Source organism: Pseudophryne corroboree, chromosome 2 (genome assembly GCF_028390025.1).
Source record: "Pseudophryne corroboree isolate aPseCor3 chromosome 2, aPseCor3.hap2, whole genome shotgun sequence".
NCBI classification, from domain to species: Eukaryota; Metazoa; Chordata; class Amphibia; order Anura; family Myobatrachidae; genus Pseudophryne; species Pseudophryne corroboree.
In genome coordinates, this window is record NC_086445.1 from 918200983 (window position 1) to 918311471 (window position 110489).

General features: G+C 47.0%; 1 protein-coding gene and 1 long non-coding RNA gene across 2 annotated transcripts; one reads left to right on the forward strand and one right to left on the reverse strand.

Annotated features, from left to right (window-relative positions):
• Positions 1-237: 237 nt before the first annotated feature.
• On the reverse strand, positions 238-74159 carry SARM1 (sterile alpha and TIR motif containing 1). The gene is made up of 10 exons (XM_063956137.1): positions 74019-74159; positions 72898-73409; positions 26979-27597; positions 22166-22378; positions 21995-22086; positions 11404-11639; positions 6857-6959; positions 6411-6600; positions 2521-2642; positions 238-1727 (listed from the first exon to the last, which is right to left on the reverse strand). Exons 2-10 carry the CDS (start codon positions 73350-73352, stop codon positions 1598-1600), a joined length of 2160 nt encoding a protein of 719 aa, XP_063812207.1. The 5' UTR covers positions 73353-73409; positions 74019-74159; the 3' UTR covers positions 238-1597.
• Positions 9503-11464, forward strand: LOC135050040 (uncharacterized). Its single transcript, XR_010241535.1, has 3 exons — positions 9503-9694; positions 10977-11120; positions 11379-11464. It is a non-coding gene; the product is annotated as an uncharacterized LOC135050040 (long non-coding RNA).
• Positions 74160-110489: the final 36330 nt, after the last annotated feature.

Below are 110489 nucleotides of genomic sequence, written 5' to 3' on the forward strand. Positions count from 1 at the left end.
CAAATTTGATACCCTGGCTGAGGAGGACCTGGAGTTCTCTCATTCGGTGCTGCAGAGTCATCCGCACTCTCCCGCCCGTTTGGGAGCTTTGGTATAATCCCCATGGTCCTTTCGGAGTCCCCAGCATCCACTAGGACGTTAGAGAAAATAAGAATTTACTTACCGATAATTCTATTTCTCATAGTCCGTAGTGGATGCTGGGCGCCCATCCCAAGTGCGGATTGTCTGCATTACTTGTACATAGTTATTGTTACAAAAATCGGGTTATTGTTGTTGTGAGCCATCTTTTCAGAGGCTCCTTCTGTTATCATGCTGTTAACTGGGTTCAGATCACAAGTTGTACGGTGTGATTGGTGTGGCTGGTATGAGTCTTACCCGGGATTCAAAATCCTTCCTTATTGTGTACGCTCGTCCGGGCACAGTATCCTAACTGAGGCTTGGAGGAGGGTCATAGTGGGAGGAGCCAGTGCACACCAGCTAGTCCTAAAGCTTTTACTTTGTGCCCAGTCTCCTGCGGAGCCGCTATTCCCCATGGTCCTTTCGGAGTCCCCAGCATCCACTACGGACTATGAGAAATAGAATTATCGGTAAGTAAATTCTTATTTTTTAAACTAGGAAATGTCAGCAAGGATGACTAGGTGACATTCCCATAGAAAGACGTTTAGTTTATACTTTCCTACCATCTCGGAATGTTTGTGAGTTCTGGACATCTGAGAGCAAATCGGACTACCAGATATGATTTACAGTGAAACGCGTGGCCCTGCTCCTCATTGCTTAATGGTACAATTGCAATATTGAGCAGCAAGGAGCAAGACGCGAATCACGGTGCCACACCACTCTCACTGCCTACATCTCCCATCCAGCATGTTGACAAGTGTTTGTATATAAATGGTAAAATGTGCAGAAAGTCATGTTTGAATTGGAAACTCAGAGTTTTTTTCACTTAAAGACTCAGTGAAACATGCAATTTACCCAAATAAATAAAGGCAGCGACTTGCCGGAAGGACATGAAGATGCAGACAAGTCATAGTGACTCATAGATAAGGCAGAGTACATCAAGAGCTTGAGATCCTATCTTCACCACTGCAGTGCTGTATCTCTGTCTCCCAGATCCCAAATGACATCTCCTTACTACACCAATAACAGGAATACCTGAGATGTTTGCGTGAACTGATTTGATAAATGCTCAGCAGCTGTCATTAAATACTATGGTGGGAACAGGACAGAACCTGGGGGCAGCCACTACTGGTGAGCAGATGCCGTTCTACCCAAGATAAATCCTGCTTTCCAACTTGCTATGTCTTTGTGTAAAATAACAGACGGCTAAATATGTGTTCCAAGGTGAGTTCTTATTGCATTGAGGTCGTGAGTGGATCTCATCCCTCGGCAACAGCTTCTCTGTTCTCCTGAGAAAGTTTAAGATGGTAAAAGGAAAAGACCAAGCAGGCTGCAACATTAAGCGTTCGGGTCCCTTAGGGCACGGAAAAGTTAAAGGTTCAGGTCCGATAGGCCAAGGTACACAAGGAGGTGTAGGAACATCTTATAGGTACTGCTCTCACTGAGTCGTTCCTAAATCGTAAACTGCATGTGGACCTTTCTATTTTTCCCCTAGAGGAGGAGTGCCGTCTAGACTGTTCTCGGAGCCAACTGAAGAGTCCCGAGAGGACCGCCCTTGCAAGAAGCGAATAATCTTCTCAACAGTTGCATCCTGGTACTCATGGGACCACCTGGTAATAAAAATTTGCATATTTGACCATTATCCCTAAATTACTTTTAATAGTTACACAGATACAGTTGTGGCTGTGCCATTTGCGATCACAGAAGTGACATAAGGTCTTCTTACCTGGATGTAGTCATGTGACCGTCGGCCCTTCTTACCATTGTCAACTCTGTTTACATTCATATTTAATTTTGTCTATGGAATCTTTACCTTGTTATTCTAATTTTTTATTGCATGACCCAATGTAGTGTTCACATTCACTTCCTGTTCCTGAACTTGTTTCTACTGATGGCGCTGTCAAACTATTTTCTTCCCTTCATGCCCAGTTTTGGAAGTTAAAATCAGAGGACTTATCAGTAAGATCTGCATATTGCTAGAAGAATAGAGCTCCTAATGAGGGTGGAGATTCAGTAAGCCCATCATTTAGTACTGCAGAAGTATCGGAAGGATAGTTTACAGACTGTATAGCAACAGGATTTGCTACTGGGTCACTAAGTTAAAGTTCTTTGTACTATACTGGGCAGTTATCAACAGCAAATGGAGAGGCAATGGTATCAGTGCTGAGGGTCCAATGTGAGTGATTGACCTTTAGATATCATTTTCTGCCCAGCCTAATAATAATCCTAATATACTGTATCTTTGTCTTGCATGGGGGATATTTCATACCATAGGCTGTGTGATATTGGGTTATTGACTCTTTCAGGATGAAATATGCCAGAGGGTGTGGACTCTTGCAATCTACTGATGACAGAAGTTATCCGAGACAAACTTATGCTTAAGATATTGGAAGTGGAACTTACTTGATGCCATTGAACTTCAACACTGCTCTCATGTCTTCAGGAAGTGTCATTGGATCTGGCCATTCGAACCTATCTGTGACCGGCACAATGTTCTTATCACAATTTAACGCAGTAGCAATTTCCTGAAAAGAACAGAAACCAGTAAGAGCCACCGATCAGACATGCAGATCATCAGGGGGGAAAGGGGTGACTAAATATATGCCCCCAGGGTAACAGGGAACTGTACCAGGAACAGTATTAATTATTGTTTAAATACTATACAGTTTATTTTATTCATGCGTTATAACGCGTTGGGTATGGGATCACGGCGGTCAAAATACTGACGTCGGGATCCCGGATGCCAGAATGCCGGCAGCGGGGCGAGCGCTAGAAAGACCCTGCGGTCTCGGTGGCTCGCTGCGTTCGCCACAGATTCTTTTCCCACTCTATGGGTGTTGTGGACACCCACGAGTGGGAATAGCCCTGGCGCAGCTGGCGGCATTCTGGCAGTTGGGATCCTGGCGTCGGTATTCTGACTGCCGGGATAATAACTACATTCCTTTATAACAGAGCAGTGATGCTGTATTTGGACAAGCCCACAGTGCACAACATGCATGTACTGTAGGTCACAGCTATATAAACACAAGCTAGACTTAATTTACTGTACTGGATGTTCCTCAAAAACTTGCTCAATTTAATGACTTTAAGTCATTAGTTTGACTGAGCTCACCCTCTTTTCTAGCTTTGGGGGTTATTCAGGTTTGTTAGCAAACCAAAAAAGCACACTAATGGCCAAAACCATGTGCACTGCAGGTGTGGCATATGTAACCGTGCAGAGAGAGTCAGATTTGGGTGGGTTATATTGTTTATGTGCACAGTAAATACTGGCTGCTTAATATCTACACTGCAATTTAGATTTCAGTTTGAACACACCCCTCCCAAATCTAACTCTCTCTCTGCACATGTTACATCTGCCCCCCTGCAGTGCAACATGGTTTTGTCCATTAGTGTGCTTTTTTGGTTTTCTAACAAACCTGAATAAAGCCCTGTATAGTTTTATGGGGGTCATTCCGAGTTGATAGCTCGCTAGCTACTTTTAGCAGCCGTGCAAACGCATAGTCGCCGCCCATGGGGGAGTGTATTTTCGCTTTGCAAGTGTGCGAACGCGTGTGCAGCCGAGCGGGACGAAAAAGCTTTTTGCAGTTTCAGAGTAGCTCTGGACTTACTCTAGCCCTTGCGATCACTTCAGCTTGTCTGGTCCCGAAACCGACATCAGACTCCCGCCCTCCAAACACTCCCAGAAAACGGTCAGTTGACACCCATAAATGCCTTCTTCCTGTCAATCTCCTTGCGATCGGCTGTGCGAATGGAATCTTCGCTAAATTCATCGCCCAGCACTGATCCTCTTTGTACCTGTACGACGCACCTGCGCATTGCGGTGCATGTGCAGTTTTGCCGCTTTTTTTTACCTGATCGCTGCGCTGCGAAAATCGGCAGCAAGCGATCAACTCGTAATGACCCCCTATGTTCTTTACTTATGTCTTTATACCAATAGACAGTGTTTAACAATTCTGCTGCCCTTGGAAATGAAACAAAGCTTCTCTTTGCATGATAAGAGCATATCAAAGCAGTGTCGTTTTCCAGTGCAACAACAATTGTTTTTAGTTATAAAAACCACCAGAGTAAACCATAAAGATAAAGTAATGCATTTGTTAAAACTTGTAGGGGGTATGTACAAGCAAATAAATTGCATGTAAAATCCCTTTACGCAATTTGCCTTGTCTGATGCTGGTTAGGGTCCCAAGCTTAGATTCTTCAGTTACAGCAAACTGGAAAAATATTTGTTTGTCCTTTTGTGATACAAGTGATCTTGTGGTGAAGGCACAAACTATCGCTATATGCTCTACTGTATATAAGTACATTGTCTATGAAATATATTCACCCCTTTGGTAGTTTTCACAATTTATTTTCTTACATCATGCAAAATGGCTTTATTCAGGAATACCACTATTTAATACAAAATGTGAAGCTTTTTCTTAAATTTGAACAAAAATAAACAAACTTATTTATTACATAAGTAATCACCTCATCAGCTCCGATATAAATTCTGGGACAATCATATGTCTCTAAGGGGGTCATTCCGACCCGATTGCACGCTGCACTTCCTCGCAGCGATCGGGTTGGAACTGCGCATTGCGCGGCAGCCGCATTGCGCGTCGTTGCCCTGCGTTGGCCGTCGCCGGGCAGCGACGCCGCAAATGAAGAAAGCTGTTGCAGCGGCGACCACAAGAAGATTGACAAGAGGAAGGCGGAACTGGGCGGCAATTCACCGTTTTTGGGGAGTGGTGAGTCCAACGCAGGCGTGTCCAGGCGTTTGGAGGGCGGATGTCTGACTTCAATTCCGGGACCTGCAACGCTGGATTCATCGCACAGGATAAGTAACTCTTACCCTGGTATTCTTTTACACAAAACTTGCGCTATGCAGCGTCTAGTTGATCGCACGGGTAGCAAAAATTTGCTACGTGCGATCAACTTTGAATGACCCCCCAGAAGTCATGTTCTTCACTGATCTGAAATGAAAGCAGCACTAAGATTTAGTGTGAAGCCTGGGGTGCTTTATACTGAATGTAAGTGCCGCTTTAAATTTTTACCTTAAACCCGCAGTGAAGCATTGGCTTTCAAAAGGTGCAACACTGTAAAATACAGTCCTCTTGTGTATAATTAAAATTTTCTAAATAATTTTAAAATAAATACTGTACATTGTCGGTGATGGGTAAAGTAAAAGCTTCATCAAGAATATCATTTAAAGGAAATCGGAGTAATAATAGTTGAAAAGCATAAAAGAAGATTTATTTATTTTTTTATGTAAAGATGATGTGTTCACATGCACCTATCTTCAAATTGCACCAAATAGCTCCATCTGGCATGCTACAGACTTTGTAGCTAAGTGGTGCCATGCATCTCACCTCAGACTTTTTCACATAATTTGCATCTCAGTCGCACCACTTACAATGTAGGGATACCATGGACACTGGTGCTGGCATTATATGCAGCTGCAGTGTGTGGCTCAGACATTAATCTGTGTACAAAAGTAAAAGACGGAGGTCTACTACAAGTGAGCCACGCAGAGGGGTCACTGCCAGTGGTGACACCCAGAGCAGGAGGGGGGTGCACAGTGCGTGTACCTCCGTTAAAAAGGGGGCCTCCCCTGCCTATCTTATCCGCACATGTCTGATCAAAACTCACCTAATTTCCAGCAGTATATATTGCTGCATCTGTGTATAATGCCACCATGAACCCCTGGGCTCATATATAGTGTGGAAATCTGGTACTAGCCAAAGCCTCCTGAGCCATTTACCTCACCGCATGTCCCTGGGGTCTAGCGCCATATTTTGTAAAAAGGATAGGTGTATGAGGACACATCTGTACCTTGCAGAGTCCTCTCAAGTCCATCATGAAGAAATGGAGAGAATATGGCACAACTGTTAATGTATAGAATGGGTGTGGTATGCGTGACTGGCGGTCAGCATACCGACGCCGGTATCCCAGCAGCGAAATCCCGAAGGGGGTGGGGTGGTTTGGTGCGAGTGCAGCAAGCCCCCTGCGGGCTCGGTGGCGACCTATTCCCACTCTATGGGTGTCGTGGACACCCACGAGTGGGAAAAAGCCCTGTTGGTCGGCATGCCGACCGTCGGGATAGTGAGGGGGCAGGATGTAGGGGGACCACCGGTCACATGACTACATCCCTATAGAACAGGCCTCTATAGCTGAGTATTTCTGTGAGCACTTGTTAGAGAGGTCAATGGCAATTCTGACAGACACAGTGGCGTTCACAGGACAGCAACACTATACATATATAGGATCATAGGTTATTCCCCTTCTTCTCATTCACTTACACCTGATTTACTTACCTTGTGCACCCAATCCTTGCAGTCATTGTCCCCCATACACTTATCCAGAGTTCCAGCAGAGAGGACCAGGACAAAGTTTCTAGCGCTGATCACACTCTGAATCAATTTATCCTCAAACTTCCCGGCCTCCAGCTTCTCCACGTCAATAAATGCACTAAAACCGTGCAGATACAAATGTACCTTGAGGAGGCTGTCGGAGCACAAAGTATCATGATTAGAGATAAAACATAAATGGAATCAAGTATCAAGAGAATTCGCTGCAACTAAACAGAACATCAGAAAGAAAAGGCAGATATTATACAGACTCTGAGGAGCCAAACGCAGCCGTCACAAAGTAATATGGCTTATCTGGAAGCAGCGTGAGAGACCGTAACTGTACATTGGTTTCTATGTACAACACTAACCTCTCTACACAGTAGTTGGAGAATACTTTCAGAGTACTGTACCTGGCCAGCTGTGATCCTGTGCTCCGCCGGTAACTAATAAACACGTCAGGGCCATCATAACTTGATTTGCCTGCACTGCATGGCAGGGGTGAGTGCAGCATCTCTGCGATGAACAAGAAAGGCAAGTTACTGCACAGTGGCATGATATACGCAGCATGGCTCGCTTCAGAGTCAGTTTTACGTAATGTAACTTAGGGTATTGCCACAGGAGCCATCTTCCGTAAAAACTATCACGGCACGTGCGCAGTGCGGCTCCGGCACAAGCACTGTTCACAGAACATCGGTCAGTTGCGAATGAATCTAAACTGCGTCTACCTCTGAAACAGGCCCTTAGGGGTCTATTTACTAAGCCATGGCTGGAGGTAAAGTGGACCAACTTCTCCACACATTTTACTGCTTCCTGAATAGACCACTTTATCTCCACCCAAGGCTTAGTAAATAGATAAAGTACCAGCCAACCAGCTCCTATCTGCCATTTTTCAAACCCAGCCTGTGACATGGCAGTTAGGAGCTGATTGGCTGGGACTTTATTTCCGTCCACTTTATCTCCATCCAAAGCTTAGTAAATAGACCCCTTAGTCTTTAAGCGGGTGAATTCATTGAAAACACAAAGAAGAAAGATGAAGTAGACAGGAATAGAGCAATATGTAGACCGTTAGACAATCTGGGTTAGGGTAAGGCTGCGGGATGATCCTATGCACCAGCATATCGTATGTATTCCTTTGAACACACCCCACCCAAACCTACCTCTCTGCACATGTTACATCTGCCTAACCTGCAGTGCAACATGGTTTTGCCCAGCTGCTTGCTTATTTGCTGTGCTTGCAAATCCGAATCAGGCCCACAGATCTATAGCTCCTACAATCTATGTCTAGCACAGTGGTTCCCAAACTGTGTGCCGTGGCACCCTGAGGTGCCTCAGGAGACTAGCAGGGGTGCCTTGGATTGGTGATCCAGGACCAATTTAAATTATTTATGATCAATGTAATAGGCAAAACCGGTGCTGGTGGCTGCTAATCATAAAATATGTGGACAAACAGAAGCAATTCCTGTCCCTCACCCACAATTGAACCTAAGGATGACATATAAACACAATTTACTTCATTTAATATTTATTCTAAATCTCTCAATAAAAAAACTTTTGGCCTAGGGGTGCCGTGAAAAAAATTCTGATACTCTAGGGCGCCGTGATTCAAAAAAGTTTGGGATCCACTGGTCTAGCACCTTATGGTGCCCATACACTTGTGCGATGCCCCACGACGCAACATCGCGGGGCATCGCACCGGCAGTTCAGGTGCGATGTAATCACACCTGAACTGCCAAAGTGATTACCATGCGATCATGCGATAGATCGCATGGTAATCACGTGATGGGCACGTCACCGCCGAGTGGGTCACCTGACGAGTGCCCATCGCACATTGCAGTGCGATATATAGCATGTGTTTCTAGAAACACATGCGATCGCACTGCGATTTGATAAATATTATGTGCAGCACATAATATCTTGCGATATTCGACCGGCGTGCCCGCGCATCGCGTCGAAAGGTACTAAAATGTGCATACAATCCTTCGATTTCTCTCACAGATGTGGTCGAAATCGAAGGCTAGTACCGATAATCTCATAAGTGCATGGGCACCATTAGAAAGAGAACCAGAATGGGATCATATTACAGGCGAATGGCTGTTTCATTTAGCTCCTGGAAAATTCTGAGTGAGGACATTCTAGGAAAGTATCTACAGTATTTCTCTAGGACAATCATCCATATAACAGTGACTACAAGTTCCTTAAGAATAAACCACAAGATATATCTGGCCATGCACATCTACGGCATCTCCCGAAATGAATCTAACAGTTATTAAATAACTTATTTGACCATTAAACAGTTCTAAGAAATACAAGCATGAGACCTGATGTAGACTAAATGTCAGGTACTTCAGAGAGATAACAAGTGAGCAGGCATAAAGCTAGCACACTGCAATGAATAATTACTGGGCTGCACAGGGCATGATAACTTACATATCTACGCTGTCTTCAGGTAACTGAATGTGATGCTGCCTGCCAGACCATCTAGTACTGTAACATCCAGTGCTGGAACCTGCACGCTTATGCAGAGCAGTTCTGCAATGTACATACAGGGCTGGCTGTAGACTAGCGGTGCATTTCTGGGTTGGTTCTGAGTCAGACGGATGGATCTGTTTTACATTATTTGAATCTCTCCATCCGAGTCAGATGGAACTTGGCAGGATCTGCCTTTCTGTGAAATTGGGTATTTTGGGATGGGAACTGAGTGGTGACACAGGACCACTCTGACTTGAAGTGCCATTAGTGTGTATTGTAGGTGTGTATCTAAAGCTCTGTGCACGTGGCTGTTGCAAGTGCCTATAGTAATGATGGGGGTTGCAGCAGCTGGTGTAAAATGAATGGTCGGCACAGGTTTCCGCTTGCAGATGCACAGACCAGCGCATCAGCTGAACGGAATCTTGCATTAGCATAAGGTAGTAAACCTGGCTTCCATGGCTGCCAGCAACTACAGCCACTTTGAATCAGCCCAATCATGCACAGTCTATGTCATGGGTGTAGCTACCAAAGGTTCAGGGGATGCGGTTGCTATAGGGCCCGAGCCGTCTCTGGGGCCCAGCCCTTCCCATTCACCTAGCTGCTGAGCCCCAGGCTTGCTCCACCTCTACTCATAACTAACGCTGGGAAGAGGCGTGGCCGAGTCTGCAGGGACATCACGGGACCACGGGCACCACTCCTCCTCTCAGCGTACACCTAGAGAGCAGATGAGGCTGCAGTTCAGCAAGCAGCAGCACACTACAGAAAATGGCGCCCCATTGGTGAGTGCCCACCCGCTGCAGGTAGTCCACAGGGGGGTGCGGGGATCTCTGAGTAATTCACAAGGGGGGGAGGGTGCCTCTTGCAGTCGGGTTGGGCGGGGCCTGACTAACTGTGCTATGGGGCCCCAATGCGCACAGCTACGCCCCTGGTCTATGTAATAAGTGCTCATATTATACGGATAGAAACATGCACTTTTCTTGCAGGGTTCACTTTTTAATGCAGAATGAAGGGAGTTTGAGTTTTATGGAGAGCTGGCTATTTTTTATCATAGAAATCCATGTATTTCGGTTAAAATATCACCTTCCTTTGACTGCAAGTGTAGGGATGCTATACATCCCAGAATTTCCAGGATCATACCAGAATTAGAGCTGCGGCCCCAGCGGCCCACATTTAGTGGGGAAGGCGACTGCATGCACCTGATGGGCTCCTAGTTATGGCAGCCATGGCCCTGAAGCCGCGCAAGGACTGCACGATAGGGATGGCCATCGACCATCGATTATTTGAAATCATCGATGGTCTGTGATCGATGTTGAATACTTTTACCATCAATAGGGGAGAAGCAGATGCTTTACCGCCATCTATGGGTTAGTGCTACCGAATTTTTTTTATTTATTATTTCATCATAGTGTCAGGGCACTGAGCTTAGCCCCGCCCCCTGACACCCACAAAGTCATGCCCACGAGCTCCGATTGTTCATTTTACAGTAATGCAGGGGAGACCATCGATGGTTCCCTTATAGGTGGTTTTACACCATTTAGGTTATCCATCAATGGTACCATCGATGGTGACCATCGATGAATAACCCACCAATAACCATCCCTACTGCACGATGCTACTGTACAATATGGTGCTCCCCGTCCAGTTTTCAGGCCGGCCGCATCTAATAACGTCAATGGCGGCCGGTTATATTTCCATCCCCCCTAATCTCCTCAACATTGGTGTTGCATCCCAGACCCAGAGACTGACACTATAGCCACTGCCAGTCACGACTCTCACGGTCACACTAGCCCCCATCGCAGCCTTCCAGGTGCCAAAGACACTGGACTTGGCCACCACTAAATTCTATGTGCAGCCTGTATTTTGCCTTCACAGCTAATTGCTAATACATGAATTATATGCATTTTAGAGATGTTTTATTTGTATTATTATTTTTTTTAAATAAATCTTTATTTCTTATATATACTGTAAACCATCCATATTATCATTATTTGATACACAACTACCTTAAGCGCTGGTTCTATATATTCATAATGCAGTAAGAAGTTGGTATTTTTTTCACAGTGTTTCTCTTTTACTGCCTGCATATAACAAGGTATACTGCTAGTTTACAGAGGTGTCTTCTGAGAATGGGAAGTAGGAGAGTGTCGTGATGTCCACAGGGTCCATCCAGGTTCCCTGATACAAAACTAGGATTTGGTAAATGAGGTCAGTTGTCTTTATTGTATTTTAACCATAATGCCATCAGGTTTTCTTATGGCCAAACTGCATGAAATCTGCATAACGTGAATGGGGCAGATAAATGAGGCCACTAGCCTGAATGGGTTGCCTTGACAACTAGTTCATCTTACAGTATATACCACAATGCGTATGGTCTATTGCTAATACAATATGGCCGTTTATGCTTGATAAAGGGCATCAATGATCTCTTTCCCATTAATTTCTAATTTTGTTCCGGAGTCATAGGCAGGCAGAATAATTCTGGACTCACCTCTTGCTGCTGATAGAATGCGGACCCGATGGAAACCTGTTGTAATTTGACAATCCTTCTCCAACTGCTGCTCCGTCACATGATGCAGGAAATTACGGTCAATGCCGCAAGTTACCAGATTATAGGTATACTGCCTGAACCGTGGCTCTACGCTGCCGAGCCAATCAGCTAAATTACTGCGATCACACGTCGAGTAGTTAGCAAATGTCTTCAACTCCACCAGTTCCCGCATAAATCTGTAAAAGAGAAGAACTGTGGCCAGACTATACATATAACAGTACTGGTCTCTGCAGACTGGGAAGTCTATCACATGCTTTCCTTTGCAGGTGTTTCCACAGCCAGGGCTGGATGATTTAGAATGTGACTGTATTTTAGGCCTACTATCGGACAAGAGCAGACCTCTATCGCTGTCTTTGGCCAATATATTTGTTTTACTCCATTTTTTGTTGCTGTTAACCCACACTGCCATAAGAGCCCAATCATGTATTCTGATGACCAAATAAATGCAGGCCTATATGTAATCTGGACAGGAACACACATCATTTATTCCTAAAATATGTTCATTTACGTTACAAAAGCATGTATTTAAATAAAATGCAAAATATATTTAGTCAGATGTTTTAACACAATTTGTTGGTTTTACCTTTATTCTAGCATAATTTATTTATTTTTTATAAATGTGGTACAGGTTGAGTATCCCATATCCAAATATTCCGAAATACAGAATATTCCGAAATACGGACTTTTTTGAGTGAGAGTGAGATAGTGAAACCTTTGTTTTTTGATGACTCAATGTACACAAACCTTGTTTAATACACAAAGTTATTAAAAATATTGTATTAAATGACCTTCAGGCTGTGTGTATAAGGTGTATATGAAACATAAATGAATTGTGTGAATGTACACATACTTTGTTTAACGCACAAAGTTATAAAAAAAATATTGGCTAAAATTATCTTCAGGCTGTGTGTATAAGGTGTATATGTAACATAAATGCATTCTGTGCTTAGACTTAAGTCCCATCACCATGATATGTTTGTTTCTTGCTAAAAGATATATTTGGTAACTACAACAGAGAGCTGACCACTTTTTGTTTCTTGCTAAAAGATATATTTGGTAACTACAGCAGAGAGCTGACCACTGTTTGTTTCTTGCTAAAAGATATATTTGGTAACTACAGCAGAGAGCTGACCACTGTTTGTTTCTTGCTAAAAGATATATTTGGTAACTACAGCAGAGAGCTGACCACTGTTTGTTTCTTGCTAAAATATATATTTGGTAACTTGTTTAAGTGGATTATTATCTGTAGTCAGCAAAAACTTTGACTGGGGTTTAGTGACCTCACATTTGGTAGTTGATTAACACCTTTTGGTGGAGGGTTGCTGTGTGGGGGAGGGGGTTGTAATCATAAATAAGAATTTACTTACCGATAATTCTATTTCTCATAGTCCGTAGTGGATGCTGGGGACTCCGTCAGGACCATGGGGATTAGCGGCTCCGCAGGAGACAGGGCACAAAAGCAAGCTTTTAGGATCACATGGTGTGTACTGGCTCCTCCCCCTATGACCCTCCTCCAAGCCTCAGTTAGGTACTGTGCCCGGACGAGCGTACACAATAAGGAAGGATCTTGAATCCCGGGTAAGACTCATACCAGCCACACCAATCACACCGTACAACTTGTGATCTGAACCCAGTTAACAGTATGATAACAATGAAGTAGCCTCTAAAAAAGATGGCTCACAACAATAATAACCCGATTTTTGTAACAATAACTATGTACAAGTATTGCAGACAATCCGCACTTGGGATGGGCGCCCAGCATCCACTACGGACTATGAGAAATAGAATTATCGGTAAGTAAATTCTTATTTTCTCTAACGTCCTAGTGGATGCTGGGGACTCCGTCAGGACCATGGGGATTATACCAAAGCTCCCAAACGGGCGGGAGAGTGCGGATGACTCTGCAGCACCGAATGAGAGAACTCCAGGTCCTCCTCAGCCAGGGTATCAAATTTGTAGAATTTTACAAACGTGTTTCCCCCTGACCACGTAGCTGCTCGGCAAAGTTGTAAAGCCGAGACCCCTCGGGCAGCCGCCCAAGATGAGCCCACCTTCCTTGTGGAATGGGCATTTACAGATTTTGGCTGTGGCAGGCCTGCCACAGAATGTGCAAGTTGAATTGTACTACAAATCCAACGAGCAATAGTCTGCTTAGAAGCAGGAGCACCCAGCTTTTTTGGGTGCATACAATATAAACAGCAAGTCAGACTTTCTGACTCCAGCCGTCCTGGAATTATATATATATATATATATATATATATATATATATTTTCAGGGCCCTGACAACGTCTAGCAACTTGGAGTCCTCCAAGTCCCTAGTAGCCGCAGGCACCACAATAGGTTGTTTCAGGTGAAACGCTGACACCACCTTAGGAAGAAACTGGGGACGAGTCCGCAGTTCTGCCCTGTCCGAATGGAAAATCAAATATGGGCTTTTGTAAGACAAAGCCGCCAATTCTGACAATCGCCTGGCCGAGGCCAGGGCCAACAGCATGGTCACTTTCCATGTGAGATATTTCAAATCCACAGATTTGAGCGGTTCAAACCAATATGATTTGAGGAATCCCAACACTACGTTGAGATCCCACGGTGCCACTGGAGGCACAAAAGGGGCTGTATATGCAATACTCCCTTGACAAATGTCTGGACTTCAGGAACTGAAGCCAATTCTTTCTGGAAGAAAATCTACAGGGCCGAAACTTGAACCTTAATGGACCCCAATTTGAGGCTCATAGACACTCCTGTTTTCAGGAAGTGCAGAAATCGACCTAGTTGAAATTTCTTCGTGGGGCCTTCCTGGCCTCACCCACGCAACATATTTTCACCACATGTGGTGATAACGTTGTGCGGTCACCTCCTTCCTGGCTTTGACCAGGGTAGGTATGACCTCTTCCGGAATGCCTTTTCCCTTAGGATCCGGCGTTCAACCGCCATGCCGTCAAACGCAGCCGCGGTAAGTCTTGGAACAGACATGGTACTTGCTGAAGCAAGTCCCTTCTTAGCTCCCGAGGCCATTAGTCCTCTGTGAGCATCTCTTGAAGTTCCGGGTACCAAGTCCCTCTTGGCCAATCCGGAGCCACGAGTATAGTTCTTACTCCTCTACGTCTTATAATTCTCAATACCTTTGTTATGAGAAGCAGAGGAGGGAACCCATACACCGACTGTTACACCCACGGTGTTACCAGGACATCCACAGCTATCGCCTGAAGGTCTCGTGACCTGGCGCAATACCTGTCCCGTTTTTTGTTCGGGCGGGACGCCATCATGTCCACCTTTTGGTCTTTCCCAACGGTTCACAATCATGCGGAAAACTTCCCTATGAAGTTCCCACTCTCCCGGGTGGAGGTCGTGCCTGCTGAGGAAGTCTGCTTCCCAGTCGTCCACTCCCGGAATGAACACTGCTATCACATGATTTTCCGCCTAGCGAAAAATCCTTGCAGTTTTGCCACTGCCCTCCTGCTTCTTGTGCCGCCCTTTCTGTTTACGTGGGCGACTGCCGTGATGTTATCCCGCTGGATCAATACCGGCTGACCTTGAAGCAGAGGTCTTGCTAAGTTTAGAGCATTATAAATTTGCTCTTAGCTCCAGTATATTTATGTGGAGAGAATTCTCCAGACTTGATCACACTCCCTGGAAATTTTTTCCCTGTGTGACTGCTCCCCAGCCTCTCAGGCTGGCCTCCGTGGTCACCAGCATCCAATCCTGAATGCCGAATCTGCGGCCCTCTAGAAGATGAGCACTCTGTAATCACCACAGGAGAGACACCCTTGTCCTTGGATATAGGGTTATCCGCTGATGCATCTGAAGATGCGATCCGGACCATTTGTCCAGCAGATCCCACTGAAGAGTTCTTGCGTGAAATCTGCCGAATGGAATCGCTTCGTAATAAGCCACCATTTTTACCAGGACTCTTGTGCAATGATGCACTGACACTTTTCCTGGTTTTAGGAGGATCCCGATTAGCTCGGATAACTCCCTGGCTTTCTCCTCTGGGAGAAACACCTTTTTCTGGACTGTGTCCAGAATCATCCCTAGGACCAGCAGACGTGTCGTCGGAACAACTGCGGTTTTGGAATATTTAGAATCCACCCGTGTTGTCGTAGAACTACTTGAGATAGTGCTACTCCGACCTCCAACTGTTCTCTGGACCTTGTTCTTATCAGGAGGTCGTCCATTTTCTTTGAAGACGAATCCTCATTTCGGTCATTACCTTGGTAAGGACCCGGGGTGCCTTGGACAATCCAACGGCATCGTCTGAAACTGATAGTGACAGTTCTGTACCACGAACCTGAGGTACCCTCGGTGAGAAAGGCAAATTTTTGGGACATGGAGGTAAGCATCCCTGATGTCCCCGGACTCCCGGTTCGCTATCACTGCTCTGAGTGACTCCATCTGGATTTGAACCTTTGTAAGTGTTCAAATATTTCAGATTTAGAATAGGTCTCACCTAGCCTTCTGGCTTCAGTACCACCATATAGTGTGGAATAATACCCCTTTCCTTGTTGTAGGAGGGGTAATTTTATTATCACCTGCTGGGAATACAGCTTGTGAATTGTTTTCAATACTGCCTCCCTGTCGGAGGGAGACATTGGTACAGCAGACTACAGGAACCTGCGAGGGGGAAACGTCTCGACATTCCAATCTGTACCCCTTGGATACTACTTGTAGGATCCAGGGGTCCTGTACGGTCCCAGCGTCATGCTGAGAACTTGGTAGAAGCGTTGGAGGGCTTCTGTTCCTGGGAATGGGCTGCCTGCTGCAGTCTTCTTCCCTTTCCTCTATCCCTGGGCAGATATGACTCTTATAGGGACGAAAGGACTGAGGCTGAAAAGACGGTGTCTTTTTCTGCAGAGATGTGACTTAGGGTAAAAAACGGTGGATTTTCCAGCAGTTGCCCTGGCCACCAGGTCCCATGGACCGACCCCAAATAACTCCTCCCCTTTATACGGCAATACATCTTTGTGCCGTTTGGAATCTGCATCACCTGACCACTGTCGTGTCCATAAACATCTTCTTGCAGATATGGACATCGCATTTACTCTTGATGCCAGAGTGCAAATATCCCTCTGCGCATCTCGCATATATAGAAATGCATCCTTTAAATGCTCTATAGTCAATAAAATACTGTCCCTGTCAAGGGTATCAATATTTTTAGTCAGGGAATCCGACCAAGCCACCTCAGCTCTGCACATCCAGGCTGAGGCGATCGCTGGTCGCAGTATAACACCAGCATGTGTGTGTATACTTTTTAGGATATTTTCCAGCCTCCTATCAGCTGGCTCCTTAAGTACGGCCCTATCTGTAGAAGGTACCGCCACTTGTTCTGATAAGCATGTGAGCGCCTTATCCACCCTAAGGGGTGTTTCCCAACGCGCCCTAACTTATGGCGGGAAAGGGTATACCGCCAATAATTTTCTATCGGGGGAAACCCACGCATCATCACACACTTCATTTAATTTATCTGATTCAGGAAAAACTACAGGTAGTTTTTTCACATCCCACATAATACCCTTTTTTGTGGTACTTGTAGTATCAGAAATATCTAACACCTCCTTCATTGCCCTTAACGTGTGGCCCTAAAGGAAAATACGTTTGTTTCTTCACCGTCGACACTGAAATCAGTGTCCGTGTCTGGGTCTGTGTCGACCGACTGAGGTAAATGGGCGTTTTACAGCCCCTGACGGTGTTTGAGACGCCTGGACAGGTACTAATTTGATCGCCGGCCGTCTCATGTCGTCAACCGGCTTGCAGCGTGTTGACATTATCACGTAATTCCATAAATAAGCCATCCATTCTGGTGTCGACTCCCTAGAGAGTGACATCACCATTACAGGCAATTTGCTCCGCCTCCTCACCAACATTTTCCTCATACATGTCGACACACACGTACCGACATACAGCACACACATAGGGAATGCTCTGATAGAGGACAGGACCCACTAGCCCTTTGGGGAGACAGAGGGAGAGTTTGCCAGCACACACCAAAATGCTATAATTATACAGGGACAACCTTTATATAAGTGTTCCTCCCTTATAGCATTTAATATATATTCATATCGCCAAATCAGTGCCCCCCCTCTCTGTTTTAACCCTGTTTCTGTAGTGCAGTGCAGGGGAGAGCATGGGAGCCTTCCCACCAGCATTTCTGTGAGGGAAAATGGCGCTGTGTGCCGAGGAGAATAGGCCCCGCCCCCTTTTCGGCGGGCTTCTTCTCCGGAGTTTGTGATATCTGGCAGGGGTTAAATACATCCATATAGCCTCAAGGGCTATATGTGATGTATTTTTCGCCATACAGGTATTATACATTGCTGCCCAGGGCGCCCCCCCCCCCGCGCCCTGCACCCTCTGTGACCGCTGTGTGAAGTGTGCTGACAACAATGGCGCACAGCTGCAGTGCTGTGCGCTACCTGATGAAGACTGAAAGTCTTCTGCCGCCTGGTTCCGGACCTCTTCAATCTTCAGCATCTGCAAGGGGGGTCGGCGGCGCGGCTCCGGGACGAACCCCAGGGCGAGACCTGTGTTCCGACTCCCTCTGGAGCTAATGGTGTCCAGTAGCCTAAGAAGCCAATCCATCCTGCACGCAGGTGAGTTCACTTCTCTCCCCTAAGTCCCTCGATGCAGTGAGCCTGTTGCCAGCAGGACTCACTGAAAATAAAGAACCTAAAAACTTTTTCTAAGCAACTCTTTAAGAGAGCCACCTAGATTGCACCCTGCTCGGACGGGCACAAAAACCTAACTGAGGCTTGGAGGAGGGTCATAGGGGGAGGAGCCAGTACACACCATGTGATCCTAAAAGCTTGCTTTTGTGCCCTGTCTCCTGCGGAGCCGCTAATCCCCATGGTCCTGACGGAGTCCCCAGCATCCACTAGGACGTTAGAGAAAAGAACATGTGTTTGTAGACTTACTTATTCAGTATAGTATAGGACGCCAGGCCTATTAGGACGCTGCAGTGGCTAGTGTATGAAGTGGCTAGTTATTAAGTGGCAGCTAATATCAATAGCAGTGTTATACCTGTATTAAACCGAAAGAAAACAGAAGGCAAACAAACTTACAAATTAACTGAAGGACTGCATTACAACCTAAAAACTCAGGAACTTTATGTGGCCTCTCCTCGCCTCAAACATGAGAACACCAAGACCAGGCTTACCACCTCTCTGGCTGAGAACATCAAGTCTGCCCCTGGGCCTAACCATCAAGATGAACAGGGAACTGTGGGGGAAGAGGACCAGGACCAGGATCAGCAGGGACATTCCCATTGCTTCTGAGTATGCCCCCCACATTCTCCTACCCACCCATACTATGATCTTACCAAAATAATGTTATCCCAATTTTACTTCTGCCACTAGTTACCTGCTATTGTGTGGTTTTTGTTTTTCAATAGCTCACTTCCACCCCACCATGTGTTTTTCCTGTAATGTTAACCTCCACTGATTGCACACCTTTCCATTGTGCCCTACATGCAGGGTACATACTACGACATAAGCATCAGTTTTCCCATATATGAACTTGGCCCTTGTATGGCTCACCTCCCACAGTGTAACCTTCAAAGTGCGCCCAACATGGCTGCCCCATATGGTACACTTGTGGATGGGATGAAAAATACATGGACCTTGTGGTTTTGTTGGAACCCTACTCTAAACTGTAGGACTCTGAAATCACCCCCATTTTGTGTCATCTCTTCTAGGGGTAGACTATTCCCCCCTGGGTAATCCTACGCTGAGCGCCCAAGATGGCTGCCGCACTTGGTACCTGTGAGGGTGGTATACACAACCCTTGGAAGTTATTACCCAAAATGCCTACACCAATCCTGCATTATGCTTTCTGTGTGCTTAAGGTTTTCTTTTATGTCTGTGTGGCTTATCTATTGCTGTATTACTTAAATCCTCTGTATCATGTGTATTGTTTTTGATGTCTGTAAAGCGCCTTGAGTCCTGTTGGAGAAAGAGCGCTATATAAATAAAATTATTATTATTATTATTATTATTATTATATCTCATTGTGGTATGCAATTATTCCAAACAGTAGCGGATCTTGCCACGGGCAAGCAGGACTTTTGCCCGGGGCGCCGCCTTCCAGAGGGCGCCGCACCATGGCAAGATCCGCCACTGCTGTGCCCTCCGCTGCCCGCTGTGTCCCCCGTCTGTGCCTCCTGTGAAGGGAACTAGACGCGTAGCGTCTAGTTTCCCTTCGTGGAGAGTACCTTTGCTGAGCGGTGCGCGATGACGTCATCGCGCACCGCACAGCAAAGGTCCTCTCCACGAAGGGAACTAGAGGCTACGCATCTAGTTTCCCTTCGTGGAAAGTACCTTTTGCTGTGCGGTGCGCGATGACATCATCGCGCACCGCTCAGCATTTAAGCGGCGCTACTAATGTACAGGGGGCGTAACTGACCACGCCCCCTGTATTAAGCCACGCCCCATTTCCTGCCCGGGGCGCAGAGCGGGCTTGAACCGGCCCTGATTCCAAAATACGGAAAAATCCCATATCCAAAATACCTCTGGTCCCAAGCATTTTGGATAAGGGATACTCAACCTGTATTTCCCTTTTAAGGTTTATGAACATTTAGGGGTCTATTTACTAAGCCTTGGAGAGAGATAAAGTACCAGCCAACAAGCTCCGGTCATTTTTCAAACACAACCTGTGACATGGCAGTTATGAGCCGATTGGCTGGTACTTTATCTCTCGCCAAGGCTTAGTGAATAAACCCCACTGGGGTATATTTACTAAACTGCAGGATTTTACAGGTGGAGATATTACCCATAGCAATCAATCAGATTCTACTTAACGTTTATCTAGCACCTTCTAGAAGATAAAAGCTACAGTCTAATTGGCTGTAAATGACACATCTCCACTTCTAAAATCCCGCACTTTAGTAAATATAGCCCTTAGTCTGAAGAAAGTATGGGGGTCATTCCGAGTTGTTCACTAGCTGCTTTCGGTCGCAGCGCGGCGATTAGGTGAAAAAGCGGCATTTCTGCACATGCGTATGGTGCGCAGTGCGCACACACGTCGTACTTTCACACAAAACTATGCAGTTTCACACAAGGTCTAGCGACGCTTTTCAATCGCACTGCTGATTGGTGAGTGATTGACAGGAAGTGGGTGTTTCTGGGCGGAAACTGACCGTTTTCGGGGAGTGTGTGGAAAAACGCAGGCGTGACAGATAAAAACGCAGGAGTGGCTGGGGAAATGGGGGAGTGGCTGGCAGAACGCAGGGCGTGTTTGTGACATCAAACCAGGAACTAAACAGTCTGAAGTGATCGCTAGCTAGGAGTAAGTCTCGAGCTACTCTGAAACTGCACAATCTTTTTTTGTAGCAATTCTGCGATCCTTTCGGTCGCATTTCTGCTAAGCTAAGATACACTCCCAGAGGGCGGCGGCTTAGCGTTTGCACTGCTGCTAAAAGTAGCGAGCGATCAACTCGGAATGAGGGCCAATGTGCGGATGTGAGCAGTGAGAGATTGCAGAAGTGCTCATACAAAAAATAGTTATTTTCATTTCTTAATGACAAACCCCCTAACACTTTTCAATTAATAAAAATTTTGGGAGAAGTATTCCAAAGTATGTTTCAGCCCACTCGCATAACTGTATTATTTACTGCACCAGATTATAACAGAACAGAATTCCCCTGTCCAACATATTTATGGGCAAATGTACTAAATGTACTAAGCACTGGAGAGTGACAATCAGCTCCTAACAGTCACGTTACAGGCTGTGTTTGAAAAAATGACAGGAGCTGGTTGGCTGGTACTTTTTCTCTCTTCACTTTATCACTATCTAAGGCTTAGGGGTAAATTTACTAAGGTGGGAGATTTTTAGAACTGGTGATGTTGCCCATTTATCTAGCTGCTTCTAGCAGATAATAGAGATAATCTGATTGGTTGCTATAGGCAACATCACCAGTTCTAAAAATCTCCCACCTTAGTAAATTTACCCCTTAGTACCTCTGCCCCACAGTACCTCTAAATGGGCGGGATGTACTAACCAATGGCGGTACATCCCGCCACACATCTCATTCATACTAATTGCATATGTACTAACATATGTGATTAGTATCACAAAGGACAGCTCTTTCGATAAGAGCTGTCCTTTGCAAACATCGCCGGTCACTCGACTCCGGGTTTTGGCTACGGGATGTGCCGGCCGCAGGGGATGCTGGGAGGAATCCGATTGGATATCTCTCCGAGCACAATGCGGAAAGAAGCCCATAGGCTTCTATAGGGCAATGCCAGCAAAAGCTGGCGTTACTCTCTGCAATGAAGCCCGGCTTAGTACATATAGGAAATGCGTCCAAAGCCCGAAAACTGACTTTTGTCCGCTTTTTCCCTTTAGTACATCCTGCCCAATATATGTTAAAGTTGCCTTTTTTTGGATCAACTTGTGTGTGTGTTTAGTGGTCTCAAGCTATCTCTCTCTCTTAAATTGTACTTTAAGTTGTTTTATAGATTGCATGGCGGGCTTTGGTCCCATAATTAATTGTACCTCTACAGGCAACATTTGGCACTATAGACTGAGTGGAGCAGACACTGACCTCTTACGGGTGATGCTGGAAGTCATACCCAAATCTTCTTTCAGATCTGATTCTATCAGCCTCAGTAGCAGGTCACCATCAATCTGATGCTCCTGTTGTAACCATCACAGTGTTACGTGAAGCAATTGCATCAGAGAGCACAGACATCTATGTGACACTTTCACAGCTTACCAAAAATATATCGGAATATTTATTAAATCCAATCTGCTGCAGCCAGTTTTGTACTTCCAGCGGCTTCCAGTTAGGCACAGAACGTGCAATGCGGGACGGAACCTCTTCTCCCATCATCTGGAGGGCTTTTTTGGCCAGGGAGGAAACGGTACAATCTGCAGAGTAACACACAATTCGTCTCAGGCTTTGTGTGGCTCCAATTTCATTGAACACCTAAAAGTTAGGAAAAGACACAAAAAGATAGGAAAAGATCAAAGACAACATTCATTTGTTTCATGTGTTATTAAGGGTATCCGGTCTATAGAGCTACACTAAAAAGGTCTACAGTCAATAGCTCCACAGGGTCAAAAGGTCAACATGTAAAAGGTTCAAAAGGACGACAGGGTCAACGGACGACATGACAATGGTCGACGCTTATTTTTATTATTTTTTCAGCTTTTTCATACTTTACCATCCACGTGGGCTACGATTGGGAATAGTAACTTGCCCAAAGCATGGTGAGCGAACGCAGTACAGTGATGGGGCTTTTTTGTGGCAGAAAAGTACCAAAACACACCAAAAATAAAAATATTATGTCTACCTTTTTTGTGTCTACCATTTCCATGTCGACCTTTTGACCCTATCGACCTAATGCATGTCGACCATTAGTGGTCGGCCTATTGACTGTAGACCTTTTTATTGTAGATCTCTATTCTATGCTAGTCATCATCTAATTAGCATCATGTGTGCATTTTACAGGTATAAAGTGTGGCAGTAAGTGAGCGTTAAGAACTCTAGTGAGTTTCTATCTCGTTCCAAGTGCACAGGTGACACCATTCCTACTTGTATCTAAGCGGTCTTCAGTAGCTGTTACATGGCTGGTGTGACGGGTACACTTTAAGTACCAGCTGGTTAGGATAGGAGCATGTTGTTGACAGTGCTTTCCAATGTGGGATAGGGAATACTCACCAGAATAGTAAATAGTAAGCCTGGCTAACACCATACACATTTCCTATATTGTTGATAGTGCTTCCCAGTGTGGGAAAGGGACACTCACCAGAAGTGTAAATAGTAGTTAGTAAGCCTGGCTAACACTAAATCCCAATCACTCCATGGTTCATACAACCTTAATTCTTCCAAGACCAATCCAGAGCTACATTTACTGATAGGTAAATGAAGTCTTGTACAGAATAGGCAATAGTATCAGTGCATTTTAACCCCCTTGATTATCCTAAGACAAAAATTTCCCACAGCTGAATTTTTCCATTACCACCAAATTCACCAATATATTCCTTTGTTTACAAATGTGCCAAAAGGGGGAAAATATAGCCACAATGACAGCTATTACAAGAGTTTACATTAAACCTTCATAAAAGAAAGTTACATGAATCTCATCTACACCGTGATAACCACCTCTTTGTTGATATTCGGGGTGGCCTTGAGCTAAGGCTGGAGTCCGTAGTTTGGCCAAAGATTTCAGAGCAAACGTCTAACTCCTGACTCCTGAGAATAACCCCTTTGCTGGAGAGGGTCTGAACCTGGGGTTTATCTGATTCACATGTTGTAGATTTCCAGAAAGTGTGGCATTTTGGGCTTGGACTTGCTGTATGTATAGTCATCCTCCCTAAATCTCCATAGTAAGCCTTAAAGCCTTTCTCAACCAGTCTATACTTCATGTGCCCAAAACCACTTGTACCTTGCTTTTTTTTATCATTTTTGTTTACCTTTATAGCTTTCTAGGTTGCAATCTAAATCACTTCCTCAGTCACTGGCATTGGCTTGATAAAATTAACTATATGTGTATATTAATCAATGGAAAATTTAGAGAGCCCTGACCATGGGATATATCACCTTCTCTGGCATCTATTCTTACTTTGTAGTGCCTGTTAGGGGCATGCAGGTGCAGGTACATCTTGCCCTGTTATAGTGTTCTATCCTTAAACCTTTTTCTTTCTTTCTTTTCCCTCTGAAGTGGTTTTTGTTTATTTTGACAGTGCTTTTAGTATTCTGTGATGCTTTTGTTCTCTCTCTTCCCTATCTTATTGCTTTTCCTTCCTACCTTTCAGCATGTTTCATTAACTTTCTGTATCTTTTATTTTATGTTTTAGTGATTTCTATTTTTATTTTACCTCTGCTGTAATACTAAGTATAATGCATACTATTAGAAACCATCGCCTTTATCCCTTTTTGTACAGTTGTGCTCATAAGTTTACATACCCTAGCAGAATTTGTGATTTTCTGGCTATTTGTCAGAGAATATGAATGATAACTCACAAACTTTTCTTTCACTCATGGTTAGTGGTTGGGTGAAGCCATTTATTGTCAAACAACTGTGTTTACTCTTTTTAAATCATAATGACAACAGAAACTACCCAAATGACCCTGATCAAAAGTTTACATACCCTGGATATTTTGGCCTGATAACATGCACACAAGTTGACACAAACAGGTTTGAATGGCTACTAAAAGTAACCATCCTCACCTGTGATCTGTTTGCTTGTAATCAGTGTGTGTGTATAAAAGGTCAGTGAGTTTCTGGATTTCTGAAAGACCCTTGCATCTTACATCCAGTGCTGCACTGAAGTGTCTGGATTCTGAGTCATGGGGAACGCAAAAGAATTGTCAAAGGATCTGCGGGAAAAGATAATTGAACTGTATAAAACAGAAAAGGGATATAAAAAGATATCCAAGCAATTGAGAATGCCAATCAGCAGTGTTCAAACTCTAATTAAAAAGTGGAAAATGAGGGATTCTGTGGAAACCAAATCACGGTCAGGTAGACCAACAAAAATTTCAGCCACAACTGCCAGGAAAATTGTTCGGGATGCAAAGAAAAATCCACAAATAACTTCAGCTGAAATACAGGACTCTCTGAAAAAAAGTGGTGTGGTTGTTTCAAGATGTGCACAATAAGGAGGCATTTGAAGAAAAATGGGCTGCATGGTCGAGTCGCCAGAAGAAAGCCATTACTACACAAATGCCACAAAGCATCCCGCTTACAATACTCCAAACAGCACAGAGACCAGCCTCAAAACTTCTGGAACAAAGTCATTTGGAGTGATGAGACCAAAATTGAACTTTTTGGCCACAACCATAAACGTTACATTTGGAGAGGAGTCAACAAGGCCTATGATGAAAGGTACACCATTCTTACTGTGAAACACGGAGGTGGATCGCTGATGTTTTGGGGATGTGTGAGCTACAAAGGCAGTGGAAACTTGGTCAAAATTGATGGCAAGATGAATGCAGCATGTTATCAGAAAATACTGAAGGAAAATTTACACTCATCCGCCCGGAAGCTGCGCATAGGACGTACTTGGACGTTTCAACATGACAATGATCCAAAACACAAGGCCAAGTCGACCTGTCATTGGCTACAGCAGAATAAAGTGAAGGTTCTGGAGTGGCCATCTCAGTCTCCTGACCTCAATATCATTGAGCCACTCTGGGGAGATCTCAAACGTGCAGTTCATGCAAGACAGCCCAAGAATTTACAGGAACTGGAGGCTTTTTACCAAGAAGAATGGGCAGCTTTATCATCTGAGAAAATAAAGAGCCTCATCCACAACTACCACAAAAGACTTCAAGCTGTCATTGATGTTAAAGGGGGAAATACACAGTATTAAGAACTGGGGTATGTAAACTTTTGATCAGGGTCATTTGGGTAGTTTCTGTTGTCATTATGATTTAAAAAGAGTAAACACAGTTGTTTGATAATAAATGGCTTCACCCAACCACTAAGTTCAATTTTGGTCTCATCATTCCAAATGACTTTGTTCCAGAAGTTTTGAGGCTTGTCTCTGTGCTGTTTGGAGTATTGTAAGCGGGATGCTTTGTGGCATTTGTGTAGTAATGGCTTTCTTCTGGCGACTCGACCATGCAGCCCATTTTTCTTCAAATGCCTCCTTACTGTGCATCTTGAACCAACCACAACACTTTTTTTCAGAGAGTCCTGTATTTCAGCTGAAGTTATTTGTGGATTTTTCTTTGCATCCCGAACAATTTTCCTGGCAGTTGTGGCTGAAATTTTTGTTGGTCTACCTAACCGTGATTTGGTTTCCACAGAATCCCTCATTTTCCACTTCTTAATTAGAGTTTGAACACTGCTGATTGGCATTCTCAATTGCTTGGGTATCTTTTTATATCCCTTTCCTGTTTTATACAGTTCAATTACCTTTTCCCACAGATCCTTTGACAATTCTTTTGCTTTTCCCATGACTCAGAATCCAGACATGTCAGTGCAGCACTGGATGTAAGGTGCAAGGGTCTTTCAGGAGTCCAGAAACTCACTGACCTTTTATACACACACACTGATTACAAGCAAACAGATCACAGGGGAGGATGGTTACCTTTAGTAGCCATTCAAACCCGTTTGTGTCAACTTGTGTGCATGTTATCAGGCCAAAATCTCCAGGGTATGTAAACTTTTGATCAGGGTCATTTGGGTAGTTTCTGTTGTCATTATGATTTAAAAAGAGTAAACACAGTTGTTTGACAATAAATGGCTTCACCCAACCACTAACCATGAGTGAAAGAAAAGTTTGTGAGATATCTTTCATATTCTCTGACAAATGGCCAGAAAATCACAAATTCTGCTAGGGTATGCAAACTTATGAGCACAACTGTATCTGTATCAAATATATACCTACATATTTCTTATTTTTAAAATCCCCCAAATCCTATAAAACCTATAACATTGCAGCTAAATAGTCAATAAGACAGGTGGAGTAAGTGAATCGGGAATAAGCTGACTGCCATGGATGGGGCGGGTAAGGCATTTAATTTTTCTGGTGAAAGTTGGTATATAAAGATGGACAAGGTAAGTATGATTCACCTTTGTGTTCTTGTGTTCGGATTTTATAGCCGCCTCCACACACAAGTAGAAGGCAGCGATGCATTGGGCTTCTAACCTGGAGCTGTCCAACAGTGGCACAAGACGTTGTAGGTCACCGGCTGTCCTTCCCTGTGTGTTGTCACTGTTGTCCAGAAGTGAGCGGGCATATTCTTGAGGGTCCAAGGTAGAGATAAAGGGTTCAACTAATGCCAGCGTACCCGACCTCTCAACCTCTTTCTCGATTTCCTTGTTTGTTGCTAGTACGGTGATTGCAAGACAAGCATTAAAACGAATCTGCTCATCCTCTTTGGAAAAAACTAAAGGGAACAACCACTCAGCTGTTCTCTTTTCAATCATCAGACGCTGGTTGGAAGGTCCACCGTACATTGCGCAGTTTGCCAGGGCCAGAGCGCAGTGTCGCAGAACCACTGGGTCTGTCCAGCGACACCAGAACAGAATGGAGTCCAGTCCTCCGTCACATATCAGCTGTCTGCAGGTTTCTTCCGAGTGTTTGAACATGTGCTCAAGAATGCCTGAGAGGGTAGGTGCTAGTTTTGGATCATCTCTTTCTTTCGCAATGTTTAGGATGACTCCCAGGCCAACACGAGCAATGCGATCTCTGTGAATAGAGTTACACAACAATTATAGTATGAGAACATGACAGGTACTGTACAGAGGTTTTAATGGGCCAATGTATGGATATAATGAAATGTAGTTATGTTATTTACAATAAGCTCTGGGAAACATGATGTGCAACTGCCACGGTAAATAAATCACGCCATGTTTTTTTTTGCAGGGGTTTTGTGCATCTTTTTAAACCCAAAACATAGATAACATTCATCTCAGGCTAATTGTTACTGTTTGCCTGTTTGATGTGGGTGCCTAAACACATTGGCAGTTTTGGTTTGCAGACTCAATGGGGTAAATTTACTAAGGTGGGAGTTTTTTTTAGAACTGGTGATGTTGCTTATGACAACCAATCAGATTCTACTTAACATTTATCTAGCTGCTACCAGAAGATAATAGATATAATCTGATTGGTTGCTATGGGCAACATCACCAGTTCAAAATATTTCCCACCTTGGTAAATTTACCCCAATTGGTCCATATCTGACTGTGTCTCACTTTTATATATATATATATTTGTCCAGGGTCCACCGAAGCTATTGCAACATGCTCAGCAACTGCGTACACCGGTGCAACCGCTATGCAGATCCGAGGAACATGGACACCCACGGTCGTGCAGAATTTCTGCAGGAGTAGCGATGCTGGCGCTATGTTTTATGCTTACGAGATCGTAGTCACATCCGAGACACGACCCGAAAATGGTAATGACGCGCATGTGTTTTTGCAGACACTCCCTTTTACCTCCCCCAAACGGCCTCTTCCTATCAATCACTGTGCGACTTATTCCTCACTATGAGCAGCATCACAAAGGTACCCTCATGCGTGCGCACTGCGGTCATGCTGCATGCGGTCTGGCGATAATCACTCAGTTGCAAGTATAAGCATGCAGGAAAAATGATAATGATAATAATAATAATAATAATAATAATGTAGAAACAACACTAACATCAGGACTGCGGAGTTGGTATGTAAAACCTTTGACTCCTACTCCTCTGAGTACTGACAGACTGTGACACCTTTATAATCGCAAATGTATATTAATGTATATTAATTATTAATAATAACACATTTACTGTAGTAAAATGGTAGAACAAGGCATACTCATTACCAGCAAGTAAATCATCAGGCTACTTAGATTGATTGAACATAAAATACATTTATTTTCTTAAAATGTCTGAACAAAAAACTTAAAATATGCAACAAATTAAATAAAAAAAGAGTTTAACAGGAACATAAGTTGTATCTTAAAAGTAAACACTGATAGTGTATAAAATGAAGACTAACAGAACATAATAATACACAGTCTGTCCTCTGCTTACAATCTATTTATAATAACATTACCAAATGCTTTCCTGTCTATATTTTCCTCTTGTTTTCAACAGAACAACCATTGCTGCATTTGGGCAGTACGGATGGTGTAATGGTTAGCATTACTGCCTCACAGCACTGGGGTCATGGGTTCAATACCAACCATGACCCTAACTGTGTGGAGTTTGTATATTCTCCCTGTGCTTGCATGGGTTTTCCCTGGGGGCTCTGATTTCCTCCCACAATCCAAAAATATACTGGTAGGTTAATTGGATCCCAACAAAAAATTAACCCTAGTGTGAATGTGTGTGTACATGTGGTAGGGAATATAGATTGTAAGCTCTACTGGGGCAGGGACTGATGTGAATGGACAATTATTCTCTGTAAAGCGCTGCGGAATATGTGTGCACTATATAAATATCTGGAAATAAATAAATAATAATAATTGCTCTGCTGTTTCTTGGTTTAGTTTTACTTTCAGTGTCAAGAACACTTCATGGGATTTTTCTTCCTGCAAGATAAAGATTGGGCTCCTGTGCTCAGAGTGAGACATATAATATGTTAATGGGGTTATCCAATTACTCCAGCAGAAATTCCGTCTGGGGCTACCCTATTAGTCCTGATGCGGCAGTTTCCCCTATCCCCCCCACCCCCACACCCCCATCAAACCCCCCACCACCCGCTGCTTCGCATAACCAGCGATAAGCGGCTGCCGGAGCCACGATAACACATGGGTGATGCTATGTGTTTTTGCACGATCGCAGGTCTGTTTTCAGCCGATGAAAATGTACCCTATTTGGATTACACGATAGTGACCATTGGTCATTAATTGCGATATCCGTCCGCTTCCGCCAGCCGAAAATGGATCGGATCTAATTGGATACCCCTATAAGTATTTCATTTTTAGCTAGAGTTGGATTCTAGACTATAGGCTACTGTGGATTTTTCCCCCACTAATGGCCGCACACGTGCAGTATGCAGTCTAGAGCCAAACCATCTTTGAGAGAGATTATTGCTAAATTTGTGTGAACATTTTTATTTTCACATCATGAATTTAGGTGGAAAATATTTATCACATCCACATAAAAAATACAGATCATGACAAACATGAGGAACTTTACAGGACTGCAGCCCCCCATGTAAAATCCACCAACCCAATAGGTGTCAATGAAGCCTGATGCAGTCCGTGACTGCACTGGCTTCCCTGTGACTGGCAGTGACTTCCTATTGGAAGTCATACCTGTCAGTCACAGACTGCCAGTCCGGGCTGTGATAGGCAGGGAGCTGGTTTCCTGTAGGACGCTACTTCCTGTCTTTGGCGCAGTCCAATCCGATCTGGCTTCTATGGGTTGCAGCCAATCCGGCTTCTATGGGCTGCAGCAGATGCAGTCCATAGAAGCCGGAGTTTGTTCAGTCACACCACTCCGCCTGCGCTGGTCCTGGCACCTGCCAGATCCATTGCGCAGGTGCCGGGACTCCTCTCCGTGAGCATAGGGGTAGCGGAAGCCTCCCTACTTAAAATAAGTAGGAGCCGCCACTGCATACCTACTATCTGTCCTGATTCCCGCAGGACAGTCCCGCTATTCGGACACTGTCCCGCTGCCCCACCCAATGTCCCACTGCCCACAAAATGACGATAGCGGGGGTCATGCAGTGAGGCCACGCCCCCTCCACCTGAGACCACACCCCCTCCACTATAATGCACATCACCTTTTATAGCTTCAAAAGTTGGAAAGGTATAACTTTAGGACTGCTTTCCCTTATTTTACAATGAGTTTAGAGGGCCGATTTATCACTTAATATTTATCAATCAATATTTGCGGGGTAAATGGGTGTTTTTAGGGGGTACTCACAAATATTAAGTCTCCCCGGCATTTATATTCAGAGGACTGCAGAAGATATCGGAGATACATGCTGCCATCCCCAGTTTTTTGTTTATCTCAAAAGCAGTGGGGCTGCTTTTTTACCAAATTCACCAAGCTCAGGAATGTGATGCATCCCGGAGCTGGGCCCTGGTAGCTAACGCCATCTCCAGTTGTAGCTAATGGGCTACTTAAAAAAAAAAAAACTACTGGAGAGGGATTCGTAGGGTCCCTACCGGCAACTAACCACTAGCGCATGTGTGGTCAGTATACAATACGAGAAGTAGTGTTGTTCAGCTGATTAATATTAACTTATAAAATATGGGAGAAAATAAACATATCCAGGGACAAATCTTCAAACCGAAAAGCTGCCCTTAGGACTGAAGAACAGGTATGGTATTACTGCGCCATGTAATGCCTAAACAACCACTGTAAATGAAAATGCATGAATCTCCCCATGGCACTGACACACAGCATTCTCAGGGCTGTATTAGACCACACTGCTGAAAGTATCACCATTGAAAGAACAGAAGAATAAGTAAGCCCTGTAAATAGTGGATCTCTTGTAGCTTGGATGTATTTTGGAAAAACTACTTCATGGGCGGTGAAAAGGAAGTGAGCCTATCTGTCTGGGAGCTCAGTACGCACTGTACCTCTGAACATGATGCATACTGAGAAGCAATAACAAATCAATACTGCAGGTTGTGCCATAATAAACGGTGTTTGCACACCCTGAGCTATGTTTACATACCCTTTAAACCAAGTACGGCACACAGCTGGGCATTGTACTACTCTAGTACAAATATGGCGGTCTCCATTTATCATACAGGAGTATCAGGTAATCCTCATTTATGAGAACTTTAAATGATTAACACCATACTTGCCTACCTGACCCTCTCCATGAGGGAGAAAATGCTCTGTTCCTGGACTTTCCTGGTAATGTATGATTGCCATCACCTGTGGTAAGCTAGTTAATTGATAAGAAAGGTGTTTCACCACAAGTGATGGAAAACATACATCATACCTCCCACCTTTTAATTTCTCTAAAGAGGGACACACGCGCGGCTTCGCCGCTCGCTCCCGGAAAAGGGGTGTGACCTAATAAAAGGGGCGTGGCTTTGTGGGAGGACCCGTGATCGCGAGCCATGCCCCAGTTTTTGTAACTGAGGGGGCATGCCCAGCACTCTGTGAGCCGCTGGCATGCCCCCTCTCCCTCTGACTCCAGTGAATAGACGCTGTGCGCATGCGCACAGCGTCTATCCACTGTTGCTCTGCTAAGCAGGGCAGCGAGAGACAGAGCCTCCTAACTGCCACCCCTCCCCCACCGCAGTACACTGCGGCCCGCGGGTGGGACAGCGGGACAGTCCCCAAAAAACGGGACTGTCCCGCGAAAATCGGGACAGTTGGGAGGTATGCATACATTACCAGGAAAGTCCAGGAACAGAGCATTTTCTTCCTCATGGAGAGGGTCAGGTAGGCAAGTATGATCAACACACTCCAAAAAATAGTGACTGGTGCATGTTTATTGAGTATATAGCAATCTGAAAAACTGCAAAAAGGAGCACACCTCTCACCTGAAATGTCACAATCAGATATAATAAGATTTTAAACCTATCGGTAAATCTTTTTCTCGTAGTCCGTAGAGGATGCTGGGGACTCCGTAAGGACCATGGGGATAGACGGGCTCCGCAGGAGACATGGGCACTTTAAGAAAGACTTTAGGTATGGGTGTGCACTGGCTCCTCCCTTTATGCCCCTCCTCCAGACCTCAGTTAGAGAAACTGTACCCAGAGGAGACGGACAGTACGAGGAAAGGATTTTTGTTAAACCAAGGACAAGAGTCACACCATTCACACCGTATAACTTGTGATAAACTAACCAGTTAACAGTATGAAAAAACAACATAGCATCAGTCGGAGACCGATGAAACCTAGATAAGGCCGAAATCTGAACCTTAATGGAGCCTAATTTTAGGCCCAAATTCACTCCAGTCTGTAGGAAGTGAAGGAAACGGCCCAGATGGAATTCTTCCGTAGGAGCATTCCTGGCCTCACACCAAGAAACATATTTTTGCCATATACGGTGATAATGTTTAGCTGTCACAGCCTTCCTAGCCTTTATCAGAGTAGGAATGACCTCATCCGGAATGCCCTTTTCCGCTAGGATCCGGCGTTCAACCGCCATGCCGTCAAACGCAGCCGCGGTAAGTCTTGGAACAGACAGGGCCCCTGTTGCAACAGGTCCTGTCTTAGAGGAAGAGGCCACGGATCTTCTGTGAGCATCTCCTGCAGATCCGGATACCAGGCCCTTCGTGGCCAATCTGGAACAATGAGAATTGTCTGTACTCCTCTTTTTCTTATTATTCTCAACACCTTTGGGATGAGAGGAAGAGGAGGAAACACATAGACCGACTGGAATACCCACGGTGTCACTAGGGCGTCCACAGCTACCGCCTGAGGGTCTCTTGACCTGGCGCAATACCTCTGCAGCTTTTTGTTGAGGCGGGACGCCATCATGTCTATCTGGGGCAGTCCCCACTGACTTGCAATCTGTGCGAAGACTTCCTGATGAAGTCCCCACTCTCCTGGATGCAGGTCATGTCTGCTGAGGAAGTCTGCTTCCCAGTTGTCCACTCCTGGAATTAACACTGCTGACAATGCGCTTACATGATTTTCCGCCCAGCGAATAATCCTGGTGGCTTCCGCCATTGCCACTCTGCTCCTTGTGCCGCCCTGGCGGTTTACATGAGCCACTGCGGTGATGTTGTCTGACTGGATCAGAACTGGTAAGTCGCGAAGCAAGGTCTCCGCTTGACGAAGGGCGTTGTATATGGCCCTCAGCTCCAGGACGTTGATGTGAAGACAAGTTTCTTGACTTGACCAAAGACCCTGGAAGTTTCTTCCTTGTGTGACTGCTCCCCAACCTCGGAGGCTCGCGTCCGTGGTCACCAGAACCCAGTCCTGAATGCCGAACCTGCGGCCCTCTAGAAGGTGAGCACTCTGCAGCCACCACAGGAGACATACCCTGGCCCTGGGGGACAGTGTGATCAACCGATGAATCTGTAGATGTGACCTGGACCACTTGTCCAGTAGGTGCCATTGGAAGGTCCTCGCATGGAACCTGCCGAATGGAATGGCCTCGTAAGATGCCACCGTCTTTCCCAGGACTCGAGTGCAGTGATGCACTGACACCTGTTTTGGTTTCAATAGGTTCCTGACCAGAGTCATGAGTTCTTGAGCCTTTTCCGTTGGAAGATAAACCCTTTTCTGGTCCGTATCCAGAATCATGCCCAAGAAGGTCAGACGAGTCGTAGGAACCAGCTGCGACTTCGGGATATTGAGAATCCAGCCGTGTTGCTGTAACACTCTCAGTGAAAGTGACACGCTGCTCAGCAACTGCTCCCTTGATCTCGCTTTTATGAGGAGATCGTCCAAGTACGGGATAATTGTGACCCCCTGCTTGCGCAGGAGCACCATCATTTCCGCCATTACCTTGGTGAAAATCCTCGGGGCCGTGGAAAGCCCACACGGCAACGTCTAAAATTGGTAATGACAATCCTGTACCGCAAATCTCAGGTACGCCTGATGAGGTGGATATATTGGAACATGAAGGTATGCATCCTTTATGTCTAGGGATACCATAAAATCCCCCCCTTCCAGGCTGGCGATGACCGCACTGAGTGATTCCATCTTGAACTTGAACCTTTTCAAGTATAGGTTCAGGGATTTTAAATTTAAAATGGGTCTGACCGAACCGTCCGGTTTTGGGACTACAAACAGGGTTGAGTAATATCCCCTCCCTTGTTGCAGTAGGGGAACCTTGACCACCACCTGTTGAAGATACAATTTGTGAATTGCATTTAACACTAACTCCCTTTCTGAGGGAGAAGCCGGCAGGGCCGATTTGAAAAACCGGCGAGGAGGCACCTCTTTGAATTCCAGCTTGTAACCCTGAGAAACAATTTCTACTGCCCAGGGATCCACCTGTGAGTGAACCCACATGTGGCTGAAAAGTCGAGGGCGGACTCCCGTAGCGGTGGATTTTGTAGAGGCCGGGGAGGACTTCTGTTCCTGGGAACTAGCTGTGTTGTGCAGCTTCTTTCCTCTGCCCTTACCTCTGGCAAGAAAGGACGCACCTCGTACTTTCTTGTTTCTCTGTGACCGAAAGGACTGCATCTGATAATGTGGCGCTCTCTTAGGCAGTGAGGGAATATAAGGCAAAAAATTGGATTTACCAGCTGTACCTGTGGAGACCAGGTCTGAGAGACCTTCTCCAAACAATTCCTCATCCTTGTAAGGTAAAACCTCCATATGCCTTTTTGAGTCGGTATCACCTGTCCATTGCCGGGTCCATAGGACTCGTCTAGCAGAAATCGACATAGCGTTGATTCTAGAACCCAATAGACCATTGTCTTTTTGAGCATCCCTCATATATAAGACAGCATCTTTTATATGTCCTAGGGTCAATAAGATGGTATCCTTATCCAGGGTTTCAATTTCCGCTGATAAGGTATCCGTCCATGCTGCTACAGCGCTACACACCCAGGCCGACGCAATAGCCGGTCTGAGTAAGGTACCCGAATGCGTGTAAATGGACTTCAAGGTAACCTCCTGCTTGCGATCAGCAGGATCCCTGAGGGTAGCCGTATCCTGGGATGGCAGCGCTACCTTCTTGGATAAGCGTGTCAACGCTTTGTCCACCCTAGGGGAGGATTCCTACCGTATCCTGTCCTTTGGCGGGAAAGGATACGCCATAAGAATCCTTTTGGGAATCTGCAGTTTTTTGTCTGGAGATTCCCAAGCTTTTTCACATAACTGGTTCAGCTCATGTGAGGGAGGAAAGGTTACTTCAGGTTTCTTTTCCTTATACATGTGTACCCTCGTGTCAGGGACAGGGGGTTCCTCTGTGATATGCAAAACATCTTTTATTGCAATAATCATATATCGAATACATTTAGCCACTTTTGGCTGTAACTTTGCATCATCGTAGTTGACACTGGAGTCAGAATCCGTGTCGGTATCTGTGTCTACTATTTGGGATAGTGGGCGCTTTTGAGACCCCGAAGGTCCCTGCGACATAGAGACAGACATGGGTTGATTCCCTGGCTGTTCCCTAGCTTCCGCTTTGTCTAATCTTTTGTGCAATAAATTTACATTAGCACTTAAAACATTCCACATATCCATCCAGTCAGGTGTCGGCGTTGTCGACGGAGACACCACATTAATTTTCTCCTCCTCCTCCCCCGGAAATCCTTCTACCTCAGACATGTCGACACACGCGTACCGACACACCGCACACTCAGGGAATCCTCTTATCTGAAGACAGTTCCCCCACAAGGCCCTTTGGAGAGACAGAGAGAGAGTATGCCAGCACACACCCAGCGCTATATGACCCAGGAAAAACCACAATATGTTTACCTAGAAAGCGCTGTAATCTGTATATTGCGCCAAATATGTGCGCCCCCCCCCCCCCCCCCTTCTTTAAAACCCTCTTTCACCGTGGATAAGCAGGGGAGAGTCCGGGGAGCTTCCTCTCAGCGCTGTGCTGTAGAGAAAATGGGGCTCGTGAGTGCTGAGGAAGAAGCCCCGCCCCCTCAGCAGCAGGCTTCTGTCCCGCTCAAATATGTAAAAAACATGGCTGGGGCTCTTTATATATACAGTGCCCAGCTGTATATATATATACTTTTGCCAGAAAACGAGGTTTATTGCTGCCCAGGGCGCTCCCACTGCGCCCTGCACCCTTACAGTGTCTGCCTGTGTGTGCTGTGTGGGAGCAATGGCGCACAGCTTTACTGCTGTGCGTTACCTCAGTGAAGATCTGAAGTCTTCTGCCGCCTCTGAAGTCTTCTTACTTCTCATACTCACCCGGCTTCTATCTTCCGGCTCTGCGAGGAGGACGGCGGCGCGGCTCTGGGACGGACGGCGAGGGTGAGACCTGCGTACCGATCCCTCTGGAGCTAATGGTGTCCAGTAGCCTAAGAAGCAGAGCCTTGAAACTCACTGAAGTAGGTCTGCTTCTCTCTCCTCAGTCCCACGATGCAGGGAGTCTGTTGCCAGCAGGCTCCCTGAAAATAAAAAACCTAACAAAATACTTTCTTTCAGGAAACTCAGGAGAGCTCCCTGTAATGCACCCAGTCTCCTCTGGGCACAGTAGTAAACTGAGGTCTGGAGGAGGGGCATAGAGGGAGGAGCCAGTGCACACCCATACCTAAAGTCTTTCTTAAAGTGCCCATGTCTCCTGTGGAGCCCGTCTATTCCCCATGGTCCTTACGGAGTCCCCAGCATCCTCTAGGACGTAAGAGAAATAAGATTAATATGTAAAAGATGACATAGGGCCTAATTCAGACCAGATCGCAGCAGCAGTAAAATGTTTCTCTAATGGGTAAAACCATGTGCAGTGCAGGTGGGGCAGATATAACATGTGCAGAGAGAATTAGATTTGGGTGGGGTGTGTTCAAACTGAAATCTAAATTGCAGTGTAGAAATAATGCAGCCAGTATTTACCCTGCACAGAAACAAAATAACCCACCCAAATCTTAATCTCTCTGCACATGTTATATCTGCCCCACCTGCAGTGCACACGGTTTTGCCCATTAGAGAAAGATTTGGCTGCTGCGATCAGGTCTGAATAAGGCCTCACTATAAAACAGCAGTGTTACACACTACATTTTTCAGTCCTGAAATATTTGTTCAACCTTTGATCAGGCTGGTCGGTAAATCTGGTTGGCAGATGATCAGACTAGTGTGACTATGGGGGTCATTCCGAGTTGATCGCTCGCTGGCAGTTTTTAGCAGCCGTGCAAACGCATTGTCGCCGCCCTCCGGGGAGTGTATTTTCGCTTTGCAGAAGTGCGAACGCCTGTGCAGCAGAGCTCCTGCAAAAACATTTTGTGCAAAACAAGACCAGCCCTGGACTTACTCTTCGTGTGCGTTGATTCTAACGACGGAGGGACGGCTTTTGACGTCACACACCCGCCCAGCCACGCCTGCGTTTTCCCAGACACGCCTGCATTTTTCTAAGCACTCCCTGAAAACGGTCAGTGGACACCCAGAAACGCCCTCTTTCTGTCAATCACCTTGCGGCCGTCTGTGCAATTGGAATCGTCGCTAGATCCAGTGCAAAACCACAATGGACTTTGTATCTGTACGACGCGCGTGCGCATTGCGGCGCATATGCATGCGCAGATTAGCCGTTTTTTTTCACTGATCGCTACGCAGCGAACAACGGCAGCTAGCGATCAACTCGGAATGACACCCTATGTGGTTATTGGTTATCAACAATATACATTGATGACCTTGCTCTAGCTGTCTGATCTGGCTCTCTAGGGTTTATTTTTTTTCCTATACCCAACGCATCGTAAATAAACCTGCTGCTTATCCAAAATATGTGACTGGATCACTTTTCAGTTTGGCCATACACTTTGTTAAATAGCATGTTTTCATACGAAAATGAAGGATACACAAATAAATAAATAAATAAATAAATAAATAACCTTCCTTTTATTTAATAATAATGAACATGGAAGTTACATAGGTACAGCTCATAAAAAAAGTGTCAGTTCAATATCCAATGATAACCCAGTAGTCTCTAACACATTACCAAATAGTCCCTAACGCAGAGGACTTCATTCAGCTTGGATCATACTTACCGATATTCTGGCTGCTCTCCGCGGGAGAGAGCAGCCAGGTCGGCTCAGAGGGCGGGCAGGGGAGGCTGTGCTGTAAAGGAGGGGGTGGCCGGAGGCGGGACAGGGGTGGAGCAAGGTCGGGACGGGGGCGGAGCAAGGGCGGGGTCACAGTGACACCTCCTTTAAGCCACGCCCCCGCTCTGTAATGCCGCGATCACCGACATTACACTGCAGGGGGCGTGGCTATGATGACGCGATTCAGCAAGAATCGCGTCATCGACTGCCCGGACCGCCCACTTTACACACTAAGTGGGTGGACGGGCAGGGGGGACCCCGCAAATCGGGAGACTTGCCTGCTCTTCCGGGGGGCCGGGAGGGTCACCCGATTTTCGGGAGCCTCCCGGCCATTCCGGGAGAGTAGGCAAGTATGGCTTGGATCCCTATTGAGACAGAAATTGAGATTTTCTCAAAACTTCTTCTGCTAAAAATAAGATTTTACTTACCGATAAATCTATTTCTCGGAGTCCGTAGTGGATGCTGGGGTTCCTGAAAGGACCATGGGGAATAGCGGCTCCGCAGGAGACAGGGCACAAAAAGTAAAGCTTTTCCGATCAGGTGGTGTGCACTGGCTCCTCCCCCTATGACCCTCCTCCAGACTCCAGTTAGGTACTGTGCCCGGACGAGCGTACACAATAAGGGAGGATTTTGAATCCCGGGTAAGACTCATACCAGCCACACCAATCACACCGTACAACTTGTGATCTAAACCCAGTTAACAGTATGATAACAGCGGAGCCTCTGAAAGATGGCTTCCTTCAACAATAACCAGAATTAGTTAACAATAACTATGTACAACTTATGCAGATAATCCGCACTTGGGATGGGCGCCCAGCATCCACTACGGACTCCGAGAAATAGATTTATCGGTAAGTAAAATCTTATTTTCTCTATCGTCCTAGTGGATGCTGGGGTTCCTGAAAGGACCATGGGGATTATACCAAAGCTCCCAAACGGGCGGGAGAGTGCGGATGACTCTGCAGCACCGAATGAGAGAACTCCAGGTCCTCCTTAGCCAGAGTATCAAATTTGTAAAATTTTACAAACGTGTTCTCCCCTGACCACGTAGCTGCTCGGCAAAGTTGTAATGCCGAGACCCCTCGGGCAGCCGCCCAAGATGAGCCCACCTTCCTTGTGGAGTGGGCCTTTACAGATTTAGGCTGTGGCAAGCCTGCCACAGAATGTGCAAGTTGGATTGTGCTACAGATCCAACGAGCAATCGTCTGTTTAGACGCAGGAGCACCCATCTTGTTGGGTGCATACAATATAAACAACGAGTCAGATTTTCTGACTCCAGCTGTCCTTGCAATATATATTTTTAATGCTCTGACAACGTCCAGTAACTTGGAGTCCTCCAAGTCACTTGTAGCCGCAGGCACTACAATAGGCTGGTTCAGATGAAATGCTGACACCACCTTAGGGAGAAAATGCGGACGAGTCCGCAGTTCTGCCCTGTCCGAATGGAAAATCAGATATGGGCTTTTGTAAGATAAAGCTGCCAATTCTGACACTCTCCTGGCAGAAGCCAGGGCTAGAAGCATGGTCACTTTCCATGTGAGATATTTCAAATCCACCTTTTTTAGTGGTTCAAACCAATGAGATTTTAGGAAGTCCAAAACCACATTTAGATCCCACGGTGCCACTGGAGGCACCACAGGAGGCTGTATATGCAGCACTCCCTTAACAAAGGTCTGGACTTCAGGGACTGAAGCCAATTCTTTTTGAAAGAAAATCGACAGGGCCGAAATTTGAACCTTAATAGATCCCAATTTGAGACCCATTGACAATCCTGATTGCAGGAAATGTAGGAATCGACCCAGTTGAAATTCCTCCGTCGGAGCACTCCGATCTTCGCACCACGCAACATATTTTCGCCAAATTCGGTGATAATGTTGCACGGTTACTTCCTTCCTTGCTTTAATCAAAGTAGGAATGACTTCTTCCGGCATGCCTCTTTCCTTTAGGATCCGGCGTTCAACCGCCATGCCGTCAAACGCAGCCGCGGTAAGTCTTGAAACAGACAGGGACCCTGCTGAAGCAAGTCCCTCCTTAGAGGTAGAGGCCACGGATCTTCCGTGATCATCTCTTGAAGTTCCGGGTACCAAGTCCTCCTTGGCCAATCCGGAACCACTAGTATCGTTCTTACGCCTCTTTGCCGTATAATTCTCAATACTTTTGGTATGAGAGGCAGAGGAGGAAACACATACACCGACTGGTACACCCAAGGCGTTACCAGCGCGTCCACAGCTATTGCCTGCGGATCTCTTGACCTGGCGCAATACCTGTCCAGTTTTTTGTTGAGGCGAGACGCCATCATGTCCACCATTGGTCTTTCCCAACGGGTTACCAGCATGTGGAAGACTTCTGGATGAAGTCCCCACTCTCCCGGGTGAAGATCGTGTCTGCTGAGGAAGTCTGCTTCCCAGTTGTCCACTCCCGGGATGAACACTGCTGACAGTGCTATCACATGATTCTCTGCCCAGCGAAGAATCCTTGCAGCTTCTGCCATTGCCCTCCTGCTTCTTGTGCCGCCCTGTCTGTTCACATGGGCGACTGCCGTGATGTTGTCCGACTGGATCAATACCGGTTTTCCCTGAAGCAGAGGTTCTGCCTGGTTTAGAGCATTGTATATTGCTCTTAGTTCCAGAATGTTTATGTGAAGAGACGTTTCCAGGCTCGTCCATACTCCCTGGAAGTTTCTTCCTTGTGTGACTGCTCCCCAGCCTCTCAGGCTGGCGTCCGTGGTCACCAGGATCCAATCCTGTATGCCGAATCTGCGGCCCTCCAATAGATGAGCACACTGCAACCACCACAGAAGAGACACCCTTGTCCTTGGAGACAGGGTTATCCGTAGGTGCATCTGAAGATGCGACCCTGACCATTTGTCCAACAGATCCCTTTGGAAAATTCTTGCGTGGAATCTGCCGAATGGAATCGCTTCGTAAGAAGCCACCATTTTTCCCAGGACTCTTGTGCATTGATGTACAGACACCTTTCCTGGTTTTAGGAGGTTCCTGACAAGCTCGGATAACTCCTTGGCTTTTTCCTCCGGGAGAAAAACCTTTTTCTGAACCGTGTCCAGAATCATCCCTAGGAACAGCAGACGAGTTGTCGGCATTAACTGGGATTTTGGAATATTCAGAATCCACCCGTGCTGTTTTAGCACTTCTTGAGACAGTGCTAATCCCATCTCTAGCTGTTCTCTGGACCTCGCCCTTATTAGGAGATCGTCCAAGTATGGGATAATTAATACGCCTTTTCTTCGAAGAAGAATCATCATCTCGGCCATTACCTTTGTAAAGATCCGAGGTGCCGTGGACAATCCGAACGGCAGCGTCTGAAACTGATAGTGACAGTTTTGTACAACGAACCTGAGGTACCCCTGGTGTGAGGGGTAAATTTGAACGTGGAGATACGCATCCTTGATGTCCAAGGATACCATAAAGTCCCCCTCTTCCAGGTTCGCTATCACTGCTCTGAGTGACTCCATTTTGAACTTGAACTTCTTTATGTACAGGTTCAAGGACTTCAGATTTAGAATAGGCCTTACCGAGCCATCCGGCTTCGGTACCACAAAAAGAGTGGAATAATACCCCTTCCCTTGTTGCAGAAGAGGTACCTTGACTATCACCTGCTGAGAGTACAGCTTGTGAATGGCTTCCAACACCGTCTCCCTTTCGGAGGGGGACGTTGGTAAAGCAGACCTCAGGAAACGGCGAGGTGGATCTGTCTCTAATTCCAACCTGTATCCCTGAGATATTATCTGCAGGATCCAGGGATCTACTTGCGAGTGAGCCCACTGCGCGCTGTAATTTTTGAGACGACCGCCCACCGTCCCCGAGTCCGCTTGAGAAGCCCCAGCGTCATGCTGAGGCTTTTGTAGAAGCCGGGGAGGGCTTCTGATCCTGGGAAGGAGCTGCGTGTTGCTGTCTCTTCCCTCGACCTTTGCCTCGTGGCAAATATGAATAGCCCTTTGCTCTCTTATTTTTAAAGGAACGAAAGGGCTGCGGTTGAAAAGTCGGTGCCTTTTTCTGTTGGGGAGTGACTTGAGGTAGAAAGGTGGATTTCCCGGCTGTAGCCGTGGCCACCAAATCTGATAGACCGACTCCAAATAACTCCTCCCCCTTATACGGCAAAACTTCCATATGCCGTTTTGAATCCGCATCGCCTGTCCACTGTCGCGTCCATAAAGCTCTTCTGGCCGAAATGGACATAGCACTTACCCGTGATGCCAGTGTGCATATATCCCTCTGTGCATCACGCATATAAAGAAATGCATCCTTTATTTGTTCTAACGACAGTAAAATATTGTCCCTGTCCAGGGTATCAATATTTTCAATCAGGGATTCTGACCAAACTACCCCCGCACTGCCCATCCAGGCAGTTGCTACAGCTGGTCGTAGTATAACACCTGCATGTGTGTATATACTTTTTTGGATATTTTCCATCCTCCTATCTGATGGATCTTTAAGTGCGGCCGTCTCAGGAGAGGGTAACGCCACTTGTTTAGATAAGCGTGTTAGCGCCTTGTCCACCCTAGGAGGTGTTTCCCAGCGCTCCCTAACCTCTGGCGGGAAAGGGTATAATGCCAATAATTTCTTTGAAATTATCAGCTTTTTATCAGGGGCAACCCACGCTTCATTACACACGTCATTTAGTTCTTCTGATTCAGGAAAAACTATAGGTAGTTTTTTCATACCCCACATAATACCCTGTTTAGTGGTACCTGTAGTATCAGCTAAATGTAACGCCTCCTTCATTGCCAAAATCATATAACGTGTGGCCCTACTGGAAAATACGGTTGATTCGTCACCGTCACCACTGGAGTCATCGCCTGTGTCTGGGTCTGTGTCGACCGACTGAGGCAAAGGGCGTTTCACAGCCCCTGACGGTGTTTGAGTCGCCTGGACAGGCACTAATTGATTGTCCGGCCGTCTCATGTCGTCAAACGACTGCTTTAGCGTGTTGACACTATCCCGTAGTTCCATAAATAAAGGCATCCATTCTGGTGTCGACCCCCTAGGAGGTGACATCCCCATATTTGGCAATTGCTCCGCCTCCACACCAATATCGTCCTCATACATGTCGACACACACGTACCGACACACAGCAGACACACAGGGAATGCTCCTAATGAAGACAGGACCCACTAGCCCTTTGGGGAGACAGAGGGAGAGTTTGCCAGCACACACCAAAAGCGCTATATATATATCAGGGATAGCCTTATAATAAGTGCTCCCCTATAGCTGCTTTGTTATATAAAAATATCGCCATAAATTTGCCCCCCCTCTCTGTTTTACCCTGTTTCCGTAGTGCAGTGCAGGGGAGAGACCTGGGAGCCGTCCTGACCAGCGGAGCTGTGAGAGGAAATGGCGCCGTGTGCTGAGGAGATAGGCCCCGCCCCTTTTCCGGCGGGCTCGTCTCCCGCTATTTTGAGAAATCAGGCAGGGGTTAAATATCTCCATATAGCCTCTAGGGCTATATGTGAGGTATTTTTAGCCTTTATAGGTACTCATTTTGCCTCCCAGGGCGCCCCCCTCCCAGCGCCCTGCACCCTCAGTGACTGCCGTGTGAAGTGTGCTGAGAGGAAAATGGCGCACAGCTGCAGTGCTGTGCGCTACCTTTAGAAGACTGCAGGAGTCTTCAGCCGCCGATTCTGGACCTCTTCTGTCTTCAGCATCTGCAAGGGGGCCGGCGGCGCGGCTCCGGTGACCATCCAGGCTGTACCTGTGATCGTCCCTCTGGAGCTTGATGTCCAGTAGCCAAGAAGCCAATCCATCCTGCACGCAGGTGAGTTGACTCCTTCTCCCCTCAGTCCCTCGCTGCAGTGATCCTGTTGCCAGCAGGAATCACTGTAACATAAAAAACCTAGCTAAACTTTCTCTAAGCAGCTCTTTAGGAGAGCCACCTAGATTGCACCCTTCTCGGCCGGGCACAAAAATCTAACTGGAGTCTGGAGGAGGGTCATAGGGGGAGGAGCCAGTGCACACCACCTGATCGGAAAAGCTTTACTTTTTGTGCCCTGTCTCCTGCGGAGCCGCTATTCCCCATGGTCCTTTCAGGAACCCCAGCATCCACTAGGACGATAGAGAAAAATGCACGAGAAGAGCCGCCCAGAAAGGTAAAAGACACCCACCGATGCATACGCAAATTTGCCTATGCAATCGCATAATTGCAATGCATATGCAGAAATCGAGTACCATCGACAATTCCGGTTCAACCATGCATACGCAGTATACATGCGGCTGCAGTCACAGCGGCGCCATGTTTTTAATTACAGCAATCGCAGCTGATGTCAGATGCACGCCCTGAAAATGGCCATGACATGCCTGCGTTTTCCCAACCACTCCCCACAGACAGCATGTAACCTCCCACAAACAGACACTTCCTGGCAATCGCTGTGTGATCGCACTTAGCTGAATAAGGCCCATAGTCTCCAACACATCCCAAAAAATAATTCTATAGTCTTAATGTAGAGACAATATTGTCACAGGGAGCAATCATACAATCAAACCGGATTCCAAACAGGTCTATAGTACCATCTTGTAGTTAAGATGTCCTCTGCATGTCTGCATTTTATTTACATACAAACATGAACCACAAAGACACTACAGGAGACATTTCCTTACAACTAGGGTTCATGACCTACAAAAATGCTAGTGTGGGAGGAATCCAGTTACCCGCAAAGCCCCTTCTAGTGCCGGACTCGCACGTTTTTGCCTGTAACCCCATAAATGTGCGTCAGTAGTACTGTAAGTGCAAAATACAACCGCACTTAATCGCACCCGCAAATTAATTGCAGGTAACTGGATTCCCCCCTAGGTTTAACCATCTCGACAGGGACAGGACTCAAGGGTATGGGGCGTTGGGTCGACACAGTTTAGGTCGACAGTCATTAGGCCGACTATTATTGGTCGACATGCATTAGGTCGACAGGGTCATTAGGTCGTCATGTACTAGGTCGACAGGTCAAAAGGTGGACATGAGTTTTTTAACTTTTTTTTGGTGTCGCTTTCTTCGTAAAGTGACGGGGAACTGATAAAGCTAAATATTTATCGTATATAATACCCTTTATGAGGTCTAAGAACACTGTACGCTATCTACGTATGAAGTACCGTAAGGGTACGCTAGTTGCGTAACAATCGCTTTGCCGTGATCGAGACGCTCAAGCGTCACGTTCACTCACGGCCAAGAGATCACAGGCAGGCACGTTATTGGCTGTTGACTAACGTAATGATTCGCTATAGCGTAGCGGACGCTCGGGACCACGAGGAGATCACCAGCGGCGCTGACGCTCACTATATTAAACCTTTGTATCTAAACCATAAACAGTGTATTGTGCAGTAAAACCTTAGTGTAATGTTAGAGTGTAAATGTAACACAGTATAACCTTATTACCTTTAAAGCTGTTCGAGCGTCACCGACGCTCTGAGAATACTTAATACTATAAGAAACACACAGATACCGTGCTCAGGGTCCAACGCCTTATATATATATTATGAATGCTATACTTGCAAAAGAGTTAAACACAATACAAGTCATACACTATAATATAACATAGACTACCTAACCAGATAACTACACAGGAAATACAATACAATACAATTTAAGGGAAATTGAGAGAGAAAGAGAAGGAGAGAGAGAGAGAGAGAAATTGAGAGAGATTGGCTCGGAATAACAAGAAGATCAATATGATTGCGGAGAAACACTTACGCACAAGGCGAAACGATCGCATGCGCCTCGATATCCAGCTCCCGATTATCAGCAATGAGAACCGTTGAAGAGAGTGAACTGGATATGGTCGGCCTGCCTATTTATGCCCCACACACAATACAATTCAATGGTCCCTACAATCTCATTGTTCATTGGACACAGGAATTCGGCTTCGCATTATAACAAAAGGTCATAGGTTGATTCATACAGGTGGGCTGTGACTGCTTCCAACTGTTCAGGTGGGTGGGATACTGAGTTTCCCGCCGCATGACTAAATAAGAACAAATAATAGTAAATGGACATAAACTTCTTATGTCCATAACTATTCGCATGAGCGATTAATCCGCTCCAAACCAACACCGGAATATTGCTATTTAAATACTCTTCCGATGGGTACCAAACACCACTGTATGACCCCTGTTAGACCCTTCGTACAATACAAAGAGGGATCTCTCTGTTCAGGAACATGCTATATTAACTAAACTTTCAGAATCTATCAAAGGGACCATGATCTACAAAATACATTATTACTGAAAATATGTAACGATTGAGTCGCACGCTACGATCACATAAACTCTACCGTAAATACGCATACCGTGCGCCTGCGGGTGCCCGCGACTGTGAGTATGCGCACGCACGGGAGAGCGCACGCATGCGCAGCGCGGACCAGAATGAGGTGCAAATATGGCAGTGTGTATAGAGATATTTTTCTGACTTTGACAGAACCCTAATTAATGCACCGTGTCCCCTCGCACCTTCAGGCATGTTACTGTTCCCAATTGTAGTCCATGTGGATCGCAAAGTATGAAAAAGTAAAAAAAAAATATAATAATAATTTTTAAACGCATGTCGACTTTTTAAACTGTCGACATAGCACATGACCTAATGACCATGTCGACATAGTGACCCTGTCGACCTAATGCATGTCGACAAATAGTGGTCGGCCTAATGACTGTCAACCTAAGTGGTGTCGACCTAATGACCTTATCCCGGACTCGAATAGCAAAACTGTGAAGGAGACTTCTATGCCGATTCCAGTGTATAGATAGTGTATAGTTAGACAGTCAAAAGGTCAACATGGTGAAAAGGTTGACAGGTAAAAGGATGACTGTGTTTATGGTCGACATGTTCAAAAGGTCGATATGGCTTTGGTTGACACACAACTGGCCGACACGTGTTTTGGGAGAATTTTCCATTTTTTTTCAAGATTTGCTTCATTTACCATCCATGTGGACTATGCCTGGGAATAGTAACCTGCAGCAATCGCACTGGTAGTGGAGCAAGCCACCTTGCCCTAAGCATGGCACTCAAAGCAATCCCACCAGGGTCTACATTTTCAATAATCATGGTTACAGACTGTGAAATGGACAAATTCTAGCCAAAAAAAACATGAAAAAGATTGTGTCGACTATTTCCATGTCGACCTATTCACCCTGTTGACCTCTTGACCCTGTCAACCTTTTGCATGTCAATCTATTGACTGTCTATCTAATTTGTGTAGATCTCCCCTGCACTACTCCACCAGCACATGTGACATCATTACATCAGTGGCATCACTATGGGGCTGTGGACTACACCCGGGTGTCACACTTCTAAGGGGTGACACCAGAGCCACATTTAGGGGTCAAGCCGCCCCTAGGCATGATAATATTGGCCAACCCCCCACCCCCAAGCACATTGATATCATCCGCTGAACATCCAAACCCCGCCACGACCACCCCCCACCCCCTGCTTAATAATTCACCAGCTGTACCTTTGCTACAGCCATTCCTCCCGACCTGCCTGTCCATCTGTCCTCCATCCACTGCTGCTCTAATGCGGTGGTGGCCGGTGGGCGATGACTGCTATATACACATTGCGCCAGGTAGAGCCTCTTATACACATTGTGCCAGGTACAGCTTCTCATACACATTGCGCCAGGTCGAGCCCGTTATACACATTGCGCCGCAGCTCTGGGGGTCGGTGGGTGATGACTGCTGTATACACATTGCGCCAGGTAGAGCCTCATATACACATTGCACCAGATAGCCCATTATACACGTTGCAGTAGGTAGCCCATTATACACGTTGTACCAGGTAGCCCATTATACACGTTGTACCAGGTAGCCGCTTATACACGTTGCACTACGTAGCCCATTACACGCGTTGCACCAGGTAGCCCATTATAGATGTTGCACTAGATAGCCCATTATACACATTACACCAGGTAACCCATTATACACATTATACACATTGCACCAAGTAGCCCATTATACACATTGTACCAGGTATCCCATTATACACGTTGCAGCAGGTAGCCCACTATACACGTTGCACCAGGTAGACCATTATACACGTTGCACCAGGTAGCCCACTGTACACATTGCACCAGGTAGCCCATTATACACGTTGCACCAGGTAGTTCATTATACACAATCCATTATACACATTGCACCAGGTATCCCATTATACACGTTGCAGGAGGTAGTCCATTATATACATTGCGCCAGGTAGCCCATTATGCACATTGCACCAGGTAAACCAATAAAAACATTGCACCAGGTAGCTCCTTATAGCATTGCACCAGGTGAGAGAGCGAGAGTGAGTGAGTGAGTGTGTGTCTGTCTCTGTGTCTCACCCCCATCCGCGATGGATCCTGTCCCTCGGCTCCCGGCTCTTCCTACCCAGCGTCAAGTAAGTAGCTGCGCCCAGGGGGGTAAGGCACCCCACAGAAAGCGGATGGACGAGTGGGAGGGCTGTGGCCAAGGTTGGCGGGGGGGATGCAGGAGGTGGCCGCTATTGGCGCTGGCGGGGTGACTGCGCCCTGTTAGCACTGCCACGAGGTGGGGGGAGGGGACTGCTGTGCTGCTGCTCCTCTGGTTTGTGGGGGGGGGGGATGAAGCTATGCCGCCCCCAGCAGGTGCAGCCCCTAGGCACTTACCTCACATGCCTAGTGGGAAACCGGCACTGAGTGACACCCAAATGCCTTTTCCGCAGTGAAAAGAGCCGGTTGCTGCAGTGTGACATTTTCCTGCAGTGACCAGCTCCTGTCACTGAAAAGGAGCCGGCATTGCAGGCAGATGAGTCTCCAGGGGGTAGCCCAGCATCTCTGAGAATGCCGGGCATGCCCCCGGAGTAGGTTTGGCCATCGGCCATCAATGATTACAAACAATCAATGGTGTAATGGCAGTATTAGATTTTTTTTTCTCACCCTAGTTAGTGCTGAGAGACAGAGCCTAGCACCAACCCTAGATGCACCCATAAAGCCCGGCCCCCCGGTTCAGATTGGGCCACAGACTAGTCAGTGGGATGACCATCGATGGGTGAAACCACTGATGGACATCCATTACACAGTTTATGACCATCAATGGTCATTCACTATTTCACCATAGATGGTGAACATACCACGGGGCAATCCCTACCCGAGAGCATACTTGCCTACTCTCCCAGGAACAGGCCGGGAGGCTCCCGAGGAAGTAGGCAAGTTTCCTGCATGCCGCTTACCCCCGATCACCGCCACCCGCTCCCCATGTAATCCCTTCGCACAGGAGAAGGGGGCGGGGCTCCGATGATGCAATTTAGCGCGAATTGCGCCATTGTCCCGCCCCCTTCTCCTGCTTTGCAATGCTGGTAATGCAGTGGCGCGGCTGCGATGATGCAATTGCATCATCACGCCCCCATACTGACTCCTCCACACCCCCTCCTGTGTGTCCTGACTGGTCCCTCCCAGAGGGAGCAGCCTAAAAGTAGGCAAGCATGTCCCAGAGTGATGCATACGTGGACTCCTCATGAAGTCACGCCCCCTTACAAGGAGGTCACACGCCCAAGTAATGTAAAGAAAGGATTTCCCACAAGGCCACACCCCTTTATGCTAAGCCACACACCTTTTTTGGACACTATATTATCCACGCCATGTGTCACGGTTGTATCTATGTTCCCTTCGTGATCAGGACCAGGAAGTGACAGCACGAGAGGGCAGTAGATAACTTCCGCCCTTACAGCACCTAAATGTTTAATACATTCTCCGTTCGTTTGAGGTTATTTTGTTTTGTCTATGCACCATTGGAGCCTCGGGGGCTTGCTTCGCTCGCCACGCTTCGGGCTTGGTGTCTCGCTTTGCTTGCCACAGGTTACTATTCCAAATAGTTTGTGACATGGACTCAGGGGCTTATGGAAAGCTCCTCTCCACGAAGGGTAACTAGACGCTACGGGTGTAGTATGGTATGCCGGCGGCCGGGCTCCCGGCGACCAGCATACCGACGCCGGGAGCCCGACCGCCGGCATACCGACACCGTGGCGAGCGCAAAGGAGCCCCTTGCGGGCTTGCTGCGCTCGCCACGCTACGGGCACGGTGGCGCGCTACGCGTGCCACACTATTTTATTCTCCCTCCAGGGGGGTCATGGACCCCCACGAGGGAGAATATATGCCGGTATGCCGTGTGTCGGGATTCCGGCGCCGGTATACTGTGCGCCGGGATCCCGGCATTCGGCAAACTGAAGACCACCCAGACGCTACCCAGGTGTCACCAGTCTCAGTGACGCCTCTGCATTACATCACATTAGAGAGAACTGGTATCAGGAAACTGGGCACTGGGTATTTTCCAGGCAGCAGTGTGCTCTTCCATGCAACCTACAAGCTGAGACAGGTACAGTACCACACAGGCAGCAACAGTGCCAACCCCTTGTCCTTGCTCCCTGTGTGGTGGCATCATTCACACATGCTAATTGCATTACAGGCTGTCTGGCAGATTAGTCTGAATTATATAAACAACCATCATATAAATTATCATTTCTAAATCATGTAACTCCTTGGATAAATGTATTGTGGATTTTTATATAATTGTACTTTAAACCTGAATTACATAAAAGCAGGAAGTGAACTTTGTAACACATTTGGGCAACCAACTTGGACAGACCCCGCTGTTCAGCACTCAGGTCGAATGGCCACACATGGGCCTTGTTAATGTTGTATTTTCAGATTCTCCATTTTAATAAGATGCTTGCATACTCCATACTCATATAGCTCACAACATTTTTTGAGTCTAGAGATAGGTTTGGATGTGTTTCTATGGCACCCTGGGGGCGGAGCATGTAAATGTCATAGTGGGTGTGACTAAATATCCCTGGTGGGCGGGGACTGGCCGCTGAAATCGGGATAGATGGGAGTTATGTACACATACAGTGAAGCCCACATAGTAGGGATGGCCATCCGTGGGCTATCCATCGATGGTTGCCAAAGATGGCACAACTGATGACTAACATCGATGGTGTAAACCTGTTAGGGAACAATCGATGGTTTCACCCACCAATGGTCATCCCTTTATTACTATGGAGTGGGCTGCAGGCCAATTAGTGGCTGGGGATGGGTATTCGTGGGTGTCGGGAAGGGGGGGGGGGGGCACACAATGTTGAGGGATAAAAAAAACTATTTGGTTGGGCTCTACCGTCGATGGTAGGAAACCATCTGGTACTCTACCATCCATGGCTAAAGTATTCATCGCTCACAGACCATCAATGATTTTTAAACATCGATGGTCGATGGCCATCTCTACCATATAAGCATCACTGTACGCTATATATACCCCACCTTTTACTCCTGCTTCAAAACCTGTTGTAATATAATGTCAATATATTAACTGCAAAGCTCAGTGATTCCAATGTGGCCCTGCAATGCCCATTTGCACAAGCCTTAGGAAATGCCTGTCAAGAGGCTGGAAAATGTTACATGAGGAGATAACTAGTCTGAGTTTTACACTGTCACATTCAGGACAGGACAATTGCACAGAATCTCTCTGCTTATCTGGCCTATTACAGGAATCATTTTATGGGAGATTCAATACAGCTCTCAAGCTGTAATTGAGGGGGTCATTCCGAGTTGTTCACTCGCAAACGGATTTTAGCAGATTTGCTCATGCTAAGCCGCCGCCTACTGGGAGTGAATCTTAGCATCTTAAATTTGCGAACGATGTATTCGCAATATTGCGATTACACACCTCGTAGCAGTTTCTGAGTAGCTTCAGACTTACTCGGCATCTGCGATCATTTCACTGCTTGTCGTTCCTGGTTTGACGTCACAAACACACCCAGCGTTCGCCCAGACACTCCCCCGTTTCTCCGACCACTCCTGCGTTTTTTCCGGAAACGGTAGCGTTTTTTCCCACACGCCCATAAAACGGCCTGTTTCCGCCCAGTAGCACCCATTTCCTGTCAATCACATTACGATCGCCAGAACGATGAAAATGCCGTGAGTAAAATTCCTAAGTACATAGCAAATTTACTTGTCGCAGTGCGGACATTGCGCATGCGCATTAAGCGGAAAATCGCTGCGATGCGAAGATTTTTACCGAGCAAACAACTCGGAATGACCCCCTGTGTGTTAACTACTATGGAATGAATAGAAAGTGCACTCAGTGATGGTGTCTGAAGCACTGCTTTGTATGCTGTTTTCTACTTGCAGGTCTTTTTGTATCACAAGCAAATAGCTGGTTTATTATATATAATTTATCTACTTACAGTCCTGCGGTAATGTAATGGTGAAACCGCGGTAAAAGTAATCTAGGCTGAGTGTTCACAGAGTCTGGAAACAACAGGCTATTGTACCCTGGGCACGAAACACGATAGGAACTTTGACACAAGCTGCTGTTTAAACAGCAAGTGAGGTTGCTATATGACAATATTACAACTAAAAGGATGTCTATTACTGAGCTGAATTTTTTATTTATATATATATACAGGTTGAGAATCCCATATCCAAATGTTCCGAAATACGGAATTTTTTGAGTGAGACTGAGATAGTGAAACCTTTGTTTTCTGATGGCTCAATGTACACAAACTTTGTTTAATACACAGAGTTATTACAAATAATAAGAATTTACTTACCGATAATTCTATTTCTCGTAGTCCGTAGTGGATGCTGGGGACTCCGTCAGGACCATGGGGTTTAGCGGCTCCGCAGGAGACTGGGCACATCTAAAGAAAGCTTTAGGACTAACTGGTGTGCACTGGCTCCTCCCCCTATGACCCTCCTCCAAGCCTCAGTTAGGATACTGTGCCCGGACGAGCGTACACAATAAGGAAGGATATTGAATCCCGGGTAAGACTCATACCAGCCACACCAATCACACCGTACAACCTGTGATCTGAACCCAGTTAACAGTATGATAACAACGAAGGAGCCTCTGAAAAGATGGCTCACAACAAGAATAACCCGATTTTGTAACAATAATTATGTACAAGTATTGCAGACAATCCGCACTTGGGATGGGCGCCCAGCATCCACTACGGACTACGAGAAATAGAATTATCGGTAAGTAAATTCTTATTTTCTCTAACGTCCTAAGTGGATGCTGGGGACTCCGTCAGGACCATGGGGATTATACCAAAGCTCCCAAACGGGCGGGAGAGTGCGGATGACTCTGCAGCACCGAATGAGAGAACTCCAGGTCCTCCTCAGTCAGGGTGTGCCCCTGACCAAGTAGCAGCTCGGCAAAGTTGTAAAGCCGAGACCCCTCGGGCAGCCGCCCAAGATGAGCCCACTTCCTTGTGGAATGGGCTTTTACTGATTTTGGCTGTGGCAAGCCTGCCACAGAATGTGCAAGCTGAATTGTACTACAAATCCAGCGAGCAATCGTCTGCTTAGAAGCAGGAACACCCATCTTGTTGGGTGCATACAGGCTAAACAGAGAGTCAGATTTTCTGACTCCAGTCGTCCTGGAAACATATATTTTCAGGGCCCTGACAACGTCAAGTAACTTGAAGTCCTCCAAGTCCCTAGTAGCCGCAGGTACCACAATAGGTTGGTTCATGTGAAAAACAGAAAACACCTTAAGGAGAAATTGAGGACGAGTCCTCAATTCTGCCCTGTCAGAATGAAAAATTAAGTAAGGGCTTTTATATGATAAAGCCGCCCATTCTGACACACGCCTGGCTGAAGCCAGGGCTAATAGAATCTTCACCTTCCATGTGAAATATTTTAATTCCACAGTGGTGAGTGGATCAAACCAATGTGACTTTAGGAAACTCAAAACAACATTGAGATCCCAAGGTGCCACTGGGGGCACAAAAGGAGGCTGTATATGCAGTACCCCTTTTACAAACGTCTGAACTTCAGGCACTGAAGCCAGTTCTTTCTGGAAGAAATTCGACAGGGTCGAAATTTGAACCTTAATGGACCCTAATTTTAGGCCCATAGACAGTCCTGTTTTCAGGAAATGTAGGAACGACCCAGTTGGAATTCCTCTGTAGGGACCTTCTTGGCCTCACACCACGCAACATATTTTCGCCAAATGCGGTGAAAATGTTTTGCGGTTACATCCTTCCTGGCTTCGACCAGGGTAGGGATGACTTCATCTGGAATGCCCTTTCAGGATCCGGCGTTCAACTGCCATGCCGTCAAACGCAGCCGCGGTAAGTCTTGGAACAGACAAGGCCCCTGCTGGAGCAGGTCCTTTCTTAAAGGTAGAGGCCACGGTTCTTCCGTGAGCATCTCTTGAAGTTCCGGGTACCAAGTCCTTCTTGACCCATCCGGAACCACGAGTATCGTTCTTACTCATCTCCTTCTTATGATTCTCAGTACTTTTGGTATGAGATGCATAGGAGGGAACACATACCCTGACTGGTACACCCACAGTGTTACCAGAGCGTCCACCGCTATTGCCTGAGGGTCCCTTGACCTGGCGCAATATTTGTCTAGTTTTTTGTTCAGGCGGGACGCCAACATGTCCACCTTTGGTTTTTCCCAACGGTTTACAATCATGTGGAAGACTTCCCGCTGAAGTCCCCACTCTCCCGGGTGGAGGTTATGCCTGCTGAGCAAGTCTGCTTCCCAGTTTTCCACTCCCGGAATTAACACTGCTGAGAGTGTTATCACATGATTTTTCGCCCAGCGAAGAATCCTTGCAGTTTCTGCCATTTCCCTCCTGCTTCGTGTGCCGCCCTGTCTGTTTACGTGGGCGACTGCCGTGATGTTGTCCCACTGGATCAATACCGGCTGACCTTGAAGCAGAGGTCTTGCTAAGCTTAGAGCCTTGTAAATTGCCCTTAGCTCCAGTATATTTATGTGGAGAGAAGTCTCCAGACTTGATCACACTCCCTGGAAATTTTTTCCTTGTGTGACTGCTCCCCAGCCACTCAGGCTGGCATCCGTGGTCACCAGGACCCAGTCCTGAATGTCGAATCTGCGGCCCTTTCATAGATGAGCACTCTGCAGCCACCGCAGAAGAAAACACCCTTGTCCTTGGAGACAGGGTTATCCGCTGATGCATCTGAAGATGCGATCCGGACCATTTTCCCAGCAGATTCCACTGAAAGGTTCTTGCGTGAAATCTACCGAATGGGATCGCTTTGTAAGAAACCACCATTTTTCACAGGACCCTTGTGCAATGATGCACTGATACTTTTCCTGGTTTTAGGAGGTTCCTGACTAGCTCGGATAACTCCCTGGCCTTCTTCTCCGGGAGAAAACATCCTTTTCTGGACTGTGTCCAGAATCATTCCTAGGAACATTAGACGTGTCGTCGGAAAAAGCTGCGATTTTGGAATATTTAGAATCCACTCGTGCTGTCGTAGAACTACTTGAGATAGTGCTACTCCGACCGCCAACTGTTCTCTGGACCTTGCCCTTATCAGGAAAGCGTCCATCTTTCTTTTAGGAAGAATCATCATTTCGGCCATTACCATGGTAAAGACCCGGGGTGCCGTGGACAATCCAAACGGCAGCGTCTGAACTGATAGTGACAGTTCTGTACCACGAACCTGAGATACCCTTGGTGAGAAGGGCAAAATTTGGACATGTAGGTAAGCGTCCCTGATATCCAGTGACACCATATCGTCCTGGTTCGCTATCACTGCTCTGAGTGACTCCATCTTGATTTGAACCCTTGTATGTAATTGTTCAAATCTTTTAGATCTCACCGAGCCGTTTGGCTTCAGTACCACAATATAGTGTGGAATAATACCCCTTCCCTTGTTGTAGGAGGGGTACTTTGATTATCACCTGCTGGGAATACAGCCTGTGAATTTTTTTCCCAATACTGCCTCCCTGTCGGAGGGAGACGTTGGTAAAGCAGACTTCAGGAACTTGTGAGGGGAAGATGTCTCGAATTTCCAATGTACACCTGGGATACTACGTGTAGGCAGTGGCGGATCTTGCCACGGGCAAGCAGGACTTTTGCCCGGGGCGCCGCCTTCCGGAGGGCGCTGGCGCCATCCGGAGGGCGCCGCACCGTGGCAAGATCCGCCACTGCTGCCCGCTGTGTCCATGTCCGCCTCCGCTGCCGTCCCCGTCCCGGTCCCCGTCCCGATCCCCGTCTGCCTCCTGAAGGGAACTAGACGCTATGCGTCTAGTTTCCCTTCCTGGAGAGTAACTGCTGAGCGGTGCGCGATGACGTCATCGTGCACCGCACAGCAAAGGTCCTCTCTACGAAGGGAACTAGACTCATAGCGTCTAGTTTCCCTTCGTGGAGAGGACCTTTTGCTGTGTGGTGCGCGATGACGTCATCGCGCACCGCTCAGCATTCAAGCGGCGCTTTTAATGTACAGGGGGCGTAATTTACCACGCCCCCTGTATTAGGCCACGCCCCATTTCCTGCCCGGGGCGCTCTGCGCCCTTGAACCGGCCCTGCGTGTAGGATCCAGGAGTCCACTTGCGAGTGAGCCCACTGCGTGCTGAAACTCTTGAGATGACCCCCCACCGCACCTGAGTCCGCTTGTATGGCCCCAGCGTCATGCTGCGGACTTGGCAGAAGCTGTGGAGGACTTCTGTTCCTGGGAATGGGCTGCCTGCTGCAGTCTTCTTCCCTTTCCTCTAACCCTGGGCAGATATGACTGGCCTTTTGCCCGCCTGCCTTTATGGGTACGAAAGGACTGAGACTGAAAAGACTGTGTCCTTTTCTGCTGAGATGTGACTTGGGGTAACAAAAGTGGATTTTCCAGCTGTTGCCATGGCCACCAGGTCCGATGGACCGCCCCTTTATACGGCAATACTTCCATGTGCCGTCTGGAATCTGCATCACCTGACCACTGTCATGTCTATAAACATCGTCTGGCAGATATGGACATCACATCTACTCTTGATGCCAGAATGCGCATCTCGCATATATAGAAATGCATCCTTAAAATGCTCTATAGTCAATAAAATATTGTTCCTGTCAAGGGTATCAATATTTTCAGTCAGGAAATCCGACCAAGCCCCCCCAGCGCTGCACTTCCAGGCTGAGGCGATTGCTGGTCGTAGTATAACACCAGTATGTGTGTATATACTTTTTAGGATATTTTTCAGCTTCCTATCAGCTGGCTCTTTGAGGGCGGCCGTATCTGGAGACGGTAACGCCACTTGTTTTTATAAGCGTGTGAGCGCTTTATCCACTCTAAGGTGTGTTTCCCAACTCGCCCTCACTTCTGGCGGGAAAGGGTATACCTCCAATAATTTTCTATCGGAGGAAACCCACGTATCATCACACACTTTAATTTATCTGATTCAGGAAAAACTACAAGTAGATTATTCCCACCCTACATAATACCCTTATTTGTGGTACTTGTAGTATCAGAAATATGTAACACCTCCTTCATTGCCCTTAACATGTAACGTGTGGCCCTAAAGGAAAATACGTTTGTTTCTTCACCGTCGACACTGAAGTCAGTGTCTGTGTCTGTGTCGACCAACTGAGGTAAATGGGCGTTTTTACAAGCCCCTGACGGTGTCTGAGATGCCTGGACAGGTACTAATTTGTTTGCCGGCCGTCTCATGTCGTCAACCGACCTTGCATCGTGTTGACATTATCACGTAATTCCTAAATAAGCCATCCATTCCGGTGTCGACTCCCTAGAGAGTGACATCACCAATACAGGCAATTTGCTCCGCCTCCTCACCAACATCGTCCTCCTACATGTCGACACACACGTACCGACACACAGCACACACACAGGGAATGCTCTGATAGAGGACAGGACCCCACTAGCCCTTTGGGGAGACAGAGGGAGAGTTTGCCAGCACACACCAAAAACGCTATAATTATACAGGGACAACCCCTTATACAAGTGTTTTCCCTTATAGCATTTTCACATATGTAATCATATCGCCAAATAAGTGCCCCCCCTCTCTGTTTTAACCCTGTTTCTGTAGTGCAGTGCAGGGGAGAGCCTGGGAGCCTTCCTCACAGCAGAGCTGAGCAGGAAAATGGTGCCGTGTGCTGAGGAGAATAGGCCCCGCCCCCTAAAACGGCGGGCTCTTCTCCCGGAGTTTGTGAGATCTGGCAGGGGTTAAATACATCCATATAGCCTCAAGGGCTATATGTGATGTATTTTAGCCATAAAAAAGGTATAATACATTGCTGCCCAGGGCGCCCCCCCCAGCGCCCTGCACCCTCAGTGACCGCTGGTATGAAGTGTGCTGACAACAATGGCGCACAGCTGCAGTGCTGTGCGCTACCTTATGAAGACTGAAAGTCTTCTGCCGCCTGTTTCTGGACCTCTGGACCTCTTCAACTTCGGCATCTGCAAGGGGGGTCGGCGGCACGGCTCCGGGACGAACCCCAGGGTGAGACCTGTGTTCCGACTCCCTCTGGAGCTAATGGTGTCCAGTAGCTTAAGAAGCAAATCCATCCTGCACGCAGGTGAGTTTACTTCTCTCCCCTAAGTCCCTCGTAGCAATGAGCCTGTTGCCAGCAGGACTCACTGAAAATAAAAAACCTAACTTAAACTTTTATTCTAAGCAGCTCAGGAGAGCCACCTAGATTGCACCCTTCTCGGCCGGGCACAAAAATCTAACTGAGGCTTGGAGGAGGGTCATAGGGGGAGGAGCCAGTGCACACCACCTGATCCTAAAGCTTTTATTATTGTGCCCTGTCTCCTGCGGAGCCGCTAAACCCCATGGTCCTGACGGAGTCCCCAGCATCCACTTAGGACGTTAGAGAAATTGTATTAAATGACCTTCAGGCTGTGTGTATAAGGTGTATATGTAACATAAATGCATTCTGTGCTTAGACTTGAGTCCCATCACCATGATATCTCATTATGGTATGCAACTATTCCAAAATACGGAAAAATCTGATATCCAAAATACCTCTGGTCCCAAGCATTTTGGATAAGGGATACTCAACCTGTATGTATGTATGTATGTATATATATATATATATATATATATATACTGTATGTGCAGTCATTGGCACACCGCACCCCGCACCCATTTTAATACTTACCTTTCCGGAGTCCAGCGTCGGGAGCTGTGATCGCGCTGGAAATCGCAGCCAAAATGGCCACCGCGCACGTGCGGTACCCAAATTGGTCTCCAGATCATGGCGGGCACCATGTTTCCGGAGACCTGCGTATGCGCAGTAGACTCTAGCACAATGTCGGAGTCTACAGCACCGTGCAGAAGAGGGGGCCAGTGTGCACCTCCGGGTGGGCCCCCTCCTCTGCTCAGCACTGTAGAAACGCCCCTGTCTGCAGTACTGTGCAAAAGTTTTAGGCAGATGTGGAAAATATGCTGCAAAGTAAGAATGCTTTTGAAATATAGAAGTGTTAATAATTTATTTTTATCTATTAACAAAATACAAAGTGAGTGAAATCTAAATTAAATAAATTTTTTGGTGTGACCACAAAACAGCATCAGTTTTTCTAGGTACACTTGCACACAGTTTTTGAAGGAGCTCGGCAGGGAGGTTGTTCCAAACATCTTGGAGGACTAATCACAGGTCTTCTGTGGGTGATACAGTTATGTGACTGGTGGTCAGGAGACCGCCCGTTACATTACCGACCAACGGGGACTATTCCCATTCCCGGTCACGCAATCCCAACCCCTTCTGTGGATGTACTGTAGGTTTGCTAATAACCTTCTGTCCAGAGACGTAACTAGAACTTTTAAGGCCCCATAGCAAAATCTTGAAAGGGAGCCCTCCCCCTCCCCCTACCCGCAACTGTCACTACAATGCACCTTAGGAGTGCAGGAGAGAGACGAGTGTGTCGGGGAGAGAAGGAAAAACAGAGAGAGGAGCAAGAAAGAGAGGGAGGGAGAGAGAGAGAGAGAGAGAGAGCGTTTAACGGAAATAGAAGGAATAAGAGAAAGAGAGAAAGAAGCAAGAGAGGGTGAAAGAGCGAAAAAGTGGTGAGAGGTGAAGAGAGAGTGTGTCAGAGGGAGAGAAAGTGTCAGGGAGGGAGAGCGAAAAAGAGGGGGAGCAAGAGAGAGTGAGAGTGTCAGGGAAATAGAGGGAATAAGAGAAAGAGAGAAAGGAGCAAGAGAGAGGGTGTCAGGGAGGAAGAGCGAAAAAGGGGTGAGAGGGGAAGAGAGAGTGTATCAGGGAGGGAAAGTGAAAGGGAGGGGGAGCAAGAGAGAGTAAGAGTGTCAGGGAGATACAGACAGGGAGAGAGAGAACGAGTCAGGGAGAGAGACACACTATCAGGGAGGATGAGACAGTGCCAGGGAGAGAGACAATGGTGGTCATTCCGAGTTGATCGATAGCTGCGTTGTTCGCAGCGTTCAGGCTAAAAATCGGCATTTCTGCGCATGCGTACAGGCCGCATTGCGCATGCGCGACGTACTTTCACAAAAAAATGTGCAGTTTTACACAAGGGCGAGCGACTCTTTTCCGTCGCTCTGTTGATCGGTGAGTGATTGACAGGAATGGGGCGGTTCTGGGAAGTAACTGACCGTTTTCCGGGAGTGTGCTAAACAACGCAGGCTTGTCTGGGGAAACGGGGGAGTGGCTGGCCGAACGCAGGGTGTGTTTGTGACGTCAAAACAGGAACCAAACAGACTGAAGTGATGGCAAGGAAGGAGTAAATCTGCAGCTACTCTGAAACTGCTTGAAAAAATTTCAGCACTGTTCTGCTAACCTTTCAGTCGCACTTCTGATAAGCTAAGATACACTCCCTGAGGGCGGCGGCTTAGCGTTTGTACTGCAGCTGCTGCTAAAAGCAGCTAGCGAGCGAACAACTCAGAATGAGGGCCCATGTCAGGGGGAGAGAAAGAGAGAGACAGTGTCAGAGAGAGAGGGAGGGAGAGACAGTGCCAGACAGAGAGGGAGGGGAGACAGTGCCAGGGAGAGAGACAGTATCAGGGAGTGAGAGAGAGAAGGAAAAAGACACAGTGCCAGGGATTGAGTCAGTGTCAGGGATGGACAGAGAGGACGTGTCAGGGGGAGAGAGAAGGGTAGACAGACAATGTCAGGGGGAGAGGGAGAGAGATAGAGTGCTAGAGTTAGAGTGAGATAGTGTTACAGAGAGATGGAGAGAGAGACAGTATCAAGGGGAGAGAGTGAGAGAGAGATAGTGTCAAGGAGGAAGAGATGGGGGGAGACATACAGTGCCAGGGAGAGAGACAGTGTCAGAGCATGAGAGACAGAGGGAAGACAGTGCTAGAGAGAGAGACAGTGTCAGGGAGAGAGATAGACAGTGTCAGGGAGAGAGATAGACAGTGTCAGAGAGAGGGAGGGACAGTGTCAGAGAGAGGGAGAGACAGTGTCAGGGAGTGAGAGAGAGAGAGAGAGGGAGAGTGTCAGGGAGAGAGAGAGAGAGAGAGGGAGAGAGTGTCAGGGAGACAGTGTAAGGAAGGGAGTGAGGGAGAGTAAGAGAGTGTAGCAAGAGAGAAAGTGTCAGGGAGAGAGCGAGGGTAGAGAGAGAGAGGGGGGAGCGAGCACGAGATGCATTACCTGCTACATCAGAGGTCTCTGATGGGGGTGGGGCTTTACTGCATTAGGCCCCACCCCCAAATCTCTGCAAGTTGCGGCACTGCACTTCTCTGGTACTCGGAGCCTGCCAGGTAGGACCTCCCAGTCTCCACCCCCCTGCCACATCGTCCTCAGTAGCAGGGGGGTGATCTCAGCGGCGGGCGTTTATCCCGTGGGCGGGGGTGAAGGGGGAGCGGTGGGCTTCAAGTTACTCAGTGGCAGGCTGGAGCAGCGGACCCTGGGTGCAGCCAGGGCCCCATAGCACCCACGGTAGTTACGCCGCTGATTCTGTCTCTTCATGTAATCCCACACGGACATCTTCTGTGGAATCTCTGTGGGGGCCATATTATCACTCCCAGGACTCCTTGTTCTTCTTTACGCTGAATATATTTCTTAATGACACTGGCTGTATGTTTGGGGTTGTTGTCCTGTTGCAGAATAAATTTGGAGCCAATCAGACACCTCCCTGATGGTTTTGCATGATGGATAAGTGCCTGCCTGTATTTCTCAGCTTACCATTTAGTGTATTTCACACCAAATATTGATTTGATTTAGATTTCTCTTCTGTTCATACACTTTGCATTTTGTTAATTGATAAAAATAAACTAATAACACTTCTATCTTTTAAAGCATTCTTACTATGCAGCATTTTTTCCACACCTGCCTACCTGCCTACCTACAAACTTTTGTAACAGTACTATATATATATATATATATATATATATATATATATATATATATTGTGGTAAGAGGGCTTGTGTCTCACCACAACTGCACAGCTGCAACTGGAGAAACAGAGGTCCGGATTTTCCAGCTTACCCAGAGACAGCAGGGAGTCAGATGCAGGTGAGGGGTTTAAAACTCACAAACACCCACACTGCATTGCGCTGATGCCTTTTAGAGGCCAGTAAGCAGGGAACAGTTTGTAGTGCCAGGGACTGTGGACATTGGCCGTCCTGGAGAGCATTGCATGTGTGACTGCAAGCCACTGAAGCAGAATGATTATTGAGCATGGGAAGTGCTAGGACCTTTTATGTTCATTTGTTTATTTTTCTGTATGTACCTGTGCAACCTGGCCCAAGCCTGTGTATGCTGTTCTACAGTGTCTGATGCCAGTAAAGACACTTGGTTGAAACCGGAAACCTGCCTGAGAGTCCTTATTTACAGTACCCGTGTTATAATTAGTGATGAGCGGGTTCGGATCCTCGGTTCCGAACCCGCCCGAACTTCACCTTTTTTTGCACGGGTCCGAGCAACTCGGAACCTCCTGCCTTGCTCGGTTAACCCGAGCGCGCCCAAACGTCATCATCCCGCGGTCAGATTCTCGCGAGATTCGTATTCTATACAAGGAGCCGCGCGTCGCCGCCATTTTTCACTCGTGCATTGGAGATGATCGTGAGAGGACGTCGCTGGTGTCCTCTCAGTTTCTATGATCAGTGGGCTGCAAATTGTGCTGCAAATATCTGTGCTCAGTGTGCTGCAAATATCTGTGCTCATTGTGCTGCAAGTGCAAATATCTACGTTCTCTGCCTGAAAAACGCTCCATATCTGACTGTGCTCAGTGTGCTGCAAATATCTGTGCTCAGTGTGCTAATTGCTTTATTGTGGGGACTGGGGACCAGCAGTATTATATAGTAGGAGGACAGTGCAGAGTTTTGCTGACCAGTGACCAGTGACCACCAGTATTATACGTTCTCTGCCTGAAAAACGCTACATATCTGTGCAGCATTGAAGTATATATATACTAGTAGGAGGACAGTGCAGAATTTTGCTGACCACCAGTATAACTATATATATAGCAGTACGGTACAGTAGTCCACTGCTCTACCTACCTCTGTGTCGTCAAGTATACTATCCATCCATACCTGTGGTGCATTTCAGTTTTGCACAGTTTGCTGACCACCAGTATAACTATATATATAGCAGTACGGTACAGTAGTCCACTGGTCTACCTACCTCTGTGTCATCAAGTATACTATCCATCCATACCTGTGGTGCATTTCAGTTTTGCACAGTTTGCTGACCACCAGTATATACTATATAGCAGTACGGTACAGAAGGCCACTGCTCTACCTACCTCTGTGTCGTCAAGTATACTATCCATCCATACCTGTGGTGCATTTCAGTTTTGCACAGTTTGCTGACCACCAGTATAACTATATATATATAGCAGTACGGTACAGAAGGCCACTGCTCTACCTACCTCTGTGTCGTCAAGTATACTATCCATTCATACCTGTGGTGCATTTCAGTTTTGCACAGTTTGCTGACCACCAGTATATACTACAGTATATAGCAGTACGGTACAGAAGGCCACTGCTCTACCTACCTCTGTGTCGTCAAGTATACTATCCATCCATACCTGTGGTGCATTTCAGTTTTGCACAGTTTGCTGGCCACCAGTATATACTATATAGCAGTACGGTACAGAAGGCCACTGCTCTACCTACCTCTGTGTCGTCAAGTATACTATCCATCCATACCTGTGGTGCATTTCAGTTGTGCGCAGTATATATAGTAGTAGGCCATTGCTATTGATATATTACTGGCATATAATTCCACACATTAAAAAATGGAGAACAAATATGTGGAGCGTAAAATAGGGAAAGATCAAGATCCACTTCCACCTCGTGCTGAAGCTGCTGCCACTAGTCATGGCCGAGACGATGAAATGCCATCAACGTCGTCTGCCAAGGCCAATGCCCAATGTCATAGTAGAGAGCATGTAAAATCCAAAAAAATAAAGCTCAGTAAAATGACCCAAAAATCTAAATCAAAATCGTCTGAGGAGAAGCGTAAACTTGCCAATGTGCCATTTACGACACGGAGTGGCAAGGAACGGCTGAGGGCCTGGCCTATGTTCATGGCTAGTGGTTCAGCTTCACATGAGGATGGAAGCACTCATCCTCCTGCTAGAAAACTTAAAAGAGTTAAGATGGCAAAAGCACAGCAAAGAACTGTGCGTTCTTCTAAATCACAAATCCCCAAGGAGAGTCCAATTGTGTCGGTTGCGATGCCTGACCTTCCCAACACTGGACGGGAAGAGGTTGCGCCTTCCACCATTTGCACGCCCCCTGCAAGTGCTGGAAGGAGCACCCGCAGTCCAGTTCCTGATAGTCAAAATGAAGATGTCACTGTTGAAGTACACCAGGATGAGGATATGGGTGTTGCTTGCGCTGGGGAGGAAATTGACAAGGAGGATTCTGATGGTGAGTTGGTTTGTTTAAGTCAGGCACCTCTTTTTTTCTTTGCATCATGTGCTGTTTGGGGACTATTTTTTAAATCTGCCATCCTGTCTGACACTGCAGTGCCACTCCTAGATGGGCAAGGTGTTTGTGTCGGCCACTTGGGTCGCTTAGCTTAGCCATTTAGCGACCTTGGTGTACCTCTTTTTTTTCTTTGCATCATGTGCTGTTTGGGGACTATTTTTTGAAGTGCCATCCTGTCTGACACTGCAGTGCCACTCCTAGATGGGCCAGGTGTTTGTGTCGGCCACTTGGGTCGCTTAGCTTAGCCATCCAGCGACCTTGGTGCACCTCTTTTTTTTTCTTTGCATCATGTGCTGTTTGGGGACTATTTTTTGAAGTGCCATCCTGTCTGACACTGCAGTGCCACTCCTAGATGGGCCAGGTGTTTGTGTCGGCCACTTGGGTCGCTTAGCCATCCAGCGACCTTGGTGCACCTCTTTTTTTTCTTTGCATCATGTGGTTTGGGGACTATTTTTTTGAAGTGCCATCCTGTCTGACACTGCAGTGCCACTCCTAGATGGGCCAGGTGTTTGTGTCGGCCGCTTGTGTCGCTTAGCTTAGTCACACAGCTACCTCATTGCGCCTCTTTTTTTCTTTGCATCATGTGCTGTTTGGGGACTATTTTTTTGAAGTGCCATCCTGCCTGACACTGCAGTGCCACTCCTAGATGGGCCAGGTGTTTGTGTCGGCCACTTGGGTCGCTTAGCTTAGCCATCCAGCGACCTTGGTGCACCTCTTTTTTTTCTTTGCATCATGTGCTGTTTGGGGACTATTTTTTGAAGTGCCATCCTGTCTGACACTGCAGTGCCACTCCTAGATGGGCCAGGTGTTTGTGTCGGCCACTTGGGTCGCTTAGCTTAGCCATCCAGCGACCTTGGTGCACCTCTTTTTTTTCTTTGCATCATGTGCTGTTTGGGGACTATTTTTTTGAAGTGCCATCCTGTCTGACACTGCAGTGCCACTCCTAGATGGGCCAGGTGTTTGTGTCGGCCACTTGGGTCGCTTAGCTTAGCCATCCAGCGACCTTGGTGCACCTCTTTTTTTTTTCTTTGCATCATGTGCTGTTTGGGGACTATTTTTTTGAAGTGCCATCCTGTCTGACACTGCAGTGCCACTCCTAGATGGGCCAGGTGTTTGTGTCGGGTACTTGGGTCGCTTAGCTTAGTCACACAGCTACCTCATTGCGCCTCTTTTTTTCTTTGCATCATGTGCTGTTTGGGGACTATTTTTTTGAAGTGCCATCCTGCCTGACACTGCAGTGCCACTCCTAGATGGGCCAGGTGTTTGTGTCGGCCACTTGGGTCGCTTAGCTTAGCCATCCAGCGACCTTGGTGCACCTCTTTTTTTTCTTTGCATCATGTGCTGTTTGGGGACTATTTTTGAAGTGCCATCCTGTCTGACACTGCAGTGCCACTCCTAGATGGGCCAGGTGTTTGTGTCGGCCACTTGGGTCGCTTAGCTTAGTCACACAGCTACCTCATTGCGCCTCTTTTTTTCTTTGCATCATGTGCTGTTTGGGGACTATTTTTTTGAAGTGCCATCCTGCCTGACACTGCAGTGCCACTCCTAGATGAGCCAGGTGTTTGTGTCGGCCACATGGGTCGCTTAGCTTAGCCATCCAGCGACCTTGGTGCACCTCTTTTTTTTCTTTGCATCATGTGCTGTTTGGGGACTATTTTTTGAAGTGCCATCCTGTCTGACACTGCAGTGCCACTCCTAGATGGGCCAGGTGTTTGTGTCGGCCACTTGGGTCGCTTAGCTTAGTCACACAGCTACCTCATTGCGACTCTTTTTTTCTTTGCATCATGTGCTGTTTGGGGACTATTTTTTTGAAGTGCCATCCTGTCTGACACTGCAGTGCCACTCCTAGATGGGCCAGGTGTTTGTGTCGGCCACTTGGGTCGCTTAGCTTAGCCATCCAGCGACCTTGGTGCACCTCTTTTTTTTCTTTGCATCATGTGCTGTTTGGGGACTATTTTTTGAAGTGCCATCCTGTCTGACACTGCAGTGCCACTCCTAGATGGGCCAGGTGTTTGTGTCGGCCACTTGGGTCGCTTAGCTTAGTCACACAGCTACCTCATTGCACCTCTTTTTTTCTTTGCATCATGTGCTGTTTGGGGACTATTTTTTGAAGTGCCATCCTGTCTGACACTGCAGTGCCACTCCTAGATGGGCCAGGTGTTTGTGTCGGCCACTTGGGTCGCTTAGCTTAGTCATCCAGCGACCTCGGTGCAAATTTTAGGACTAAAAATAATATTGTGAGGTGTGAGGTGTTCAGAATAGACTGGAAATGAGTGTAATTTATGGTTATTGAGGTTAATAATACTATGGGATCAAAATGACCCCCAAATTCTATGATTTAAGCTGTTTTTAAGGTTTTTTTGTAAAAAAACACCCGAATCCAAAACACACCCGAATCCGACAAAAAAATTTCAGGGAGGTTTTGCCAAAATGCGTCCGAATCCAAAACCAAAACACAAAACCCGAAAAATTTCCGGTGCACATCACTAGTTATAATATAAAAAAATTGAGTGTTTAGAAAGAACAGTACTCTCTTCTACTCCTCTGCAGCAGGCTGCCACTGTAGAAGAGAGACACACAGCAGAGAATGAGTGACTGACAATTTGACAGTCTTGCTTTTCAAAAATGCATTATGTGCATTCTAGTGGCGGACGAGCCTTGTGGTAGCACGGGACGCCCGCCACGACATCGGACGGCTGCTATTACCTCTACCACTCCTCCCACCCATAGCATTCCACTCGGGGGGTGGAGTTTTGCGAAATTACGTGGTTACATTGTTGCGTCATTTATTATTAGAATATGATATCCCCCCACATCTAGCAACTGCATGTATAACTCCGCAACATCAACACATCTACACAGATTATTTAGAACATGACCATCATACCTCAAAAGGAATATACACTATTTAATGTACAGATGTGTTGTCATTAACCTAGGATTTTTGAGCCATATAGCACAAGACGCATGGCATGATTTAGACACCCAGCCACCTGAATTGATGTGTACTTTTTGCAAAATTGTGCATCATAGCCCCAGATAAAGTCACTCAGAGTTAACAAGGGACGCTAGATTAGTAAATTTGCTGCTCAGGAATTAGTATGAAGTGTGTATAAAGTCGCAGATTAAGCATAACGACATGTGGCGGGAGACATGGTGCAGCCACTTGTATTGGAATTCTGTCTTTTGCCTTTTGCATGCAGATTTGCAACTTAGTTGCACACCGAACTGTTAGCCCCAATAGTCTGTGCACCCTTGAATTGTACTTTTGTCACATTAATGGTGCACAGGGTTGGACTGGCCCATAGGGGTGCCCACCCTCTCCTCTAGTGATCAGGTTTTAGACTGTGCACTTGAATTATACATTATATATAAGCAGTGATGTAACTAGGCATTTTAGCGCTGTGTGCAAGAAACGGCACTGGCGCCCCCTCCACCCTTTATGTAAAATATGGGCAGTGCGCGCCATAGGCGCATGCAAAAAAATTAGGGACATGCCTCATAGGGAAGGGGTGTGGCCACAAAATAATACCAATTCATACTATGGTGTACAGTAGTCTCCATTATTCAAATTACTCCGCACAGTAGCGCCACTACACCAGGTAGAGCCCCTTTTACACATTACGGCAGACAGTGTCTCCCTTTTTACACATTACGGCAGACAGCGTCCCCTTTTTACACATTACGGCAGACAATGTCCCCTTTTTACACATTACGGCAGACAGCATCCCCTTTTTACACATTGTGGCAGACAGAGTCCCCCTTTTTACACATTACGGCAGACAGCGTCCCCTTTTTGCACATTACAGCAGACAGCGTCCCCTTTTTACACATTACGGCAGACAGCGTCCCCTTTTTACACATTACGGCAGACAGTGCCCCCTTTTTTACACATCATGACAGACAGCGTCCCCTTTTTACACAACGGCAGACAGCGTCTCCATTTTTACACATTACGGCAGACAGCGTCCCCATTTTATACATTACGGCAGACAGCGTCCCCTTTTTACACATTACGGCAGACAGTGTCCCCTTTTTACACATTACAATAGCAGAGTCCCCCTTTTTTACACATTACAGTAACAGAGACCCCCTTTTTTACACATTACAATAGCAGAGTCCCCCTTTTTTACACATTACAGTAACAGAGACCCCCTTTTTTACACATTACAGTAGCAGAGTCCCCCTTTTGTACACATTACAATAACATAGTCCCCCTTTTTTACACATTACAGTAACAGAGTCCTCCTTTTTACACATTAAGCAGGCAGAGGTAGAGAGGGTTGTGTGTGTGTGTGTGTGTGTGTGTGTGTGTGTGTGTGTGTGTGTGTGTGTGTGTGTGTGTGTGCGCGTGTGTCTACTTGCCTGGGGGGAGGCCACGATCCAGCATCCACAGAACGCTCCTCGGTTCCGGTAGCTGCAGCCACGCTATGGAGTACTTAGCAGAAGACAGCCGGCACAAGCAGGGCTCAGGGACGGAGTGGGGGGGCGGGAGCGGCTACGCTCCGCAGCCCTTACCAGCGGGAGCGGGAGACAGCCGCCAGCGGGACTCAGCCACGGAGTAAGGGGATGGCGGCTGCGGCACACCGCCCAGTCCCTTGCAGACACAGTGGGACTTGGATACGGCGGCAGTGGTACAGGGGGAAGATGTGCTGCCAGATGGTGCCTACAACAGCGGTCCCACTCCTTTTGGAGGCGGGACACAAGCGGCGGCGTCAGGACTTCAAGTAGTAGTGAGTGACTGCCTGGCAAAAACGGACGTGCGTGGGGGGGTGGGGGGGATGCTGCCGATCGTGCGCTTTCAGTGCAGTAGCGCTGTGGGCAAGGCCCCATCGGCACACACCTAGTTCCGGCCCTGTATGTAAGTGACATACTGCACAGGACTATGGTGTATTGGGACGTAGTCAAGATTCCGGGGGTCGGGATCCCGGCAGTCAGAATACCAACGTCGGGATCCCAACCGCTAGAATGCCGACAGCGCTGCCACAGCTATTCCCACTTCTGGGTGGGAATATAACCTGTGGCGAGCGCAGACAGCCACCGAGCCCGCAAGAGGCCTCATTGCACTCTCCCCGCTGCCAGCATTCTGGTAGTCGGGATCCCGGCGGCGGTATTCTGACCGTCGGAAACCCAGACCGCCGGTGTATTCGCTACAGTGCACTGCTGCTGTTATCATTCTACTACATTATCATGCATGCACTAACAGTATTTACTATATTTATTTATAAAGATGTCCAAGTCATACAATCTCTAATAGTTAACCAAGCCTCTGTGGTGGATAGCTACACCCCTAAGCATGGGCCCCTTGCACTACATTCACCTGGTGGGCCCTTCATGTCCCAGTCCGACACTGATATTTAAGGAAAAAGACGATTGGCGCAGCAAAGTTGGGGCTATTTGGTGCAATCTGAGCAAAGCTGAATATGAACACATCTGTATTGGCTGAAAAAGTAACACATCCTTTACAGCATTGTCTGTCTCCTTTCACTTCCAAAGTGAAGCAGTAGTGTTCTGAATATACTCTGAGGCTCCACCACAGGTATACAATAAAATGATAGTCTGTGTAAAGGGACAGCACACATTAGAGACGTATATGTTTCAAAGGCTAATCAAAGAATGTTTATTATGAGACAGGTGGGTCCTGTAACGCACAATATTTCACCCTTAAGTTCAGGTACAGTAATCAAACATATAGGGGGTCATTCCGAGTTGATCGCTCGCTAGCAGTTTTTAGCAGTCGTGCAAACGCTAAGCCGCCGCCCTCTGGGAGTGTATTTTAGCTTAGCAGAAATGCAACGAAAGGATCGCAGAGCGGCTACAAAAAATAATTGTGCAGTTTTAGACTAGCTCCAGACCTGCTCAGCGCTTGCGATCACTTCAGACTGTTCAGTTCCGGATTTGACGTCACAAACACGCCCTGCGTTCGCCCAGCCACGCCTGTGTTTTTCCTGGCACGCCTGCGTTTTTTCGAACACTCCCTGAAAACGGTCAGTTGACACCCAGAAACGGCCACTTCATGTCAATCACTCTGCGGTCTGCAGTGCAACTGAAAAGCTTCGCTAGACCTTGTGTAAAAATACATCGGCCGTTGTGAAAGTACGTCGCGCATGCGCACTGCGCCGCATACGCATGCGCAGAAGTGCCGGTTTTTACTTAATCGCAGCGAACATTTTCAGCTAACGATCAACTCGGAATGACCCCCATAGACCCAGATTTATCAAGCCTTGAAAAGTGATAAATTTCACGGTGATAAAGTATCATCCAATCGGCTCCTAACTGTCATTATTCAAACACAGCCTGTAACGTGACAGGAGCTGGTTGATTGGTCCTATATCACTGTGCAATTTATCACTCTCCAAGGCTTGATAAACCTGAGTCACGTATGGGGGGTATATATATCCTTTATGGTTAGTCATCACATCGTTGCTATATTTAACATCAGCTGCAAACATAGTTTGTGAGCAATAATATATACATGTGCATGCAATATATAAACAGCAATATCCTGATCCATTGCAAATATTAAACCATTTCATGGATTGAAAATATCACCTCAATCCCCCATGAAACTGTGACATGTTTCAAATGGATCAGCATATTCCTGCTCTTTATAGATTGCATGCAGTATATAACAGGAGTTATATTACAGGAGTACTTTCATTACTGCACCTGAAAAGAGGCGACCCTCCAAACTTGTACCATAAACAGCGCTGATGAGCCTTTGAAATATATGCTGTCTCTGAGGTGTGTTATCTCTTAGCTATCACTTCCGTTATATCAGAACATAATACATGCACTAAATGAAGATCATATAATAAAATAGATGACATTTTAAAATACTAATGTACTGTATAGTTGTCTCCCAGATGTAAATGTGATACCCACTTTGACCCACACAGCGATTTAAATCTTGTTATAACTCTCCTTTAAAAGTTATGGAGCTGAATAACTTCTTGTAACAGTGGGCCTAATTCAGACCTGATCGTAGCAGCAAATTTGTTAGCAGATGGGTAAAACCAGGGGGGTCATCCCGACCCGTTCGCACGCTGTGGTTCATTGCAGCGGTGCGAACGGGTCGGAACTGCGCATGTGCGGCGGCCGCATTGCGCAGGCGCTGCATTGTCCGGCGACGGCCGTCGCCGGGCAGCGACGCCATGTACGAAGAAAGCGGTTGCAGCGGCGACCACAAGAAGATTGACAGGAGGAAGGCGTTCCGGGACGTCAACTCACCGTTTTCCGGGCGTGGAGATCCGAACGCAGGCGTGTCCAGGTGTTTGGAGGGCGGATGTATGACGTCAATTCTGGGACCTTCATCACTGGATCCATCGCACAGGGTAAGTAACTGCAGGGCTAGTCTTGTTTTACACAAAACTTTTTTTAGCATAGCAGGGCTGCACAAGCGATCGCATCCTTGCTATGCTAAAATACACTCCCCCATAGGCGGCGTCTAGTTGATCGCACGAGCAGCAAAAAGTTGCTACGTGCGACCAACTTGGAATGACCCTCCGTGTGCACTGGGGGTGCAGATATAACATGTGCAGAGAGAGTTAGATTTGGGTGTGGTGTGTTTAAACTGAAATCTAAATTGCAGTATAAAAATAAAGCAGCCACTATTTACCCTGCACAGAAACAATATAACCCCCCCAAATCTAACTCTCTCTGCACATTATACATCCCCCCCTGCACTGCACATGGCTTTGCCCATCTCCTAACAAATTTTCTGCTACGATCAGGTCTGAATTAGGCCCAGAGTTAGAATGGGACTTATGCACTAGCTAATCTAATGTGAGCTGAACAGTAATTGCCAGCTATTACCTGTTTTCTGACACCAGGATCTGTTCCAGAAGCTGACATGCTTCGTATTTCACCTCATTCTCAGTTGATTGAAGAAAAGTTAACAGCAGGTCCAAAGCACCCTCAAGTCTGATTGTTTCACACAAGCCCTGGGCGACCTCTCTTCCCAGCGCTGGCATTACCCACGCCTCTTCCACTATTTGAAAAATCTCTGAGATAGTGTCACAGATACTCTTTGCACACATGGCTTGTTTCAGCTTAGAGATAGCAACATGAAGATCGGGCAGGACCCTATCCAAAGCAATCTGCACATCAATGGAAACCCCAGGGGACACCGGCTGGACCCTACTTGGCCCCCCAGACGTCTGCCACCAGCACATATTGTTGACGTATCCCGGCACAACAAGGCGCTCGCTGCTGAACATGCTGATTAATCTGCAGAGTTTATAGGCTGAGATGAGGAGGGTGAGGACCATGGATCCTCCTATAGCATCTCTGACTTGTCAGGATTGTTGTTGAGCACTATATCCAACCTGCATAAAAAAACAAAACAAATATAGTCTGGTCAGGTGAGAACATGCAATGACTAGACATGCACCATGGTCAAATATGCAGTTTTTATTGTGTCAACAATGCACCTACAGGAAAGTCAAATGAACTCAAGGTGACAAAGTGACTTGAACATTGTACAAACGATTAAGCCAGAAGGATAATCGATCCCCGCAGACAAAGGTTAGGGAAGTGGGTTTATTGTATGCAGTGATAACTTTCATTATTTCTGTACACAAGGGTAAGAGGTAAATGAGGGTAAGGGAAATAGGTTTAGATACTGTACCAGAACTTACTGCTGCAAATGCACCATCCAAAGCAATCTCTGAATTAAAAAAAAATAAAGCCTATGCCGAACACCGATGATTCACAAACTTAAAGACAAGGATGAGCTAAACTCTTCTAATCATAAACATGCAATGACATTATTAAAGGGCTGCCGTTCCAATGAATAGCTTGCACCCAAACAGCTGCAAAAGAATAATATAAAAACAAAACATAAAGTCCTAGAGCCCCTGGCTACACAATCCCAGTCTCTGTGTACTGTATATGGTGGGGTCTTTCTAATGGGTCTCCTACTGTCCACTCTCTACCTGTCTGCTTCCTCTTCTGTTGTCTCTCTGAATTCCCAGCATCTCACCAAAGGCAGCAGCAGCCGCAGGGTGACGTCACCACCTCCCGGCCCCACCCCTTGGCAACAGTCGGATCCCGTCTCCCTGACGACAACATCCTCTTCTGCTTTTTTCAGACACAGTACCCGCAGCAACTCTGAGGGGCGTGACGTGTTTGCCGACCCATCCAATCAGCTCAACCTGTAATATGGGCGGAAGTGAAGCGGGTCTGGGTACCATCGGCTTACTCAAGCGCTGCCCACACTCACCCGGTGTTACTTTCCATGTTATCCCATTAGTGCATGTCAGGAACAAAGAGAAATCACAGGAGCATCTCCTGGGGTTTATAATAGCTCAGCTGTAGACTCCAGCCTTAGTCACTGAAAGTGCATTACCTATGCAATTAGGCTTGTCTGACAGTTTTGCAGTTCCTATTTGACCAGGATATATATTTACAAAAAATATAAAGCTGTGTGTGATATTTTATTTGTATGTGTGCGCGTGTGTATGTGTATACACTGTATAGATACACTGTATATATTTATTATCACATATACATATGTACATACATATATTTCTATTATAAATATCCTGACATAGGGAGTATTTATATTAGCAAGAATTATAGGCACTATATTAACAAAGCTACCATCTTACTGGAGAACAGACTGTGCTGTGGATAAGCTGAGGACACGTCCTGCACAGGAGCAATCCATATTGGATTTCTGTACAGCTATTTAAAGATTGCCGAGTCATTCTGCTATACGATGAGCCATATGCAGTACTGTATGTGTTGTCAGTCTCACATTTGTAGCCACCCTTGTAATTACATGGATTATAGGATCATGCTATTTTCTCCATTGGATATTTGCTGCATAAAAATACTATTATATATAATTTCCACCTAATAATTTGCTTCTGGCAAAAAGAGCTTCCTGTCTTTTATAACCTGGAACAAGCATTAAATGAGTGTTTCAGGGAAAACTTATTGATAGGCAGATGGATGCTAACAAATAGATTTATGTCTGCTAAGCATCATCTCCACCCAGTTAAATATAGTGCACTAGTTAGTTAGTATAGTCTATGAATACATTGTATATATGCACTGAACAAACACAGTATAATAAATCAATTGTCTTCCCTTTGAGAACTTTACAAGCTAGGACATATATGGTGAAATGTAGCAAGCCTTGAAGAGATAAAGTGGAATGGTCGCCCAAAGCAACCTATCAGCACCTATGTCTTCATAGGCTGTGCTAGGCAAATGACAGTTAAAGGCTGATCTCTCCACTTTATCTCTCTGCAAGGCTTGATACATCTCTCCCTAATGTGTTAAGTTACGTCGTTATCTTTACTGTCTTCTTTCTATTGAGTGTTGGTGTCCTTTCATGATCTCTGTGAAGCAGCACTGTGTGTGTAATGTATGTCTCAAGGTCTCCAATCAATACATGGTGATGTTATCATTACTTGTTCAGTCAAAACCACTGAAGGGCTTCACTGTTCCTGATGGGCTATTTCTTATGGTACAAGGGGCTATCACAGCAAAGTAGGGGTCGTATATGTGCTTCATAAATTTATGGGGGGATGGTATCGGAATACCGACAGTGGGGATCCCAATAGACAGAATCCCGACAGCGGAATCCCGGCGGAATCATTAACTCAACTCTCCCGTAGCCTAAATCTAACCGTCCCCTCATACAGCATAACCTAACTCCCCCCTCCCGCAGCCTAACCCTTCCCCTCCCACAGTCTAACCCTATCCTCCCCTCCCACAGCCTAACTGTAACCCCCCCCCCCCAGCCTTACCCTAACCCTCCCCCTAGTGTCTAACCCACTGATCCCACAGCTTAACTCTAACCCTCCCATCCAGCAGCTTAACTCTAAAGGGGGGTACACACGGAGAGATCCGTGCTTAAAATCTAAGCAATCTTGCTAGATTGCTTAGATTTTAAGCACGGATCTGCCGTGTGTATGCCCTCCAGCGATAGCGATGCGCGGCCCCGCGCATCGCTATCGCCGATGCTAGATTGAGCTGCATGCAGGCTCAATCTAGCGGGTCGCTCACTTCACCGTTGTGTGAAGTGAGCGGCCCCCCGTCGGCTTTCCCCCTCGCTCAGCACATCGCGCTGTGCTGAGCGGGGTGAGAGATGTGTGCTGAGCGGTCTGTGTTAAGATCGTTCAGCACACATCTCTCCCGTGAGTACCCCCCTTAACCCTCCCATCCAGCAGCATAACCCTAACCCTCCCCCTGCAGCCTGACCCTAGCCTGACCCTCCCGCAGTCTAACCTTAAACCCCCCCTCATGCAGTCTAACCCTAACCCTCACCTCCCACAGTCTAACCTTAAACCCCCCTTATGCAGTCTAACCCTAACCCTCACCTCCCACAGTCTAACCCTAATCTCCACTCCACAAACCTAACCCCCCCCCCCCGCGCACTCTAACGCTAAACCACCCCACACACAGTGTAACACTTACTATCTCTTCCCACAGCATAACCCTAACCTTCCCCCTAATGCTTAAATCTAAATCTAACCCTAAGCCCAGTATTTACTATTGGGGTCCATTAGGATTACACTGTCGGGATCCTGACCATATCCCTTTCGGGGTACTCATAAACCCTATCTGAATACACCACTTTATTTTGTATAGTGTATTTATTTCTAGCATACTTCATCATGTGTTAACAGTTAAAGTGGATATAAAAAGTCTACACACCTTGAGTGTAATTGCTAGTTTGTTTGTTTGTTTGTTTGTTTGTTTTTTTATGTAAAGCCTGAAATCAATATATATTATGTCAGAAGTGTTCCCTTCCTGAACATGACCTTGACAACACCAGTATTCAATAGAACATTTGTAGGAAACATAAGTGAAATACAAAACCTACAATACCCTGGTTGCATAAGTGTGCACACCGTTTCCTAATGGGGCTATAGCTGGGACTTACCCAATCACAAGAGAGTGATTGTGATTAACCCCACAAAATGATCAGCTATTCCTGTTAGAATTCCCCTACAGTTTTCTTTGTTGCATCCTACAAGGATAGCCGTGGCCCGCCAGTGGCGCACCCAGGGGGGGTTTCCGAGCACCCAGAAACCCCCTCCACTAAAAAAAAAAAAAAAAAAAAAATTTATTTTTTAAAGCTTCATGAGTATTATTAATGGCTGTCTAGCGTCCTCTGCAGCCTGCTGTCTTCCTGGTGGCACTTGTAAGTGCAATAAAACTTTACTTTATTTTAATTATAGTACATATATATCCATGTGCATACATATATACACATGTATGTATATACATACATACATATAAACACACACACACACACACACACACACACACACACACACACACACACACACATATGATATATATATACATGTGTATATATATGTGTACTGTATGTGTGTGTGTACATATATATATATATATATATATGCATGTTTAATATGCTATGTGTATATGTGTGTGTGTGTGTGTATGTGTGTATATATATATATATGTATATATATGTGTAGATATATGTATATATATATATATATATATATATACACACACACACACACACACACAGACACACTAGTTTTACGGACCCAGCATATACTGGGTCACCTCAGTCCCCACCCCCGTGATTGGCTCCGCCCAGTTCTGGAAACCCCCCCATGCAAATCCTGCGTTTGCCACTGCCCGCAAAGCGCTTTTAAAACGTTTACACAAGCTTATTGTTGAAAGATATTAATCAGGAGAGATCTATAAAAGAGATTCAAATCAAAGGCACTATATGTACCATGGAATGCTGTCAGGGCTGGATCTTGGACCTTGTGGCGCCCAAGGCTTAAGTTTCCATTTGGCGCCCGGCGCCCCCCTCCCCCACCCGACAGGTAAAAGAGAGCTAGTGGGTGCCGTAGGCGCGCGTCAAAAATAGGGGTGTGGCTTCATGGGGAAGGGGCGTGGTCACAGTTATGCCCCCTGTAGCTGTGCCCTCAGTAGTTGTGCCCCCAGTAGGTGTGCCCTCAGTAGTTGTGCTCCCAGTATTGTGCCCTCAGTAGTTGTGCCCCCTGTAGCTGTGCCCACAGTAGCTGTGCCCCCAGTACTGTGCCCCCTGTAGTTTTGCCCCCAGTACTGTGACCCCTGTAGAGTTGTGCTCCCAGTACTGTGCTCCCTGTAGAGTTGTGCCCCCAGTAGTTTTGCCCCCAGTACTGTGCCCCCTGTAGAGTTTTGCCCCCAGTACTGTGCTCCCTAGTTGCGCCGCTTACCAACAAAAAATAAATAAATTAATAAATACTGACCATCCCCATTCCTGCTTCCCAACCGCTGCTGCCCTCCGTCTCTGGCCGCTCCTCAGATCTAAGGGGAGACGTCACGACGTCTCTCGCATAGCACCGCATAAACAATAGAGGTCAATTATGACATCTAGCGTCTATGTGCCGCTACCCACAATGCTGTGTGGTGCGCTATGCACCGCACAGCACTATACAGTACCGCCATCAGTAGCGGATCGTGCCACGGTGGCGGCGCTGTCCTCCGGACCTCGGCACCCCAGGCAAAAATCCTGCTTGCCCGTGGCAAGATCCGCTACTGAATGCTGTCTTTCTGCTGCGGGTTACACTGGGCTCCACAAGTCTGGACAATGGGGTGTAGAGTAGGATCTTGATCCGAGGCACCAACAGGCTCAAAGCTTTGACTGTTCCCAGAATGCACAGCGCCGCCTCCTATATCACCCCGCCTCCCAGCACAGGAGCTCAGTTTAGTTAATCAGCCCAATGCAGTAGCAGGAAAAGAGACGACAACGGTTAGTAGCCACATACACCACACTCTCACGACAAGAGAAGTGTCAGCGGCTAATGCCATATCAACCCAAAGAAGCTAAGTGCGTCAGGGTGGGCGCCTTGTGGAGCCCAGTGTACCTTGCAGAAAGAGTTTTAACAAGGGTAAGTTCTTACCATAAAACTTGTTTTCTGCTGCGGGGTACACTGGGCTCCACAAGTCTGGACAATGGGGATGTCCTAAAGCAGTTCCTTATGGGAGGGGATGCACTGTAGCGGGCACAAGAACCCGGCGTCCAAAGGAAGCATCCTGGGAAGCAGCAGTATCAAAGGCATAGAACCTTATGAACGTGTTCCCGGAGGACCACGTAGCCGCCTTGCACAATTGATCAAGGGTCGCACCACGTTAGGCCGCCCAAGAAGGTCCAACAGACCGAGTAGAATGGGCCGTAATGTGACCAGGAGCTGACAGACCAGCCTTCACATAAGCATGCGCAATCACCATTCTAATCCACCTGGCCAGGGTCGGCTTGTGAGCAGGCCAGCCACGTTTGTGAAATCCAAACAAAACAAAGAGAGAATCAGACTTTCGAATAGAAGCAGTTCTCTTCACATAGATACGGAGAGCCCGTACCACATCCAAAGACCGCTCTTTGGGAGACAAATCAGGAGAGACTAAAGCTGGAACCACAATCTCCTAAATAAGGTGGAACAAAGAAACCACCTTAGGTAAATAACCGGGACGAGTCCTAAGAACCGCCCGGTCACGGTGAAAAATCAGATATGGGGAACTACAAGACAAGGCACCCAAATCCGACACTCTTCTAGCAGAGGCAATAGCCAGCAAGAACACCACCTTAAGGGAAAGCCACTTAAGGTCAGCTGAACCAAGAGGTACAAATGGAGGCTCCTGCAAAGCCTCCAAAACCACCGACAAGTCCCAAGGAGCCACAGGCGGGACATAGGGAGGTTGGATATGCAACACACCCTGAGTGAAAGTATGAACATCAGGTAAAGTCGCAAATTTTCTCTGAAACCACACCGACAAGGCAGAAATATGAACCTTGAGGGAGGCCAGACGCAGGCCTAAATCTAGGCCCTGCTGTAGAAAAGCCAAAAGTTTGGCTGTACTAAACTTGGAAGCGTCATAATGGTTAGATGCGCACCAAACAAAGTAGGAATGCCAGACCCGATGGTAAATCCGAGCAGAGGCCGGTTTCTTGGCCCGCAACATAGTTTTAATGACCTCTTCAGAAAAACCCTTAGCTCTTAAGACGGAAGCTTCAAGAGCCACGCCGTCAAAGACAGCCGGGCTAGGTTCTGGTAGACACAGGGGCCCTGAACGAGGAGGTCTGGGCGTTGTGGAAGTAGAAGTGGACGCTCTGACAATAGACCTTGCAGGTCTGAGAACCAGTGCCGTCTGGGCCACGCCGGAGCTATGAGAAGCAGATTTCCTTTTTCTTGCTTGAACTTCCGAATTACCCTGGGTAGGAGTGACACCGGAGGGAACACGTACGGCAGCCGAAACCTCCACGGCACTGCCAGCGCATCCACGAATGCTGCTTGAGGATCCCTTGTCCTTGCTCTGAAGACCGGAACTCTACACCCCATTGTCCAGACTTGTGGAGCCCAGTGTACCTCGCAGAAAGAGTTTTAACAAGGGTAAGTTCTTACCATAAAACTCGTTATCATCAATATATGTACAAATGTAGCACAACATGGAATCTGCCAAGATGAAGACAAGGAGAAAAGTTATCAGGGAGGCTACATATATTTACAGGAGAGACACAATCTGACTGTTTGGTTTTGAACTGTAATATTTTGATTAAACTTCTTAAGCAGCACTGCACATTGAAGAAACCAGCATCTTCACTTCCTTTCACAAACTCATTATAGAGCTCAACAGAGACCACTGGAAAGCCATGATCTTCTCTGCCTACAAGAGTGGTCTGAAACAGCAGGAGAGTGTTGACCGACTGTGAGCTGCTTTTGGGGAGTAAGCACCGTTCTGAAGCACTATGTTTGAGTGGTTGGCAGAATTTCAGCGCAGGAAACGGTCCCTGGAAGATGAGGATCGTTTCGAATGACCTGTGTCCATCATTGCTATCGTGTGGGCCATAGTTAAGCTGGATGCCAGGGTGACCGTAGCCCAGTAAAAGAAGGAGATAGGCATCTCATTGGGATCCATCCACTTGATACTTCATGAAAAGTTTGGACTGAGCAAGGTTTCTGCACACTGGGTGCCCTATCAGCTGACTCAAGAGCAGAAGGAGGCTCGAGTGACTCGGTGCCGCAACATTCTGGCTCAAACTCTGTCTGAGAGATCAGTGGCAATGAATCCTGGACCTCCAGTTTCGACCGCGAGACCAAACAGTTGGCCCAGTAGACCCCAGTTGGATATTTTGACGTGAGCATAGCGTGGCCAACCAGATGGCTATTTTTGTGTCCAAGATTGATCATGTAGCTACCGTACAACTCGTGCAGCAGTGCACCATTCCTGGGGACTGGTAGGCCAACGAATGCCTACCACAAGTACTTGAAGACATTGGTCCAAGAACTCTCACGCTTGTGGTACCCTTCTCCGTCACGACAATGCACCTGCCTACAAGTCCAGGAAAGTGCTGGATTTTCTGGCTCATGGACACATCCAGGAGTTTGGTCATCCACCGTACAGTCCAGAACTGGCCCCGTGTTAGGGCCATCTTAACAGCAGTGAAGGCCCCTGGGCAGAGCAATGCACTGGGGCCTCTACCCATCCTCCAGCAGTAGAGGTGGGGATGTTCAGGGCCAGTTCTAGAATTTGTGGCGCCTAGGGCAGGGTGACTGCAGCTGTGCTCTCAGGCCTCAGTGCTCTGGGCAGCTGCCCTGCTGGCACGCCCGTAAAACAGTAGCAGTTTTGGTGTCCTGCGGGTGGTAGGGGGTGCTCTATCTTCCGCTCAGAATGTAGGACCTGGAGCAGTCATTTCTGCTTATTATTCCTTTACTGCACAGATGGTGGGAGATGGGGTGGGAGGGAGAACACCAAATTGTAGAAGGGGGCATTGGGCTGAATGAAGGGGCCCCGGTACATGACTTCCAGGGTGGCAGGGGCTGTTTATTATGCATGGGAGGAGTGGATAGTGGAGTGGGCTTAATATTCATCATTTTCTGGAGAGAGGGCAGTTTGCTTGACTGCGGATATCTCCAATTCCTGGAAAAAGATTTATTAGCTTTCAATGGAATAGAAAACTAGAGAGTTTAGGAGGTATTGATGACTTAGAGATCAGAGTTCAGGAACCAGAGCAATCCTCCAACAAAAATATAAAATGCATACCAAGGGTGTGGAGATGAGGCCGGGACCAGCTGTTGGAAGGCTGATATCTCTTATTCTGAGCATAGTAGAGACAAGCTGCCAGTGTCAACTGAAAGGGGAGAGTCACAGCTTTTAGAGTTTACTATCAAAGAATATCTGGCTGGGAACCACTGCTATGAAGTCAGATATCTCCGGTTCCCCAGGGCCGATTTTCAAAAACCTAGTACCCCTGGAAAAAGGGGACTTTCAGCTATCAGTCTAGGGCCCCTATACTCCTGGGGCCCTTGGGCAACTGCCCATGGAGCACATACGAAAAGACAGCCCTGCCCCCTGTGACTTCTTTGCGTTCCCACAACTCAAGCGCAAGATGAGTGGTAATCGTTTTGAGTCATTGGAAGCTGCAGTGGAGACCTTCATTGAGCATATAAAAGACATACCTGCTTCAGTTTGCTCCAGCTGCTTCACCAAGTGGTTTGATGCAACTCCTCTGGAGAATACTTTGAAAAATGTACACTTAGGGGGTAATTCAGACCTGATCGCTAGGCTGCGTTTCCGTACAGCAGGTGAACAGGTCTAAACTGCGCATGTATATGCACCGCAACGCGTATACACGTCGCACAGGTACAAAGCGGATCACCGCTCAGCGATGGGTTTGTGTGAAGGATCCATTCGCACAGGCGTTCGCAAGGAGATTGACAGGAAGAAGGCGTTTTTGGCTGGCAACTGACCGTTTTCAGGCGTGTCCAAGCGTTTGCAGGGAGGGTTCCTGACGTCAACTCCAGTCCCGGACAGGCTGAATTGTTGCAGCGGCTGTGTAAGTCGTGGGCTATGCAGAGACTGCACAAAATCTGTTTGTACAGCTCTGCTACACATGCGTTTGCACACTTGCACAGCTAGAATACACTCCCCTGTGGGTGGCGACTATCTGATCGCAGCAGTGCAAAAATCGCTTGCTAGCGATCAGGTCTGAATTACCCCCTTAGTTTGGAAATATAATTCTTTCTGTGCATCCAGTAACTTATTGCACACCCCTTGTATATATACTTACATTGATAATTTTAAACTCATAAAACTGTTGAAGATATGGGTAACTAAACATTTATCATCTTACATCTATTGTATGTGTAGAGATCTTGGTCATATCTAATATGATATTGAAGAGACTTTCCAATGCTGTCTACATAGACTACTATATTGGCAGCAATATTTGCCAATTTGCACATTATGTGGCCCTAAAACTAGCCCAAGGCCCTATATTACACTAGTAATTAATATTATATACTGGTGGTCAGCAAAATTCTGCACTGTCCTCCTACTATATACTGCGCACAACTAAAATGCAGCACAGGTATGGATGCATAGTATACTTGACGACACAGAGGTAGAGCAGTGGTTACTGTACCGTACTGCTATATATATACTGGTGGTCAGCAAAATTCTGCATTGTCCTCCTACTATATACTGTGCACAACTAAAATGCAGCACAGGTATGGATGCATAGTATACTTGACGACACAGAGGTAGAGCAGTGGACTACTGTACCGTACTGCTATATATATACTGGTGGTCACAGCAAAATTCTGCACTGTCCTCCTACTATATACTACAATGCAGCACAGATATGGAGCGTTTTTCAGGCAGAGAACGTAGATATTTTCAGCACACTGAGCACAGATATTTGCAGCACACTGAGCACAGATATTTGCAGCACACTGAACACAGAAACTGAGAGAACGCAGCCACGTCCTCTCGCTATCATCTTCAAAGCACGAGTGAAAATGGCGGCGATTCGCGGCTCCTTATATAGAATACGAATCTCGCGAGAATCCGACAGCGGGATGATGACGTTCGGGCGTGCTCGAGTTAACCGAGCAAGGCGGGAAGATCCGAGGCTGCCTCGGAACCGTGTAAAATGGGTGAAGTTCGAGGGGGGGGGGGGGGGGTTCGGATCCCGAGGAACCGAACCCGCTCATCACTAGTAATTATGGGGGTTATTCAGAGATGGACGCAAGATCTGTATCCATCTACTCACATGCTGGGAGCCGCCAAGCACAGGGCAAGGCCGCCCAGCATGTGTGAAGAGCTGCCCCGCGATGCGTTTGCAATGAATATCGTTTATAGGTTGATCCCTGTCTGGCGACATTTTTCTTCTTGGTGCGGCTGCATGTGATGTCACCCAGACACCCCATAAATGGTCCAAACACTCCTGCATTGTCCAGACCGTGCCCACAAAACGCCATGACGCCGCCACTCTGATGGCTGCCGCTGTCAATCACCTTGCATGGTGAAGGGTCATGCATACGCACTATGGCCAGTGCGCATATGTAGACCCCCTGGATGCGTCTGCTGCGTGCGGATGCGTCCAGGTCTGAATGGACCCCTATATCATCATTATTGGTCAAATACAATAGGAAAATGCTGAAGCTGCTTAGCCTGACTACCAAATGGCATTTTCCAGTTTGGCAGCCTATCTATGTGTCCCTGATTAGTCTTATTGTGGCCAGTGTCACTAAGATGACAACGTATGTTATGCTGACAATCATAATGCCGCCTTTCATGTTTACATGAGAATGTCAACTTGGTCCTGATGTCGATATGCAGCCGGGGAGCGGCTGCCGCCGCGCTTACCCCTTTGTGTGCGCTGGGTCTCCAGGGTGGGTTCACCCCCGGTGGGCTCTGGGTCCCGGCGTGTGATTGGCGCTGCCTCTGGCGGTCCCCCCCATTCCATGGGCGCCGCCATTGCACCCAGCATCCACATGGGTGCGGTGGGCCAGTAGTGATGCGATCACAGCTCCCCCCGCCAATGAGAGCAGAGCGTGAAGTTCAAAAGGAGACGCCAGGCAAAGCTCCAGCACCTGAGTATCGTCGCTCATCACTCATTTCTTCATTCAATGTTCCTTAGCATCATTCTCAAGCATTAGTTACTTATAAAGCTGCATCCGGCCGTCTCTATTTCGACCCAGCTACGGTTCCTCTTCCTGACCATCGGAAGAATCCCTGAGTACCCAACTCTCTCGTCCTAGGTCTGTGACAGAATACTCAGGCCCAATGGACTCGGAGGATCGGAACGTGGAAGCAAGCGCCATAAAGAGTTTGGCTTCTCGTGTACAAAGTCAGGAGGCGGCACATGGTCAAGTGATGCAGTATCTCCAGGAGTTGTCTGGTCGTCTGGATCAAATACAGGCAACTTTGGCCTCGGTGGCTCTGGGCCCCGTTCCAGTTTCCACTCCGGTAGTAACCTCCAGTAGTGCCCAGCCTTCGGCAGCGGTGAGGTCTCATCTCCAGCTTCCTACCCTGTCTCGATATGACGGTGCTTCAAAACATTGCAGAGGATTCCTGAACCAGTGCGAGTTGCATTTTGAACTGCTTTCACATAACTTTCCTACGGACCGATCCAAAGTGGCGTATATCATTTCCCTGCTTGAGGGTTCAGCGTTGGATTGGGTATCTCCGTTGTGGGAGCGTTCAGACCCACCTGTCTCCAATTACTCCGACTAGCCCGGTAGGTCCACCGCAACTTCCACCGAATTGCTCCATGTTTGACAAGGCTCTCGTTCCGTAGAGCAGTACGTAGTTCAGTTTCAGACCATCACATCGGAATTACGCTATAATAACAAAGCTCTTAGGGCCGCCTTCGGGAGAGGGCTGTCGGATCATCTTAAGGATGAGTTGGTCAACAGGGAACTGCCTGATCAACTTGAAGAGTTAATCTCACTCTGCGTCAAAGTGGTTCTCCGCATGCGGGTGCATGGTAGTGAGTGCAGTTGGTCAGATCGACCTAAGTTCCGGCCTCTCCCTCCCAGACAAGTTGCATCACCAAGTCAGGATGAACCCATGCAAATCAATCAGTTCCGTTTGTCTCCAGAAGAATTCCAGTGTATTTGTGAGGAAAAACTCTGCCTCTACTGTGGAGCCGCTGATCACTTTATTAAATTGGGCAAGTCTTGTCCGGGAAATGGACAGGCCTAGCTTGTTACGTAGAAGTCAAGCTGGGTGCCACATCCAAATCTTCCCCAGGAAAGGACTGTTTACTCTCTGTACTGTTGTCCTCTGAAACAGTTAATAAGACTGTCTACGTCTTACTGGATTCCGGGGCCGCTGGGAACTTCATCTCTGCCTCTTGCGCCCAGAGAATGGGTCTGGAACTGAAGTCCATCTAGTGACCTATTTTGCTGACAGACATTAATGGAACCCGAATTTCCAATGGAGTCGTTTCCAGTCGCACGGGGCCAATCAAATTTCAGATCGGAGCTTTACATCTTGAACATCTGGACTTTCTAGTGATTCCGGAGATGATCTAGTCCTTGGCTTGCCCTGGCTTAAGATCCAGAAACCCCACATCGAGTGGGAGTCCTCGCAAGTCCTATCCTGGAGCTCTTACTGTCACTCAAGTTGCCTCACGCCCGTTTACCCACTTTGGGTGTCTATCAAATCAAACGAGGAACTTCTTCCGGAGGCCTATCAGGAATTCGCAGACATGTTTTCCAAGCAAGCAGCCGATTAATTACCACCCCATAGACCTTGGTACTGCCCAATAGATCTAGTCCCTGGGAAGATGCCGCCCCGAGGTCGCATGTACCCCCTGTCTTTGCCGGAGACCCAAGCTATGTCAGATTATATTAAATCAAATCTCCAAAAAGGCTTCATTCACCCCTCTACCTCTCCAGCCGGAGCTGGTTTCTTTTTCATCAAAAAGAAGGACGGGGGTTAAGACCGTGTATTGACTATCGTGGCTTGAATGATATCACCATCAAGAATAGATACCCATTGCCATTAATCATGGAGCTGTTCGATAAGGTTTGTGGAGCTCACATATTTACGAAGCTTGATTGAAGGGGGGCCTATAACCTCATACGCATCAGTCAAGGGGACGAGTGGAAGACTGCTTTTAATACCAGGGACGGGCAATATGAGTATCTGATAATGCCCTTTGGTCTCAGCAATGCTCCTGCCATCTTCAAGGGATTTGTAAATTAGGTCTTTCGTGACATGCTTTACCAGAGCGTAGTGGTCTATTTGGACAACATCCTGTTCTTGTCCAGGAGCCTCTCGGAACATAAAATACAGGTCAAGGAAGTCCTTCACTGTCTCCGTAAAAACCATTTATATGGCAAAATATCTAAGTGCACCTTTGAAGTACCATCAATTCCTTTCCTTGGATACATCATCTCGGGCACAGAGCTCCGTATGGATCCGGAAAAGGTTAAAGCCATTTGGGATTGGACCCAACCACTCTCCTTGAAAGCGGTGCAAAGATTCTTGGGCTTCGCTAATTACTATAGGAAAGCACCCATTACTGACCTGACTAAGAAAGGCTCTAATCCAAGTCTATGGTCTCCTGAAGCCATGGAGGTGTTTTCTTGGTTGAAATCAGCTTTTATGTCTGCTGCGGTGCTTCAGCAGTCTAATCTTGAGAAGTCCTTTGTCCTGGAAGTAGACACATCCTCAGTTGGTATTGGAGCTGTCCTTTCTCAGGACTCTACAGATGGGAAATTACATCCATGTGGCTATTATTCTCGAAAATTCATGCCCACTGAACGAAAGCATTCCATAGGAGATTAGGAACTTTTAGCAATAAAATCTGCCTTGGAGGAGTGGAGATATTTATTGGAGGGAGCTAAATATCCTATTACCGTCTACACCGGCCACAAGAATTTGCTCTACATTAAGACTGCCCAATGTCTTAATCCTCGCCAAGCTAGATGGGCACTCTTTTTTACTCGGTTTTCATTCATCATTAAGTATCTGGCCGAGACTCTCAACGTAAAAGTTGACGCGTTGTCTCGCTCCCTGACCACCTCTGACGAAGAAAGTTCGGTTGTTAAGAGCCTAATTCTCAGTCCAGTGTCCATCTCCATGGTTCCCACCTCCCTAGGTCCTCGACCAGGAAGATCGTCCGTTCCTGCTGAGCTTCGCTCGAAATTGTTACAGTGGGCTCATATTTCCAAGTTTTTTTGGTCACCCAGGGGCACAAAAGATGTTTGAATTCTTGGAAAGGGCTTACTGGTGGCCTTACTGGTGGAAAGATATACTGGACTATGTCAGTTCGTGTGCTCAATGTACCCAACACAAATTTTTTTATCTTCCTCCTGCCGGGTTACTCTGCCCGTTGCCCATTCCTAGAAGGCCCTGGACCCATATCTCAATGAACTTTATAACTGAGTTACCCCTTTCCAAGGGATATAATACCATCTGGGTGATCATTGACCGCTTCTCGAAAATAGCACATTTCATTCCGTTGACAGGTCTACCTACAGCTTCTAAGTTGGCTCAATTATTCATCCGAGAATATTTTCGGTTACATGTGTTACTTCAGGAGGGGTTCAGTTCACCGCAAGATTCTGGAGAGCTCTCTGTACTGCTCTACAAATTAAACTCAAGTTTTCTTCCGCCTATCACCCACAAACCAACGGACAAACCGAAAGAGTCAATCAGGACCTTGAGACCTTTCTTCATATCTATCGCTCTCCTTCACAAGACGACTGGGTGGAGATTTTGCCCTGGGCGGAATTTGCTCATAATCATCAGTACCATAATTCCACTGGCGAGACTCCATTCTACATCAATTATGGATTCCATCCACATGTTCCCGAATTACCACATTTTCTTTCAAAGGATGTTCCTGCTGTAACCTCCTCTCTACAGCACTTCAGTCACATCTGGAATAAGGTTCATGCTAACCTCAAGAGAATCTCCATCAGAAGACCTACACCCGGCCTAGAACATGTCGACCTAGAGATCGTGTCGACCTACTTACTGTCAACCAAAAGCGGCCGACCTAGACATTGTTGACCTAGAGACCGGATACCAAAGATCTGATCTATAAAGTACCCTACTCAGCACTTCAGATACTATCTTGTTTTTCATTATAGAGATGTAGCATCCCAGGACATTGTACAAATATACACCAAACGATACAGCCAACAAATTACGAAACACAACATTATTTTTCTTAAGTGACTGTTAAAAATTATAGATAATTCAAGTGTTTTTAATGTTTCTTTTGTTGCAGAATGTGCTTGAGGGCTGTAAATGCTCTTCCTAATATTTAATTCTAAGAGCATTGGTTTCATTTGTGGTGTATATTGTGGCTAAATCCTAGAGTATTATCAGTTTGCCTGCTAGTAATTTGTTCTAGTGCTGTAAAAGACTCCACAAACATTTGAACAAATTGTATCCAGCGCTCTACTTGTGTGGATAAACGCTGTGGCAGCAAAATTGTGGTGGAGGTTAAACCCAATACCTCTTTAAAGATATATAACATAGGGGTACACAATTGCGCCTGAATATGTGGTGGTAATGGTTGTAATACTAAATGACAAGTATACACTGTATATATGAAGAATAAGTGTATTTATTCTAAACAAAATGACAGAAAGAGAGAATAAATGGAAAAAGATGTAAAAAAATAGAAAATTAATACATTAATGAAAAAGTGTATATATATATGTATATGAAAGAAATCTATACATATGTATATTTTGGTCCGCAGTCCAGTACAATAGAGTGTGGCATCCCACCTCGTTTAATTGTGCTCAAACTTCTACCACAATGTGTGGAGGGGCATATACAACACAGTCCCAGAGGAGCTCGTTCAGTAATATATGGGGGTCACGGTCAAAGAGTCTGTTGCAGCAGCTTGATCTTGTCTTGAGAGGGAGGGGGGGTGAGGTGATCTTCTGGCGGTGCTAGCAAATGAAGGGGTACCCCAGGTGGCTAAGCGGGAGGGATGAGTTGCAGGAGATAGGTAATTATTGGCTCTGGACTCTCCGCTCTCTGACTCGGTCTGTGGCTGCGGAAGGCGCCCGTGTAGACAGGCGTCTGCCGCCGGCCAGATCCGAGGAGTGCGGTCGTGTCTCTGGGGGGGAAAGTGTCACTGACTTCGAGACCCGTAGCGGGACTGTCCGCAGTGCACCTCCCCACTTACCGAGCCCTTACCTTGTTCTTCTGTGCTCGATTCCCAACTTCTGCTGTCACCTTGCTTCCTTGTCAGTCTTGCAGCTTTTCGTCCGGTTTCACTTTCACTTTCCTGTACCTCGCGGTCACGTGACCTGTTCCTGTTCCTCAGCAGTCTTCAGCGCCGTGGGTGATGAATGTGTCCAGAAGTAGAGAGCTATAGTCTATAGACTCCCTGAGGAAGACCTAGAAAGGTCGACACGCGTAGGAGATAACAGGACACCGTTTCAAACAGACTGCCTTAATCATATTCAACACAGCAGAGCTCTCTACTTCTGGACACATTCATCACCCACGGCGCTGAAGACTGCTGAGGAACAGGAACAGGTCACGTGACCGCGAGGTACAGGAAAGTGAAAGTGAAACCGGACGAAAAGCTGCAAGACTGACAAGGAAGCAAGGTGACAGCGGAAGTTGGGAATCGAGCACAGAAGAACAAGGTAAGGGCTCTGTAAGTGGGGAGGTGCACTGCGGACAGTCCCGCTCCGGGTCTCGAAGTCAGTGACACTTTCCCCCCCAGAGACACGACCGCACTCCTCGGATCTGGCCGGCGGCAGACGCCTGTCTACACGGGCGCCTTCCGCAGCCACAGACCGAGTCAGAGAGCGGAGAGGCCAGAGCCAATAATTACCTATCTCCTGCAACTCATCCCTCCCGCTTAGCCACCTGGGGTACCCCTTCATTTGCTAGCACCGCCAGAAGATCACCTCACCCCCCCTCCCTCTCAAGACAAGATCAAGCTGCTGCAACAGACTCTTTGACCGTGACCCCCATATATTACTGAACGAGCTCCTCTGGGACTGTGTTGTATATGCCCCTCCACACATTGTGGTAGAAGTTTGAGCACAATTAAACGAGGTGGGACGCCACACTCTATTGTACTGGACTGCGGACCAAAATATACATATGTATAGATTTCTTTCATATACATATATATATATACACTTTTTCATTAATGTATTAATTTTCTATTTTTTCACATCTTTTTCCATTTATTCTCTCTTTCTGTCATTTTGTTTAGAATAAATACACTTATTCTTCATATATACAGTGTATACTTGTCATTTAGTATTACAACCATTACCACCACATATTCAGGCGCAATTGTGTACCCCTATGTTATATATCCACAAACATTTGTGTATCATATAGTGCATTAATAAATGATTTTATTCACACAAAATAACTTTTGTAGTTTGATTTACAAATGATTAGGCAAATGCAAAGTAAATTGTAGCTCATTAACATAAAATGTAATACGCTATCAATATATAATGTACTCATTGTGTAAGTAATGGACAATCACATTGACACAAGATATGGGGTAACAATATATTGTTTAAAAAGGATTTTATACAGCAGCATTATTTAAAAAAGAAAAATACTATGCATGTCCAGTGACGTGGCGGCACACAATGAAGGGGCATCTCGCCTCTTCCCCAATGGGCATGGGCCCCTCAGCCTGGTCTTAAGTAATTAGTGCATGAATTTTCCCACCTGGATAGGGGAAGATGGCTTCCTTGAGGTAGGATAGAAACTATAGTGCTAGAGCTAGATACAGACAGTAATAATGTACATAGTATTATATATGTAATGTATCTGGCACTAACTGTGTGCACCCAGACGTATTGCCCATGAATATACATGGGCAATTCTAAGTCGGGTGGATCTTGCCCATTTTCTTGCTGTACAGGAAATGGGCGTTTCTGAGTGGCACTTGGGCGTACACACCTAAGAGAACCGTCACTTGTACGTGGAATGAGAATATTGCCAGTTACTCACAATTCATGCCAATGCAGTGTGTTTGCCATACTTTCTGCTCCTAGTATAGGGTCTGTGTAAACATGGGCATCATTAGGGATCTGCAATCAGTGCCATTGCTCAGGGCACAGGAATTTGGGGATGGCAACGTCGGTACCCCATGGCCCCCGCGTCTGGCTAGCAGGCTGTGTGAAATAGCGGCTTGCAGCCAGCTGCTACAGTGCAGCTCAGAGACCATGCCTTCTGCAGCCTGTAACGCCTCTGGAGGACACTGCATGCAGTGCTGTATTTCCCAGTTCTTACAAGCCCGCTCGCTCGGCATGATGTCTCCTCATCATGCACTCAGGAAGCAGAACCCCTGGCAGTTCAACTTTCCATACACCCACTTCTTATTTCCCACTTAGAGCACTGTGTAAATCCATACATGTGTCATAAAAAAAAATTATGTTTCCATACTTTGTATGCATGCCAGAATGTGTCACTATTTTATTTCAGCAAATGCTGGAGGGCAATCCTACATTAAGAGAGAAGCCCAAGAACAGAGCATTTTGTCCCTCCTGGAGAGGGTCATGTTGGGAGTATGGTGGCCAATCCTGGGATCGGGATCGGCAGGATCCCGGGATTTAGGGCCAAAAATGGCCGGGATTCAGTCCCAGGATTGGAAGCTCCAATCCCGGGGATTGAGGGATCAGCGTTGAGCGTCCACAGGACGCTCAGATGCTGCCCGGCTTCCTTGTTCCGGCTCCTCAGCGCAGCGTGAGAGATCACGCTGCGTCGTCAGCCGCTGCTGGGAGCCGCCAGCAGCAATCAGAAGATGTTCTCCAGCCGCCCGCCCCCGGAATATGGTGAGTTCTGTGTGTGGGGCGGGCGGGGTGGGGTGGGGCAAGGGGGCGGCCACATAGCTAATAGCCAATCCCGGGTATCCCGGGATTGGCCATTTTTCAATCCCGATACCCGGGATTGGCTTCCCTAGTTGGGAGGTGTGCCATAGGTTAATTTAGGGCTGGACGAACCCAGGCCTGGATTAAAATGGTTTACTCCCCAAGGCATCATTTGCAGATCTTCCAACATGACAACTTCCATCAAGTGCAAAATGCTCTGCTCCTGGACTTCCCTCTTAATATATAAATGCTATCACCTTTGTTGAAACACCTTTCTCATCAATTAACTAGATCAACACAGGTGACAGCAATCATAAACTGATACCCCTTTTACACCGCCAGCATATAACACGGGTTATTGCACATGAATGTGTATAACCCGTGTTGCTGGTTGGTATAAAAGGGAAGAGTTGGAATAATCCAGGTCGAGTGACCCGGTATTCCCACTCGGGTTGTTTGCAGGGTTGAACACGTGTTCAACCCGGAAAACTCTACTGTGTAAACGGTAGCTGGGTCGTGTCAACCCGGCTTCCCGTTTACAGTGAATGTACTGGCGGCGCTTGGAAATCATGTGATCTCCAAGCACTGTCCCCGCCGCGTCATCAGCGATGTCACCAAGCCGGCAATAAGCCGGGTTGGCAGATGCAGTGTGAATGGGTACTGATGCGAGTCACAGCCGGGTAGCACCCGTGACAGGCTCCCGGCTGCGTCCCACGAAATTTGGTCTAAAAGAAGTATAAGTGAAAAGGCCGGGAGCAGAGCATTTCCTACCTTTTTCCCAACCACAGTCCTCAAGGCACACTAACAGTCCAGGATTTAATGATATCCATGCTTGAGCTCAGATAGTTAAATCTAGGCTTACCATACTATGGGCCTGTTTATCACCATTCGCATCCAAGGATGCAGATGTGAGGTGATAAAATCGCCGATAATCGCAGGGATGTATCAATTATCGCATGCAGGGACAGAGCTTGCACCGATCACCGGTTCTTGGACAGGTAAGTATATTTTGTTTTGTTTTTCCCTTTGATTTGTTTTTTTTGTTGTAAACACTGATCAGCCTGTGTGTACATTGGACACACAGACTGATCACCGGAGGCCAGTTGCCGCTCAGCTTTTTCTGCCAGGGGGCAAAAAAAGCTGGGCATAGGCTGCAGATCGCAGTGCTGCCCTGTGATTTCGCTAGCCTGAACTGGCTGAATGATCACAGGGCAACTGCAGTGTTTTTTATTACATTTTTTTTTCCATAAATTTGGCCACATCGCATTTCCAATTATAAGTATGGGGAATGCGATGTGGGTTACTAAAAAAAAAAATTACAGTTAAAGGGTTTGGAGCAGTTTGTCATGAAAACTGCTCCAAATACCCTTTAATCCACTGGAGTCAGTGGCAAACGCAGAATTTGCATGGTGGGGTTTCCCAGAACTAGGTGGAGCCAATCACGGGGGAGGGGACTGAGGTGACCCAGTATATGCTGGGTCCGTAAAACTAGTGTGTCTGTGTATATATATATAACCTCACCTCCTACAATCTCATTATCTGTTGATGGCACTACTATCTCCTCTAGCCCCCAAGTGCGCTGTCTTGGAGTAATCCTTGTCTCCTCCCTCTCCTTCAAACCACACATTCAGCACCTCTCACAAACCTGCCATCTTCATCTAAAAAATATTTCCAGGATCAGACACTTTCTGACCCAGGATGCTACTAAGACTCTTATCCACTCACTGGTCATCTCCAGACTGGACTACTGTAATCTGCTCCTGATTGGCATTCCTGACAGATACCTCTCTCCACTCCAATCTATCCTCAATGCTGCTGCCCGCCTCATTTTCCTCACCAAACGCACTACGTCCACCTCTCTTCTCTTACTAGACCTTCACTGGCTTCCCTTCCCTTTCAGAATCCATTTCAAGTTTCTCACACTCGCTTACAAAGCCCTCACCCACTCCTCTCCCATCTACATCTCTGACCTTATCTCCCTTTACACTCCCACCCGTCCTCTTCGCTCTGCTAATGCACGCCGACTCTCCTGCCTACGGATTACTTCCTCCCACTCCTACCTCCAAGATCTTTCATGTGCTGCACCACTTCTCTGGAATTCCCTACCTCTTCCCCTCAGGCTCTCCACCTCTCTACAAAACTTAAACGGGCTTTCAAGACCCACTTCTTCACCAAACCCAGCCAAATCTCATCCTAACCCTCTGTTCTACGCTCTCTATGTACCCCATCTGTGTCACCCCTGTCTGCCTACCCCTCCCCTTTAGAATGTAAGCTCTCACAAGCAGGGCCCTCTTCCCTCATGTGCTTATCCTTTCTTACTTTAATAATCTTCAACTGCACCAAATCCATCAGTCTTCTGCCACCTGATACTTATTCCAGTGTCATTTGCTGATGTAACTATGTTTATTTACCCTGTACTTGTCCTATACTGTCATCAACTGTAAGTTGCTGTTTTCCTGTTTGATTATTTGTTTATGTACTCTGTAATTGGGCGCTGCGGAACCCTTGTGGTGCCATACAAATAAAGGATAATAATATATAATTACTGGACATATATATATACATATATATATATATATATATATATATATATATACATACCGTATATACACCTATATACACTGCTCAAAAAAATAAAGGGAATACTAAAATAACACATCCTAGATCTGAATGAATGAAATATTCTTATTAAATACTTTGTTCTTTACATAGCTGAATGTGCTGACAACAAAATCACACAAAAATTATCAATGGAAATCAAATTTATTAACCCATGGAGGTCTGGATTTGGAGTCACACTCAAAATTAAAGTGGAAAAACACACTACAGGCTGATCCAACTTTGATGTAATGTCCTTAAAACAAGTCAAAATGAGGCTCAGTAGTGTGTGTGGCCTCCACGTGCCTGTATGACCTCCCTACAACGCCTGGGCATGCTCCTGATGAGGTGGCGGATGGTCTCCTGAGGGACCTCCTCCCAGACCTGGACTAAAGCATCCGCCAACTCCTGGACAGTCTGTGGTACAACGTGGCGTTGGTGGATGGAGCGAGACATAGTAACATAGTAACATAGTAACATAGTATCTGAGGTTGAAAAAAGACAATTGTCCATCGAGTTCAACCTATTTGTGGTCTCCTATGCATGATGATTTGACTAAAATTTCTGACTGACGCTGCTGTCAGCCGTTGCATTTTATCCCTATTTATAGTAACTATAATGCATGACTATGCACCATACCCCTGGATATCCTTATCCATTAGGAATTTATCTAACCCATTCTTAAAGGTGTTGACAGATTCCGCCATTACAACTCCCTCGGGCAGGGAATTCCAAACACGTATTGTCCTTACCGTGAAAAAGCCTTTACGACGTATTGTGCGGAATCTCCTCTCCTCTAACCTGAGCGAGTGTCCACGATTCCTCTGTGTTGATCTAACCAAAAACAGGTCCCGCGCAAGCTCTGTGTATTGTCCCCTTATATATTTGTAGATGTTGATCATATCCCCTCTTAGTCTCCGCTTTTCCAATGTAAACATGCCTAGTCTTTCAAGCCTTTCCTTGTATTCCATCGTCTCCATGCCCTTAATTAGTTTGGTCGCCCTCCTCTGTACCTTTTCTAGCTCCAGGATATCCTTTTTGTAGTACGGTGCCCAGAATTGTACACAGTATTCAAGGTGTGGCCTCACTAGTGATTTATATAACGGGAGTATAATACTCTCGTCCCTAGCATCAATACCCCGTTTTATGCATGCTAATATCTTATTAGCCTTCTTTGCTGCAGTCCTACTTTGGGTACTACTGCTTAGCTTGCTATCTATGAGGACACCTAAGTCCTTTTCCAGTACAGAATCCCCTAATTTTACCCCATTTAGTAGGTAGGTGTAATTTTTGTTCTTGTTACCACAGTGCATTACCTTACACTTGTCTGTGTTGAAGCACATTCTCCATTTGGCTGCCCATGCTTCTAATTTAACTAAATCGTTCTGAAGAGACTCGGCATCCTCCTCTGTATTTATAGCCTTACACAATTTGGTATCATCTGCAAAAATTGACACCATGCTCTCTAGACCTTCTGTTAGGTCGTTAATGAAAATATTGAACAATAGCGGTCCTAATACTGAGCCTTGCGGCACACCACTTAGCACTTCAGTCCAAGTTGAAAAAGATCCATTAACCACAATGCGCTGCTCCCTATTATCTAACCAGTTTTTAACCCAAGTGCATATTGTGCTTCCTAGCCCTGATACTTGTAGCTTGTAGATAAGTCTCATGTGTGGTACAGTATCGAACGCTTTGGCAAAGTCTAAAAAGATTACATCCACTTCTTTACCCTGATCTAGGTTTGCGCTTACTGTTTCATAAAAGCCAAGTAAGTTGGTTTGACAGGATCTGTCCTTCATAAACCCATGTTGATTCCTTTTAATGACCTTATTCACTTAAAGGAACTTCTGAATACTATCTCTTAGAATACCTTCCAATACTTTCCCCACTATAGATGTAAGACTAACTGGTCTATAATTACCTGGCTCAGCTTTACTTCCCTTTTTGAATATAGGCACTACTTCCGCTATACGCCAGTCTTTGGGAACCATACCTGATATAACTGAATCCTTAAAGATCAAAGATAGCGGTTTTGCCAGTTCAGAGTGAAGCTCCATTAGAACCCTTGGGTGAATATACCATCGGGCCCTGGTGATTTATTAATCTTTAAATGTTTTAATCGGTCACAGACTACTTCCTCGCTTAAATAAGTACCTATCAGTGGGATATTCTCATTATTGAGATTGTGTGTCAGTCCCTGAATTGGGTCCTCTCTAGTGAATACTGTTGAAAAAAACTCATTTAGTGTGTCCGCTATGTCATTATCATTTTTGCTTAAGACTCCCAACTTGTCTTTTAAAGGTATATAGAAAGAAAGATAAAAACCAGCGCTGTTATTATTTTATAATAAAAACAATAAACACCGTTATATAAAACGTCTGACTAAGCTGTTATGCGAACTGTTCCAATGGGGTCTTCAGGATGATTCAACGTAATTAGAAAGACACTCACTTTCAAATTCAGTCTCGCATTCCCATAAAGGTATCTTTTATATTGATAGCAGAGTAAAAGATGATTTTTTCCAATGAGACAGCAAACAATAAGAATAAGACTTACATTAAAATTCAGTCTCGAGTTATTGTTTGCTGTCTCATTGGAAAAAATCATCTTTTACTCTGCTATCAATATAAAAGATACCTTTATGGGAATGCGAGACTGAATTTGAAAGTGAGTGTCTTTCTAATTACGTTGAATCATCCTGAAGACCCCATTGGAACAGCTCGCATAACAGCTTAGTCAGACGTTTTATATAACGGTGTTTATTGTTTTTATTATAAAATAATAACAGCGCTGGTTTTTATCTTTCTTTCTATATACCAATATTTGCACTTGTGGAATTTTGAGGGTGAATTCCATTGATTTAAGACCAGCTGCTCACATAACAGCGCAGGGCTGCATTCACTACATCTTTAATCCACTGTCTTTTAAAGGGCCTATACTCTCCTTTTTTAATCTCTTGCTATTAGTGTATTTAAATAATTTTTTGGGATTCGCTTTGCTTTCCTTTGCTACTAGTTTTTCAGTTTCTACTTTAGCCGCTCTTATTTCCTTCTTGCAAATTTTGTTACATTCCTTATAGTGCTGAAATGACTCTGCTTCCCCGTCAGCTTCGTATTTTTTAAATGCTCGCCTTTTCTTGCCCATAAGTTCCTTAATCTTTTTGTTAAGCCACATCGGTTTATGATTTTAATTCCTTTTTTTGCTGCTCATAGGAATAAATTTGAGTGTATTTTTAGCTAGCAGGAATTTTAGTACCTCCCATTTCTCTGTAGTATTTTTTCCTAAAAACAAACCTTCCCATTCAATATCCCTGAAAAAATACCCTCATCTTTTCAAAATTTGCTTTGCTAAAGTTTAGAGTCCTAGTTGAGCCAGTATAGGGCTGTTTTTGGAAACTGATATTGAATGTGACCATATTGTGGTCGCTGTTTCCTATGGGTTCCCCTACTATAATACCTGATACCAAATCCCCATTGTTTGTTAATACCAGGTCTAAGATTGCATTGTACCTACTACCTAGTTGGTTCCTCAATTAGTTGGACTCAGTGGCGTCATAAGGCGGGTGCGGGGGGTGCGGCCCGCACCCGGGTGTCACCCTTCAGTGGGGTGACAGCAAACAAGAGCCGCACACCTCACACCTGTTGCATTCCTACCATGACACTGACAATGTGTCAGAAAGCACGGACCCAGCCGCGGAGCACACGCACCTGCTCGGGGGGGGAGGGGGGGGATGGGGGGTTGCACGATCATAACTGTGCCGCGGCATCCTCTTGTCATGATCGCATCCCCCTGCTGACTCAAACCGCTGCCTGAATACCGCCGCCGCCGGGTGCTCGGGGGGGGGGGGGTTTGCACAATTATAACTGTGCCGCGGCGTCCTCTTGTTATGATCGCATCCCCCTGCTGACTCAAATCGCTGCCTGAATACCGCCGCCGCCGGGTCCGTACTGGCGGTTCCTGACAGTCTCCTCAGCCAGGATGCCGGTCGCTGTACGTCACTCCTCATGACGTCATCTTGCGCACCGGCACCGCTTGCAGCTTGCCATTCTCCTCACCGCCGCCGGCCAAGTTCTGCACACTGCAGCCCACTTCCTCCGATGCCTAGGGCCGCCTACTACACCCCCCTCCGCTGCTCAGGTACTTACCCTGCTTCCCTATGTCCCTGTCACTGCTGTCACTCACTTTCCCTGCTGTCACTGTACCGCTGTCACTATACCTCTGTCACTGTCCCTGCTGTCACTGTCCCTGCTGTCACTATACCTCTGTCACTGTCCCTGCTGTCACGGTCCCTGCTGTCACTATACCTCTCACTGTCCCTGCTGTCACTATACCTCTGTCACTGTCCCTGCTGTCACTATACCTCTCACTGTCCCTGCTGTCACTATACCTCTGTCACTGTCCCTGCTGTCACTATACCTCTGTCACTGTCCCTGCTGTCACTATACCTCTGTCACTGTCCCTGCTGTCACTGTCCCTGCTGTCACTATACCTCTGTCACTGTCCCTGCTGTCACGGTCCCTGCTGTCACTATACCTCTCACTGTCCCTGCTGTCACTATACCTCTGTCACTGTCCCTGCTGTCACTATACCTCTCACTGTCCCTGCTGTCACTATACCTCTGTCACTGTCCCTGCTGTCACTATACCTCTGTCACTGTCCCTGCTGTCACTATACCTCTGTCACTGTCCCTGCTGTCACTGTCCCTGCTGTCACTATACCTCTGTCACTGTCCCTGCTGTCACGGTCCCTGCTGTCACTATACCTCTCACTGTCCCTGCTGTCACTATACCTCTGTCACTGTCCCTGCTGTCACTATACCTCTCACTGTCCCTGCTGTCACTATACCTCTCACTGTCCCTGCTGTCACTATACCTCTGTCACTGTCCCTGCTGTCACGGTCCCTGCTGTCACTATACCTCTGTCACTGTTCCTGCTGTCACCGCTGTCGCTGTCCCTCTGTCACTGCACCTCTGTCACTGTCCCTGCTGTCAGTATACCTCTCTCACTGTATACCTCTCTCACTGTCCCTGCTGTCACTATATCTCTGTCACTGTCCCTCTGTCACTGCACCTCTGTCACTGTCCCTGCTGTCAGTATACCTCTCTCACTGTATACCTCTCTCACTGTCCCTGCTGTCACTATACCTCTGTCACTGCCCCTCTGTCACTGCACCTCTGTCACTGTCCCTGCTGTCACTGTCCCTGCTGTCACTATATCTCTGTCACTGTCCCTCTGTCACTGCACCTCTGTCACTGTCCCTGCTGTCAGTATACCTCTCTCACTGTATACCTCTCTCACTGTCCCTGCTGTCACTATATCTCTGTCACTGTCCCTCTGTCACTGCACCTCTGTCACTGTCCCTGCTGTCAGTATACCTCTCTCACTGTATACCTCTCTCACTGTCCCTGCTGTCACTATATCTCTGTCACTGTCCCTCTGTCACTGCACCTCTGTCACTGTCCCTGCTGTCACTGTCCCTGCTGTCACTCTCCCTGTCCCTGAATTTTGGATAATACCGTGTGCTACAATGTGAATTTTGGCTCATTCAGTGTGCAACAATGTGAGTTTTCGGCTCATTCAGAGTGCTACAATGTGAGTTTCGGTTCATTCAGTGTGCTACAATGTGAATTTCGGATCATTCAGTGTGTTACAATGTGAATTTCGGCTCATTCAGAGTGCTACAATGTGAATTTCGGATCATTCAGTGTGCTATAATATGAATTTTGGCTCATTCAGTGTGCTACAATGTGAATTTCGGCTCATTCTGTGTGCTACAATGTGAATTTCGGATCATTCAGTGTGTTACAATGTGAATTTTGGCTCATTCAGTGTGCTACAATGTGAATTTCGGCTCATTCAGTGTGCTACAATGTGAATTTCGGATCATTCAGTGTGTTACAATGTGAATTTCGGCTCATTCAGAGTGCTACAATGTGAATTTCGGATCATTCAGTGTGCTATAATGTGAATTTTGGATCATTCTGTGTTCTATGATGTGAATTTCGGATAATTCTGTGTTCTATGATGTAAATTTCGGCTCATTCAGTGTGCTACAATATGAATTTCGGATCATACAGTGTGCTATAATGTGAATTTCGGCTCATTCAGTGTGCTATAATGTGAATTTCGGCTCATTCAGTGTGCTATAATGTGAATTTCGGCTCATTCAGTGTGCTATAATGTAAATTTCGGATCAATCTGTGTGCTATAATGTGAATTTCGGATCACTCTGTGTTCTATGATGTGAATTTCGGATAATTCTGTGTTCTATGATGTGAATTTCAGCTCATTCTGTGTTCTATAATGTGAATTTCGGCTCATACTCAATTATGGACATAATTCTGGTAGCATTTAATTTTAGCAATAAAATTGCTAAAATGCGCCACGCTGACAGTGAGCATGCAATCAAAGTGCGGTCGCATCCCTGAAGGACTGCACTTTCATTGGGGGCCGGCGTAGCAGGGTGTGGTTGGGAAAGGGGATCAGAGCTTTTTTGGGGCGGCTATGTGACATCACACGCACCCACTGCAACCCGAAAAATGGCGGTGCATTGCCTGCATACGCAGCCTAGCTACGTCTGCAGGGGGTCATCCATCGTATCTGCTTCAGCGATGTGATCGCAAAATAATTGAAATCGCATCGCTGGATGCCAATTAGCATCCTGGACGGACCCCAGCATGCTACAGAAACAATTGCAGATTCTGCTTTTAAGCAGAATATGCAAACCAACCTAAATAGGGTCCTATGTCACTACTATTGCCATCGCATTCAGTGATATACAGGAATTATGATTTACAAGTAAAACTAGTACAAAAACATTTCTAAGGATTGCAGGTGGTGTGATATGGGAGAAGGTCCATGGGGGGCTGACCATGAGTTACCACACCGGGTGACACCAACCCTAGTGACGCCTCTGGTTGGACTAAGTAGTTATCATTAAGTGTGTTTAAAAACATATTGCCCCTAGCAGTATCACATGAATCGTTTTTCCAATTTATCTCTGGATAGTTAAAATCTCCCATCACTACTATGTCTCCTACTCCTGCTGCTCTTTCAATTTGCTTTAGTAACAATTCCTCATCAGATGCGTTGATACCAGGCGGCCTATAGCATACACCCAATACTAACTTTTTTATTCCTTTTTCCCCGCATGCAATTTCCCAGATGTGCTCATGCTCAATTGGATTCAGGTCTGGGGAACGGGCGGGCCAGTCTATAGCATCAATGCCTTCGTCTTGCAGGAACTGCTGACACACTCCAGCCACATGAGGTCTAGCATTGTCTTGCATTAGGAGGAACCCAGGGCCAACCGCACCAGCATATGGTCTCACAAGGGGTCTGAGGATCTCATCTCGGTACCTAATGGCAGTCAGGCTACCTCTGGCAAGCATATGGAGGGCTGTGCGGCCCCCCAAAGAAATGCCACCCCACACCATTACTGACCCACTGCCAAACCGGTCATGCTGGAGGATGTTGCAGGCAGCAGAACGTTCTCCTTGGCGTCTCCAGACTCTGTCACGTCTGTCACATGTGCTCAGTGAGAACCTGCTTTCATCTGTGAAGAGCACAGGTCGCCAGTGGCGAATTTGCCAATCTTGGTGTTCTCTGGCAAATGCAAACGTCCTGCACGGTGTTGGGCTGTAAGCACAACCCCCACCTGTTGACGTCGGGCCCTCATATCACCCTCATGAAGTCTATTTCTGATCGTTTGAGTAGACACATGCACATTTGTGGCTTGCTGGAGGTCATTTTCCAGGGCTTTGGCAGTGCTCCTCCTGTTCCTCCTTGCACAAAGGCGGAGGTAGCGGTCCTGCTGCTGGGTTGTTGCCCTCCTACGGCCTCCTCCACGTCTCCTGATGTACTGGCCTGTCTCCTGGTAGCGCCTCCATGCTCTGGACACTACGCTGACAGACACAGCAAACCTTCTTGCCACAGCTCACATTGATGTGCCATCCTGGATGAGCTGCACTACCTGAGCCACTTGTGTGGGTTGTAGACTCCGTCTCATGCTACCACTAGAGTGAAAGCACCGGCAGCTTTCAAAAGTGACCAAAACATCAGCCAGAAAGCATAGGAGCTGAGAAGTGGTCTGGGGTCACCACCTGCAGAACAACTCCTTTATTGGGGGAGTCTTGCTAATTGCCGATAATTTCCACCTGTTGTCTATTCCATTTGCACAACAGCATGTGAAATTGATTGTCAATCAGTGTTGCTTCCTAAGTGGACAGTTTGATTTCACAGAAGTGTGATTGACTTGGAGTTACATTGTGTTGTTTAAGTGTTCCCTTTATTTTTTTGAGCAGTGTAGTATTTCCCAGTAGAACCAGTACTACATTTTTATAGCACACATTCTCCCACCTCATGGTAAGGCTCATGTCTCTTCTTCCTAGTAGCTACTCTCTGGTCCAGTGCACTGATTAAGGACTCAGATCCACACACGCAGCAAACTTGGTAGAAGAAGCTGCAACCACTGGGCATGTGCTGCAGCTGTGCCTAGCAGGGACGTGCAGTCAGGGGAGGCAGGGGAGGCAGTGCCTCACCTGTCATTTAATGATTAAAATAATACAACGAACATATTTTTAACACATATTCTGTGTTATGAATATCTCTTTTGTATTATTGTAATCAATTTTCCTTTGCAAATACAGCCAGTTTTGTTTGTGAGGCAGCGAGAGCGCTGCCTCACACTTACAACACCGAAGGAGCTGAAGCCGTGAGCGGGCAGGGGGCGGGGACAAGCTACGGGCTGTAAAAGCCCATTGAAAAAAAGCATTACAGGCGGCACTAGTATAAGTGCCTCAGCCAGGGCCGGCCACTGGAGGGCGCTGCAGGAAGCCCAGGAAGCTAATGACGCGACAATGCCTCAGAGGAGCCAGGACCGGGACAGAAGGAAGAAGACAGCTATTCTCAGTAAGTACACTGAAGTACCGGCTGCTAGTACCTGGAACCCCCCGCATTGCCCGAATATTTAATATTAGAGATGGAGACAGGCAGCTGTGCACTGTTTCCATCTCAGAAAAAGCCGCGATCGCGTTCACGGAGCGGCACCAGCAACAGAGCTCTGTAGCTCCCTGTATACAGGATGTCTGGAGGGAGCTGCTGGTTGTGCACGCAGCTCCCTCTGTCCTCGGGCTCACAGTTTCAAAGTCAAGTATCCATGGAGGCAGTGTAATAATGTTAACTAGGAGGGATTGGTGTGGGGGAGTATTAATGTTCTCTAGGCGTCTAAGGGGGTATTGGGCTGTGGGGGTGTACTAAAGTGTCGCTAGGAGGGGGTGTTGGGGTGTAGTGAAATGTCTCTAGGATGGGGTGTGGAACTGTGGGGTTGTATTTATGTTTGCTAGGAGGGAATAATGTGTGGGACTGGGACAGTATTAATGTTCTCTAGGAGAGTTACTGTGGAATATAGGTGTATTAATGCCATCTGGAGTGGCAATATATTTCTCTGACGTCCTAGTGGATGCTGGGAACTCCGTAAGGACCATGGGGAATAGACGGCTCCGCAGGAGACTGGGCACATCTAAAGAAAGATTTAGGACTATCTGGTGTGCACTGACTCCTCCCCCTATGACCCTCCTCCAAGCCTCAGTTAGATTTCTGTGCCCGGCTAAGCTGGATGCACACTAGGGGCTCTCCTGAGCTCCTAGAAAGAAAGTATAATTTAGGTTTTTTATTTTACAGTGAGACCTGCTGGCAACAGGCTCACTGCACCGAGGGACTAAGGGGAGAAGAAGCGAACCTACCTAAGTGGTGGTAGCTTGGGCTTCTTAGGCTACTGGACACCATTAGCTCCAGAGGGATCGCACACAGGACCCGACCTCGTCGTCCGTTCCCGGAGCCGCGCCGCCGTCCCCCATACAGAGCCAGAAGCAAGGTCCGGAAAATCGGCGGCTGAAGACTTCTGTCTTCTCCAAGGTAGCGCACAGCACTGCAGCTGTGCGCCATTGCTCCTCATGCACACCACACACTTCGGTCACTGATGGGTGCAGGGCGCTGGGGGGGGGCGCCCTGAGCAGCAATAAATAACACCTTGGCTGGCAAACTGACACCATATATAGCCCCAGAGGCTATATAGGTGTATATTAACCCCTGCCAGAAATATTAAAATAGCGGGAGAAAGCCAGCCGAAAAAGGGGCGGAGCCATCTCCCTCAGCACACTGACGCCATTTTCCCTCACAGCTTCGCTGGAAGGATCGCTCCCTGGCTCTCCCCTGCAGTCCTGCACTACAGAAAGGGTAAAAAAGAGAGGGGGGGCACAAATTTAGGCGCAGTATAATATATATATGCAGCTATATGGGGAAAACACTCTTTATAGGTGATATCTCTGTGGTATATAGCGCTCTGGTGTGTGCTGGCATACTCTCCCTCTGTCTCCCCAAAGGGCTTTGTGGGGTCCTGTCCTCTGTCAGAGCATTCCCTGTGTGTGTGCTGTGTGTCGGTACCGCTGTGTCGACATGTATGATGAGGAAAATGATGTGGAGGCAGAGCAAATGCCTGTAAATGTGTTGTCACCCCCTGAGGGGTCGACACCTGTGTGGATGGACTTATGGAAGGAATTACGTGACAGTGTCAGCTCCTTACATAAAAGGTTTGACGACATAGGACAGCCGGCTACTCAGCTTGTGACTGTTCCAGCGTCTCAAATGTCATCAGGGGCTTTAAAACGCCCGCTACCTCAGATGACAGACACAAATGTCGACACTGATACCGACTCCAGTGTCGACAACGATGAGACTAGTGTACCCTCCAATAGGTCCACCCGTTACATGATTGAGGCAATGAAAAATGTATTACACATTTCTGATAGTACCCCAGGTACCACAAAAAAGGGTATTATGTTCGGTGAGAAAAAACTACCAGTAGTTTTTCCTGCATCTGAGGAATTAAATGAGGTGTGTGAGGAAGCCTGGACTTCCCCCGATAAGAAATTGATAATTTCTAAACGGTTATTGGCAGCGTACCCTTTCCCGCCAGAGGATAGGTCACGTTGGGAAACATCCCCTAGGGTAGATAAAGCGCTTACACGTTTATCAAAACAGGTGGCACTACCGTCTCCGGATACGGCCGTCCTAAAGGATCCTGCTGATAGAAGGCAGGAAGCTACCCTAAAAGCTATATATACACACACGGGCATTATATTGCGACCAGCGATTGCATCAGCATGGATGTGCAGTGCTGCTGCTGCGTGGTCAGATTCCCTGTCGGATAATATTGATAACCTGGATAGGGACAATATTTTGCTGAGGGGTGGAATTGTTGGGGATGGTCCTTCAGACCTCGTTTCCACAGCTACGGGCTGGGAAATCGACATTTTGCCACAGGCTACCCCACAGCAAAAGAAAGCACCGTATTATCAAGTACAGTCCTTTCGGCCCCATAAACACAAGAGGGCTCGAGGCGCATCCTTTCTGCCGAGAGGCAAAGGTAGAGGGAAAAAGCTGCAGCATACAGCCAGTTCCCAAGAGCAAAAGTCCTCCCCCGCGTCCGGTAAGTCCACAGCATGACGCTGGGGCTTCACAGGCGGACCCGGGTACGGTGGGGGCCCGTCTCAGAAATTTCAGCACACAGTGGGCTCTCTCACAGGCGGATCCCTGGATCCTTCAAGTAGTATCTCAGGGGTACAGGCTGGAATTCGAGACCACCCCCCCCCCCCTCCCCCCCCGCCGTTTTCTAAAATCTGCCTTACCAGCAACTCCCTCTGTCAGGGAGGCAGTGTTGGTGGCTATCCAGAAACTGTATTCACAGCAAATGATTGTCAAGGTACCCCTCCTTCAGCAAGGAAAGGGTTACTATTCCACAATGTTTGTGGTACCGAAACGGACGGTTCGGCGAGGCTCATCTTAAATTTTAAATCCTTGAACACTTATGTCAAAAGGTTCAAGTTCAAGATGGAATCGCTCAGGGCGGTTATTGCGAGCCTGGTCGAGGGGGATTACATGGTCGCCCTGGACATCAAGGATGCGTACCTACATGTCCCCATTTACCCCCCTCACCAGGAGTACCTCAGATTTGTGGTACAGGACTGTCACTATCAGTTCCAGACGCTGCCGTTTGGGTTATCCACGGCACCGAAGGTCTTTACCAAGGTAATGGCCGAAATGATGATACTCCTTCGCAAGAAGGGAGTTTTAATTATCCCGTACTTGGACGATTTCCTGATAAAGGCGAGGTCCAAGGAACAGTTGGTAGTGGGGGTAGCACTTTCTCGGGAAGTGCTACAACAGCACGGCTGGATTCTCAATATTCCAAAGTCACAGCTGGTCCCGACGACACGTCTTCTGTTCCTGGGAATGATTCTGGACACAGACCAGAAAAAAGTGTTTCTTCCAGTGGAAAAAGCCGAGGAGTTGTCATCTCTAGTCAGAGACCTCCTAAAACCGGGACAGGTGTCGGTACATCAATGCACACGAGTCCTGGGAAAAATGGTAGCTTCGTACGAAGCAATTCCATTCGGAAGGTTCCACGCAAGGACTTTCCAGTGGGACCTGTTGGACAAATGGTCCGGGTCCCATCTCCAGATGCAACAGTGGATAACCCTGTCGGCAAGGACCAGGGTGTCGCTGCTGTGGTGGCTGCAGAGGGCTCATCTACTAGAGGGCCGCAGATTCGGAATACAGGACTGGGTCCTGGTGACCACGGATGCCAGCCTTCGGGGCTGGGGGGCAGTCACACAGGGAAGAAATTTCCAAAGACTGTGGTCAAATCAGGAGATTTCGCTTCACATAAATATTCTGGAGCTAAGGGCCATTCACAATGCCCTAAGCCAAGCAAGGCCCCTGCTTCAGAACCAGCCGGTACTGTTCCAATCAGACAACATCACGGCGGTCGCCCATGTAAACAGACAGGGCGGCACAAGAAACAGGAGGGCAATGGCAGAAGCCACAAGGATTCTCCGATGGGCGGAAAATCATGTGTTAGCACTGATAGCAGTGTTCATTCCGGGAGTGGACAACTGGGAAGCAGACTTCCTCAGCAGGCACGACCTCCACCCGGGAGAATGGGGACTTCATCCAGAAGTCTTCCAAATACTGGTAAACCGGTGGGAAAGACCACAGGTGGAATTGCGCCAGGTCAAGGGACCCTCAGGCGATCGATGTGGACGCTCTAGTAACACCGTGGGTGTACCAGTCGGTTTATGTGTTTCCTCCTCTGCCTCTCATTACCAAGGTAATACGAAGGCGAGGAGTGAAAACTATACTCGTGGTTCCGGATTGGCCAAGAAGAGCTTGGTACCCGGAACTTCAAGAGATGCTTTCAGAGGACCCTTGGCCTCTGCCGCTCAGACAGGACCTGCTGCAGCAGGGGCCCTGTCTGTTCCAAGACTTACCGCGGCTGAGTTTGACGGCATGGCGGTTGAACACCGGATCCTGAAGGAAAAGGGCATTCCGGAGGAAGTCATCCCTACCCTGATCAAAGTCAGGAAGGATGTCACCGCAAAACATTATCACCGCATTGGCGAAAATATGTTGCTTGGTGTGAGGCCAGGAAGGCCCCAACGGAGGAATTTCAACTGGGGCGATTCCTGCATTTCCTACAAGCAGGGGTGACGTTGGGCCTCAAATTGGGGTCCATTAAGGTCCAGATTTCGGCCCTGTCGATTTTCTTCCAGAAAGAACTGGCTTCCCTGCCTGAAGTTCAGACTTTTGTCAAGGGAGTTCTGCATATTCAGCCTCCTTTTGTGCCCCCAGTGGCACCTTGGGATCTCAATGTGGTTTTGGAGTTCCTGAAATCACATTGGTTTGAACCACTTAAGACTGTGGATGTGAAATATCTCACGTGGAAAGTGGTCATGCTGTTGGCCCTGGCTTCGGCCAGGCGTGTGTCAGAATTGTCGGCTTTGTCTTATAAAAGCCCTTATCTGTTTTCCATATGGATAGGGCAGAATTGAGGACTCGTCCTCAGTTTCTCCCGAAGGTGGTATCAGCGTTTCACTTGAACCAGCCTATTGTGGTGCCTGCGGCTGCTGGGAACTTGGAGGATTCCAAGTTACTGGACGTAGTCAGGGCCCTGAAAATGTATGTTTCCAGGACGGCTGGAGTCAGGAAAACTGACTCGCTGTTTATCCTGTATGCACCCAACAAACTGGGTGCTCCTGCTTCTAAGCAGACTATCGCGCGCTGGATTTGTAGCACTATTCAGCTGGCGCATTCTGCGGTGGGACTACCGCAGCCTAAATCTGTAAAAGCCCATTCCACAAGGAAGGTGGGCTCATCTTGGGCGGCTGCCCGAGGGGTCTCGGCTTTACAACTTTGCCGAGCTGCTACTTGGTCAGGGGCAAACACGTTTGCAAAATTCTACAAATTTGATACCCTGGCTGGGGAGGACCTGGAGTTCTCTCATTCGGTGTTGCAGAGTCGTCCGCACTCTCCCGCCCATTTGGGAGCTTTGGTATAATCCCCATGGTCCTTACGGAGTTCCCAGCATCCACTAGGAAGTCAGAGAAAATAAGAATTTACTCACCGGTAATTCTATTTCTCGTAGTCCGTAGTGGATGCTGGGCGCCCATCCCAAGTGCGGATTGTCTGCAATACTTGTAAATAGTTATTGTTACACAAATCGGGTTATTATTGCGAGCCATCTGTTCAGAGGCTCCTTTTGTTATCATACTGTTAACCGGGGTTCCTATCACGAGTTATACGTGTGATTGGTGTGGCTGGTATGAGTCTTACCCGGGATTCAAAATCCTTCCTTATTGTGTCAGCTCTTCCGGGCACAGTGTCCTAACTGAGGCTTGGAGGAGGGTCATAGGGGGAGGAGCCAGTGCACACCAGATAGTCCTAAATCTTTCTTTAGATGTGCCCAGTCTCCTGCGGAGCCGTCTATTCCCCATGGTCCTTACGGAGTTCCCAGCATCCACTACGGACTACGAGAAATAGAATTACCGGTGAGTAAATTCTTATTTATTGTTGTCTGGGGTATGGGGGTGTCTATTAATGTTTTCTTGGCGTGGCCAAACCGTGCCCCCCACGAAAACGCACAGCAGCGATCGGGATGGAATGACCCCCATAGTGTGTGTGTTATCCAGGGGGCTTTGTGGAAGAATCACTGCACTTTCCAGCATAAGGTACAGCACTGGTACAATGTTTCTCCGGGTGTAGTATGGCTGACCGGCGGCCAGGAGACCGCCGGTCAACTTACCGACGCCGGGATCCCGGTGGGGAGGGGCGAGTGCAGCAAGTCCCTTGCGGGCTCGGTGGCGACCG

Excerpts from the sequence above, each read along its gene's own strand:
- SARM1 (XM_063956137.1), bottom strand. The coding sequence starts at position 73,352 with ATGGTCCTCACCCTCCTCATCTCAGCCTATAAACTCTGCAGATTAATC. Across the intron at positions 6,601-6,856 it reads ACAGGATCACAGCTGGCCAG|CCTCCTCAAGGTACATTTGT; the intron begins GTACAGTACTCT and ends GTGCTCCGACAG. Across the intron at positions 1,728-2,520 it reads TTGAAGTTCAATGGCATCAA|GTGGTCCCATGAGTACCAGG; the intron begins GTAAGTTCCACT and ends TTTTATTACCAG.